The 116,660-nt window shown below is 37.4% G+C and overlaps 15 protein-coding genes and 1 non-coding gene across 17 annotated transcripts; 5 read left to right on the forward strand and 11 right to left on the reverse strand.

Annotated features, from left to right (window-relative positions):
* The first annotated feature begins 5,659 nt into the window (after nucleotides 1–5,659).
* LOC137709210 (1-aminocyclopropane-1-carboxylate oxidase 1) lies at nucleotides 5,660–7,048 on the forward strand. Its single transcript, XM_068448333.1, has 3 exons — nucleotides 5,660–5,919; nucleotides 6,025–6,245; nucleotides 6,354–7,048. The coding sequence occupies exons 1-3, from the start codon at nucleotides 5,818–5,820 to the stop codon at nucleotides 6,946–6,948; spliced, it is 918 nt and encodes a 305-aa protein (XP_068304434.1). The 5' UTR covers nucleotides 5,660–5,817; the 3' UTR covers nucleotides 6,949–7,048.
* A 1,224-nt stretch (nucleotides 7,049–8,272) lies between these two features.
* LOC137734694 (uncharacterized) lies at nucleotides 8,273–10,316 on the reverse strand. Its single transcript, XM_068474337.1, has 2 exons — nucleotides 9,841–10,316; nucleotides 8,273–9,750 (listed from the first exon to the last, which is right to left on the reverse strand). The coding sequence occupies exon 2, from the start codon at nucleotides 9,724–9,726 to the stop codon at nucleotides 8,920–8,922; it is 807 nt and encodes a 268-aa protein (XP_068330438.1). The 5' UTR covers nucleotides 9,727–9,750; nucleotides 9,841–10,316; the 3' UTR covers nucleotides 8,273–8,919.
* Nucleotides 10,317–14,742: 4,426 nt separating this feature from the next.
* On the forward strand, nucleotides 14,743–17,247 carry LOC137734427 (tetraspanin-2). Its single transcript, XM_068473700.1, has 2 exons — nucleotides 14,743–15,535; nucleotides 16,737–17,247. The coding sequence occupies exons 1-2, from the start codon at nucleotides 15,034–15,036 to the stop codon at nucleotides 17,042–17,044; spliced, it is 810 nt and encodes a 269-aa protein (XP_068329801.1). The 5' UTR covers nucleotides 14,743–15,033; the 3' UTR covers nucleotides 17,045–17,247.
* A 714-nt stretch (nucleotides 17,248–17,961) lies between these two features.
* Nucleotides 17,962–20,980, reverse strand: LOC137734418 (uncharacterized). The gene is made up of 8 exons (XM_068473694.1): nucleotides 20,625–20,980; nucleotides 20,048–20,115; nucleotides 19,782–19,929; nucleotides 19,607–19,687; nucleotides 19,317–19,403; nucleotides 18,904–18,989; nucleotides 18,685–18,805; nucleotides 17,962–18,317 (listed from the first exon to the last, which is right to left on the reverse strand). Exons 1-8 carry the CDS (start codon nucleotides 20,904–20,906, stop codon nucleotides 18,240–18,242), a joined length of 951 nt encoding a protein of 316 aa, XP_068329795.1. The 5' UTR covers nucleotides 20,907–20,980; the 3' UTR covers nucleotides 17,962–18,239.
* Nucleotides 20,981–23,946: 2,966 nt separating this feature from the next.
* On the forward strand, nucleotides 23,947–25,172 carry LOC137742893 (cytidine deaminase 1-like). Its single transcript, XM_068482836.1, has one exon. The coding sequence runs from the start codon at nucleotides 24,015–24,017 to the stop codon at nucleotides 24,933–24,935; it is 921 nt and encodes a 306-aa protein (XP_068338937.1). The 5' UTR covers nucleotides 23,947–24,014; the 3' UTR covers nucleotides 24,936–25,172.
* Nucleotides 25,173–27,184: 2,012 nt separating this feature from the next.
* LOC137708336 (PRA1 family protein F2-like) lies at nucleotides 27,185–28,013 on the reverse strand. The gene has a single exon (XM_068447396.1). It carries the CDS (start codon nucleotides 27,898–27,900, stop codon nucleotides 27,295–27,297), a length of 606 nt encoding a protein of 201 aa, XP_068303497.1. The 5' UTR covers nucleotides 27,901–28,013; the 3' UTR covers nucleotides 27,185–27,294.
* A 26-nt stretch (nucleotides 28,014–28,039) lies between these two features.
* LOC137708346 (uncharacterized protein At4g29660) lies at nucleotides 28,040–30,575 on the reverse strand. Its single transcript, XM_068447406.1, has 2 exons — nucleotides 30,252–30,575; nucleotides 28,040–28,389 (listed from the first exon to the last, which is right to left on the reverse strand). The coding sequence occupies exons 1-2, from the start codon at nucleotides 30,432–30,434 to the stop codon at nucleotides 28,282–28,284; spliced, it is 291 nt and encodes a 96-aa protein (XP_068303507.1). The 5' UTR covers nucleotides 30,435–30,575; the 3' UTR covers nucleotides 28,040–28,281.
* Nucleotides 30,576–30,975: 400 nt separating this feature from the next.
* On the reverse strand, nucleotides 30,976–33,848 carry LOC137740791 (thioredoxin-like 2, chloroplastic). The gene is made up of 4 exons (XM_068480593.1): nucleotides 33,426–33,848; nucleotides 32,827–33,012; nucleotides 31,746–31,910; nucleotides 30,976–31,347 (listed from the first exon to the last, which is right to left on the reverse strand). Exons 1-4 carry the CDS (start codon nucleotides 33,621–33,623, stop codon nucleotides 31,228–31,230), a joined length of 669 nt encoding a protein of 222 aa, XP_068336694.1. The 5' UTR covers nucleotides 33,624–33,848; the 3' UTR covers nucleotides 30,976–31,227.
* A 5,758-nt stretch (nucleotides 33,849–39,606) lies between these two features.
* Nucleotides 39,607–39,709, reverse strand: LOC137720323 (small nucleolar RNA Z103). The gene has a single exon (XR_011066495.1). It is a non-coding gene; the product is annotated as a small nucleolar RNA Z103 (small nucleolar RNA).
* Nucleotides 39,710–50,290: 10,581 nt separating this feature from the next.
* Nucleotides 50,291–52,421, reverse strand: LOC137735213 (uncharacterized). Its single transcript, XM_068474622.1, has one exon. It carries the CDS (start codon nucleotides 52,213–52,215, stop codon nucleotides 50,734–50,736), a length of 1,482 nt encoding a protein of 493 aa, XP_068330723.1. The 5' UTR covers nucleotides 52,216–52,421; the 3' UTR covers nucleotides 50,291–50,733.
* A 1,249-nt stretch (nucleotides 52,422–53,670) lies between these two features.
* On the forward strand, nucleotides 53,671–57,014 carry LOC137732607 (enhanced ethylene response protein 5). The gene is made up of 13 exons (XM_068471917.1): nucleotides 53,671–53,940; nucleotides 54,043–54,179; nucleotides 54,284–54,377; nucleotides 54,532–54,621; nucleotides 54,813–54,878; nucleotides 55,011–55,100; nucleotides 55,232–55,288; nucleotides 55,664–55,725; nucleotides 55,951–56,038; nucleotides 56,193–56,269; nucleotides 56,355–56,429; nucleotides 56,514–56,619; nucleotides 56,707–57,014. Exons 1-13 carry the CDS (start codon nucleotides 53,773–53,775, stop codon nucleotides 56,836–56,838), a joined length of 1,242 nt encoding a protein of 413 aa, XP_068328018.1. The 5' UTR covers nucleotides 53,671–53,772; the 3' UTR covers nucleotides 56,839–57,014.
* Nucleotides 57,015–57,188: 174 nt separating this feature from the next.
* Nucleotides 57,189–60,312, reverse strand: LOC137732599 (protein HEAT STRESS TOLERANT DWD 1). Its single transcript, XM_068471912.1, has 11 exons — nucleotides 60,152–60,312; nucleotides 59,881–60,044; nucleotides 59,284–59,545; nucleotides 59,082–59,180; nucleotides 58,811–58,976; nucleotides 58,581–58,687; nucleotides 58,301–58,440; nucleotides 58,119–58,191; nucleotides 57,885–58,000; nucleotides 57,646–57,763; nucleotides 57,189–57,563 (listed from the first exon to the last, which is right to left on the reverse strand). Exons 1-11 carry the CDS (start codon nucleotides 60,197–60,199, stop codon nucleotides 57,435–57,437), a joined length of 1,422 nt encoding a protein of 473 aa, XP_068328013.1. The 5' UTR covers nucleotides 60,200–60,312; the 3' UTR covers nucleotides 57,189–57,434.
* A 1,371-nt stretch (nucleotides 60,313–61,683) lies between these two features.
* On the reverse strand, nucleotides 61,684–68,200 carry LOC137732615 (uncharacterized). 2 transcript variants are annotated; one of them, XM_068471930.1, is made up of 11 exons: nucleotides 68,003–68,200; nucleotides 65,077–66,328; nucleotides 64,888–64,932; nucleotides 64,733–64,784; nucleotides 64,578–64,651; nucleotides 64,350–64,480; nucleotides 64,103–64,222; nucleotides 63,457–63,777; nucleotides 62,534–63,352; nucleotides 62,344–62,439; nucleotides 61,684–61,906 (listed from the first exon to the last, which is right to left on the reverse strand). In XM_068471930.1, exons 2-11 carry the CDS (start codon nucleotides 65,099–65,101, stop codon nucleotides 61,835–61,837), a joined length of 1,755 nt encoding a protein of 584 aa, XP_068328031.1. In that variant the 5' UTR covers nucleotides 65,102–66,328; nucleotides 68,003–68,200; the 3' UTR covers nucleotides 61,684–61,834. The 2 variants fall into 2 exon arrangements, with proteins under 2 accessions (XP_068328031.1, XP_068328026.1); XM_068471925.1 differs by having other exon boundaries at nucleotides 64,888–66,328.
* Nucleotides 68,201–72,489: 4,289 nt separating this feature from the next.
* On the reverse strand, nucleotides 72,490–74,489 carry LOC137712801 (GATA transcription factor 21-like). Its single transcript, XM_068451967.1, has 3 exons — nucleotides 74,102–74,489; nucleotides 73,350–73,799; nucleotides 72,490–73,199 (listed from the first exon to the last, which is right to left on the reverse strand). The coding sequence occupies exons 1-3, from the start codon at nucleotides 74,339–74,341 to the stop codon at nucleotides 72,810–72,812; spliced, it is 1,080 nt and encodes a 359-aa protein (XP_068308068.1). The 5' UTR covers nucleotides 74,342–74,489; the 3' UTR covers nucleotides 72,490–72,809.
* Nucleotides 74,490–98,499: 24,010 nt separating this feature from the next.
* On the forward strand, nucleotides 98,500–103,926 carry LOC137730450 (beta-galactosidase). The gene is made up of 18 exons (XM_068469442.1): nucleotides 98,500–98,908; nucleotides 99,191–99,286; nucleotides 99,391–99,503; nucleotides 99,622–99,688; nucleotides 99,812–99,904; nucleotides 100,155–100,298; nucleotides 100,945–101,033; nucleotides 101,158–101,263; nucleotides 101,372–101,459; nucleotides 101,669–101,787; nucleotides 101,892–102,053; nucleotides 102,142–102,317; nucleotides 102,436–102,545; nucleotides 102,638–102,747; nucleotides 102,842–102,952; nucleotides 103,054–103,164; nucleotides 103,259–103,464; nucleotides 103,546–103,926. The coding sequence occupies exons 1-18, from the start codon at nucleotides 98,744–98,746 to the stop codon at nucleotides 103,673–103,675; spliced, it is 2,196 nt and encodes a 731-aa protein (XP_068325543.1). The 5' UTR covers nucleotides 98,500–98,743; the 3' UTR covers nucleotides 103,676–103,926.
* A 7,289-nt stretch (nucleotides 103,927–111,215) lies between these two features.
* On the reverse strand, nucleotides 111,216–113,187 carry LOC137748343 (probable polyamine oxidase 5). Its single transcript, XM_068488490.1, has one exon. It carries the CDS (start codon nucleotides 113,056–113,058, stop codon nucleotides 111,373–111,375), a length of 1,686 nt encoding a protein of 561 aa, XP_068344591.1. The 5' UTR covers nucleotides 113,059–113,187; the 3' UTR covers nucleotides 111,216–111,372.
* Nucleotides 113,188–116,660: the final 3,473 nt, after the last annotated feature.

Consider the following 116,660-nt stretch of genomic DNA (forward strand, 5'->3'; position numbering starts at 1 on the left):
CAACGGTCAATGAGGTAGAGTACGGCCTTGGCGCCGCGGCAGCGGGGAATCTTTCTTATATTTGCGCAAGGACAGAATTAAATGTTAAGCAAAGGTCAAGAATGATAAATGAGGAGGATGATTGGTCAATTAAGTGACAATTGATCCTAATTATAGATCCTTGAATAGATCTTGACCAAAAATATGAAAATCCTTGTACAGATCTATTTGAAGGGGCTCCACATTATAATCGCCTGTCATGTTTTAGTGACGTATTTTGAATTTACATTTTTTTTATTTACTACTTGAACTTTAAGTTACTCCAAACTTAATTAACTTTTTATATGCGTCAATTGTTCCTCAAGAACCCTAACCCTCCTTTTATTTTTTTTGTTGAACAATCGATATTATTTACATCAAGAAGGGAAGAGGCGAGCATAGCCTCACAATGGACTAATAATAATGTGACATCTCACTAACAATTGAAGAAGAATATCATTAGACCGTAGTAATAAGTGGCAAGAACCCTACCATTGAATCTGATAAATTCTTCGTAAAATTGAGGTTGATTGTGACATCCCACATCGCTCAGGGGAGTGATCCTTAAATGTATATTCTCATCCCTACCTAGCACAAGGCTTTTTGGGAGCTCACTGGCTTCGGGTTCCATGGGAACTCCGAAGTTAAGCGAGAAGAGGGCTAGAGCAATCTCATGATGGGTGACCCACTGGGACGTTGCTCGTGAGTTCCCAAAAACAAAACCGTGAGGGAATGGTAAGCCCAAAGCGGACAATATCGTGCTACGGTGGTGGAGTCGGGCTCAGGAAGTGATCCGCCCCGGGCCGGGATGTGACAATTTGGTATCAGAGCCTAACCCTGGTCGCGTGTGTGCCGACGAGGACGTCGGGCCCCCAAGGGGGGTGGATTGTGACATCCCACATCACCCAAGGGAGTGATCCTTAAATGTATATTCCCATCCTACCTAGCACGAGGCCTTTTGGGAGCTCACTGGCTTCGGGTTCTATGGGAACTCCGAAGTTAAGCGAGAAGAGGGTTAGAGCAATCCCATGATGGGTGACCCACTGGGAAGTTGCTCGTGAGTTCCCAAAAACAAAACCGTGAGGGAATGGTAAGCCCAAAGCAGACAATATCGTGCTACGGTGGTGGAGTCGGGCTCGGGAAGTGATCCGCCCCGGGCCGGGATGTGACAAGGGTGCAGCGGATAGAAACGAAATAAAATAACAGATATGATTGATAGGTAGGGTTCACTATCTTCGAGTGCAAGGTGAGGCCTGAAAACCCTATAAACTTTTATTCTAGTACCAGCCTACAACGTAGACACTAGAAAGAACAAAGCAACAGACTCTTACAAAGAGAAAGGCACAAATATGAGATAGAAATCTCTCTGAATATTTCATTCACCAACAAAAACGTTCAACTCCCTCGTTTTACAAAAAGAGATGGTTTTTATCACTATTTTGTAACTTACATTCAGAAATTGAAAGACAATATGATTAAATTGACATAAAACTGAATTGAAATCACATAAAACTAAAAATTACATAACTAAAGTAATGATATCAGCCATAAAACATCCTGGAAGTAAACTGATCAGCCAATATGTATTAAACCACCCTCCTTATTCCAGCAAATAAATTTATCTTCCAATAATTTCTTGTGCTCCATACCAAATGAATCTTTTATTTCTCATCCTGTATCAGTAATCCAGTGAAGGTTGCAATACAAAACGATTGCAAAGGGATGATATCTTTTGCTTGCCCAAGAAATTTTTTTGATATATTTTGGTTCTTGCTGGTTAGGAAATATAGATAAATAGCAATTTACTGGCTAATTAGGAGCTGATTGAAAAGGAATTTTATCTGTGTTTAGTCCTAAATTGAAAGTGACATACTAGGAGTGGGATGCGGAATGTTGGTCCCTTTGAAAAACTAGAACTTAGCATTTAGATTCTGCTATTTCAGGATTAACAAATTTTCGATTTTGGTTGCATTACCACGCGAAAACATTCCCGCGTTAATAGAGTTTTGTAAGTTATTCCTTACAATAGTTTTGAGATGATTCTGGGATGTGTTAGTTTGAAGGTTGGTGTCTCAATTTTCTTGTTATTGTATGTCATCTATATGCTTTCTTTTCCTCGTTATCGGAGGTGAATTATCCGGCATAACTGTATCAGCATAATGCCATTGAAAAAAGACTATTGTAAAAGAACACAAACAGTGTTGCAAATAGGAAAAGATTAATTTAACCATGTCCGTCATGGTGGCCGTGGGGAGGTACAGTGCGTGATCCATGGCATCTGTTTTAAGTTCTTGAGATGTTTAGTCGTCTTATATTTCAGGCTCTTCCTACCACGGTTGTTGGATTCGTATGATGCAAATGACCTGTCCTGCCTGGATCGTTTTCATGTAGGACTTTCATAGCAATCTGCGTCTGCGTTTTTCATCTCATGTTTGGTTAGTGTGGATTGATTACCTTATTCTGGTTGGTTGTAGTTTGCATGATACGAAATTCAATGGATTATGGTGTCCTTCCTATCGTATTGCTAGCTTTTCAGTTTCTACTCTCCATAGTAGTTACATGCTATAATTCTTTTTGAAGTATAGTTTACTACTTTCTGTGGAGTGAATTGGAATCTGGTACTATGGTTGTGTGAATTTGCCGGTTTCATGTTGGGATTCAGTATATCTTGCTGCTGGTTTCCCTTCCGAATTAGGCTTCTATATAAGCTTTATGATAACTACTTTGAAGGTTGTTGGATTGTCATTTCCAAGCTGCTCGAGCGATTTAATTGATTCAGATGATTCAAAATGGGCTGTTAAGCCTTGACCATGTTGAATTATGACCGTGACGTTAATCTGTGATTGTGATAAGCTGACGATATTAATGTTTGATTTCACCACTTGTATTTGGAGTGTTTCAGATTTCTCGTTTTGTTGCTGTTTTTCTGAGGTAGAAGTCAGCTTCAAGCATTTCTGCTTCATCGTCCGTGACCTTTAGCAAATTACAAGAGCACAACGAAGGTCCTAAGAGACGCCCTGCGAGAAACAATGCAAATATTTGAATAATTTATTCTCGTTGACCACGTCCTATAGGAATCATCAAATCAATAATAATAAGTCATGTTTGAAGAGGCTCGTATACGGAACATCTTGAAATAATGCCAGGAGATGGAGACTCAATCGAAATTCAAAAGATGAAAAGAAATTCTATTAGATCGTGTATAATACTTTGTACTACTTTTTATTTTTCTAATTGACATAGACCCAAGTCCTATATTAAAGGATAGCTCAGCTGATAGAGCAGACGACTGAAAATCCTCATGTCACCAATTCAAATCTGATTCTTGGCACATGAGTAATTTGTATGAGTATATATTCTTAAAATTAATTGATATGGGTCGACATACATATTCATTAATAGTATAAATTATGATACATATTTATCCATCTAAATGTCAGAGATATATCCTTTTATACATCATATGTATATAAAGTATACAAAAGAATTCCATTTTGTTTCCTCTTGTTTTTTTATTTATCCATATTGTGTCTCCTCTTGTTCAGATAATACTATGTTATTTCCGATGCTTGTATTAGTTTTATTTACGTTGTTTGTTGGAGACATAGGAATTCCTTTCTTCAATCATGAAGGAATAGATTTGGATATATTATCCAAATTGTTATGTTCATCCATAAATCTTTTACATCAAAATAAAAAGAATCTGGTGGATTGGTATGAATTTATCACAAATACAATTTTTTTTCAATTAGTATAGCTTCTTTCGGAATCCTATATCATTTTTTTATATAAGCCTTCTTTACAAAATTTGAATTTATTTATATATTATAGCGGAATGTTCTCCCTATATGGAGTAACTTGAAATCTTTGCTATCATCCACAATAAGCTTTGCACCAATACAATCTGAGAACAGATTAGATATTCTAGAGTCAAGAAGCCACAAAAGCAACTAAATTTTGGGAAGGATTTATATATTATTCGTGCGATAGTTTGATTAATTTAATCTAAACTGTTATAAGCGAGAGAGATATACTTCAAACCTCTAACTAACTTGATTACACCCGTTTTTAATGTCGAAATTTTCCACAAGACATAACTATTTAATAATTATTAACCTTTTGAGTCAAACTAGCCCAAGTTACTTGTATCTGCTTTGGTTCCGGTACCTTCAAGCATGGGGCTTCTCCTTTGATGCATTCTTGGGAAGGCACAATTTATAAGATTAAATATTAAATCATTTTCAAGTCACAATTCAGAAGACATAATTAGGAACCAGGATCCTCGCCGGATCCATTCCCTAGAGATCCTAGGGATTACACAATCGTGTCCGTTTATCGTATATCGTGCGATCAGTTTTCGTTAGGTACTATTTATATTTGAATTTTAAATTTTAAATTTTAAATGATTTATAACCGCACGATATACAATAAACAGACACGATTGCATGATCCCTAGGATCCCTAGGGAATGGATCCGGCGAGGATCCTAGTTCCATAATTAGGAACAATTCAGAAGATTAAATTTAAAATGTCAGGCCTTTCAAGATTAAATATTAACAAACTTTTTTTTATAAACATATCATACATTATTGGTTCTCAATTGTAAAGTATAATTCAAGTAACAAAAATATGAAAATTATTCACAATTTGGCAAATGGATTCTCCTCCAAGGATTGGATTTCGAGCTTGGAACGTCCAAACGGTTTGCCATTTATCATCTGCAAGAGCTACAACAATGTAATTTAACTTGAGGGTTATGTAAATCAGTCGTTAGGCCTTTCACAGTAGACTGAAAAAGTAAGTGTGATACTAATAATATAGAAATCAAACTTCTACAGTAGGTCGAAAAATTTGAATGCTATGAAAGTGATTCTTAGTTTTGAGTTCAATATATTAAACTCGTGAGCGTGATAGAGAAAAACAAAAAGTGGAAGAGTTCCACATCTGACATATAAAACTAATTTGTATCAAATTCACACCACTGTGATAGTAGAGTAAACCGAAAACTCACGTTGCTTGATTCCAACACATATGTATCACACTCACCTACGGTGGATATGCATCCCACCTAATCCATATCTGATCAAAGGGCCGATATGCATGGACATGCAGCATAATTACAAAGTTGACCAACTAAACCACTTCGTGATATATTGGTCAAGGTTCAACTTATATGCTTGACTTGGAAGAATCTAATTGTCTGATCCAACTAATGCTAAATATTATCTGTGGGACAAAAGCGCCCACTGGCAGAGTTTTCAATCCGCAGTTTCTCCTTGCCTGTTTGGACGCAATGCATTCAGAACCACACTGCCCCTAGTTTTGCTTAAACGAAGAATTGCAATGCAAAAACAACCGATCAGAGTAGCTTTCGGCAAAAATACGCGTATAATAATGCCCACTTGACAGAAAGAAACAATATGAACAGGAGAGAAATGGAGAGATGCACATGCTTGGAATTACAAGGGGTGATAACTTAATCCGGGAAAGTTTTACTTGCAAAAATGAAAGACACAAAACATGGTTTACTTTACGCGAAAGATCTCGATTGACTTGGTTGGATATTATGTATAAAACAACTATGCTGAATCACATGGGGTTTTTGTCAGTTGAACTTGGACTGGTTTTCCTCTCTTTTCGAGGCATCCGACGAATTCGCCTCTAGATTAATCTGTAACTACCACACAATCTAATCTAACTACCCTTTATTTAATATTGGTAATCACAGTGCTTTCTGGCCTATATATACCCCGTTGTATTACCTATCTTCCACATCAGGATCAGAGAAAGATAAACGAGATGGAAATACCTGTGATAGACTTTAATGAGCTCAACGGGGAAGCAAGGAGCAAAACGATGGCTCTTCTGCACCAAGCTTGTGAGAAATGGGGCTTCTTCCAAGTAAAAACCATGTTTTCCTTTTCCATTTTCGTTTCCGAAATTTAAATGCATATCTGTTATCACGTCGTTTTGAGTCTTGACGAATGTATTGCTTGATATTTGCAGGTTGAGAACCACGGAATTGATAAGAAGTTGATGGATAAAGTGAAGCAATTGATAAATGAATACTATGAGGAAAATTTGAGAGAGAGCTTTTATAAGTCAGAGATAGCTAAAAGCTTAGATCAAGAAGTTACCTCGGAAGTAGACTGGGAAAGCTCATTTTTCATTTGGCATCGCCCCACATCAAATATTGAAGGGATTCCGAACTTCTCAGAGGATCATTGGTAAGTCAGTTTTCAATAGGATGTTAGAAACCATAACTTACGAACTGCGAAATGACACTTTGAAATCATATGCATATATGTATTCTGACTGGTATGCATGAAATGCAGCAAAACAATGAATGAGTACATCGCTCAGCTGATTAAGATGGCAGAGAAACTTTCTGAGCTCATGTGTGAGAATCTCGGTTTGGAGAAGGGTCATATAAAGGATGCATTCTCTGGTGGCAAGGGTCCTTCTGTGGGAACAAAAGTTGCAAAATACCCTCAATGTCCTCAGCCAGAGCTTGTGAGAGGACTTCGGGAGCACACTGATGCTGGTGGGATCATACTCCTGCTCCAAGATGACCAAGTTCCAGGCCTCGAATTCTTGAAAGATGGAGAATGGTTTGCAATTCCACCATCCAAGAACAACACCATGTTTGTGAACATAGGTGACCAGGTGGAAGTGTTGAGTAATGGAAGGTACAAAAGTGTTTTGCACCGTGTCCTGGCAGACAAGAATGGAAGCCGACTATCCATTGCTACCTTCTACAATCCTGCCGGCGATGCCATCATCTCTCCCGCTCCCAAGCTCTTGTACCCCAATCACCTCCGTTTTCAAGACTACCTGAAGCATTATGCCACCACAAAGTTCTCAGACAAGGGCCTTAGATTCGAAACAATGAAGCAAATGGCCAATAACCATAATGGGTTCCTTTCCTAAAAGTGCCAATCACATAAATTTTCTGTTGCTCAGTCATGAGTGTCTTGCTTCTCTCTTTCTTTTTCCGTTTCTGTAGTGTTGTTATGTCATCCACATGAAAGAGCACTCAAGAAATTTATAGGAAGAAATAAAAGGAAAGATTTGGCAACGAATGCAACTATTTGTTTCTTCTTTGAACGGGGGGTCCTTTACACAAAATACTGGTATCTCTTATGCTTTTAAGAGGAGGCAATGTACGATTTCATCATCTAAAAAGTTCCAAGTCAGCCAGTTTACCTAATAGAGATCTGGCTAAGAAGGCTTTGTTTTGCTCAGCTACTTCAGTCAATATAAGCTTGTGAGGCTTCAAGAGCGGAGAACATTTGCTGACTAAGCATAACAAAAAGTTCCCAAATTTCAGAGAGTTGGAAAAATTTCCGGCCAATTCCTTAGCCTGGTAAACAATATGGTCATCTGAACTCTGTGTTGAATGAACATTATAATTCAACATGCTTTGGAGCAGGGTAAACAATGATTATGTTCATACCATTGTAGTATAGATGCTCATGTAAGGTCGTTCTCCTCAAAGACTACTTTAATGATTTATGTAGAAACAATTCCTAATTAACTACTTAGAATTAAAAATTGAGAAAATAGATTTTGAATTTGGGTAATATTAAAAACGAATTTTAATTAAAAATAAATATGATAAAATAAAAGAGTTTTAAATACCAATTTAGAAAAGCACTAGGTTTCACCATCGCCTAACAATCCTATGAATTTTTACCAATTACTTATGATCTACACATGCCACTTTGAAGGTTAGGTTTTTTTAATTTTATTCTACTTGGAACCTCTAACATAGAACGTATATCTAACATGCAATCCGTACGAACGTTTGGATCAAATATGAACATGAGAGACTCATTAAGTTTTATGAAAACCCTTTGAAAAACCATGCAACCCTTAAGATGTGGTGTTCACCTTAAATGAAATTACAATTATTAATCACAAGAAACCATTGTCAATTTCAAGGAACCTTCCGACCAAAATTGTATCAAATTACTTTTCTAACGATCCTAATGGTGGTCAAGCATTAAGACAATTAGATAGTTTAAAACAGTGATCAATAATTCAAAGCATGCATGCAATCAGTCATAAGTAATTAAATAAAAATTACATATTCATACTAAGGCTCAAGGCTTCACCGTAGCAAAACGGATTAGTTACGCATATTAATAATTAAAATCATAAAAAATATTATTATAAAGAAAATGATTGAAAACACCTTAAAGTAAAGGATCGAAATTCTCCAAGAATCCTAACCGAGTTCCTATCTCCAAGGTTGAATAATAGAGCGTACGTAAAACTGAGAACGGCAAAGCAATATATGCTGCTGTGCCATCGCACAAACCCTAAAATTGTAGTTTTTTTTGTTCCAATTAGAAAACTAAATAATAATAAAATATCTTAGAAAATAAAGTCATAATTAAGCTAGGAGAATCGGCTAAGTAACTGTCCAGCCACGTTTTAGCCTCAAATATCCTCCAAATCCGGCCCATGATAGCTTGTTTTGAAGATCAGGACATTCTGAACACATCTCTAGAAGGCCAAGAACCCATCAGATGTCATCTTAGGCTCCAAAAACGCAATTTAAGCCCAAAACGTCATTTTTTCAGCATCGCGCATTACTCCTTTATTTTATTGCCAGAAAATAACCGTTTTGTGGAAAAATCTGATATTTTGATACGATCAAGCTAAGTGACTCACGAACATCCTCCAACTGGAATTACTCCAAAATTCGTCCGTTTGACCACGTTTTGTTCCAGGAGAATTCGAAAGTCCTATATTGAAAGTACAATTCAAAGTATCAAAATTCTTCCAAAATATTATCCAAAATATACTAAAAATAGGGTTAAATATATAATATAAAATCCACTCATCAATGATCCTCGCAATCACATCACATATGGGATTATTGATGCCATCCCGTCAAAGAATCAGTTGAAATAAGAGTGCATATTCACAGGCCCCTTGATGAAGCTTGCGGTACTCCACCATTGCAGTCACTAATACTCGAGAAGCTGGTTCCTCAAGCACCAACAACTTGGGAAGGATGACCGAGCACAAAACCTGGCTTGGCCAAGTAAGCTCTTCTTTGCTTCTGCTTGTTAGATGAGAAAGTACAACTGAAGCAATCTCATCGTCAGCTAACCAAGGTTCAATCAATCCCGAAATCATCAAAGAATCTCCTCCTTTGTCCAAGCAAAGTTCACGAATTTCATTCGCTAAGCCCATGGTTTTAGAAGTTGATTGAAAATCTGCAACCTGAGCTTTCAAATTAACTGCCTCTTTTTGAATTTCAGGTTCAAGATGAATGCTAACTGGGTCGTCAATATTCATTTCCTCCAGAAAATCATTCATAAACATGCCTTCATCCTCTCCAACTTGACTCGACGAGCCATCATAGTTTTCACAATTACCACTCATTGTCCTCGAATTCAATTCCTCAGGCGATATAGGAAGCCATGGTAGGACCAGATCACTGGAAGCCACGGAGTCCTTAAGCCACCTAGGCAAGGACTCAAACGCATCCTCCACGGACTCCAAACTCAAGCAATTAATCCAATCATAACATGACTCAGACATTCCATCGAGCAGATTGCGTGCAGCCCTCTGAACCCATAAATCAAGCTCCTGACTTCCACTCAAAACAGTCCTCGCCAACCTCGCCAAGTCCCGACCGCAAAACCCTTGACGTTCAAAATCCAGAAACGACAGAATTCGCGACTGAACCATGTTCGGAAGAGTCCGTATAAAAACCTGTTCATCAAAACTCCAAATCAGTCGCCAAAGCCCATTAAAATTATCATTAAAAAAAGAAAAAGTAACAATTGGTTTTCGACCCTTCACCTTTCTGTGATCGAAGGCTAACCCGAAGTCGAAAAAAGAGAATCTCTGGCAACGATCGAGTCCAGAGGTTTCATCAGCAACGAGAGGAAGGAGCCGGTGGTGATTGGGGTAGCCGATGACTATGAGGCGCTGAAAGATTGGTTTAGCCACGCAGAAGCTTCGGGTTCGGGGGTCGGGGAAGTCAAGAAGATGTCGAAGAGTGGGACCCACTGCTCCATTGTCGCCCGCTCCGGCTCTGCAACACTCTGTTGGGCTGGGGGTTTCAGGAATCAGAGGGGCTTTGAAAGGTTTAATAAGACGCGGGAAAGTTAAAATGTTCGTTTTGATTAACAAGTGATTGGATTATGGGGTTTTAATTTGTACTCGTTCCCAAACACGGTCTAAATTGAACAATACTTTAAGGCAGAACAAATTTGGGTACGGACAGCCGAACACGTTCTGTGTAACACAGTTCTATAAACATATGAGACTTTTTTGGTATTTTGATCTCCACTTGAATTCACGTCAGTTCGATTTATGTGAAAGTTGCTCTAGTATTGAGTTATTCTCTTTGGGTGCACTTGAAAGTTGCAGTTTCTTGTCCAAACAGTTGTCATTAACGAATTTATGCTAGCACTTGTCTTAGTCAACATGTTCATATTCTATCATACCTTACCCTCTCACCTCATACCCAAACACTCTAGCTTTCTTGTTGCAGTTGCCAGCTCTTGCTCTGGCTTAGGATCAGCAGCAACCCCCTCACCCCCCCTCTTTTTATCTTCCTCTTTCCTCTTCCCCTCCTCTCCTCCAATTCCACCCTACACCCACACTATTTTGTTACCTCTCCGTCCCCGACACCCATATGGGTTTGTTTTCCAATGCAAGAGGATAAACTAATTGTCTTCCAGTGCAAGAGGGTAAACAAATTCCTCGACACCCATTTAGGTATATTCTCCAGTGCAAGAGGTTAAACTAATTCCCCAGCACCCATCTAGGTTTGCTCTCCAGTGCGAGATGATAGACTAATTGCTCTCTAGTGCGAAAAGGTAAACTAATTCCCTGACACCCATATGGGTCTGCTCTCCAATGCGAGAGAATAAATTAATTGCTCTCTAGTGTGAAAAGGCCACACAACTCAAAAGATCGAATACTCGAATACCAGCTAAGCAGCAAATGATTAGGGGGTAGCTGCCACTTCACACTCAATAGTTCGCTCATTCGACAATTTATCTTCAGCAGCTCCGTCCTTGATTGCTCCATCTACTGCAGCTAAGAAATCAAACTCAAGTAGTTTCCTTATTCTTGGCAAACAACCCAGACGTGGCAGCCCAAACTGTAGCCCATGCCACGCCACTTCCTCAGCCCATACCGAGCCAGCCCTTAGCTTCAATCAAGTCGTGCAACACAAGTTATGGCCTCTGCCACACCACCTCATCGGCCCATGCTAAGCCGGCTCCTGGCCCCTGCCAGTCGGCGTACAGCACCACCCCGACGACTGCCCTGTGGCAGCACTACCCAAGAAAATGACAAAGGAAATTAAGTTTTTCTTACATTGGTACGGCACAGAGAAGACAAAGAAATCAACGGAATATGGTTCTTTGCACTAGCAAGTAAAGAAAGTGCTAGGGGAGGGGAAACAAATATCCTCTAACTTTCTCTCTTTCTTGTAAGGATAAATAATTACCTTCCGGAGTTAATTTGATCCCCTACTTAAGGTAGGCTTAAATAGGTTTTGGAAGCGATTTATTTCCCTTTCCTAGAAGAATCTAATTCCAAGTCCAAGTGGGAATCAACATCAAAGTTGGAGATCTCTACACCTGCTGCCCTTTCTTGCAAGCAGCCCAGCAGATGTGGGGGCATTTGTGAAGCAAAAAATAATCAAGAAAATTATGGAGGTGACACATGTACTTTTAGGTGAAAATGACAAAATTACCCTCGAGGCACACCGAGATTCCCACGCACATGCAATGGACAATAACGGCTCAATCAAGGAAGAGTTAAAGGTAATCAAAATGGTATTTATTCAAAACTCTCTCATCATTCCTCATCAAATCCTCACTCAAAAGGTAACTCCCAATTTTCTCATTCAATTTGGAATTAATTGCCAAGTTAATTGCAAGATATTATTTCACATAATAACTTGCAATTACACTCATAATTTGACCATATGTGGCCAGCCCATATTCTCCAAATAGAGCCAGTCACTCCCTTATAAATAGCCATGTTTTTCCACTAAAATGCTAGGCTATTATCTTCCCAAAAATTCCTAAACACTTTCTCTCTCAAATTCTAACTTTAGCATCGGAGATTATTCGGTTAAAGTCCCCCTATTCATCGTGGGCACAAGAAGCTTTTGGCCTTAATCTTAGGTGTTATTATTTTGCATGTGCATTTTCGTCAAAAGAGAAGACGACAAAAATTTACATCCATACAATGTGCATTATTTATCACGCTTTCGGCTATACACTTTGGCTGTTAGACAAGAGGAAAATAAGTCATTTCTAATGATATTTCATGATATTACCATTGATTATTTTTTTTATAATAATAATCATTATTTTGAGAGGTTAGTAACGGTTTATCTAGTCATTCCAGTTTGTTTTAGTTAAGTTTGTGGGATCTAAGGTGATAAGGACCATAAGGTGAAAATCTAGAGAGGCTTTAGATAAAGAGTGAAATTATCTTTTTGGACAAATGCACGCGTACATGTAAAAAAGAATGAGTGAATATACGTTACAAATGTTAAATGAGCATGGTTATATATTTATGAAGTATTAGATGGAGACAGGATATATATCCTATCTTTTGGTTGGTGGTGAGGTGGAGTAATTGGGTTAGAGATTGACTAGCACATGGTAATCTCCAAATTATCAATCACATGATGATGGGATAAAATGCCATCATGGTTTGATAGACTTCTTTGACTTGTGACATACAGATCCATTAGTTTGAACATTATCACAAAGTTTTCTAACGACTTTGGGACACATGGTGCATTTAAAGAGGGAAGGTTTATGACATTAGGGATTATTTTTTGGTGACAGTGATATATCAGGACCGTATCAGCTATTTTTGTGATTACAGCAAAAAGGGAGTTATGGCTTGGCCATCAACGAAAGTAGCATTATAACTCAAATAGGTTTTGCAACATGAACATTTCTTTCAACTCAAACAAACAAACAACTTAAATGCTTTATGCGAAAATCTTACTCTATGTCAAAATTTTCTCACAATTCTGAGACAAATACTAATTATCCTAACTTCTCCCCATCGCCACATATTCAGTTCGTCGGAACATCACTGGATTGGCAACCAGCTACATATTCAGTTCATTGGAAGTCATTAGAGTTGTATGACCAATTGTTTTGAGAGTACCTTTAGTTCGTTGAAACATCACTACTTCTAGACTAGTTCGGTCGGTTATCTATCCAAGTCTCAATTAGTGAAGAATCTTCGATTCCTTCGCCGAAAGAGATCACTTCATTAGCTTTCCAGCGAAATAAAGTGTCTACAATTGGTTACTCTCATTGGTTACTTTCATTTGCATTTTGCATTTCGGCAAAAACTCTCATCTTTTTTAGTGCCTGTGCTTTTATAGCTTGATACTGATTTGGCACACTTATATTCTCACGAATATAGTTAAGGCAACCGAAATTGGCTTGGGAGATCCTGCAGTAAATTAGGCAACCTTATCTTCAGGTTCTAGATCCCTAGGTCAAGTGGTGTTCCTTCCTTTCTTGTAGCCGCTTGAGTGCAGAAGTCAGCAACACATTTGACACAACCATACATATTCTACTCGCTCGACCGAGCATGCTCACATTCACAATGTTTTGTGCAATTTTTTAGACTTAGGCTGATAAAAACGACCTACATGACATTAATATATGGATATTTCATATTTGATAATACAATAATTATTTAGTTATTTTCATATAAAATTAAAGGGAGTTTTAACGAAAAGTCCAAAATACTGTTCACTTTAACGAATAACCACATTTTTACACTAAAAAAATCAATCATGATACTATTCACTTTACCATTTATTTTGTCTTTATCATTAAAACTCAAAGTTTTCAATCATTTTTTCATTAATTTTCTTAAAATTAAATTGATGACAAAAACGTGAAGTGACGGTAGATCAGTTTCATATTGAGAGGACCTATGCATTGTTCCTCAAAGTAGACCTTGGACCAATCAAATCTATGCAACGTGGAGCCTTGAGCTCGAGTCACGTGGGCAAGCATGTTGTCATTACCGCGCCCGGGAGTTCTGTCTGTTGACTTGAGTGCGGGTGGGGCGTGTTTGTAATCGCCTCAAATGCGCGTCGGCTTCGTTGTTTGGCGAGAAACGCGGTTTCCACTTTTTTCTTGTAATTTCAACGACATGTAGTAAAGTTGCAAACTTTAGAAATTTTGAGATGTAGGATCCGTGTCAAAGGGGGGCAATTGTAAAAAATTCCATGATAGGTCATTTAATCAAATTAATACTTCATTATCAATTCAAGTAAACTTTAAGTTAAATTTACCAAAAACTAGTAATCTAAGTGTTACTCTTTTTGTTTCTTGATTACTTGCATAGGAAACGAAGGAATTATCAATCTAAAATATGAGTAGCGAAATAATCAACATTGGAGATTGGGAAAGCACATTATAAGTTGAGGTAACATGGATCATCTCATCATTGTAGGAAGATTGTATGTTAGAATGTGTCTGCTTAGGGTTGATATATTTTCTTTAAGATGGCATGAACTACAATATTGAACATTCTTAGTTGTTTTGAACAATATCTTACCTAAAGCAAAGACTAATAATATCTCAAACATATCATACGTTATAATACATTTTAATTTTTTCATGCGATGACGCATGATAAATTTTGAACATTACCATCTTAGTGTCTCCATTTTATATAAGTTTCCCTTGTAAGTCGATCACTTTGACATCCCTTCTGAGTATTAGTGATTTTGAACATTACCCTACTTACAATTCCTCCTCCCAATGCACAAAAAAAATAAGACTCCCACCCCAAAACCATATCCCAAACCATATAAAACCCAATACCACCAAGACAATTCACACCAAAAACAGAGCAAGAAGTAAAGAAACCAACACAAAACCCTTCCCCCACCGACTATCCCATCCCACTATCCAATCCAATCCGCCCTCCCACACTCGCTCTCCCCACTCTTCCTCCAAATTAGTCCAGTCCCACACCATGGGAGTGAGCAACAGGATAACTGCTGCCCTCAACTTCACAGCCCTCCTCTGCGCCATCCCAATAATGTCCGCCGGCATCTGGCTGGCCTCCAAGCCGGACAACGAGTGCATCCGCTTGTTCCGGTGGCCGGTCTTCATCCTCGGCGTACTCATGCTGTTCGTCTCCCTTGCCGGCTTCATTGGCGCCTATTTTAACAAACAGGGCCTTCTGGCTCTCTACCTCTTCTGCATGGCTGCTCTCATAATCCTGCTCCTTGTCCTGCTCATCTTCGCCTTCACCGTCACGAGGCCCGACGGCAGCTACGCCGTGCCCGGCAGGGGTTACAGGGAGTACCGGCTTGACGGGTTTTCGAAGTGGCTGAGGGACTATGTGAGGGATTCTTCGAATTGGCAGAAGATAAGGAATTGTTTGGCTGACTCTGATACTTGTCCTAAGCTTACACAGCAGTACATGTCGGCTGATCAGTTCTTCTTTGCTCACATCTCTCCTCTCCAGGCAAGTTTCTCTCTCCAAATTTTCAAAGAGATTCTTTTTCTTTTTTCTCAATTTTTTGAGAAAGATGACTTTTTAACTGCCTTGAGTAACTTGAATTAGAGACTTTGATGAAAAATAAAGAACTCTATGATCCATTTGGAAAAGGATAAAAAGCAAGCTAAAAGTGATTTCTCGGAACTAAACTTGCTTCTAATTATGTGTAGCAGAAAAACTTTATAAGTTTTTTTGTAGAAGCGTTCTTTTAATCATGTACTTCTCTAGTGAGCGTTTTTTAATTTTAATAATTTATATGTTATAATAAATAACACTTATAGCATAAGTGCTTACGAGCATAAATATTTGTTATAAAAACAATCTCAAACGATGCCAATTGCCAATATAAAATGGTGTTTGTTTTAGAATGAAATTATTTAGTTCCTCCTTGAGGTTACTAAACCCTAGTTCCTTAATCTTTTTACTTTTCCAATGCCACGTTGTGAAGTTACTAGAATATGACGGAAAAAGATCACTAGAAGTTCAAAAGTCAGAAATTACCTGAAGTTTATATATAAAGTGAAGTAGAGTAGGACCCACCAATTTTGTTTATGTATTATTCCACAGGCCCCACACCACATTGCATCCCTTCAATATGGTCCATGAATTAGCTGTCATTTCACTCCCCATGATACCTACCTTACTGAATTATTATAAGAAATCATGGATTGTAGACCAAATGAAAGTGAACTAAAATTGCATAATTGGGGACACATTTTGTAACTTTCCATTGATTGAATCATTGGACAAGATTACAAGGAACATCGTGTGGCTGTTGCCAGCATATTACACTCACATGTTGACAAAATTTGGTGATGTTCTTCTCTTTACCCTTTTCTATTTTTGTTACTAGGGTTCTTCACAAATACGCCCCTCGAAACTCCATTTCATAGTAAAAACGGACCTCCACTTTGGACGGGATAAAACCCCTGAATCCAATTGTCATTGTACTGGAGATGCGGAGATGTTATTATTACTGTAGTTTGGTTTTTTATTGTTTCTCACTAGTATTATTAGTTGTCATGTGTTGTTGGTTTTAGAGTCAGACTATTGTAAAACCTCCGACAACGTATGGATACATTTATGTAGTTTGAATTTCAAAGTGTTTCTCACTGACAATAATCATAGTCGGGGCGACTTTTCTAATTTGTTGTTGTTGGTTTTACAGTCAGGGTGTTGTAAACCTCCAACGGTATGTGGATACAGCTATGTGAATCCAACACTCTGGATAAACCCAGTGAACACAGGAGCTGACCCGGACTGCTTGCTGTGGAACAATGACCAGAACCTGTTGTGCTACAATTGCAACTCCTGCAGGGCTGGACTGTTGGGGAACCTGAGAAAAGAATGGAGGAGAGTCAATGTCATCCTCATTGTGGCTGTGGTGATCCTCATTTTCGTCTATCTCGTCGCCTGCAGCGCCTTCAAGAACGCCCAGACGGAGGAACTCTTCCGCCGGTACAAGCAGGGTTGGGTTTAACTAGCTTCCAAACACAACCCTATTTCTCGCCTCACCTAAACCTTCCCTCTGTTTTCAATTTCTTATCTTTTGATGACTTTTGATAAGTCCTTGTTTGTCACTAGTGTAGTCAATGTACATATTCGTATGTTCTTTTTCTATCTACACTGTATGGATGGATAGATAATTGACAGGCTGTGAATGATGTTTAGTTTTCAAATACCCGTACACGACTATTTGGTTCTGGTTTAGCAGCACTCAGTTTCTATTTCAAGCGATGAAATTCTGATAAAAAACTGAGTTATCAAATACTCGAATGCCGACCATTTGATTAAGCCGCACTTGGTTTCCACTTCGTTAAAAGAGGTTTGAAGTTCAAATCGTATGAACGACGGTTGTTGATCAGCCGATGACTTTCTCCTTTAGTGAATAAGAGAATCGAATCTCGTTGACAACTTTTCTTTTTTCTTGTCTTTTTTTTAACTGGTATAAGATGCTTCTGTTTCAGTGGTCCTTGCAGCTTCTTGGACAGATCGATCTATGTGCTTTGAACATGTATGGCAATTTGGCAGCATTTTGCAGCTACCCTCACGCGCGCACTCTATTCTATGCTTACAATCTAAAATATGCACCGACTTTGCCTACTACGGAGACCAACTTTGCAAGGAACAAGGTGATCAATAGTTATAGTTGTAAACCCAAGCTAGAATTTTGGGTTCTGTTTTCTATTTATTGACACGGTTGATTATTTTCGGGAGTGAAATCACTATATAGAGCTAAAGTATTCAAGTGACTCAGAATGGTTAATCGCTATGAATTCAAGTTTTAAGCATCAAATTTTGGGCAGAGTAATTAAACCTAAAACCGAAGCTCTAGAGTACGATTATATATCCTAAATAATTAACCATGTCAACAAAATAGACCAAAGTCGAACAAAATTGATCAAAAAAGAGATTTTCTCGAAATGTATGTCTTTTAACAAAGAACGGACATCTTGTAAAGAGAAAATATTTCAAGAAATGTAACCACTTCAGTTGGTTTGCATGCACACTGGAGTTAAGAGCGTACAGAGAAAATAAGAGCAGATTTGCAAGTTCACTTACTATGAACTCTTCTTTGGGATGACTCACTGGCTATATTAGCAACTATTAACAAAATTCCTCTTGAAATTCGGGCATCGATTGGAAGACGAAGAAATTTCTCGCATTCGGTATCTCTATACCGTAGATAATTTTCTAGAGTATACAATGTACATAGGATCTGAGCGTCCAGGGTTCGGGGATATATCCACCGCCTGCAGAAAGTAGCAAACTAGTTCAGAAAACTACAGGAAGTCTCGACGCCTTACATTACAATACATGGCTTGGTCTTTAGGTAAACCGTATACAACTTTGCATTACTGTACATGCTCGGCACTGAGGTCACTTAACTAACAGATCATATTGGTCAACCAAAATCGAATGTGCAAAAAGAAGAATCAGGAAACAGGATTAAGAGAATTGGAATGTCATATGTGAACCTGAGCTGATTATCTGTGCTTTATATGCAATAAGTAGACATTGTACATGCTATGATCAGTGCATGCTGCTCCGTATCGGAAAGAGAATTAGGACAGAGCAGGTGCTACTTCTGTTACTGAAACAAAATAATAGACAATCTACCTGAGGTGGTTCAAATCCTCCAGTGTAGTGGAAATATGCCCCCACAATCAAACCATGATCAGCATCACCGGTTGATGTCCATATTGAGATTGCTTTAGTCCAGAAACAACGGTTGGAAAAGCTGTTTGTAGACATTTTCATTAAGTTAGAACTGGTTGAGGGGAGACCTGAAAGATTAAGAAAAACAACTAGCACAACAAAAGTGGACAGAATGATCACCTCATTATAGCAAGTCCACCTGGCTTAAGAATCCGGCACATTTCCTTGAAAACGTCAAGAGGCTTTGTGATGTAATCAACGCTAACCTGCAATATGAAAATTCTTAAACTCCAAGAGCAGATAAATCATCAAAGTTATCAGGAACTGGAAAGATTGGTCGCCTCGAGTCATTTACTGAGATTGTGTGAACACAGAATACATTTTGCAAATTAAAACCCTAGTGCCGATCAACAAGTTCATATGTGCCGTTAAACAACTACACAAAATGATAATTCCTTTATGTAATCCTGATTGTCAGATTTTCTCATGTAAACACAACCAGTGATTATGAGCTCCAAAAGCATAATGCCGCCCGCATAAATTCTATTGTAAGTAGATAAAATAGTAAAAGAGACGGAAAGACAGATACATACCACATTAGTAATCACATCAAAAGAATTGTCTTCAAAGGGAAGTTTGGGGTTCACATTCAAGTCTTGCACAACATACTCTGTCAAGACCTACAAAGTTCAACGAATGAGGGTATATTCATTGATTCGAAATGATAATGTAAGAAGATTCCCAAATAAGAACTGTGATGCAATTTCAATTGCAAGAAAAACAGTTTGTGTGAACATGTGTAGAATAAAAAATGAGCAAGTAATCATTGGTGCAGCACCTGCATATTTGATATGTCTACATTAAAAATCTGAGAAAGAAGTACCGGATTGCGCTTTAGCTCTTCTTCATTCATCCCCATTCCCACTATTCGCTCTTGCTTGTATCCCGGTGGAAAGTGACAGACCTAAATATACATATTAAAAACAGGATCATGACTTCGAAAACTTACAACTATGCAATGAGGATGACTCTCCGCACTACAACTTAAGGAGACTCACCCAACTGCTACACATGTCCAGCATGCTTACTCCTGGAGTGTTGCTAGGAGGAAACACTTTTGAGTAGTACTTGGTCAGTGCCGCAATGGCAGGATCATCAATATGTGTCACAAAGCGTGGAGTCTCATAAAACACCGAATCCGATGACCTGATCAAATCAAGTTCTAGTTTTCAGAACTTATTAAGTTTAACACGAACTTAGGCTTAACTTATTAAGTTTTCTAGAACACCTAAAGGCAAAAAACACAACTTAGAAGTTTTCTTACTCATCAAAGCGCTGGAAATCCTCAGGCTTGAAGGGAAATTGCTCTGGCCATTCCACATTCTTCAGTATCTTTAATTTGACACAAAATGTGGGATTAGGCATGCCAAATAGAATTAACAAAAATCCTAACATCAAGCAGTAGGTTAACTTTAAAAATTCAGTAATTTTATATACATAGGTAACCCAGAACATTCTAATTGCAGGGTTTATGGAGACATTGGAGATAACACTGGTATCCTGTGTCAATCATGCACTGTGTGCGTTTTAACTTTCTCACATAAGATTGGCTCGGAAAATTATGACATCTCGTTGCAGGGAAGTTATTCTCCGGTTTTCGCTATCCCAGTAGCTAACTGTTTCAGGTTTCTAGCTACACAAAATCACTCAATTTTCCATAACCCTAGAATCCGACATAACCAATGCAAATTTTCCTCTAAAAATCAAAACTTTAGATTCAATTCAGCAAAACAGATACATATTCCATAATCAAATTCCAAAGTTGAAGAAAACCCAGAAACCAAATCAACAAAACAGCTAAAAGACCAAATCAAAATCCAAACTTTAGACAAAAATCCTACCTCTTCAAAAGAAGGGCCGCTCTTCAACCTTGCAGAAGCAGTGAAAGATTTCCCACCAACCGCACCAGACATGTTCATCAACTGGGCCCAAAACGAGACTCCAAGGCCCAAGATCAGACGGCGGGGAGCTCTCCCTCCACTTTTCCACTTGTTGTCAACCTTTGATGAAATGGGAACTGAGCCAGCAGCTCTAGCTCTAGGAACTAAATAAGAAGAAGAACAAGGACGTATACCCGCCAAAATTGGTAACTGATGGACTCTGAGACCCATGCATTTGGCCATTTTTTTATAAAATCGGAGATGATATCAAGGAAAGAAAATCTATTTCTTAAAGATCATGTGGAAATATTGGGTCTCATCTTTGCCAACATTTGTGGTGGACTTGGAGTTTACGTGGCTATTGCATGACAGTGTTCTAATCGAGCCCATATTTTCATTTTGTTTTTCAATATTTCGAACATTTGGTTTTTCTTTACAGAAAAATCGAGGGTAAATCGACACATGACTTTAAATATAAAGATAACTGTCCTTCGTTACTTCACTTATTTATAAAGATAAATGCTCTTCGTTACTTCACTTATAAAATAATTGGCTTGCAGAGGATTTGGGATCTTAGAAAGAAGTTTTATCTGGTGTGGTATCAAGCTAATTGGTATTTTGAGTTTCAGATTTGGTTTCTCACCAACATTATTTCTTTTTAGCACATCCTCGCACTCAGGACATATCATATATAATACGAGCATGAAATTCATCTCCAACTACTGAGCCATAGTGGTTACAATAACAGTATTTTAAAACAATTATGTATCATTTTTGTAACGTGCTATGTCTAGTTAAATTTCTCTATCAGCTTACTAATACATGGACCCAATCCAGATTTGGGCTTTTATGGCATATTCCTGCTTTTGCTTGCAGGCTTTCCCATTTTCCAAGTTTCTTCGTCTCTATGGCATTTCCTTGTCATTTGCTTTACTAGGAAAAATAAATTAGAAATTAGTCACAGTTGAAAAGGTTAACTTGGATATATCTATCCTTGTTGAAGAAATTAAAAAGGGAAAATTTTAAAGTGTATAAACAAGTAGTGTTTATAGTACAAAACTTTCTTTCTCCTAGTGAGAGACTTTGTACTTGTTTAGATATATTTTAAAATCAATCTTCAGCAAAAATGCAAGTAAATTTTGGAAAAACACTTTAAGTGTTTTTGGAACCAAAAAACATTTTCTCTAAAAGTGTTTTTAACTACTTTAAAAGTACATCCAAACGAGCTCATTCTCTCATATTGAGAGTACTCGTTACCGTTTTGTTTGAGGTTTTCAATTTTGAGCAAATTTGGTGGCGCCAGCCCTAATTTCGTTCGATGACGGTCACCGTTCTTCCCTTTCTTTCATTTTCTCCTCTTTTCCATCCTTCTACTATTTTTACCCTTCATATCATCCGATTTATTCTATTCTTCTTACCCCACTAGTATCCCCCTCCTTGTTCATCCATATTTCGATCTACAACCATGCATCCTCTTGAGATGGTAAGTAGAACTCCGGTGTTTCCAACATCATCACCTTCTCTATGTTGTCTACCCTTACTAACAATGTTGCTTATGGGTTTCTATGGGCTTCATCTTGGTAGCTGGCTTCTTTCATTTGTTTGCCAGCTATCCTTAATTTGTAGTTGTGCTCGAAGAGCTGATCGGGGTTGGATGTTGCAATTGGCGAGACGTTGACTGGTTGTGGGCTTGGAATTGGACGGAACGAGAAACACTATTGGGGCGGCGATAGCTGTAGATTTTTCTGTTCTATTTAGCTTTGCTTTTGTTTTGGAGCCTCAGCTGTCGGCTGGCCTTTTGTGTGGCCCATTTTGGCTTGTTTATATATTTTAGCTTTGGGCATTTGGTTTGCTAGTCTGTAAGTTTGTGGTTTGTAATAAAAGTAACTTTGTACCAAAAAAAAAAAAAAAAGTAGTGCATATGGGTATGCGGATACCACACAACCCTTTTTACTTTTCATACATCATTTGTTAATTTATGTCTGTTGATTTTCTTCAATTTATTCGATCTGACGACTAAAAACTAAAAAGGTGTGGGAAAAGTAAAAAATGGTGTGTGGATATCACACCCCTACATATATGAAGAATTTCATGAAACAAATTCACCACCACAATAGCGTCTCAGTCTAGTAATGCAACATTATGTTTAAATTTAACTCAACTTACCCTTGATATTGGATAATTGGACCGAGACGTCATTTTAATAATAAACTTATTTCATGTAATTTTTTTTTCTTAGAGATATTTTGTTGGATGTAAGTTGCTCTCGAGCACAAAACTTTAAATCTCTAGTGCAGCTTGGAAGAAGACGAAATATGGTGAGGAAGGGAGGAGGAACGTTGATTAGAAGGAAGGGTTCCAAAACAATTGACAGCCAAAAAAATGGTACTTTGTGACTATGCATGCACCAAAATATGTGACAGAATAGATAAACAAATGCTTTGCTAGCTTGCAGCAATTTAGTAGACAGAAAGTTCCAAGTGGGTAAGTGTCCATCCAATTTTAAAACATTTTGAAGAAAAGCACAGGCACAGATGCATGATTGCATGTGGGAATAGTTAGCTACCTACTTGGCTTTCACTGTTGCACTATGCATGCACCAAAATTATACCTACGATTTCATTTTAAAAGAGAAATGCTCTTTTGAGTTTGAAAATTTCTCATGTAACTCAACAATTTTTCTTCAATAGTTTAAGACTACTGAGTAGTTCGGAAAACAAACTGTAATGATTGATTTAAAAAAAATCAAATAATAAAGATTGTTTAAAAAGTCGAACTAATTGGTAGGTTAAACTACCGAAGACAAACTCATAAATGAGACTATTCATTTTTTATTTTTCCTGCTCATCTCAATTGATCATTGTCTCATGCATAACTTGATTCTTGTTGAATGAGCTATGAAGTCAGGGATGATGTAATATGCATAAATTCGTATTTGATCTTTTTCGCTCGTTAGTTGATCATAGTCTCACACACAACTTCAAATCTTCGATCCTTGTCAAGTTATGGGGTGAAACTACAACATCTCAGACCATTGTATACGTAGATGAGGCAACGAGACAATCTCTTACATTATGGTACGAATGTCGTATTCTATAAGTAAAGTAATTTAGAATATCGTTTTTTGAAAAATAAAAGATAAAAGTTTTGTGGTTAATAATGTTTTTGTCTTTTATTTTTTAATAATGTTTTTGTCTTAAATACGCAGCAACATCCACTTCAAACCTCTATATAAACAACTCCCATTCCCTCCCCACTCCCTCTCCCACCACATTTCTAGGATCTCTCCCTCTCCGATCCCAACCCACCTATCCCGTCAACCGGGACGACCCGCCCACCCCTCTCCCCGAAATGGACCGACCCAGATTCGTAATCGAAGCCTCCGAGGCCGAATCAATGGCCAAGCAGTCCAACCTCACCGTCCTCCAGCTCCTCCCCTCCCTCGTCAAGCCCGCCCAGGCCCTCGCCCGCCCGCCCATCTCCAAATTCCACGTCGGAGCCGTCGGGTACGGTTCATCGGGTCGGATCTTCCTCGGCGTCAACCTCGAGTTCCCGGGTCTCCCCCTCCACTACTCGGTCCACGCCGAGCAGTTCCTCGTCACCAACCTCTCAATCCATTCGGAATCAAAGCTCCAATACATCGCCGTCTCCGCCGCCCCTTGTGGCCATTGCCGCCAGTTCTTCCAAGAAATCCGCGGAGCCCAGGATATCCAGATCCTAATTACCTCGGTGGAATCAGGCGACGACAACTCCGGGCTAAACGGTTTCGACCCGCTTCTCCTTTTACTCCCCCACCGATTCGGACCCGAAGACCTCCTGGGACAGGACGTGCCGTTGCTCTTAGAGCAGCACGAAAACGGCCTGTCGTTTTTGAGCGAAACCGAGAATTTAACCGGAGATTTTAAACTGAATGCGGAGTTAAAAGCCGCGGCTTTAGAGGCTGCGAATAAGTCACACGCGCCGTACAGCGGGTGCCCGTCGGGTGTGGCGATTTTGGACTCCGACGGGAAAATGTACAAAGGGTCGTACATGGAGTCCGCCGCCTATAATCCAAGCATGGGCCCGGCTCAGGCGGCGGTGGTGGCTTACATTGTCGGCGGTGGTGGCGGGTATGAGAAAATTGTGGGCGCGGTTTTGGTGGAAAAAGCTGACGTCTTGGTTAAGCAAGAGCACACGGCGAGGTTGCTATTTCAGGCAATCTCGCCCAAGGTCGATTTTCGGGTTTTTCACTGCGGTTCGGGTTCAAATTGTGTAAAAAGTCTTGATCTTTGATGATCATGAGTAACGCGATTGTTACGAAGTGTTGTTATTGGATGAATTGTGAATCAATGAAGGATAAATAAGCATTGTCCTTGACGGAGAACGGGATGGGCATTTTGTAATGTTTGAGTTTCTTATTTCTGTGTATTGGGTTAGGCTGTCCATAAACAAATAAGCATGATCTTTGACGGTGAACGGAATGTCATTGTAGCAGTATCCTAATCCAATTAAAGTGTGTGATTCGAATCTCGTTGTAAGGAAGTTCTTCTCCTGCATGACGCCATACAAATTGTAATCAATCCACTTCGTAAGTTTTTGTCGCTGCCAATCTCAAAGTATATGAATCCTTGGACTTCTCTGTTCTTATCAAATTGTTGCTCGTTTAACCTTTTCACACGACAGTGCGTGATGGATGGGCATCCGTGTTGTAGGGAACTTCTTTATCCTGCATGACGCCATGCAAATTGCAATCCATCCACGGAATTGGTTTTGTTGTACCTTGTGGAAATGGAATTTCTCGGTTCAGTACTTTGCGTCATGAGATTGGCTATTACGTTACTGTCATAGCTTGTGGGATGTTTGCCATTTAGTGGCTGCCAAGTGCCGACTTTTTTCAGAAGCTAACATTTTGCAAGGAAAAAGCTTTTTTTGTTAGTACAGTCAGCCAAACAGAGAAAAAGAACAAAGATTACCATAAGCTTATGGATTAGATGGTGTACATGGATAGCACCGGATTTAAATTGAATTAGTCAACTCAGCTTTGCAAATTTGATAGGAGTGTGGATATCTACTGAGCTGGATTTCCAATACCTTCACCTTTCAAAAAAAAAAAAAAGAAAAAAAAAAAGTGAAAGAGCAGATGATGTCTATCGCAATGGTCAAGAGTAATGTTGTTTATGTATTCTGGTGCAGGTTTGATTCTCACCGATCTTCCTCCTTAACAACTAACGCACTAATGTTATCGTTTGTCAAAATATAAAAATTGGAACAACAAAGTTTACTAGTTTGATCTGTTTTGAATTGATGCCAAAGGCGAAGTTTTACTCATTACAAGTTACGATTTTGTTGTTTTTCGATCACCCAAAGGTACAGTACAAGGCGTTATTCAGTGGTGCATTCGGAGGTTTAACATTTCGGCGATTTCATCTGCAATGGTTGAGCAGTTGGATGGAAATGGGACGAGGAGACATAGCCAGATCTTGATGGATGCAAATTTGGAACCTAATATGTCTTCACAAAGTGTCTTGGTTGCTTTACATTGTAAATGTTGTGCCTTGGTTGCAAAGGAAACCATAGTCTAGAATGACACTTTCTACCTAGGGACCCAACCTTTGCACTGAAAATAGTGGCTGAGAAGTGGAGCTTTTCATAACCATTTTGATATTTTTTATTTTTTGTGTAAGAGAGAGCGGAACCATACGAGAAAAAAGACCGGTGAAGAAGGATGGAGGCAGAAATGTAGGATAATGCATGAAACGAAAATTTAAAATGAAAACACTTAAAATTGTGTTTGACTGTAGTTTTTTTTTTTTTTTTTGTAGTATTTTCTTCTCTTTCTTTCACAAAAAGATGAAAACGAAAAAAGAAAATAAAGTTATAAAAAAAGTGCTAAGTTTGCCAAAATATGAAGAGGGTTCCAACCTGAGCATCCAATTCTCCTAACTGACCCTGCATTGGTATCATGACATAAAGGATCTTGCAATTTGGTTGAATTTAACATATTCTTTGTAGCTATATACAATCAAGCTTAGCCTGGACGTGTGATTGAAGAGTTCAAGATAATGGAACAGATTCCAAAAGCATACTGATCTAACTCATATCTGCGTTCGGAATCAACCTTTGAGTATATGTTCTTCTCCCATCTTGGAAATTTGGAGAAAAAGGTGCATTCTTATCTACCCATCAGTCCACTGTGACAATGTGGAAAGAAAAGATGGAGTTGGTTGAGCCTTTTGCAGCCTTCTGTTTCCATCAATTCTCATAAAGGAAGAACCTGAATTTTCCTTTTATCTCCATGGAGCTTCTTCGCAGTTTCAGCTCCAATTGCATGTCACCATTTACATATGAATTTACAGACTCTGAGTCCTAGAGCCACGTGTCATTGAACCCATAATTCACCATCGAGAACAAGGAAATTTTGGAAATAAAATAAAGAAAATGATTCCCGCATTCCTGTTTTCTCCTTTGTTTATATCCTTTGATTCTCTTTCGATTTTCTCAATCCAAACAAAAGAAAAGAGAGGTGTGATGAGGGAGAAAAGTAGAGTGCGGAAATCATTTCTATTTCGGAAAAGAAAAGACGGTGAAAATAAGGCCTTACTTTTTTGCGATTCCAGGTAATAAATCATCAATCACCAATATGTAATTCTCATTATTTGGCCAAAGAATAAGAAGAAGAGGCAGCATGTTTGAGAGGCAGTTTGAGAACATGTGCACCACCTTCACCTGATCCAAGCCCTTCTTCATCATCCACAATGAAGACATCCTCAGGCTCCCTCAGAGCTCCATGCACCAGAACAACCGCGAGGCCAATGGAGAGTCCGGCGATGATATGATATCTCGCATTGGTAAGGAAAAGTGCGACGACTGTGACCACCAACAGAGCCATCGTCACCACTCGTTCGTTGATCCGGTACCCTAGAATCATCAAGGGTTGGTCATGCAGGAAAAATAGAAAGAACCATGCAACCATCATGACGACGAAGACAATCAACGAAATGGGGTGCCAAAGGAGGCTAAGGAAGAGGAGGAACAATGTGATGATGGCGTAGTTCATGCGATAGAAGACGACGTTGGTCTTGATTCTGTGGATTGATTGGTTGAAGGTGGAGGGAAGGGTGAGATTTTGCAGTTGTATCATCCCCAGCCATGGTCTTCGGTTCTCTAGGCCTGTCTGGATCTGTTCTTTTGCGCGTATGACGAAATGTTGGTTCGATGATGGCGGAGGTTCGGTCGTGATAGTCCCGTACGTTGTCATTGTCCGGTGGCGGAGACGGAGAGAGGAATAGAATGGTATGGAGGTCTGTGGCAGAGACTCTGCAGAATGCGTGTAGCTTGGATATCTAATTTTGGGGGAGAAGTTTAGATCACTGATCAAGCATCAGCTACGTGTTAGGTTGATGTTTAAGCAAGTTTGTATTGATCACATGATGTTTTTGTTACAAAATTATATAAAATGTTTTATTTATAACATCGGATGTACAAAAAATGGTTCAGCTGAAATGGACGGTGATGATTGTTCCATACACAGGAGACCTTTCAAATCGACAAAGAAGCCTAAACGGTTGACATTCATCAACAGAAACATGGCACAGAATAGTAGAAGCTCGTTTAACAATTTCTTCGACTCGTCTATGACTCACTGAGTGGCTGGGACTTCTCCTTGCTGCACCCTCCACGGTCCTCCGTAAAACTTTGGCTTCATAAGAGGCACTGCCTGCCCAGGATGTTCTTCCCAGTACTTTTCCTGCACAATACCAAAGGTGAAATTTTTATGCGATCTTCAAAACTTGACATGAGAAGATTTATCTCCATTGAATTTCGGGTATATATGTCGACATGTTGATATGTATTTACAGCTAAACCGATTCACTGATATCTAAATGTCAAAAAGATATAAAGCTACTCAGCATAGATCTCCTAAAAGCGGATGAAGGGAGCTTGATAGGATTGAAGATCATCACATATAAACAAGCAAGCAACGAAGACAAGAATAGTTAAGTGAGATCAGCAGACACATTGAGAATTGTTGACAGAACTACTATGGCACCAAAACTGTGTAGGAATAATTTCCAAAACAGTGAATTAAAACTGGGGAGGAACAAAACTGGAACGGTGAGATGGTTGCGTAGGTAACCGTTGAATTTGAAATTCAAGTTGCAGCACCGTTTGAATGATTTGCAGCCATCAATTGGTTTATTTGGCTGCAAGCGATTTGAATTAATGCAGAAAGATGTATCCCAAATTGGTACTGTTTGGTAGTTAAATTATGGCCTTTGATCTTGTATGTGATTTACTCCAATGGCCATTATACGATTCAGAAAATAAACAACTCTTCATTGAAGAGTTGTGACTGATACTTCTGAATGGGCATGACTCGTTTGAAGAGATAAATCAATCTCTAGAAATAGAGATTGTTTCCAGCATATTTGGATATAACCAAAAAGTTCTATTTCTCCCTCTCGAATTCACAAGTCTCCATTATTATTATTTTCATACAAAAACCTAGAAACTAATAATCTGCAGAATTAGTTTCTAGAATCCTTGAGTTTCTTGTAAGTCTTCTATCGGTGTTGGGTTGTAAGTGCAAGACGCAGATCAACAATAGCAAGTCGCTAGGCTTCATTGTATCCACATGCTCATTTGCATACTCCCCGCTGCACACTAGATGTGGGGGTGAATAGAGTCTGAAAGATAGCGTATTTATATGCGCCTTGAAGCAATCGTTCATCCTTCATCATAACTGTAACCCATATGTTCTAAAAATTTCTCCAACAAAATGGAAGCTACAGAAAGTAGAAATGAGACCCTATTACTTGCCCATCACTCAATAGATCCAAAAAGTAAATCAAATGGGCATCTTGGGATCGAACAGAAAGAAAACCCAAAGGTGACTCGATGACAAACACGAGAAATCTCCTCTTCAGGCCAGAACTGGAAAATAGGCATCTTTTCCAAACCCTGTTCCTCCGCTACCCGTAATTAAAATTTAGAAACCAAAGCGTATCAGCTCTGTGATTAAAAGCCCGATGCCAACAACAATAAACTATCAATGCTGAAGTAAACTAGACCTACTGAACCAATCAAAAGTGTGAAGTCAATTAAGCATCAAATGCTACTCCTTCCATCTCCAAACCCGATGCCAAATCTCTGACACTCCTCTCAACTGTACATATAGTATAAACTCAAACAATGATATATATACCTTCAAGCAGAAGACACAATGCCATAAGGCATTCTATCAAATTACATCTCCTAAACGACACATAGTTCAAACAAACTCAACAAGTTTACAGATTTTGTCAGCAAATTGATTTCAGTCCAATAAAAGCTTCAAGAAAAAACCGACCTTCGGTCCATGATAACTAAATCATAGATTTATCAGCAAATTATTAGCACAGGGATCAATCAATAGGTTTCAAAATTTTAACATTTGAAGCTGAACAAGAAAATGGAAATTTTCTAACTTTCTATTCCTTAACTTTGGGCATCAAAACTAAAAACCCATATTAAAAATTTGGGTTTTGATCAACTAAATTAACCCAGAAAAATAACAATAAATACAAGCAAAATAAGAAAAAAAATTTGAAGACCCAGCGAAATGAGTACCTTGTAAAGCTGCTCAGTGATAGCAGAACCAATGACCCCGGTGTAGAAAGCGGCGACATAGATGGTGACCAATGGGGTGAACGATTTGGGTCTGCTGTAGGGCTCCACCATGTTCCAAAGAATCATCCTTTCCCACTTGGTGTAAACGTAGTCTGCGTATTTCCTCCATAGATAGCTCGCCATTTTCACCTGATTTTATTGATCGGTTCGAATTGGGTGTTTTCGCAGTGTCGCAACGAGAGGATATGTAATCTAGGGTTTGGGCTTTATTGGAATTTTCTTTTCTTTTCCCGAGCTTTCTCGGCAGCCAAACGGAGTATATGAGTCGGCTGGAAAGGGTAAGCGTGGAAGAAGAAGGAAAACACAGTTGCGGTTGGAAGAGAGGGAAGCACGTGACCGGGACCAAAACATAATTGTAAAACGACAAGTCGTTTACCCTTTTTCTTCCCTTTATTTTGACAGTCGGACTTTTTTACCCCCGGATGTTGTATACTACCATTTACAATGAAAAGAGACTTCGAACTTGAGTGCAAGAGAAAAAACACACTACTATGGCCAACGAATTCACCGCCACCCTAAGTCTAATATTAGACTATGTAAGTTCTAGTCGCATATCATTGAATTAATCAAGTAGTTTAGAGCCTTGCACTCGAGGTCCTCTGTTCAAGACTTCGAGGCGCCCCATCCCCCAATATCGCTTGAAAACGAAACCTGGTTATAAAAGAAAGAATCACTCATATCATATTATGAGCCTGGAGTTTCTTTAACCACAGAAATTTCAATTACATACATGAAATCCAGAACAAGAATGGAAAAGAATGTGGCAGAATAGCAACTTGTGCTTTTGGGTTCTTTTACATAAATATACAGAATACAGGTAGAAAGCTTAAGCTGACTATCGATGGGTTTGATACTATGGACCGGTTTTCTTTACTACAATTGCTTGAGTCCAAGAAGTTCTATGATGAGGCAGATTCTAAGGGCTTGTCTTCGGAGCTGAGGATGGTTCCGGTATAAGATCTCCAACTCCCTTCGGAGGGCCAATGCTGCAACGATCTGTGTTGTGTAATGCAATAGCATCCTTTAACTTCTGTAACTGCATAAGGTTATGAACACAATCAGGTAGTTTAAGATGAAAATGGATGTGAAACTTCCTAAAGGCATTAAATGAATACTAAAACTTGGCCATCCACACTACCTGCATGACAAATAGAGTTAAGACATTTACACGAAGATAACAGAAGATGATTGTTCTCAACAGTATGACAATCGAGTTTACTATAATCAACATAATGCTAATTTATTCAGCTATACTAATCGGAGTTGGAGTGCTAAGCCAATGATGATTCTGAGAATTGAGAACTAGGTGCTTCAGCCGGTATAAACGGTCTTTTAGGATGGAAAAGAAGGAGAGACTAATAAACATAGGATTCAACGTACTGTTTTACCCATCTTCCCGATATCTAACTGATAAAAATAAAGTTTAATAACTACCTTAGCAAGTGAACATGAAAAAGATTCAAGCTGTCCCTCAGATCCACGATAGAAGTGGAAATAGGGAAGCACCTTCACATTCATACTTTTGCACATTGGTTTGTTCTCGTCGAAGTTTACTTTCAGGAATAAAATCTCAGGGTGGTCTTCAGCTGTTCTGCAGAGCTGACACATGTATTAAACAATAATGTCAGGAACATAGCACCTCGACCATATAAAAACAAATTTGAAACAGTGTAATACATTTAACATCATTTAAGTTTCTATTGAAGGGTGTTAGTTTCCAGGACATTCTTTCAAAATGAACTTCAAAATTGAAGGATTCTTAAGTTCCATTAAACATTTAAGCTGAAATCTTGGGTAGAGCTATCCCCTCTCTTCAAAAAACAGTTACCATATACTGATCAGTCAGAATGTTTCTCATGAAATGACACCTCTCGACAACAGAAGGCAATGTTCCAAAAACAATGAAGCAGCTAACCAAGGCATGCTCAGCATCTAGAAACGCTTAATACAGTATATACCATAGCGGCATACAATTAGTGTAGAAAAATATTGATGGTTTAAGAGTTTATATGTTACACTAATTGTATATAAGACAGTTCTCGAACTAAAGAGGAACACCATTAAGGATGCATGTCCAAATCAATTTCTGTCTGGATCCCAATTGCAGAAACATATATACAGCATTTTGAACTTGGTTATTTCTTTTATTTTAAACTTAGGCAGCATACAATACAACCATATAAAAGTAAAAGAACCAAAGAAAACACTCATCTGACCGAAATTAGTCCCGGTTTATCCAACAAGACATGCCACTGCTTCCTTGGGCACATTTGACATCTGGAATCAAACCATTCTAGTGAACTTGAAGTCTTACAGTTCAAGTTAGCAAGAATAAACCAGGAAGGTTTCAATAACACCAGTCCTATAATACCCGTATGTATTCACATATATGCGCATGGACATTACCTTCTTCACTGCCTTGTTTAAGTCAAACAACTTACGAATTATTATTCACGAGCTATACGAAAGTTTTTCAAGCATAAAGTAACGAGAAGGAACCGAATTATGAGATTACCTTAGGAAACAATGCACGGCATGAAGCACACCAAGTCCCATAGAATTCTACAATTACTAATCTATCACCAGCTTGGGCTAAAGCACTCAAAAACTCTGGAGTAGAATGAATGTCGACCATATTCGGAACACTTCTTTCCCACCATTTTGGCTGGTCTTTGTCTTTTTCAGCAACAGTAGCCTGCACCTGCATGTAGTGCACAAGAACCCATTAGAGAAACATTCTTTCACAACATCAGCAATCAGCGTAGCCCAAAACTTGGGGAAAACTAACAAAACATCAATTTCCAATCCATTTTCGCCTTCCCTTTCAATATTTTCCCTTTGTGCAACTGATACCAAAAGCCATATTATCGAAATTAGCTAAAGCAGCGAAATGCAATGGAATATGACAACTTCAACAAATGGGGTTCCCAAAAATGCCTCTAATTTGCAGAAAACTTGCCAATCGAAACCCAATTCACAAACAAAATTACCAAAAGCTATCATATACTGCCAAATTACAACACTTCAACAAATGGGTAATCGTAAATTCAATCAAATATTAAGCAGATGACAAAAAAATAAAAAATAAAACTTGCCAATTGTGGATAGAATTACCTTGAAACTAACCAACTGCTTTCTGGTTCTGAAAGCAAATGGAGCGACAGACGAATACGAGAGGGGATAAACCCTCCTGTATGGGTTTTGATTGGCTGGGAGGCCCGGTTGCAGAGAATTGAAAGAGGAGGCGAAGGAAGTGAGCAGAGACGAAGAGAAACGAAGTGAATGGAATGGCAATCTCAAAACATCAGCCATTTAATTAAAATACTTGAAAAAAACAGAGAAAAGTACTGAGCTTTTTGAAGGATAAAAAACTGAGAAATGGTAAGAGTCAAAGGCAGAGAAGAAGAAAGGCCATGGCTTTTCGAGAAAGGAAGAGTTTTTGTATTACAATCTATACTGCTGCGTGTGTGAACCAGATGGTACCAGAGGACGGACGATGTTGCTTGGTCCGGGTCGATTCCACTTCTATTTTCACTTTCCAATTTCAAGGACTTGCTCATTTTTTGGGTTCGGTTTTTTGTCACGTTTGTAAAATATTGAACGGATATAGTACACGAAAATGTGTTATTATTTTATGTACAAATATTATGTTTAAATTTTTTTGTTCTTTTTATTTTTAAAACCAGAGCATAAGTAGCCTAAGTGCAGTCTAGCAGGACAAATACTAATTATACAACACCCAAAGGTGATTTTACATTTGTGAAATCTGTTAGAACCACCACTGGAATCCTCGCATGCCACCAACGATAACTCCTACCTAGAACCTGAAGGGGCGCAAAACAGAAAGTGTGAGTGGGCAAAAACAAAGCTTTTCAAAATCATTTCATTTCTCAAAAGTTCTAACCCCTCGCCGTAAAACCTGTATAATTTCCCAGAAAATAGGATATATATATATCACAACCATGCTTAGAATAGCAAAATTCACCAATATGTCATGTCAGATATCTCAACATAAAAATATATGTAAGCCAGGTGATATAAATCAATGCAAATGATATGTCAGCCGGAGTCACCTAACGTGACCTGTACGGCTCAAATCCACATCTCAACAAATATACTTGCACACGAGTTGGAACCACCTAAAGTGGTCTACTCAACAGGATTGGGTGTAAATAAATACGCTCAAGTGCTACGATCACATGAAGACTCTGCGAATAATTGCGGGTCACCTACGAGTCGAAACCATCTATAGTGGTTTGTACGAGAGGACTATGCACCTAACTTGGATCCAAGATGAGCATATGGTGCGGAAGGTGAACATCACGTGAAGGATTGTGCCCTAACTCTGGGCGGGAGCACTAACACCGAGGTGCAGGTTTATGAGCTCTCAACACCTCTCACATAATCATCAATTAACAAAAACAATCTACAACTCACATGGTACTTACCTGAGCGTCCACCGCATCAAATCATAATATGCACATAACATACAAATTCAAAGATGATGCATGTATAAATCAATATGCATGGCATTTCTAAACATAATTTCATTCAAATTCATTTTCTGGGAAAAATACCAAGTATATAGGTATATACTGAAAACCAAAAGCCCACTCACTGGTATGTGGAAGGGTCATAGCCCCCGAGCCTGGATTGACTGCACTTGTCTTGAGAATAAGTCTCACCTATATGCGAAACAACTATATAAACGTTAATTTAAAGCACATAAACAAAACTAGCTAATAATTTCTCATACATTGCTCAAATGGGGTGTTTGAATATACCAACGTGATCTACTCAACACCACGAACATTCCCATAATTTTAGAAAAATTTTCCGACCACCCACCCACCGCCATGCGCCCACACGCGCGGCCACGTGCCTGGCACGCCTAATGGTAACCGTTAACGCCGTTAGGAATATTCCATTAAAACCTTAATAGAAGTTAACGGCAGTTACCTGACGCCATTAGAATATTCTATCAACTATGACGGAATATTTGTCTCCTTCTCCGGCAAGCCTCGTCGGTCGTCGCCGTCTGCAACTCGAATTTTCACCGGTTTCTGGAAAAACTTCAAAACTTCATATCTTCTTCAATTCTTAACCAAATTCCATGAAATTTGTACCAAAATGAAGCTTACAACGAGTAGAACAAAACCTTACCACTTTTGGAACTTAAATCCAACGGAAAGTCGCCTGAAAAACCTTCGATAATCCGGCCAAACTCGAAACTCGCCAAACTCAACTTCCCGACGTCCAAAACACTTCGTTTTTCTTCTCCGAGCTTCGTGAAGACATTCTAAAGCTCCCTAGAAGCTTAAAAACTTCTAAAAACTTTGCGATCACGTTTGCATGAACAGTACTCCAAATCGGGGGTTCTTGGTTCCGAAGGTTTCCGAGGTTTTCACGTCCAACCAAATGTATGGATCGACTCCTGAGCTTGAAAGGAGTCCAAAAACACCAACAACGATCTTGATCCGTGAGTGGAGAGTTGGCTTCGAAGTTGTCCGTACAATTGTACGGAAATGGAAGAAAATCAGAGAGAAAGGAGAGAGAGAGTCTACGGAAAAGGGTATGGGTGTGTGTGAGTGTGTGATGTCCAGCTGAGTCACCAACCAAAAACAAATTATCCACGACACCAACTAACGTCTAAAGGCAAAATCGTCATTCCACGCCATCGATAAAAATATTTCGGGACGGGCTGTGACACTTTTGCCATTTATTATTCATATTGTTACATTGTTTTTATCTATTTATTTAATAAAAAAATTTGAAATTCTTTTTTATCATAGCCATTTAATAATAGAAATATAAAGAAAATTGGATATGAATTCAGAGGTTTGTACCCAACATGGTAGATTAATTAGGTTAAAAGTTCAAATTTGAAAATCAAGCTTCATTTTATATGTTTGGCTGCGTGATATATGGATATATATGGAATAGATTTATGGGTTATGCATTTAGATGCTAATTGCAAGCCTATTTAATATGCATTCAAGTATTTTGTAAAATGAATTGCCACAGTGGAAAACTAAGGGACTTGAATAAAAAAACTCAAATTAATATGGGTTTAGTCTAAGAAAGTTATCAACCAAGGACCGAAACTAAAATGTCCTTAGATAAAAACTCATTTTTATCGGTAAAAGAAAATTATTTTCATTGAATTTCTAACATATATCGACACATGGAACCACATGTGTGCCTTTTCGTTATTCTTTTTGTTTCTAGTATCATGGGCCCCACTGATGTAATAATACATATTTGTTTTGCAAAACACATTTTTCAGCACAAACCGTGATGATTTAGCCCTTTTGTTGAAGCCACCTTCATCGTTTCGAGCAGATGAGTTGTAAATAGAAACCACCCATAAAATTATTTAGTTTCAACCACGAGGTACGTGGTAACATGTATGCCTTTATTAATGGTGTTGCGCCCGTAAAAAAATATGTAGACGTGGAGGCTCAAGCCATAAATTATCATGTATATTTATATCATGGTAGCCCACTAAAATGCTATTTTTTGTTTCCTCAAGAGTGTAAAACATTTTAAATCATCTCCAAATGAGATGTCAAATCTTAAGTGGAATACTATGTACTCAAATTTGAATTTAAGAGCAAGCTCCAACCGTGGATTGACATATGAGAAAAGGTAATGTCAAATAATTTTTAATTATTTTATTGTGTTGGTCTCATTAATGAACCAATTATAGATTTTTGAAATTTATTTTAATTGATTTCTTTTTTAAATGGGTCCTACAGATATTATTTATAACAAAAAAATTTTATCAGTTGAAAATAGAGAAAATATAACATTATCACATTAGCTATCAAATTAACATTTGACATTTATCTTTTGACATCTCATTTGGAGATACTTTTATATGTTGGCCTGGTTATTTGCCAATAATAGTAAGCACTAATTACGTGTCTCAATCGTGATCTCTAACTGCGATTAGTGCTTTGATATACGTGATAAGTCCTCTATATTTGGGGCAAAGGCTTCCATTTTTTAAGAAAATTTTGATTTAGCCATTTTACTGATGAAGCAACCTTCATCATTCGAGTGGGTGACTTGTAAATAGAAACCACCTGTAAAATTATTAGAGTAAACTGTAGCTATAATCCCTTAACTTTAACTCAATTGGAGTAATGGTCCCTCAACTAAAAATTTATTACCACTGGTCCCTCAACTCATCAAAACGTGCAGCTATGGTCCCTCAACTAAAAATTCATTACCATTGGTCCCTCAACTTTAATTCAACTGGAGAAATAGTCCCTTAACTTTAACCCAATTGTAGCAATGGTCCTTCCAGCATAACTCGTTTTGACAAAAAATTTGACGTAGTTGACGAAAAGGACCATAATTACACACTTTGATAAGTTGAGGGACCCTAATTATATAAATGGTTATTCCAACATAACTTATTTTGACAAAATTTTGATGAAAAGAACTATAGCTACACGTTTTGATAAGTTGAGGGACCAATGGTAGTGAATTTTTAGTTGAGGGATCATTTCTACAATTTACTCAAATTATTAAGTTTCACTTAAGCGATACATAGTAACACACTAGCAATAGTGCCCGCGCGTTGTTGCGGGTCTTAAAACTACTGGACATAAAAGAAGAAAACAGCCAATGCAAACTTGTAATGGATAGTTTGTAATGGATAGCTTGTAATGGATGTTCATGCTATTTAAACATAAAAAATATAATAAGAAAAAGAAGTTGAGTGTTGGCAAAAAGTGATGTAATTTGTGGTAGGGATGGGCACGGTGCGGTTCGGTGCGGTTCCACCCCTAAATTGGAACCGGAACCGAAATATATTAACGGTTCAATTCGGTGCGGTTCCACTTAAATTTATGACTAGAACATTACGGTTCGGTCTACACCGGTTCCGATTCGGTTCTTGCCGGTTTACGGTTCCTAATAATAAATTATTTGAATACCAAATCATTATGCATTCAAATACATCTTCTAAAACTGATTATATAAAGTTGCATACAACACATATTTTTTAATGCAAATGTCTTTGGTAGTGGCACCAAGTCAACAAAAAGAGACAACTAAAATACATATGCACTGGTCAATCAGTCAACAAACAAAAAAATGATGAAACAAATTGCAAGTTTTCAGACTTCAGAGAGCAAGCAAGAAGCAGCAGCTCCTGTACACAATTTTTCAACCTATTTTTCAACCTATTATACCATGACATGTGTGTGTATATATAATTTATTTATTTATTATTAATAAAACGGTTCGGTTCGGTTCGGCCGGTTCTTGGTCATTCGAAACCGGAACCGGAACCGGTTTGAACGGTTCGGTTCGGTTTTTCACTCAAAGTTGACTTTTCCGGTCAACACGGTTTTTTTCGGTTTTTTTTCTTACGGTTCGATGCGGTTTTGCGGTTTGGCGGTTTTTATGCCCACCCCTAATTTGTGGCATACCTGTAGTCAGGTATGTGTAATCGATTTAGTTGTGAACACCGGTAACATGTATAACTCAGAGAACAAAAAATAGCAGAAACTGAAGAAGAAAATGATGTGCACAGAGAATATACTGCAGTAACTATAAATTAAGGTTAGAAGTGTTTTAATGTTGATATAAATTTGTGGTCGAGAATTATGCATAAGAGGATAACTGCTTTTATGAGTGAGCATATAATAAGTCAAAACGATTATTAATAATTAACGAAATGTTTGAAGTAAAAAAAATATACATTTGATGTTGAAATTCGAGATAATAATGTAGCTATAACTTATTAGAAGTGTTTAAATTGGCATTAACTGGTCTATAACAGTTTATATTGAATATCATTAGACCATGTTGTGATACAATGTTACTGGAAAATGAAGAAAAAATTATATAAGCTATTAGAAACAATATACAATTGTAAATGTAAAGTTGTGTAATTTGATTCTTAATAAGCATGCATATATACCGTTTGGATATGAAGAATTAAAAAGCATATAGAGCTGTGCACTTAGTTGAGGTAAGAGTTTAGATGATGGGAATCCATGCTGATAATTTGTTGAGGAAAACAAAACTTTAGTTTGATGTTCAAGCAGATGGGAACAGACAGAAAGAACAAAAGGTTAAATACATAATAAAAAGAAGATGATGTCCAAGGATTGGAAAAGCAGGTTAAGAAGTAAATTTATGTTTTATAACAACTAAAATGATTAAATTTGCAGCAAGCTATCTTTGAATGAATAAAAATGAGAATATGGTGTAAAATGATATGTAAGCCAGTTTTGTACTGATTCTAATGTAAAAATAAGAAAAAAGATGTTCAAATATGGATCAGATAGAGCTGATTAGGTGTCTCTGTGTAACACAGAGATACTACTTGCTCAGTTATTTCAGTTTTGATCATTTGGATAAATAATCGTCACTTCCATATTTTTCCTTCGGTGAGATGATCTTTTTGTTTTACAATGTTAACTAGGAAGAAACTCATTGGATCATGCAATAACAAATATAAAAACTATTTAAAAGAATAACAAAGATAATTTTTGCAGTACATCGAAAATAAAAACTTGTTTGAATAAAAAGCCTAAGATGAAAGGGTCATATTACGTACCTGAAGTACGAATGGTTTTAAAGGCTGTACATTGAAGCTGCAAAAAACAAAAAACAAAAAGAAAACCAAATTGTAAGCGTAGACAGAGCAGGCAAAACATAAAAGAAACCAAAATTTGAAAAATTGTTCTATGCAGACACCAAATGTTTCAAAAGGTTATCAAAACGGAACAAAATTGGTTAATTCGTTATGTAAGCAAAGCAAAGAAAGGAGTTGGATTGAAGCTGATTTAAGGCTTTTTCTGATATGAAATAAATGCTATTTTCTATGTTATATTCACACTAAGTGGTTGGAAAGTTCTGAAATTAGCCAGAGAAAACTGGGATCCTCTACGAAAAAACCCACCGAGGTGCGCTTATGGAACTCCTCACCATTTAATCTGCATTACCAGAACAAAATGTAAATTCACCAGTTAAACGTGTGTATTAATTTCATAATGTAGTTTATTACACAGATTAAGAAGCAAAAACCATAGCAGTAGTGGCAGCTTCGAAAAGGGCAATGAGGGATGCACAGCTACTTGGCCAACCTATGTGTCTAGGGCTTCAAACACTAAAACCCCGTACAATGCACAGAAAAGTAACCACCGCCGGGTAAGCAAACATGAGTTACTTTCATCAAAAATTAAAACTAAAAACATAAACTTCAAACAGGCAAAATCTGACAGCCAGCATATCAATCCAAAATAAAAACTTCCACCACCAACAGCATAAACAAATTTAAAACCACAATTAAAACTAATGTTGACTGTCCTCCTCTCCATGTTTGTGTTCTCTCTGCCGGATAAAAGCGACGAAGACAAAGCTTTCCAAAATTCTAATAACTCTACATATTATCAATTTCCCAACAAAACACATAGGTTCCAGCACTAACAACATAAAAAGTTTTAAAATTCTTCCTCTCCCTGTTCGTAAGACAGAAAGACAAAGCTTTCCAAAATTCCAATGAATCCTCTCATTTCTTCCCAAAAATTATAAATCCATTTTAATCCAACAATTATCAATGCATTTCGAAACTGGAAAAAAAGCAGGACATAAAACTTACTCGGAATATAAGAGCAGCGTCACAGGTGCTAGCAAATGTCAGATTTATTAACAGAGCAACCAAAATGCAAAATGCTCTTTTAGCCGGGAAAGGCCTAATAGAGCACCACAACTGAAAGAAAAACGAAATCGTTAGGTTTTTTTTTTTTTTTTTCCAAATAAGTAAAAATCCAAAATAAAAATTGAAAGACAACCATTATAAAATACACCTTAGTTGAATAACGTTTGTTACGCAATGAATAATATCCTCGTCTTCCCATTTTTGCCAAAAAAAATCTGAAAATAAAAATTGACCATTTAGAAAGCGACAACGAAGGTGAAATTATTTTTTCGATGTTTTGAACTCTTGTTGTCTTTTCGCACACATCGATATTATATTAACTACACATTACACAATTAATACAATATAAAAAAATCAAACTTATTTTCCAATTTTATTCCAAAGTGATTAGTGATTTTGTTTGGACCCAAAATTACACCATCGACCCAAATAATCAAGGTCGTCAGATGCTTAGAGATTTTTCTTAACATTACTATTGTTTTTTTTTTTGTTTTTTTTATCATATTAATTATCTTGAAAATATCCTTAAAAGTGTACAGAGTTGTGATACGCGTAAAGCTCCATGCAGAAGAGGTTATGTGAAATGCCGTGTAGCATTAGAGTCCTATCTTGCATGCAGAACCATGTGGAACAATACCACAAGGATGCAATTAATATTGGATGATCAACATGTGGATATGTCTTTTGGATTAGTCAAAATGAGGTGATGTGATTGGATCAAGGTGGTTTTGTAGATATAATGCAAAACTATCAACCATGGTATTTTAATTATCATGCATGCATGGTTGCACTTGGACCAATATAGTGGAGAAAGAGAAGTTTCGGTTGGAATAGGATGCATTCATTTGGTCAGGCCACGTATGTGGGAAGATATATTTAATCTTTTCAAGGAAAATTAAGAGATACCCTTTATCATATCTTGGAGATATTGGATAGCTAAGGTGATGGGACACATGTTCTACAAAGTTAGAGTGACAATTGGACTCTACAAAGCTATTGAACCGTGCCAAGAAAAAGACAACTACTATAAATGCAGAGTTGCAGACAACATTTGAGAGCCTCTCCAATTCAACACACAAATTGCCCTGTGCAAACCTCTCAAACATCTTGAGATTTTTTATTTTCTTTTTCTGCCAACACACCTTCAGTTTAGATAAACAACACTGTGAAGGCAACTGGTGAACATCTTCAATTTGGATAAACAACACTATTGTCGTAGAATAAATCGACCGATGAGCATCTTCAGTTGGGATAAACTGCACTGCGTCGAGGCCGACTGGTTACTTATCCAAGTCTCGATCAAGAAGGGTTTCCGAATCCTTATTGGCTTATCTTATTAGCCTTCTCGGCGAAGTAAGGTGTTACAAGTTACTACATTCGGCACATTGAACGCCGAGTGATTTTATGATTGGATACTCACAAATGAGTTTCAGAGTTCGGCATTCTAATGGTTGAACCACATTTACCATCAAGACATACATCTCTTTTGAGTACCTGTGTCCGTATAGTTTGGAGCAGGTTCGACGTGCTTATACTCTTACGAATATAATCACCGTGGCCGAATCCGGCGCCGTGAACTTCACAGAACTAGCAGCCTTGTCTTCAGGCTCGAGAACCCGAAGGCCAAGACATGTTCTTTCCTCGGTCCCAGTTGTAAGATGAAAAAGTTAGTAGCGCGTTCAACGCAACATCAACAAATTTTACTCCTCGACCGACGAGTTGGTACGCCCCGCATCAACCGAATGACGTAGTTAGCTCATTAGTTACTCGGCCTGCACACCACATAGACTTTGTAGTTTTTAAGGTCAACATTTTAGCACGTCCAATGAGACCCGGTGCTAAAACTACGATGTTATATGATATATCAAGATTCCAATCTGGCTCAACGTAACCGATTGTACGAGCTCCTAGAGCAATTGAAAAAACACAATGAGGAACGAATAAGATCTTTGGAAGTGGAAAAATTCTTCGTGGCCATAGAGAGATGCAAAAGTCATTCGCTTACATATTGAGAATAAGAGCTCCTGTTACCCTGCAAGAGTAATGGTTAAATGAAGATAGGGCTCGATTTAATGCCTGGCTAGATGGAGAATATTTTCCTTATGTTTTTTACTACAAATCGATTCCATTTGAGGAATGGTTGGTTGAAAAGACCGAGGGGCAATTTTCCGCTCCAGCCGTAATGAGACATCGACTTAAGAAAATTGTTAATTTGGCTGAAAAACAAAGGCCACCTATTTTTTCGGTCGAGACTGAAAGTGTGGTAGGCCTAGAAGAAAATGTTCAAGTTTCTGAGCCAAAAATTGACTTAGAAAATAATTCGTCAAATGAGTGTTCCAATGACGAACAAGACCAATAGACGACTTTAGACCATAAAACCACATCAATTGATATGGTAATTAGAGACATGGTTTTAGATGCGGAAACTACGCCAATCGATATGATTATTGGTGATAAAGCTGATATGAAGAAATCCCATTCGGCTAAGTTGTTTGAGTTGAAAGCCGAAATTGGCGAAGAAATTATGTCTGGGGGGCATAATAATTGTTCAACACATTCGACGGCCGAAAATGAAAAATATTTCATCAAGTTAAAAATATTTGGAGAAAATTCTTTTTTCGGTCTAAGATCTTATCTTGGAATAAAGTTTCGTTGGCCTCCTCCTCTTTATTAGTTCAGCCACTTTCGTTTTCTTTTATTAAGAAAATGAATAAATTATTTTCTTAATCATTTGGCTAATTAAGCGGATGCATAAGAAAATAGGGGGGGGGGGCAATGCCTCGTACACAAACTATATATATATATAATAAAAATAAAAATAAAAATAAAACTTTCGGCTCTCTAGCCCGAGTTCGAGAGTCAGGAAGTTGCTATGGTGGCCATATAGGTGTTGGCAGATTCAAGGTCTTGTATTTCCGAGCTTGGCGAGATTGGTTTTGGCTCTGGTTAGTAAAAAAGAAAACAAAAGTGGTTTTACCATCCAGCTTGACAGTGATTGGGACAGGTGGGTTCGGTTACTAATGTTGTAGGCCTTTGGATGCGTGCATGCAAAGTTTTTCCTGGTCATGGCAGACTTTTTCTTCAACAAAAGTGGTTTTACTATTTTCTTTTGGTAGAAGTGAAAAAGGGAAAAAGAAGGATATTTAATTAGATATAAGCTTCAACCTATGGACATGTTGTAGCGTGAGGAATCATGATTTGCTTCCAAGTTGTCAGAATCCATTGGAAAGACGAAAGTTTTTTGGCCGAGCTTGGCCAACACGTCGAGGTATGTATATATATACATACACATACATATATATATACATAAAAGTAGGCCGAGCTGCCAAGAAAGATTTTTCTCGACCTCGACCCACCTTTCATGGAGGATCTACCACGGCTCGACGTGACAAATTTTTACTACATGCTGGAGGACATATTATTCGAGGAGGTTGAGAAAATATCGAGCTTGATTGTTTATCACTTCTCTTCGACCATGGGTTGTTCTTTGGTCAAAAGAAGCCATGACCATGTTCTCCCGACAAGTTACTAAGAATCAAGTGCACAACAATAGGTTCTTCTTGGCATGATAAGTAGACGGCCGAAGTACTTCTAATTGGCTGGACGGTCGAAGTACTCCTAATTGGTTGGAGAGACTTAATTTCCTTAACTATTTGACTTATGAGCTGAAGTTCAAGGAAACTGGGAGGCAATGTTTGGACCCAAAATTACACCATCGGCTCAAATAACCAAGGTCGTTGGATGATTAGAGATTTTTCTTAACATTACTCTTGTTTTTTTTAATTTTTTTTTTATCATAGTAATTATCTTGAAAATATCCGTAAGGTGTACAATATTGTGATAAGCATAAAGCTCCATGCAGAAGAGGTTATGTGAAATGCCGTGTAGCATTAGAGTCCTATCTTACATGCAGAACCACGTGGAACAATACCACAAGGATGAAATTAATATTGGATGATCAGCATGTGGATATGCCTTTTGGATTAGTCAAAATGAGGTGATGTGATGGGATCAGGGTGGTTTTGCAGATAATGCAAAACTATCAACCATGGTATTTTAATTATCATGCATGCATGGTTGCACTTGGACCAATATAGTGGAGAAAGAGAAGTTTCGGTTGGAATATGATACATTCATTTGGTCAGGCCACGTATGTGGGAAGATATATTTAATCTTTTCAAGGAAAATTAAGAGATAGCCTTTATCATATCTTAGAGATATTGGACAGCTAAGGTGATGGGACATAAGTTTGAGTCAAGTGATGTTCCACAAAGTTAGAGCGACATTTGGACTCTACAAAGCTATCAAGCCGTGCCAAGCAAAGGTAGCTACTATAAATACAGAGTTATAGACAACATTTGAAAGCCTCTCCAATTCAACACACAAATTGCCCTGCGTAAACCTCTCAAACATCTTGAGATTTTTTATTTTCTTTTTCCGCCAACACACCTTCAATTTAGATAAACAACACTGTTGTTGTAGAATCAGCCGACCGAGGAACACCTTCAGTTTGGATAAACAGCACTACATTGAAGCCGACTGGGTTACCTATCCAAGTCTCAGTCGAGAAAAGTTTCCGAATCCTTATTGGCATAAGTCATCTTATTAGCCTTCTTGGCGAAGTAAGATGTTACAAGTTACTACATTCGGCACATTGAACGCCGAGTGATTTTATGATTGGATACTCATAAGTGAGTTTTAGAGTTTGGCATTCTGACGGCCGAACCACATTTACCATCAAGACATACATCTCTTTTGAGTACCTGTGTCCGTATAGTTTGGAGTCGGTTCAACGTGCTTATACTCTTACGAATATAATCACCGTGACCAAATCTGAGGCCAATGATTCGTGAACTTCGCAGAACTAGCAGCCTTGTCTTCAGGCTTGAGAACCTGAAAGCCGAGACATGTTCCTTCTTCGTCGCAGTTGCAAGATCAAGAAGTCAGTAATGTGTTCGACGCAACATCAACAAATTTTACTCCTTGGTCGAACTTGGCCGACAAGTTGGCATGCCCCGCATCAACCGAAATAGGTTATCAAGACGGCGAAGAAGAACCTAGGCCATTTGTTTGTTCGATCGAGACTGAAATTGTGGGCCTAAAAGAAAAAGTTCAAGTTTCTGAGCCACAAATCGACTTAGAAAATGATTTGTCAGAGGAATGCTCCAATAACGAACAAGGCAGAGACATGGGTCTAGCCGAAAAAACCATGCCAATCGATATGATTATTGGTGATAATGCTGATATGGAGAAATCCAGTTCGGCTAAGTTGTTCGAGTTAAAAGCCGAAATTGGCAAAATTATTATGCGAGGGGGGTATAATAATTGTTCAACACATTTGGCGGCCAATGATAAAAAATCTTTCATCAAGCCGAACATATTTGGAGATGATCTTTTATTCGGCTTTGGAAAATCTCCAAATGAAAATTTTGATGTAAAAAGATCTTAGCTTGAATAAAGCATCGTTGGCCTCCTTCTGATTATGATTCAGCTATTTTCATTCTCTTTTGCTAAAAAAAAAAAAAAAAAAAAGAAGGCTGAATACATTATTTTCTTAACCATTCGGCCTTTTAGGCCGATGCATAAGAAAATAAGGGGGCAACATTATTAGTAGTCGGTGACTTTGATTGGTGATAGGTCAAGCTGCCAAGAATGGTTTGTTTCCCAACCTCAGCCCAAATTTTTATTTTTTCTTGACTTTGGCAATTGAGAGTTGCGGCAGCTCTCTCATTTTCTACATTAAATAGAATGCATGCAAGTATGCACGTGCATGGAAGGGACAAGTGCGCTGGTACTCAGCAAGGCTAAATTCGTGTTTCCTCTCTGGCCTCAGATGTTAAAAAATAAAATAAAAGGCTACATTATTAATGAGGGCTCAGAAGTATGTGCATGGCAGCTGTGTATCTATGCAATTACATGGCGGAGGAATCTAGGAAAAAGGAGTAGGCTTACATCAGGATCATCAGACAATCAGGCTACTTTTATATATAGATATGTATATATAGGCAAGTCGAGCTCCAAGAACAGTTTTTATCGATCTCGACTCCAGTTCTTCTTGGTCTTGGTCTGGGCCCCACTTTATCCTCGACCCCAGTTTTTTTTTACCGATACTCTAAATTTTTTCTCGACCTGGCAGTCGAGAGCTGCAGTAAATCACGACATTAGCAGAACAGAGGTGATTTTAATATCGAGAAACAAAATTTGTTTAGGCAATACGACGAAATGTTGTTGGCTACAAACAATTAATTTCCTTAACTATTCAGCTCACGAGCCGAAGTTCAAGGAAATTGCGGGGCAATGTTTACACCCGAATTTACACCATCGGCCTAATTAATCAAGGTCGTCGGATGATTAGAGGTTTTTCTTGATAGTACTATTGTTTTTTATCATAGTAATTATCTTGAAAATATCCTTAAAGTGTGAAATGTCGTGTAGCATTAGAGTCTCATCCGCATGCGAACCACGGGGAACAATACTACAAGAATGCAATTAATATTGGATGATCAGTATGTAGATATGCCATTTGGAGTAATCAAAATGAGGTGATGTGATGGAATCAGTTGGTTTTGCAGATAATGCGAAACTATCAACCATGATATTTTTATTACCATGCATGCATGGATAAAGCTTATGAAGAGATGATGGGATAAATAACACCATCGAATATCCTTGGCATAATCTAGTCACATAGATTGCGTCGGGTTGCTACAAATCATCTCGGCCATTTTGAACGATGGTAAAGACGTAATTAGATTGGATCTTTGAAAAGGAAGGTCATGATAAGGATGAGATTAAACTTTGATTGATGTGATAAGGCCTAAGGCGTGGGCTTAGGTGCATAAAAGATAAGTTTTCAGAGTTTCATTTATTGTGATTATGCATGGGATAAGTGTGTGGCCAGCAACAACAATTAAAGATTTGGAGTCAAAGTGAAATTGGGATTGTTTTCCATGACTTGGGTATGTAGGTCTTTATAAATACCAAGCGGCATTCACCATAGAAACCCTCTCCAATTCAACACACAAATTGTCCTGCGCAAACCTCTCAAACATCTTGAGATTTTTTATTTTCTTTTTCCGCCAACACACCTTCAGTTTGGATAAACAGCACTGAAGGCAATTGGCGAACATCTTCAGTTTGGATAAACAGCACTCCGTTAAGGCCAATTGGTTACCTATCCAAGTCTCGGTCGAGAAGGGTTTCTGAATCCTTATTGACAGAGGTCATCTTATTAGCCTTCTTGACGAAGTAAGGTGTTACAAGTTACTACATTCGGCACATTGAACGCCAAGTGATTTTATGATTGGATACTCACAAGTGAGTTTCAGAGTTCGGCATTCTGACTGCCGAACCACATTTACCATCAAGACATACATCTTTTTTTGGTACCTGTGTCCATATAGTTTGGAGCCGGTTCAACGTGCTTATACTCTTACGAATATAATCACCATGATCGAACCCGGCGCCGACGATTCGTGAACTTCGCAGAACCAACAGCCTTGTCTTCAGGCTCGAGAACCCGAAGGCTGAGACGTGTTCCTTCCTCGGTCGCAGTTGCAAGATCAAGAAGTCAGTAGCGTGTTTAACTTAACATCAACAAATTTTACTCCTTGGCCGAGCTCGGCCGACGAGTTGGCACACCCCGCATCAACCGAATGATGTAGTTAGCTCATTAGTTACTAGGCTTGCACGTCAAGTAGGTTTTGTAATTTTTAGGGTCAACAGATTCAAATAGAATTTTATTTTGTGAATGAAGTTATAAAAAAAGGTTCTTATTATTACTTTATTTATAATTTCTAGTATTTTATATATACATATAGTTAGGCTCCTTTTCTTGATAATCTATACATCCCTTATACTGCAGTATACGCACAGTTATCTCTCGAGCACGGTGTAGGTTCGACATTAATGGAAAAATAAAACGGAGCACTAACAATGTATCTTCACAGACTAAGAACTATAAGATAGCCCTCTCATTTTGCGGTGCATTCTCTCTTCCTTTTTCCAACTTGCCTTTTTATATTATAATTTATAAAAACTCATTTCTATCAATAAAAGACAATCCTTTTTATCCAATTTCAAACATATATCTACAAGAATAAAGCTAAGGAGACTAAATTTGGAAACTAAATTTTGAGAACTAAAGGACATGTAAGTTGATGATTGGTTTATTATTTAAGCGTTGATAGACGTGCTCATTCTTATTGGTGACACATTATTTAATTTGCAAATTTAGTCTTCCTAGCATTACTCATACAGACCACTTGTGTGCTTTTTCATTATTCTTTTATTCTATTATCATGGGTCCCACTAGTAATAAATAATACATATATGTTTCCCAAAGCATAGTTTTCAACACGAAACGTGGTGAAACTGCTTCTCTCTCCCTCATCCACTCGTTGTGTCCCTTGTTGTCCAATTGACATGTATTTGCTCTTCAAATTATATAATTTACAAGTGAAGAGAAATTTGATACTTATAAATTTTAAACTAAGAAATAGTAAAAATAATACCATTACATTTTATTGATGAACTCGTCATATACAGAAGTAGAATTTAAAGTTTTTTACTTAAAAATAAATAAAATATTAGTAAAACGTATTACTAAATGTCTCGATAATTTGAATTAAATTATTGTACTGCATTATCGTGCTCGGGAAATTATGCGCCGTCGTATATTTCAAGTCTGTTAGGCCCGTAATCGCTCCAACAGAATCCAATCAAACTGTGCTGATTTTTGGGCCTACGACCCCCTACTATCCCAAAGGCCCAAACTCTTCCCATCTAGCATACATTATATAATGGCCATTAAATGGAGAAAAATATAAATCAGAAAAATATTAGAGTGGGTTGATTGACTCGGCCTGAATCACATAATTTCCATCCCTCCCGAATTACCTAATTGCATCCGTCTTGCTTTCGTGATTGAATGAACATGTATAAGAGTTGCATGTTTATAGCATAATGTTAGACTACGTCGTAGTCCCACGTGAAGGAGCGTATTGAAGAATAGAAGAATCTCACACGGCAACCTCCCCTCCCTAATCTCTCCCCTCAATTTTGACCCTGGCGAATTGGGGTTGGGATATAAAACAACAAAGTGAGGACGGATGTATGAATTCTAGAATGCCACTGTGCTCGGTTTTAGGATTCATACAACCAACCGCACCTGATGGGATAAGGTGAAACCGAAAGTTACACACATGTAAGTTGTAAACCACAGGGTAAAACGTAGTTAACCCGAAATTTCAGAAGTGCTGCCAAATTAAATACAGATTATGAATACTTTAGGCAATAAGACGTAAATAAGCATATATTCATTCAAAGACATAAAAGGTTGAAGTTTCTCAATGATACTATAATCTAGCGAACGATGTCTCTTGACAGAACTGCAAATTCACAACTCAGCATTTAGAGGGTGGACCTTTTCATGGCACAGCTCCTGTTACATGTAATGAATAGACAGAAGACCCAGGTTGCCAGGGAAACTAAGATGTCGCAACAAGTGAGCTCGCAGATCACGGGTAAGGAACTAAGCATGTCGCTACGAGTGAGCTCCCGGACCATGAAATAACTGATACTGCTACCTTTCTGCAATGCTGGATCATAATCTATTCATGACCCCAGAATCCCGCAAGCACAAGCACATAATCTTACAGTTACATAATAACGAAATCTCTCCAACCACCACTCAAACTTCACTAAGCTGACTCCATGGGGAAACACTTTGCGTGGACATCACGCAGCAGGCAAAAGAAGAGACTTTGGAAATGACACAGATCCATTGTTAGGAGCACCCTGAATATTGAGAATCGTTGTGATCAAATTGTATATGTGGACATTTTCAAAACTAGGAACCTTGCGACCTCTTTCAAACCGAGGACCATGCCCAACAAATATGGTCCTCATGGAAAAAAAAGCATTGTCATAACCATGTGCTCCTCCACACTCTCTCCCTTTCGTCCTCTTTTGTTCTACCTTAAATCCCTCTTCAACCAACCCTACTATAGGCGTAATTCGATCACTCGCTGCATAATGGAGCCGACTAGGAAGCTCCTCCTTAAGATACACTCTCAAATTCTTCCCATTCTCAACCTTCCCCGATTTCAACCCTTCATTCATCTTCTCAACAACATTCACAGGATCAACACCCGAAGGCGGACGAATGGTGAGCACTGGAGTATGTGACTGGACCCAATCATTAGGAATTTCAATCCAAGGGGCCAAATCACTTAAATAAATTAGCTTTTTATCGCATGTACCAACCATCCCATGATCACCCACCATAATTATAGTAACATCCTCGAAAACCCCTTTTTTCTCTAAACCTTCAATCAACCTCCCAATCATTTTATCAATTCCAGCAACAGCTTCAGTAATCTCCGGATCATCAGGCCCCACCTCGTGACCCTGATGATCGGGATACTCGAAGTACAGAGTCATAAACACAGGAATTTCACTACTAGGCATATCAAAGTAATTCAAAACGGTATCAACCCGTTGTTCGAAAGGAACAGAGCTATTATACTGCATACAAAGCTTATCAGGGCAAGTCCAAGAACCTTTAATTACCTCAGAACCAGGCCAGAAGTAAGTGGCAGCCTTCAAACCATGATTGGCCACCGTCTCCCACAGCGGCTCGCCGAGCCACCACTTGGGCTCGTGGCTTGCCATGGTGAAGGACTCCCCTGTGTGCGGGTCCACAAAGTGGTTGTCGACAATTCCATGGTAAGCAGGGTAAAGACCTGTGACAATTGAGTAATGGTTGGGAAATGTCAGAGTTGGAAATACCGGAATCAAACCCTCTTCCGCCTCCGTCCCGTTGGCGATGAGGCGGCGGATATTCGGCGTCGGCGCCTTGAATTGGTACCCGAATCGAAACCCATCTGAGGAAACCAAAAGTACAACCGGATGATCGAGTTTTCTCAAAGCTCGAGCCTTGGATTCCAGTGACGAGGACTCGTAGACGGGCGCGGATTTCGGTGAGTTGGAGAAGAATAGAAAGGCGAAGGCGAAGGCGGCGGAGAGAGCAACGCAGGTGGTGAGGAGGAGAGAGATGAAGATGACGGTGGTGCTGGGTTTGTGAGAAGGGGAAGACGATGGGACCGGAGAGGCGGAGGGGTCGGTGTTGAAAGAGAGCAGCGCCGCAGATGGGTTCGGCGAGTCTTGGTCGTGGGTCGGGATCGGAGTGGCTTTCACGGGCGTCAAATCCGAACCCATCCGAAGAAACCAGGTGATTGTTTCTGGTTTTGTTTTTCGATGGGTCGGAGATTGAAGGATTTGGGATGTGGGTTTAGGGGTGAGGTGTTTAGAGAGAGAAAGTGTGGAGTTGGAGTGAGAAGCAGGGATAAGGTTGGGTCTTTGGGTGGAGTTGCAGACAGTGGTTTGGTAGAGATTTTGGAGAAGACCACTTGTTATTGACTTTTTGGGGACTTGATTTGAGCTGGAAGGAAGGTTTCGAGTCGAAGCCGGATCCTGAGGATCCGGAGATTCGTACATCGTATTCGTCAATCGTACATTGTGCGATTAAAAATTATTTAAAATATTTTATTTAAAATTAAATACAAATAATACTTGATAAAAACTAACCGTATAATATACGATAAACGAACATAATGAAAGGATTCCTAAAATCCGCACCAAAGGAATTTGAAGAGGATCTGTTGGCTACGAATCTACGACACCGAGTTTGGTGTTAGATTTGGCGCATCCAAACGGTAAAAATACGCATGTGTACAATTTTTGTATTTAATATTTACTTCATTCATTTCAAGCTTACTTTTTCAATAACATGTATTAAAAAGGACAATATTCTCATTAAAAAAAGAAAAGAAAGAGACAATGCTTAAATCCAATTTATGTGGCCAGTGGGGGTACCTTCTTGTCTACTTTTGTGAATAATGTATTTTAGAAAATTTTTTTTAGATATCATATGAACTTATACGGAAATTTGGCGTAAAATCGAGCATAATTGCATTAAGATTCATATAACCAACCTTATTTAATGTGATAAGGCTTAGTTGTTATTTGTCATATGAATTTATAAATCTATTTCAACTTTGTCTTACGAACTAAAATTTTAAGAAAATCTGTCCTATCCATAATTAAGTCACCACTATATTGTGTTTACGATTATTTCAAACTTTAGACTTCTTTTTCATTTCATTGCTTGTGAGCAGATAATTAATAAAATCAATGTCAAGTTTTTATATTTATCATTGTTTTCGAAGACAATTATATTTCAAGAACATGTGTTATATGTCTTAAGGACTATATTGTTAGAAAGAAATTCGATCAGAATTCTACATGTCGTTGTATTAAGTTTTATGTTTGTTGTACCATATAAAAATTATTAACTGATTATGTTCAAGTTCAAAGGCACTAAGTAATGAGAGAAGGTTGCTTATAGTTCACCACAAAATTTTGCTTCCTAAAAGTAGTAGATTTACAAGATACGATCTAAATTTTCAACTAATTTGAAAAATACATGTTTGGATTAACCTTAAACACAAATCATATGTAAGGCACATAAAGATGAAAAACATTAAAAAAAAAAAAATGTGAATTTGCTAAAAATATAATTAATAATAAATTAAAAGTATGTTTAAATTCATATATGACATTTAAAAAAAAAAAAATTCTAAAATAGACAAGAAAGTAAGACAATTCAAGAAAAAGAACAATGGTGGAGCAAAACGACGTCATTGAACCCTTCAGAAAACGAAGTAAGGTGTGTGCTTGCAGATACCGAGAGTGTTAGATCGAGCAGACAGAGAGATGGCGTACTTGAGCATGGGAGAAGCTCACAGAAGAATTACCGACTACCTCAACCGCTTCTCCGATGCCGTTTCGACCCAGGACGGAGCTTCCCTCAAGCATCTCCTCTCTCTCTCCTCCAACAGCCCCGCCCTCCTCTCCCTCGCCGACGCCCTCAACGTCTTCCAGGTAATACATCCTCACCAATGTGTATATTTGTATACGTATTTGTATTTGTTTCAATTTGGGAATTTAGGGTTTTGATTGGTGAGGGTTCTTGGTGTGTGACAGGACTTCAATAGATTGATCAAACAGTCCGATAACGACTCGCAGTTTGGCGAAATTCTGGTGCATCTCTTCCGGGCTTTTCAGAGCTACCGAATTGGGAATTTCATTGATTCCTATCAGGCATATGAAAAATCTGCAAAGTATTGATTTTTTTTTATTGATTCTTTGTTTTATTTAATTCTGTTCTGTGGGAAATTTTGTATTTGGTTTTGGTTTTTGACTAATGTTAATGGTGGATGTGCAGTGCTTTTATTCAGGAGTTTCGGAATTGGGATACGGCATGGGCTTTGCCAGCATTGTATGTCATTGCTTATGAGATTAGGGTTCTAGCTGAGAGGGTAAGACCCCCAGTTTCCTTTTTTATTTAATGAAAAGAAAATTAATTTGTACTTTATTATTGTTCTGTCAAGATACGTGCTTTATTTAGTAATTGGTTGCCGATATGTTGGGAAGACGAATTTAGTAGGACTGGCCTGTGTGGAACTTTTGTAGGCTGATAAGGAATTGGCTTCTAATGGAAAGTCTCCAGAGAAGTTGAAGGGAGCTGGTTCTTTCCTTATGAAAGTCTTTGGCGTTCTTGCTGTAAGATTCTTTCTTTTGATATTCTATTTATTTCGCTACTTTTACTAAACTTTGTTTTGTATTCTCTTTGCAAAAAAAGTTTGTTGCTTTACTAAAACTTCTATACAATAAGAGTTGATATTTTCTTGGGTGTTTACGAACCATTGTTTGAATCTGTACTGCTAACTCTTTCACTGGTGTATCCATTATAGGGAAAAGGCCCGAAACGTGTTGGAGCATTATACGTCACTTGCCAGTTGTTTAAAGTTTACTTTAAGGTATTTTTTTCGCACGCTTATGAGTTCAGTGCTTTTAATATCTGAATTAGCTATTAGGGTATCTTTTGAATGCTGAATAAAACACAAATGGCTAGAGCTGCACTATGATGAATTATCTTCATTACTTTGCAGCTTGGTACAGTTCACCTTTGCCGCAGCGTCATAAGGAGCATTGAAACTGCACGAATATTTGATTTTGAGGAATTCCCTAAGAGAGATAAGGTCAGAACTGCCTTTGGTAGAGCAGATTCAATTTTCCTTCCTTTCCTTTTCATCCCCCTTTTCTTTTGAATTTGTTATATATCTAGAACTAGTTTTTATGTTTGTTCTCACTGTTATACCATGATATGCAGGTCACCTATATGTATTATACAGGTCGTCTGGAAGTTTTCAATGAAAATTTCCCCGCTGTGAGTATTCTAATTTTCATGATGTTAATGATGCCTTCTTGTATATTAAACTTTTAAGTGGTGGTTTGGTTTTGGTTATGGAGTTACCCTCTGGAGTCTTGAATCTAAAATTTATACACACTGGATGAAGAAGTGAGCAGTTCCATACTATGCCTTACCATATTTTTAAGTAAAGAAATTGCTTACTAGTTACCACTGATAACATCCAGTCTCAGCGGATGTGTGCCCAAATTATAGATTTAATCCAGTGGATGATTGATCTTATACTTTGCCTGAATTCACTTATTTCTATGCATGCAAAAAGCTCTAGAACTGAAAATCTGAATTTCCATCAGGCGTGTGCTATTCACTAAATCTACTTTTGTTACCTTGCAGGCTGATCAGAAATTATCATATGCCTTGAAGCATTGCAATCCTCAGCGTGAAGTAAATATAAGGTAAGGTTCATGTGTGCTTGTTGCATATGTTTTGCATCTGCATGATAGACTTTAAGGGGGTATCTAGACAAAATGATTGTTGTTGTGACTATATATTTAAGGGGGTATCATCTTTTTGTTTGTGTGATGTTGAACTTCTTGCAACAGGAAGTCAATAATAGATTTGGGATATGTTGTACTGTCTTTTATTGTCCGACTCATTGTTTCTCATTTTGTATTTACTAGGATGATATTGAAGTATTTGATACCTGTGAAGCTTTCATTAGGCATCTTACCAAATGATTGGCTTCTGGAAAAGTATAACCTGGTTGAGGTATGGCAGTCCCTTATTTATTTGCAAGAGATATTATTTAATGCTTGATGATGGGAATTGAGATATTCCGGTATTGCTTAGCTATGTTGCTTCCCCCTCTCCCGTTTTCCAAAGTTGTGGCTAAACCCTAACTTATAACTTCTTGCTTTCGCAGTATAGGAATGTTGTACAAGCTCTAAAAAGAGGTGATCTTCGACTTCTTCGGCGTGCTCTTGAGGAGCATGAAGATCGGTACGTGTATCATCCATTTTGAAAATCTTGAGATTGGTTAAAATCGATTTCCAAAGATGGAACTGATTCCTTCAAAATGAAACAGGTTCTTGAGATCAGGTGTATATCTTGTCCTAGAGAAGCTAGAACTCCAAGTCTACCAGAGATTAATAAAGAAAATGTAAGTTCTCATGCCGCTTTATAAAATTGATGGTAAAATTCCTCTGAAGATTCAATTCACGACTTCCACAATCTTGTTGTGCAGTTACTTCATTCAAAAGCAAAAGGACCCGGTTAAAGCTCACCAGCTGAAATTAGAAGTAATTGTTAAGGCTTTGAAATGGCTTGAGATAGCCATGGATGTCGATGAGGTACTTGTTTTCTCCACCTCTCTCTCTGGTAGAGTGGTTCTTGGTTTCTCCGTTTCTCGCTAATCAAATATCTGGTGTAATTTTCAGGTGGAGTGCATAGTGGCCATATTAATATACAAAAATCTTGTAAAGGGATACTTCGCTCACAAGAGCAAAGTTGTGGTTTTGAGCAAGCAAGATCCTTTTCCTAAATTAAATGGAAAGCCTGTCAACTCATAGAGAATATCGATACAAGCAGTCAGGTGATGAAAAATACAGTATGAAAACGAGATATGCCGGCCAGTTCGTCATTGGAAACCATTTTTATCGGCCCCATGAAGAATCGCTATATTGTTCCCCTTGTACTTTTAACTTTTTGTGAATCTCAGTATTCTTAGTTCATTTTTAGAACTTAACAGCCATCTTATGTTCCTGTTTATGCTCATTATTCACCCATCAATTTTGTTCGGAGTCGAACCAATGATGTCCTTTATGTCCGTAAACTCGGCTATGGTACACTCAAACACCGGCGATTACTGTGAAATAAATACGGATAAAATTCTGTATGAAAGAGATGCATAAGCATAATGCACTTTAGAAACTTAACTCATCTGATAAAAATATTGAAAAGGACATCCAAAATTGTAGTGGTTACTCGAAACACCATACCAGACCCAAAAATGGGAAGGAAATAAAAAAAAACGAAAACAAGCGAAAACAATGTCACTTCAAATATGTAATTGCTTCAACACATAAGCCATCCACCATTGGAATATGATATGTATCAACTTTCCGGCACACGAAACAAACTGTTAAACTTCGACTTTCAAGCACCATCAGAGTTCAGAGGGAAGGGTAGTCTGTATGTTTGAAGGCATCAGAATATTATAACCATCTGCCGCAGTTGAAACGAGCATGCCAGGAATCTGTGTGTGCCAATGAAGTTCTTTCAAGTCCTTTTGTCCCTGTTGACCATAAATTACCATGAGTGAAATGACCGAAAAAGTGGGGCCTCTTGGAGTAGAACAGACAGTCGAATATGTTTACCTGATGAACAAATAGAAGCTGTGGAGGTAAATCTTTTGGAGCATTCACTTCCTCTTTTGTCTTCGCTTTGAATTCTGCCTCTTCCTCCTCATCATTTTCTAAAGAAAGATCCCATATTCTGGTAACAAAAGCCAAAGGACAAATATTTTGAGTTCAAACATAAACAGCATGAAAGCATATAAGTTTTTGTGTAGGACATGCCATTTATCACTTCAATCTGGTCTTTAAATATTACTTACGTCAGCTGATTGTCAGAAGACGTCACAGCCAAAGTGGATGCTTCATGTGGACTCCACTCGATGGAGGTGATAGGGTGTTTATGGTATTCGAAATGTGCCACTACAGAATCTCCTTCCTACGTTCAAGTAGACAAAAGAGGACCATATCATTTTAGAATTATCAACTTAATGAATCACTCAAAACAATTTCATTGAACCCAATTTAACACTCATGGGAATTCCAACAAGACGTACCTTCAGCAATCTAAGATCACGAATGGAAAAGGTGCCATCATCGCTTCCAGATGCCAGCATACAACTAGCCAGCCTAATAAAAACAAACAATGAAGTGCCAGGGTCATCATTTCATATGTGGCACAAATGTATCAAAACAAATAACAAATAAGAAAAGAAACATTGAAGGTTTAAATAAACACCTATTCCAAGACATAACATTCACATCAGCATTATGCGCCTTAAAAGAAGTTGCTGGTGCCTTCCCTATGCGTATATCCCATATTGCTATATTCCCATCGACAGAACAAGAGGCAAAGACATCAGGTTCTGTAGGACTCCACTGCAAAGATAAAAGTTTTTTGAAAAGAATACCGTCAAAGGATTGGAAACATTAAGGAAAACTATTCTAACTAGATTGTTAGATTGATTATATGCTTTAAAACAACAGATTGGACTTAGCTTCCCCTCTAAGCTACATACTTGTAAATCCTCCACGCTTGCAATATGTCCAATATATGGGGTAGTATCAACATTCCATGTTGAACCAGATGTAGGTTCCCACAAATGTATATAATTCTTGCAGTCCCCTTTTAAAATCAGACATAAATGAATCCATTAGTTTCAAGCTTTCAAATCAAGAAAGTACCATGCCATCACATACACTTGATATAGAAAAAGAAAAAACAAATAAAGTGACTTGATAATAGTACCAGATAGAAGTCTTCCAGGTACAAGGGGACTCCAGTCTAGAGCAAACCCTTCATCCTTATGCCCATATTTAACCAATGGAGCCTGGTTAAATACTGAAGAAGCTCCCTGGCTAGCTTCGGTCTCTGACTCCGCTAAGGCATTTAAATGAGAACTGAAGTCCCAAACCTGAAAGAGCAGCAGGATTAAGTAACGTACAAAGTATATGTAAATGGTTGTTTGAGCGTCGGCTTAATATATACTCATACTCATAATCTTGACATAAAGTCTGACCTGCACATGACCAGTGTCTGCCCAAGATGCACATATATGTGGATTTTGAGTCATGGCACGTATACGATTCACACATCCTTCATGAGCTACCTTGCGCAACTGTATATGAGAAGAAAAAAAATGTCAAGGCACAGAGAAGAGGTCAAAATTAAGAAAGATGAAGGCAAGATAAATCAAGCATGGAATGTAAAAAAAATATTGCCTGCAAAACAGGTGCGCCAGATCCACTTGACTCCTCATCCTCGCTATCATCGTCGCTATCACTGTCCTCACTATCCATATTAGAGTCATCATCTACAGCTTTGGCTGGCACTAGCTCGCGCTTTTTCCCAGAAATGTTAGATACTTTAAATATTCCAAGAGAGTTCCAAGCAGCTTTCTCTGCCTGAGTCCCAGCAACGAAATACACGCTATGGGGGAACTCTGTCCGAACCAACCCCAATGTATCCCGCACAATATCAAAGCTGTCAAAAGTAATTAACTTCTTTTAGCCATTAACTCGAAGCCTATAATTCTCTTACAAAGAATGAAACTTGAATTCTTAAATATAACCATTACCAGCAAATCAAGTATAAAATTGAACCTCTAAAACATAATTCAATATTACGAGTAAACGTGAGCTTTCCCGAAACGAAAAAAAAAAGCTAATTATTCACAAACGCTATAAGTCTAAGCTTAGTTCAATAATTCAGCTAATCAGGCTCCAATAATTCAAACCTACAATTCAAAATTTCAACTTTATGCTTTTCCTGCACTTTCTATGCAACCAAAAAGAAGAATCCATAAGATTCAGAGCAACCTTAAACAAGGCCAACCAATATGGAAGGCATGGAGAGAATTGTAAGCTGATGGGTCACACTGGAGCTCTTCGCCCTCCTCCAACTTGTCCACTCCCGGTTGCCATACCTTCGCCGGCATCGAGGGTCCCGAAGAGGAAGAAGACTCATCTCCTTTCTTTGAGCCCTAAACAAAAATTCAATTCAATCAAATCAATTGGGGAAAGGATAAAAACTAATTTTACTGAAATAATTAAACAATAAGAGAAGAAGGAAGTGGATTTTGGAGCTGACCTTGGCCTTTCTTTTGGCTTTCTTAGGGTTCTTGATGCTTCTGACCATTTCTAATTCTTCAGATTTTGCAGGAACACGGAGACTCTGATGAAGGAAGGTGCAGGAACACGGAGACTCTAATGAGGGAAGGAAGGAGAAGAGAGCAAAACTGAAGAAGGTTTTGGTGGGGCTAGGGTTTTAGCTTATTGGGTTCAGCCCTTATGCTAATAATATGCTATTTTTTTTAGCCCAAAAACAACTTTATGATACTGTAGTCCAATGGGCTTGTGTTGGATTGCCAATCGTAACCTTAAAAATTTCGACATTTTATATTATATTTGGATGAGTAAAATAAATTTTAAATTTGGACAAAAGTCAAAATTTTTATCAGAACTATACATTAGACATTGATATTTCTTGCCTGACCCATTAACCCTACCCAAAAGGATATGACTCGTTAATGAATTAGATTATCGTTTGGTCATCTGTTAAGAACATGTTAAGATAACGAATTTAACACGATATATTAAGATAACATACGATAAAAAAACGATATAAATACGACAAACGCGTCCCGTTTGCCATGTCTAGGTACGCACTCGTTTTGGTAATTTGCATCTCCATTATATATGGAGGAGTATTGGAAACCGCAACAGTCCCAAAATCAGCCATGTTTTATATTATATGCACTTTTATATTTTGTTTGTCATAATTTTTCATGGTTATTTTATTTTTTATTTTATCTCCAACAATACTAGCTAAATTTTTATTGATTTGGCTAGTCACAACTTTTAACAAATACTATTTATTTTAGGCTAAGCTAAAATATTTTTAATATGATTTTTTCCAAACTTAACAACCAAGCCCTTTTTAATATCTTAGTTTTTAATGTTTAATAGAAATTTAATTTTCTCTCTCCTAACTAAATCTAGCAAATTACTCTTCTCAAAGTTAAGATAGTCGTTTAAATAGCCTGTTGGAGCTTAATTATTATTATTATTTTTTTTTTAATGTAGCCAAAAAATGTTATTTTTCTAGGTTGGTAGAGATGCTCTTGTTGCTACATATAAACTACTATAATACTATTGATCACCTCATTGGGTACATAAAGTGGTCGTTCAAATCAATGTACATACACATTTACAACTCCGTACATAATCTTTAAATTTCGATAATCTGAAACATAGGGGAATTATAAAACGGTAGTGCTTTTTATACACCCATTTATACTTCTTCCACATTTCTCTCAAATTTTGGCTATCAGATCGAATAAATTGAAGAACATCAAAGACAAAAGATTAAAAGATTGTTTATAAGTAAAAATAGATATATGAATAACACTATCCTTATAAAACGCATTTACTTGCTATACACTATTCACAGAGAAACTTTTGCCCCAATAGGATCCTCTCCGGATTCTCTTTGTGAGGATTTGGGAATCCATGAATCATGTCCATTCATTGTATATCATGCGGTCGGTTTTTCTCAGGTACTATTTGTGTTTAATTTTAAATAAAAAAATTTAAAATGATTTTTAATCGCACGATATACGATAAAAGAACACGATTTATAAACCTTCGAGATCTTTACAAAGAGAATTCGACGAGAATCTGGATTCACTTTTGCCATAGTTTTACAGAAATGGTAGGGAGTGGAAATTAAAATAAATACTCATCCTGCATGATCTTATCTTGTCTTCTCTGTTTAACTGTTTTTTCTTTGTCTTGTAAGGAGAACAAGTGTGCCAAAGCCAATCATAATTGCAACCTTTATTGCCTGGTAAGAGAAATGGGAGCACAAAAAACAAATAAATTAGATATGAAGCTCCATTTTGTTTTTAATTTCAAGTTTTCACATTTTGGTCGGAAACGCAATGAACAAAAAGGATAGATATATATATATATATATATTTTAGAAATACATGGATAGATATATTAATAAAAATAGAGGAAGGGTGGCGGAAAAGATGCGGAAGAAATGCACACATAAATATGAAAATAAAAAACTGAAAACGATTTAAATGGGTTTTCTTATATTTGTTCTTTTTATTGTTTTTTTTGTTTTTATATATATTTTGTATGTCATTCCATCTGCATTTCTTATTCCTCCCTCTACATTCTTGATTCATCCATTATTTTGTTTACTTTCTCTTTATATCTAGTTAAAAAAATGGTCATCAAACAAGCTCTAATAATGCGGAGAAAACATATAACCTGCCCAAATGGCCCTCCAAAAGTTCCAGCCTCCTCGGATGAATTCTCAACCTTTGATCTTCTTCTTTGATTCTCCTCATTTTTATCCACATTATGCTACAAGTGATCACATAAACATAAGGTAAAAGCAAGATGGTTCAGCAATGTAATGACTAACAAGTTACCAGAAGTTCAGCTGAAAATTCCATACCTCTTCAACGTTTTCTGGTAGTGAAAAATTCATCTCTCGTTGATGGATGTTTGGATTCTCTCTGCAACGGCCTCGCGAATCTATCATTTTTTTACCAGTAGTTGTTACACAAAAGCGTATCGCTTCGTCTGGAAAAATCCAGGCACCGGAGCTCTCAAAGGGAATGTGCCTATCTTCACAGTTTGCTACTGATGTGCATAATACATTGGGACCGGAATCTTCTTGAATGTGCCTATCTTCCAAGTTTGCTTCTGATGTACATACATTAGCACTACATGAAGGTCCTTGAACGTTGGTGATTTGAGTATTTGTCGAAGAAACTTGTACTCGACTCTCCTCTATACCTTTGATGCCACCAGAAGGTCGCTTTCCATGCGGCATATCAGAAGGTTCGTGCCTATGCTTACCAAGAATCTTCTCCGATACTTGAACTGTTTCAAATGCTGATGGTCTAACGAAATCTTTGGGAAAGTTACCTTTCTTTATGTCAGCTACTTGGTGTACATCTAATTGTTTGAATTTATTCTTTATCCCAGTGGGATGTGAAGATTTAATCGCATCTGAAGCTCCAAGTAAACTAATTTGGTGCCCGCTTTTTTCACCAGATGTTAAATCAAGATTCAAGTCACCAGATGTTAAATCAAGATTCAAGTCTCCTGACCGAAAAGGATCCTCTTCCGCTTTTGATATTAACTGTGCAGTTTCTGTACTTATCACATTCTTATGTTCTTCTAAGTTCTGGCTTTCCACAAGAGCTCCTGTTTTAATCTTATTTGATCGAACTTGTATTGGTGGTGATTTGATTCGAGGCCTCATATCCTGCAGTTGAAGCAAACATTATGCATCATTATTATGTAAGAACTAGTTCTATCCACTCGAAAAAGCATTTAATCATCTCTTATAAAGCAACATGCCAGACATACCTCAGCTGAACCGCTTTCAAAGGCGCTTATCATTTTCTTTACACTGCTAGGAGTTGTCTTGATTGGACCCTGCTTCTCGAGGTTTCGAGGCCTATCTTCCTGAAGATTAGGATGATTTGTTGCGCCAACAGCCGATTGTGAGCCTCTTAATACTATTGAAGTTGTATCCGCAGAAGTGGCTGTGGATGGAACATTAGCGGGAAGTTGTTTGGGCTCAGCCTTCTCCACTAATCTCCCTTCATACGATTCATTTACTGGGAGCTCAACACTCTGATGTAGTGTAATGGCTGATGAAGTCTCTTTGTTTCTATCTGCATCACTCTAAAACAGGTTAAGTGATCGTTAAAACAACTCGCGAAAACAAAAAGGTTATTCTCTAAATTGATCAAATTCTGCTTCTGATCATAATAAGCACTTCTTATTCCAATTACTATCTGAAAACAAAATTATCAATCTACAAAAACTTTTCTAACTTTTCAAGGGAAGGATTTTCTCATGCATTCGGAACATCCAAAATATCCCTCACGAAAAGAGAAATTTTAAAACCACATAGAAAACTAAGGACTTGTCACATTATTCTTTCCTGTTACATTATGCCTGAAGATTCTAAATTTTCTTGTTAAGCGATTAAGATTGAACCTGAGACCTCTTCACGAAGGTTCAAAGATGATGCAACAACATTCACCCCAGCACTTAGAGTACTTTGCACACCGTTGGGACTACTATTGATCAACTCCCCTTGTTTCTTTTTCAGTGCAGATTCTCTCTGCAAGAAAATTCAGATTATATACCAAATGCAAGTTGCATACTTACGACAACTATATGAAATTTGAGTACAAACTGAAATTAATCATTCAAAACCAAAAGTCAAAACTAGCAACGCAAGAGAATACCATCATTCGGATTCTGTTGCGCTCTTCTTCATTGAGTACAAACTGCAACTTCATACGCACAAACCCGCCTTCATTGAGGGGAAACAAGTCTTCCCAAAGACCCTTCTCGACTATCGACTTAACTTCAACGCCTGATCCAAAAATGATCATACATATTAATCTGCCTCACTGTTTTTTGCAGACAAAAACAAGAGAAAGTTAATACATATAGGAATTGTTTTGACAAACCTGCATGTGATATCTCATTACCCTCAGAATCTTGAAGAAGAACAACCAAATTGTCGCGGAGGGATGTCAATACGCTGTCCATAAACACACTCAGGATAAGATACGAATCGAATAACAACAGCATTTATGATTAGAAGCAGTTTTATGATTATTACAAGGTGAAGTCTCCCTTGTCCCAAGCTTGGCACTCTCTTTTTCCCATAGAAACTGCAACGTGTATTCATTCAGTGAGTATTTTGTTAAATTGTTAGAAATTCTAGACCGAAACTCGAAGAACGAAATTAAGCTAAGAAAAGAGATAATTGCTTACCCTTGATGGATATTGAGGAAGAAGGTAGGTCTATGAACTCAAGGACTGCAAATTCAGCAAAACGTGAAGAAAAAGAAAAAAGTTGACATATGTTGGACATCACTGACTTTTTAAAAATAGGATTAGGCGAGATTAGCTCATCAGCGCCTTTTCATGTTTGAATTATAGTTGAAAAATAGCTTTTAGTACCTGAAACTTTGATGCTTCCTGGCATTGCAGAGACAAAGAATTGGCAAACTTCTGTTTTATTTTTTATATTTTATTTTTAAGATTTGTAATAATTGGATGAATGGTTGAGGGCTTGAAGGTGGGAGATGGGATTGGATGGGAAGTGTGGATATCGTTAGAGGAGGGAGATTTGGTGTACAACAATGGTGGGTCCTTCATTAACTGTTAACCACATCAAAGTCTTCAACTCAAAGGGCTGAGAGGAAAAATGACAAATTTTTTATCATCTGTCCGACTTGCCTAAGAACTGGTCGGGCTCCCAAAGGAGGCGCTCAATGACGGAAAATTCGAAGGTACACCGGTGAAACTGTCGAACTGAGGTGCGTTCACCGGTGAAACTGTCGAACTCAGTTGCACCAGTCGAACCACATGGTTGTGCGGCCACACATACAGAAAAAGGGTTTTCCGTATTCCCTGCTTTCTGTTTCTACCCGTGGTCCCATCAGAATGGGAGAAAGGTTGTATGTGGCGGTCGTATACAAAATTCTCTCCTCAAATGACCATTTACCTTCATTAGTATGATGTTTTAGATAAATTATTCTTCAGTTGAGTACTAATGACAAATCTGAATTGTTAGTTTAGTTTTGCATTCATCATTTCGTACTATATTATTCTTTTTCGGATTAATACGTGAAGAGAGATTCAAACTTGAGAGTTCTTGTGCAGAGAAGTACTACTAGATTAAGACTAGTCGTTTCCATATTCTCATATTATGTATGTGAAAAGACAAAAAATCTAATTTATTGCAACAAATTGCCGACACAAGATACAGATAATTCTCATGGACAAGGGATATCTTTAACTTGTGCAAATATTGGCATGATAATCTGTGGCAAACATGTTACCTGCGCTAAAACATAGTAACATATTAATACGCTGAAATCAACCTAGTTAAAAATCCATTTCCGTGTATAAGATTCTATCGGTAAAGAGAAGCACCAGCTAAAAACTTGGTACCAATTCTGCACGGATAAAACTGTTTAAGATTGTATCTTCTTCTTCGCTTTTTTCGGGGTCTGCTTTGAAATGTTTGATGTTGCTAGGCAGCTGCATTGTCACATATCCCATGTCTCAGAAGTTGTACTGGTTTTTGTAGGAGTTGTTGTAGGAACAGAGGGCACTTCTACCACAGGTTTGTGATTTTTGACGCCTGTTTCTGATTTCCGTTTCAATGTGCCAGGATCTCGCTTCTTGATGCCAATAAACATGTAAGCTGCAAGAGTTCAGATGCAAGTTGGTTAATCCTGTCTTTGAGGTTAACTTTTGAATTCGACGATGATGTTATTCATGCTGTGGAAAATTTGTGTGATAAACACAGACATCAACTAAGGGTGAATATATCTTTATTGAGAAGAAACTATTTCACCAAATGTTAGCTTTTCTCTCCTTTTTTCTTAATTGGTTATTTCTTAGCCCAAGTCATGAGGTGATGAATATAGCACCTTAAATATCTAGAGTGCAACCCCAACTATTCGCGATCTAACGAAACCATCAATGTGTGCGTGAAGTGGAAAAGAAGGCATGTCATTTGACAATTAATCGAACTGATCAAAGTACAAGGGATGGAAGGTGGCTTTTGTTCAGATGGCAGTAGCCCGCTGATTATCAGGGAAGGAAGGGGACTAAACCTTCCTATCGGAAGATTGACCAGGGAGCCAGTTGCACAGCTCATTCACAGAGGCACACCCAAATCACAGGCACATGAACACGCATGCAAATAGAAGCATAGAAGGGATATTTCACACAAGGATTAATATCTTGATAAAGTAAACACTGGCAACCTCTTGTTTCACGCAAGGGATGTGATACCCATATCAGTCATACTCAGTTCATACTTCCCACGGGAACTGCTTTAACAACATCCAAACCACCTTGCCCCGTCCCCCTTTTAACAAATAGGGAAAAAAAAATTAAAACATTTGGATTAAGAGGGAAAATCCCAAAGGACAAATGGATGTATACTTCTGGCAAGGTTTCAGGTTTCTGTCGATCACAAGACAGTGAAGAATACCTTGTATACTTGGTGCTAGAGATGTGAATAACAGTTTCTATAGATGGAGTAATCTAACGTCAAATTGTCAATGAAATTCAGCATTACTGGTACACTGACACTACAGCCATCAGAGTAATTAAATTTCTTCCCGTACAAAAGCCATCACGGCAATAATTCCAGCAAGATTCCCTAATTAAGGTTTGCTCGTTAATGTTAACTTACTACCACTTTATTTTAAAACTCACGCTATTAATCTTTTTAATTTCTATCAGGCCACAACCAAGGCCTTCCAAATTTAGAAATTCAAATTTCCATCAGCATACCGCACGAACAACCACACGTCTTATTACCTACACATAGTGAAAGCTATCCGAAATCGGTTGCCTATGACATTAATTCGCCGACTTGGACAAAACCATACCAATTACAATAACATCCATCAGTTTCAACCTTATGTTTATGATTTGGTCCCCAAAAAACACCCTAAAGACCTTGACCGAAATCGAACAAGGGGCTGAAGAGACTCAACTTTTTCCTTCTCTCTCACTGGATCCCTATTCTATGAGCACCATGACAAAACAAATTACACTTTCCTAACTTAGCATTTAACAACAAATACAAACAAATACAAATTACCCATCAAACATTCTAAGCTTAAAAACGCTTCTATGGGACGACAAATCAAACACATTACGTACAAAAACGAAAACACGCATTCCAAATCACTTATATCAAACTTCTGCTCAGATAAACAAAACCCATAACCCAATTTTGCTCAGACGCTCAAACGGTTAAAAAAATCTAGGGTTTTACAAACCCATATCCATAAGCTAATAATCTAATGCAAAAAATCACAGAGAAAGTAGAGCCGAAAAGATGAGGAAGCTGGCTGACCTCCGAGAACAAGATTGGAGATCATGAGGACTCGCCAAATGAACTTGTAGCGGTTGATTGGTAGTTCCTTCGCCGGTAAGGACGGCGGCGGCGGTGGCTCCGGCATCTCTCTCTCGGTGTTTGACTGTGCGTGCAGAACGCAAGTAATATACGAAGTCCCCTTGTAGTCGTTAGTTAACTGATTTTTAGGACTCCAAGAAGAATCAAAATGCTGAGAAAAAACGGGGAGAATAGTACGACGTGTCGTTTCATTCAAGGATAAAGGGGCCTAAAAATGTTACTGGGCCGAGTTAGGTCCAAACTTTAGACGGGGCACGCTTTGACAAATGTAATAAGTCCATAAAAGCACAATGTTCCAGAAAACCTAAGTTGGCCATATGTTTATGACACCTCAAAAATCAAGCACCTTTCATTTCCGTGACAAACTTAAATTCTTATTTTCTCCATTTTTTTAATGTGTAATATAGCAAGAATTCATACTATGCAATTTAAACATAACAAGTGGCTTGTAGCTCAGTTGGTTAAGAGTATTCACCATTTCATTTGAGGTCCTATGTTCGAAGGGTAGTTCACCCTTCCACTCGAGGTCCGTGTTCGAATCCCCTCCAAGTATGAGCCCGACCTACTCAATTAAGTCTAGTTAATAGTGTTTGTATCATACTTGACCAATCCCGAAACTATCAAGCATCGGTCAACTTCATACCTTCAAGGACTCACTGAGGGATTCATGATAAGGCACCCTTGCAGAAGCACAAGCGTTTCCCTTCACCCAGGAGGCCAATCACATCACGACACGTGTCAACGTCAGAATAAAGCACCTAGATTCCCACATCGATAGTGGACAACAGTTGGAGACTCTTCTCAACTATAGAAGAAGACCATTATCCTACATTTAAGGATGAATGCAATTACTGTACTTAAACTCGTCATTAGAACCCACTAATGATGATTATGCTTGAACCTATGTATTAATGTAAACCCTTCATTATTAATGAGAACTCCTCTACCCTGTGGACATAACCAAACTTATGGTGAACCACGTACATCTTGTGTTTGCTTCCCTACCTCTATCTCTTTACATATATTATCCTCACTAGGTGATCGAAGCAACCGAACGAAGGTCACAAAATTGACACTTTACGTTGTTCCAAAGTCTCACTGATTTTGTACATCAACAAATAGTTCCTACATAGCGATCAAGTGATTACTTAAAGGGAAATGCTAGAGAGAATAAATTTTTAAACCAAATGATGTGGTTGTTGATAGTTAGATTATCATTTAAATATTGATTAACGTGCTTATTTTACAGAATATCTTCTTTCTGAAGAGATAAACAAGTCATTGATCCTATCTCTCTTGAAATAATTTGTTTGTTTTACTTATTGTGTAGGGTTTTGAGAGGTCAAAACCTTCCGTGTGAGCGTAGCTTAATTAAGAGTGAGCCACATAAATCTATAGTGTTGTCTGAATGCATGTAGCTCAATTTCTGTTTACAAACTGCAACCTTAAACATTAAGTCTCGTTTGGCAGCTTGTATAAGAAATCGGATAATATTGATAAGAGTGATGTTACAATTAACACATATTTGTACTATTATTTGTATCATCTCTAATAGAGGTAGGGTCTACCAATACATATGGATCTTATCTCTATTAGAGAGATTATACAAATGATGGTATAAATATGTAGTAAGAGTAACATTTTTGTAATAATAATACAAACCCCATTGTTTGGTGCTTTATGTGTAAAATAGTCTCATCTCTATTAGAGAGATTATATAGACCCGATTGCCATAGTTCAGATGCCAAATTAGTACTGAAATAGTCAGTACAGTTCGATATACCAAACAAGGCTTAGAACTCTCATATATACCCTAGGTTTTTTTTGCATGAACTGCTCAATTATGTCGAGCTGATCTGGAAGGATTATCCAATCTCAATCTCAAACTAATTTAAGTCAACACATGAATTTAAAATTTCTCATACATAGCAAAGCACAAAGATTTGTTATTAACCCAAAACTACTTTGGTTTCTTTCCGTTGTTGTGCATTTGAAAATAATAATAATCAAGTTCAACGTGTCCTAGCAAAAACTTACTAGATAAAAGTAAAAGAAAGAGAAACACAGCTTCCTATGCTTTCCCCAAAAACCAAGTTATTATCGTTTTGAAAGAAAAAAAAAAAGTCCCAAATCTCAATGGTCCAAACTTCTAAAAAATTTGGGAGTAATTATAATATAACACCAACCGATCGACCTTCTGGCAAGTATAAAAAAGGCATGTACCATATTGTTTAGCTAGATGAAAGAGAAGCAAAAGCAGAAATGTAAACCGTCTGTCTACCAGAAAAAAAAAATCTTCACCGTCCATTTTTTTCATGGGATACTATTGTAAGAATATGAGTAAGAGTTAAACATTAAGAGCCGGATTGTGTAAATCTTTGTATGGAAAGTCTTGTTAATGAGCTTGGAGAAATCCTATTTGTTGTAGAATTGTGAGTACTGGAAGTAGTCCAAATTGGCATGGGACTGAACTTAGTTTCACGAGTCTTATTCATTCATATTGTAATATGGATTACTTGTGTGAGTTCCATAAGGTTTATAATAGGAGAATATTTGGAACAATACTATATATAAACTTAGCAACTGCTCTTGCAAAGGTCTGCTCATATTATTCCGAATACCTAGTGTTTGGAGAGTGCTTGTGCTTTGTTAAAGAGGAGAAGGTTAAATTGTTTATTAAGAAGCTGCACTGTCTTCATCTTCCATCTCTGGTTCTGCAGGTTAGTTAGTGTGCAGGTTTTAATGTTTTTCCTCAGCATGACTAGGATAGGTTCATATCTTGTTCTTGACTTTTGATAATTCAATGGGCTAGCTTGTGTTTTGTGGGATCGAGATATATGTGTGTGTGTGTGTATACATGTCTTACAACTATATATAGGCCTCATGAAAATCCCTTATTTAAATTGAAAATGTTTTACATAGTGGCTAAACTGTAGCTGCTTGATAGTGTATTTGACAGAGAGATTAATTTCTTTTCTCTCTTTTGCCCTAGGTTAACCTGGGTATATACATAGTAACCTCCCACGAAGTACTTCATATAGCATGTGTGAAATTTCTAGTATAGAAGTCACACTAACCATAAGATCACTAAGATTGTGCAACCATCACCGGCAAAGAGCGAAGTCAGAATACAATTCTGTGATTTCCGGAAATGAAGACTTTCCTCCTCCCCGGAAATGAGGGAAGTTTTATCCTTGCATAACTCTATCTCTAAACCCTAATTAAACACAAAAGACAGAACAAACTCAAAGTAGTTATTTCTGAGATTGTGTAACTAATCTATCCCTCTGAAGTATTTGACTGTAGCTAGCCTGCAAAGGTCACTGCGCTTCTTCTTGCACTGCTATGACTATGCCTAAGACGAGAAGTACAATCCTCTAGGTGACCTTTCAAATCCAAAAAGTTGTATTCATATGGTATAAATATGTGATAAGAGTAGCATATATATATATATATGTGTATGTATGTGTGTGTGTGTATATATATATATATCAAGAGAGACTTTCTTGGGTACTCCAAGAGTTTTAATTGTCAAATTTTTAGTTGAAAATATAAAAATTAAAATCCGACTGTTAAAACAACCGAGAGTTTTTTTATATCTCCACTCTGAATCATCACAATCATGATTGCTTTGCCAGTAACCCCATTGAACTTTTCAGGAAAAACGAAAATAGAAGGAAATTTATTAAAAGCTATAAAAAGATCAGTTGTTGCTTTCTCATATAATCAAACCCTACAGCGTTAAATTTCTCTTCGAATTAAACCCCAAATATTAGTTTTATTCTTTATTAAACTTGAGAATTGCTTGTGATTTGCTACCCATTTACTGGGGATGGGGAGCAACCTAGCTGATCCAATTGAGAGTTTAGAATGGTGTTTAATAATGAATCTCATACCCTCCTGATTTATTCTTCATACAACCCGGCCCTACTTAGTTATAAACTCATGCTGCAACTGCTTTGACAAACCTCAACTATTAGAATTTGTTCTTTACTAAGTTGGAGGCTCACGTTACAAAAGCTCAGACAAACCTAAAATATTAGTGTTTGTTATCTTTATACTCAATATATGTGGATGATCTGCACCCCTCAATCTTCGTGCCCTACTGCATGCAGTATATGTTTCATTAATTTTAACGGTCATGTGACTCAAAACTTTTGTTGCCCTTGTCTCTACAATATTTCCAAAAGTAGCTTTAATCACTCGTCTCAGCACATACGGTGCTTCAATTTAAACTCTTATAGTGATGCAAGAACCCTAGATCTAATTAATTCGCAACTAAGAATTGTACCACTGTGCAGCAATACTACTGAAATCAAACAAAAAAAGGACAAAGAAGCAAAAGGAGTAGCAGCAGCAGCAGCAGTGCTGTGGCAAACCTTAGCAAATAATTTATTAGGTAAGATGACAATTGATCGATAATAGGATAACAAAACAAAACCTAAATATATAGATGAACAAGCAGCTATATAGAAACAACCATTATTTTTGGTAAATTCTATATCTGCTTGCTAAAAAGCACACCACAAGTTCCTCTCATAAGATCATCACAACAATTATTTTTGGTTTTTATTGAACTAATTAACTAATTTGATTCCTCATCACTGATTTTGTAACTCTCTCTCTCTCTCTCTCTAGCTTAAACTTTATTATTAATTGATTTAGTTCTAATATATAGCTAAAGTACTACTACAAAACAAGTAATAGTAGACTAATTAAATTTGAGGATGCATGTGTTGAAATTGATTCAACCATGAACAAGTCCACAAGATAAAGCCATTAACAGGATTGCAGCTTCCTTCTCGTCCTGGGGGAAAACTCGTTGAAGAGCGGTAGTGGTGGTGGCAGCAGTGGGGTTACCTGATGAACTGTTATTCTTCATGCTGATTGTGAAATCCTCAAAACAAAGCTTCTTTGATTTGCCTCGAGATGATGGGGATGAGGACAGTTTATTGTACGGCCTTTTCTTGAAGGGAACAGTAGAACTTATTCTTGATTTATTGTCTTTGGGTTGCACCTTACTACTCTTCATAGATGGTGCGGCAACTGTCAGGGTTGTGCCACTTGCTGCGGCTGCGGCTGCCGCCATCGCACGCCTTGCCTTCCTTTGCCGAATTCCGCAAGCGTTACAAAGTGACTGCAAATTAATGATTAATGAGAAAGAAATTAAGCTGATTCCAATTGGAACTGTTGTTAATGATACAATTAACTTTACCTTTTGTAAGTTAAAGTTTGATTAAATGCATTTCAAGAAATAAATCAGTTAGAACATAAACTAATTAAATACCTTAGGGCCTCTGGGTCCACTCCTCCAGAGAGGTGTCTTAGTAGTGTTGCAATCGGAGCAAACCCTAATAATTGGGACGTTGTTCATGTTGTTTGATGAATTATTGCTGCAGCTGATCATGTCAGCTCCTAATTGCGATGATGGATGCTGCAGCTTCTGCTCTTCAAATTTGTGTGATGATAACTTCATGGAAATTGGTTTATCATCACTACTAGTAGAACTGCTTGATGTTTGATCAGGGTTCGACATCTTCCGCATCATCCTCATCTTTGAAGATATCCACTTAACTGAACTAGTATTAGTCTCATGATCAGTACCTGGATTCCCATTTCCGACAGCTCCATTCTTGGAAATGCTTAATTTCAAAACAGTACCATTGCCACCTTCATTTTCAATGGCTTCATGATCATGATCGTGTGATCCGCCATGCGGAACAATGTTATGATCAGCCTAAAAAGAAGACAAATAATGATTAAGATAATCAGCCACATACTATAAATATAAGGATGCATGAGATCAAGTACTAATGAAGACAACTAATTAGCTAGGAACCTAAAAGATCCATATATATATATAGACACACACACACACACACACACACACACACACACACATATATAACCCTAAATATATATAGTCCCATCATCCTGTTTTTGCTACAGTATGACGGGATCCTGCTGAGAAGGGACTATATAGATGTAGATCACATAAATAAGTGTGCACATGTCATGTGATCATCGCTTAATTAGTACCTCTAGGAGTTGGAATTGAAACTGGTGTGGTTCTCTATAATGATCATCGGATGGTCCTTGGACTTGAGCTGGAGTTAAGAAAAGGGGACTAGAAAGAGAGGAAGAAGAAAAAAAGGAAGCTTGAGGCTCAAGATTGAAGAGGTGGTGGTATTGAAGATCATGATCTCCATGATGATCTCCACTAAGCTCAAGAGTAAAAGGGGAAGGAGGTGATAGATTATGATAAGGTGGAGGAGCCATCGATGATGAAGATCAAAGAGAGAAAACTATTAAAACTTATAGTACTCCAGTAAAGGTGGAAGAGCTAGCTAGGCCTCAGCTATGGAAGACATAGCAAGTAAATTAAAAGAGAGAGAGAGAGAGAGAGAGAGAGAGAGCAGCAAAAGGGCCTAAGTTGCAGAGTGGTGTTACTCTTTTAAAGAAGAGATCAGCTATACGAGGCAGGCCAGGGAATTGGCAAGGCAGGAGAGAGAGAGAGAGAGAGAGAGAGAGAGAGAGAGAGAGAGAGACGTGTGTAGCTGTAAGTATTCACGTGACTTCTAGACACCCAAACAAACAAGGTTTAAAAAGACAAACAAAAAGGAGATGTGTGGAATGCTACTACACAGACCCCATATTGATTTCAAAACCCTATCTGCAAAATTATTTTTCACCCCACAATACGGCCCCCTGTTAGAAGAAAGAAATAATGATAATAATGCATGGTTCCCTATAGCAATAGCTAGATAGCACTGAAGATTGAACTGTGGCCACACAAAAATTTAGGATGGCATTTCAATCAGTGATACTTCACATCTTCAATGAACCAATGATCATCTCAATTATAACCAACATCATTGGGTTGTACTCTCAAATTAATTGAACCATTGATCCGTGTAAACCATGTACTTCGATCTGATGCATGCATGCTTATATTTTAAGAAAAGCTAATGAAATTGATTTGAAAATTTTGAGTTTTAACAATAAGGATAAAAGAAAGAGTAAAATGAATAGTACCATAATTGACTTTTTAGTATAAAAATGTGGTTTTTCGTTAAAATAAACAGTACCGGAAGTTTTTCGTTAAAGTTCTTTATAATTTATATATAGATCTTTTCTAGGGCTCGTGTTGAACACAAATAATTTTGAATTGTGTAGCGCTTTAGTTTTTAATACTTTTCTAAAGTGTTTTAGTCGTTTCAGAAAGTACACTAAGCTAATTTGCGATTTACTACACATTACCCTAATTTAACAAGGAAACGACTAACAGGTGGTTGAAGTGGCACAAGTACTAGTTTTGTATTTTGATCAAATAACTTGTAAACGAATAATGATTACCACATACATTTTTCACCTTCTACACTCTCTTCTTTCTTTTAACTATTTGATTGAACAAAGCTAAAGAGAATCATAATTAAAGAGGGTGCATAAATTAAAAAAAGTGCAAAAATCACTCTTCATTGTAATTTTGCTGCAGATATTCTATTTTTATTTTTATTTTTTAGAATAAACTTCAACTGTACGAGAAGAGTAATTCAACTGCAAATTAACTTGTGATGTCATGTAAATTAGCCAAGTTCTATCAACTAGTGGTGGAAGGCTAATGATCATGAGGATCACTGTACGCATATTATTTTTTTATTAGCTGGGTTCCTTCGAATAATGGGACGAATGTTAGATCGTTAGGCAGATGGGAAAGATGGGTTTAGTATTGCCTTGGATGGCAACAAGTCCTCACCTTAGTATTGCCAAAAGACAATCAATGCTTGTGCAGGCGAGGGACAAAATTTGCTCCCAACCCTCTCCCCACACCCTTTCCATATCTTACTTTTTATTTATTTATATTAAATCTTTGATTTCGGTATCTCACCAGAAAACAAATAAAATAAAATAATAATACTGTCTCCCTAAAGTCATAAGAAAAAATTATTAATGAAAATATATATGATAATATGCCAACAAAATTGTGGTAAACAAAATCCAAAAATCATTTCAAAGTCCCAAGTTATATATAGAAGCTAGGATAGAGTACATGTAGCTTTATGATATTTAGTATATGTACACACACACACACACACACACACACACACATAGAGAATGATCGATCGTTTACTGTAATTAAAATGAACCAGTAAAAGTAGCCGAACATCACTTTACCAAAAACAAGTAGGCCAAAGATCAGGGTTTACATTATTGACCTGCCAACAAATCTGTAGTAACCAGTTGCCAGTTGGAATTGTCCCAATATAGTCAACCCTAAGAACATCACGTGAACAATCGAGAGCAATATGCCAATTACCACTTTGATTTTTGAGAAGCAGTTATCTAATCTCTGTGGCCATCTCACACTATACACAACATACACAGAACTACAAGTGCATCAGTACGTACTCAGCATAAACATTGATACACTTATACACGTATATAAATTTATACATGTTAACTAATGCAGTATTGTCCTGTAAGTTTGTAACAAAATGAACGTTTGAAAGCATGATGAGTTTGTCAAAAATTTTAGTTTAAATAATCTTGCAGGGGTGATCTATCAAGAAGCGCTAAAAATGAAAGTTTAAATCATGGAATATATTCTGTTGTGAGCTCAAATGAACAGTTAGTACGTATTAACTTATTAAGTGATAGCACTTAACACTATTTTATGTATGTCTGTTTTGAGGAATGCTAGCTAGGGATACCACACATTTAAACTACATTGGTGTACTATATGTTGTGGCAAGTGATGTATACAATACACAGCCAATGAGATTCATTAATTGGCGTGACATGTACACATCACTATCACCTCATATGATGCACTAATGTGGTACAAAAATGTGATCTCCTCCTCAATTGCCAAGTGTTTTTTTATTTATACCATTTGACTGAATTATAAATCAAATAATTTACCTTGATCGGATAACAGTGAGGTGCGTATTTAGGAAGCATGATTATCTCGACCGTTGAATTCTAGGACATCATGACATGCATGCATGAGTCGAACCAAAGATCATTACGTTTATAAGGTTGTATCGCTTCATTTGGCATTCATGAGGTCATCGATCGATGAAGTTAAAACTAGACCATTACTCTAATTCTTCCCCACACTTCTCTATGATATTTACGTAAGTGCCTGCATTTAATTGATTAATTTCATTTCACCTAGGAAGCAAAGATATCCTTTCAAACTTTTGAATTTGTCGCTTGGAATAGAAAAGAGAAAAATACACTACGTAACAACGTTCAAATTCCCCCAGAGAGCGTTAATTTTTCCGAAGGAGTAAAATGGGTGTTGTCATTCATGTTGATAGATCATCAGTCACTCTTTTAATATATAGTTTCTTAAAGTGTTACGTACTTGCGGTTAAGTATATAGTTTGTCTTGCTTGAATCTTTTGCAGCTTGTCTTTAAGCATATTGACGTAAGAAATCGTATCAAGCTATAGTGACAACTCTGGTCTGATTTTGGAAAAATAAAATTGTCAAACTAGTCATACTGTACAACACCGCCAAATTGTTTGGAAATACATTTAAAATAACAAAAAACGATTTTAGAACATTAAAAGCGCTTTTGATTATGTTCGACAAACCATGTTGGCAGGATTTCAATTTTTCAAATCTAAGCCATTATAGACCTCTTATATTTCAAAAACGCGTTAAATATCACTAGTTGCTTATCGATGTAAGTGAATAATAGATATTTCCCTAAAAAAAAGATCAAGGTTAAAGTCATTAGGGATAGGGTTTTTTTCTTTGGATTAGATGCTTTAATTATTCAACGCGAAAAAAACACACCAAGATAAGGATATTGTTTGGGTTCTCTTCTTATCGATCCCAACAAAGTTTTGAAAATTAATGCACATGAAATTTGATGATTGGTTTATTATTTAAGAGTTGATAAACGTGCTCATTTTTATTGGTGACGCATTATTTAGTTTACAAATTTTGTCTTTAAATCTAGTCTTCCTAGCATTACCCATTATATATATATATATATATATATATATATATATATATATATATATATATATATATGTGTGTGTGTGTGTGTGTGCGCGCGCATAAATAACTCATCAAAAAAAAAAAAAAATTATTCGGCACATGTAAATCTAGCTACGACTGAAAAATAATTTTTTTTTTTTTTTTTGAACAAGCAATATTTACACTATGGGGAAGGAGTGAGCTTATCCTCACAATGGACTAGTAATAATGTGTTTCAAATTCGCCTTTAGCAAGAATCGAACCTTACAAATGAACATGAATATCATTAGATCGTAGTACTAAGTGACTAAGAAAATTAATATTATCCTTAAGTAATAAATCATTAGTGTTATTAGCTAAGGGGCATGGACCCGGAGAGGTGGAGAAACTTAGCCTAAAATAGACTACAAAAATAGTAGGATAAATAAAAACTTAGCCTACTATTTTTTTTCTTGGTCTCGTTGCTTTATGCAAATGGCGTTTTACTGTAGTGGTGGAAAACAATGATGTCTATACACCCTGGTGAACATTGATGGAGTCAGAAATTTTTTTTTATTGAGGGCAACTTCAAATGCTGAAATTAAATTAAAATTTTGATATGATGGTATTAACTTATTGTCAAATAACATGATTTTGAGTAACTGGTATTTAGAATAGAAATATCGTAAAACATTAGCTAATGGAAGATTTACATGGCTCGGAAGAGTGAGAGGGTAGGAAAAGTATAGAACGAGAGAGAGTATGTTGAGTGTTTTGACTGAGACTTCATTTCTGAGTATATAGGTAATTTATAATTTAGTTAGAGCATTTTTCATGACAAAAGAGTTGAGTGGGAGCAGCTACCCCCATTAGGAATATGTTGCCATCGCCACCAATCCCTTTCCCTCTAAGACCATCTCCAACACTTGGGTTAAAACCTAAAATTTAGACTTTAAACTAACCTAGTGGTTGGGCCTAAAACAAGTTTTGGGTTAAAATTTAAAATTTTGGCAAATATAACGTAGAATTCTGGCCCAAATAACGTAACATCCCACATCACCCAGGGTAGTGGATCATGTAAGCCTTATATGTATATTCTCATCTCTACTTAGCACGAGGCATTTTGGGAGCTCACTGACTTCAAAGTTCATCGGAACTCCGAAGTTAAGCGAGTTCGCGCAAGAGCAATCCCATAATAGGTGACCTACTGGGAAGTTCTCGTGTGAGTTCCCAGAAACAAAACCGTGAAGGTGTGGTAGAGGCCCAAAGCGGACAATATCGTGCTATGGTGAAGTCGAGCCCGGGATGTGGTGGGGGCCTGGGCCGGGATGTGACAATTTGGTATTAGAGCCAATCCCTGGCCGGAAGTGTGCCGATGAGGACATCGGGCCCCTAAGGGGGGTGAATTGTAACATCCCACATCGCCCAGGGGAGTGGATCTTGTAAGCCTTATATGTATATTCTCATTTCTACCTAGCACGAGCCATTTTGGGAGCTCATTGGCTTCGGAGTTCATCAGAACTTCGAAGTTAAGCTAGTTTGCGCGAGAGCAATCCCATAATGGGTGACCCACTGGGAAGTTCTCGTGTAAGTTCCCAGAAACAAAACCGTGAGGGTGTGGTAAGAGCCCAAAGCAGACAATATCGTGCTACGGTGGAGTCAAGCCCGGGATGTGACATAAAAGGCTAGCCTACCTTAATTTAAAATTTTTAAATACATTGAACCCAAATGATGAGATAGAATATGATCAAATATAATGCTAAAAAAAAGATCTAACAGTCCAAAGTTAAATTCAATGGCTAAAATTTTTTTTTAAAAATAAAAAAATAAAAAAATAAAAAAATTATTCAAATCAAAATTCACCCAAAAATTCTATAAATACATATGCTTTTTTTTTGTCGATCTACAAATATATGTTTCATTGGCTGATTTAGTGAATCTTCAACTTTTATTGAAATTTTAATATTTTTAGGTTGAAATATTCATAAAAATAAATTATGATAATCTACACCTATTTTGTTCTTGAAAAAGTTACCGAAAGTAAAATTTAGCTTAAATTCATTCTTTAATAATCTTGGCCTAAAATTTAAATGTTGAACCATTAAAGCAGAAAAACTATTTCAATTTAGATTTTAACCTCAACCATTGAAAGTTGGTCTAACAATCAACAATTTAACTTAATAATGCTATCATTTGTAAAAAATAGTAGGATAAATAAAAGATAATGATTAATTAGGATACTGCAACCAGTCAACGGCCTTAAGGAATATCATTGCTGATACTTTAGTGAAACAACAAATCAGATACCAGGTTTTTCTTTTTTTGACAGATCAGATACCCGGTTTAAATGATGGACACAACAACAAAAAGGAATTCAGATACCAAATTTGGTGTTATTACAACAGATAAGGAACATAGAAACTTCAATCTAGTCAATATTCACACAATTTATAATATCCTTCATTGATGGATCAGAAAATTAAGAATTGTTTAGAAGCACATAATATTTTACGATCACGAGACAAGCTACGTATGTGGCTTATGGTTCACTCCTGTACATGTTGGCCTGTTGGGGGTGGAGACATATATATTGACTGGGACGTGGTGAGAAAAAATTATTGTATATATCTGTTCTTTTGTATGTTTTTTTTGTCAGTTAATATAGTTGTTCCAAAAATGTGTAGTTTTCATCTTAGTGTGCATCGATATTTGAGGGACCATGAGTCACGGTGGCCATTGGAGGACACATGATGACAGTTTTCTTAATTGGCAAAGGACCCAGAACCTCCCTTTGTCTTGCCCCTAGATCTGTTATGGGCTAGCAAATATTGATGGGTCCGGATGGGCAAATACTTACATTGATGTAGTTTAGATTAGAAAATTTTAACGAGAAACTTTCGGTCTTGTTTACTTTAACGAAAAATCACATTTTTATATTAAAAAGTCAATCTTGGTACTATTTATTTTACCCTTTATTTTGTCTTTATCGTTAAAACTTAAAGTTTTCAAGCTTTTTTCATTAATTTTCCTTTTAGATTAATTTTGAGAGCTGCCAAATCAAATCAACCATCTAATCTTGTATAAGATTTGTAAGATTTATAAGATGGGGTTTTTGAGCTAAATTCTAAAAACAGTGGATGAAATTCTTACCGTATCTTCTTTTGGTTTGAAATGATTACCTCTGAAGTATTTTGTCAATAGAATCCATCTTAAGAAGTTTTTAGAATTATAAAGGTAAACGGTCTCAAATAATGAAAAATATTTTTTACAACATTTAATAGAGTTAGTTAGTGTTTTAATGACGCACTTGGATTTTGTTAGAAATTTTGACATATTTCTAAGTAAAGCTCAACAAAAAAAAAAGTGCTTAAGTATCTGAAAGAAAATATTTCCAAACAATTGCTTACCCACAGTCACGTCTTATTTCAAAAATTATAATACCACCAAATTTACCTTCATCTAAGAATTAAGCAAAGATGGAGAACTTATAGCTTTTAAACTTTGTCTAATATGCAGAAAACATACGAAATATATTACCTACTTTGTCTAATATGCAGAAAACATACGAAATATATTACCTAAATCTAATTCAACCATGGTTGACTGTTTCAATATAAGATGTTTCTTTGAAAAGGGCTTCTTTTTCGCTGATCAGTGATCACGAATCATGACGATGACCAGCACCATGGTAGATTATAACATAATGGTCCTTTTCTTTCGAACCTGGGAGAGCTACATGGCAAACGATCTTGATGTAAAAAGAGGTTCTTAATGGCTTTCTGGCATATGAGTTGGTCATTGATCATCACTCTTCTAGTAGCGTCCCGAGTCTTTTCCTGCATAGCTGTTCTGGGACAACAAGATTATGGAGGACAGAATTAGCAGAAGGCAAGAGATAGAGTATTTCATGTCTTGGCCAACTCAAGAGAACTTAATATACATTTTAGGGGATGCTAGGTTAAACTTTTTGTTTTACCTTCTTGATTCTCATTCTCATTATGCGTAATGTTGTGCGATGATTAATTAATTAGAAATATCTACTTTCTAGTCCATTTTTAAAGATCAACTTTACTGAAAATCAATAAGGAATCGTTTAACTGTTAGATTAATGATGTTAAAGTAGATACATGATTCGTCTATTTATTGAATGATTATTAGTTGATAGAGTTAATCTTTAAAGGAAAATCCAGAAAATAGATAATTTGGATCGTTGTGCAATATTGCAAGATAAAAATGAGAGTAAAAAAGATTTAAATTAGAATGTTGCTAGCATATTCTTCAACTTTTAAATGTTGCCCTCTTCCTACCCTAGCAACTTCTTTTCCCTTCACTTCTTTGTTTTTTCCAACAAAATAACCAAATATTTTGTGTAGGGCTGATATGGTGAACATACTGAGGCCCCCAATTCAAAAAGGTAAAGATAATTCTAATAGCCCAGCTTCATTACTTTAAGTGATAGGCTCGATTTCATTAGAAAAGACCAAACTACTCCATGGAAATCAAGTGCTTTACATGGGCCCGGTAGGAGCGTAGAGAAGTGAGAACAAAGGCCACATTGTGTTATATATAGGAACCCAATTAAATTATGCATGTACGTCTAACAAGGCTAGGCCTATATGCTTGGGATTTAGATAAATTGAAGCGAATTTCAAGCTTTATAGCATTTCTTCATCAACATATTACATGTTTAGAGATTTATAATGCCATCACTCATTAGGAAAGCTATAACATGCGACAAGGAATACAATAGGACACAAGTTCTTGTTTTTGTAGACCATCACGCACACTTAGACTATTCTTAGACATTGTTTAGAATGAGACTTATCATGAGACTCACATCAATCAACGGTTCACAATTGTTTATGCGTCGTGTAATAAGTGGTTAACACTCTTTATTGGCAATGAACAACACTATTCGATGTCACAAAACACACTCTTCTCTATTTCTAGTATTTCAGTTGGTTTTCCTAAAGTGCTACTATCAAGTACCTCTTCATATTAATATTTAAGCACATCCCAAGTTGTTAATTGAGCAACATGATAGACTAGCTAACTCCTCCCTGTCTTTCTTGATATGTCACCCTCATGTAGGATCCAGTCTCTAGCGAAGGCCCTGGAACCGAATTCATGAAGAGGAAAGTGGGGTCATTCACTGTTGTAAAGGATTGGGTTTAACGATTGGATAATAAATACATATACAAATATATATTATGTTCGTCATATTCATAGGTACATGCATTGTTTGTTTGTCGAATTTATCAAATAACGAGACACATAGATAACGAAAAGAAGTCTCTTGTTCTGCATGACTTTGGAAACTTGGACTGGATAAAAGTGTCTTTTTCTTCTAATCCCTTGAAAAACAATCATCTGCAAATTGTTAAGAATTACCTATCAGAGAGTTGTTTACGTACGCAACATATGCATGTCACAAAAGGAGACAGGCGGTGAGTTTGGTGAATAGGAAAACATTGGCTAGCTAGCTGAACCCATTACCTCTGCCAGGTCCCCCAGCTGGTGGTTGCTTTTGGTTCTTGGTTGGTTGCGATCCAATTTCAACAAGACCATATTTGTGACAGAGGTCTGGTCCCAACGCAACCAACAAAAGCATGACATGGAGGGGTTTAACCAAGTAGCAAACTTCTCCTATAAGGAAAAAAAAAAAAATTTTGGTTTAAAACAAAAAACCCTAGTTGTATACCTGTAAAACTTTATATGGGGCTGTGAAAATAGATAGGAGGTGGAGTGAGTTAGTTGAATAAATGGATTGAAATTTGGAGTGAAGTGGTTTCAACTTTCAATGTCGTTTAGGAAAGTTGAGCAGCTGGATTATTGTATAACTAACCAAGAATGGTGAAATTTAATTAAGGTTATGGGTCGTGATATTTTACCAAAGAATTCTATTAAGAGTGGTTAAAACTTCAATTAGCGTACCTAATACTAATTAGAAATAGATTATAGTTGGCAAGTCAAATGACAAAATATCAAATCATTAACTATTCACTAAGGATAAATTTGTTTGTTAAGTTTTGATTAAATCAATCATCATTGTCACATACTTCTGTTCCCGTTTTCAACCGTTTCTGTCCCCATTGCTTGTTGACGTGTTTGAAAGAACCACAAAAACCTTTGTCATTAGACTTTGGAATATAATATTATGTATCAACGATTCAGGCCAAAGAATTTTTTTGTATTAAAATTGACATGGGCGGCAGGGATGTGGATGTCCAAATTGGTGTTCTACATGACGGGATAAATCTTGCATGTTATGTCACTAAATTACTGTGACATCCCACATCAATCAGGGAGTGATTCTTATATGTATATTCTCATCCTTACCTAGCACGAGACCTTTTGAGAGCTCACTGGCTTCGGGTTCCATGGGAACTCCGAAGTTAAACGAGTAGCGCATGAGAGCACTCTCAGGATGGGTGACCCATCGGGAAGTTCTTGTGTGAGTTCCCAGAAACAAAACCGTGAGGGCGTAGTCGGGGCCCAAAGCGGACAATATCGTGCTACGGTGGTGGAGCGGGCCCGGGAAGTGGTCCTCCCAGGCCAGGATGTGTCAGTTTGGTATTAGAGCCTAACCATGGTCGTGGTGTGCCGACGAGGACGTCGGGCCCCTAAGGGGGGTGGATTGTGACATCCCACATCACCTAGGGGAGTGATCCTTATATGTATATTCTCATCCCTACCTAGCATGAGGCCAAATGGTCCCCCCAGGCCAGGATGTGTCAGTTTGGTATTAGAGCCTAACCCTGGCTGTGGTGTGTCGACGAGGATGTCGGGCCCCCAAGGGGGGTGGATTGTGACATCCCACATCACCCAGTGGAGTGATCCTTATATGTATATTCTCATCCCTACCTAGCACGAGGCATTTTGGGAGCTTACTGGCTTCGGGTTCCATGGGAATTCCGAAGTTAAGCGAGTAACGCACGAGAGCACTCCCAGGATGGGTGACGTGGGATGTCACAATCCCCCCCCCCCCCGGGCCGGGATGTGACAATTTGGTATCAGAGCCTAACCCTGGTTGTGGTGTGCCGACGTGGACGTCAGGCCCCTAAGGGGGATGGATTGTGACATCCCACATCGCCCAGGGAAATGATCCTTATATGTATATTCTCATCCCTGCCTAGCACGTGGCCTTTTGGGAGCTCACTGGCTTCGAGTTCCATGGGAACTCCGAAGTTAAGCGAGTAGCGCACGAGAGCACTCCCAGGATGGGTGACTCATCGGGAAGTTCTCGTGTGAGTTCCCAGAAACAAAACCGTAAGGGCGTGGTCGGGGCCCAAAACGGACAATATCGTGCTACGGTGGTAGAGCGGGCCCGGGAAGTGGTCCCCCCGGGCCGGGATGTGTCAGTTCGAAGTTAAGCGAGCAGCGCACGAGAGCACTTCCAGGATGGGTGACGGGGGATGTCACAATCCCCCCCCCCCGGGCCAGGATGTGACAATTTGGTATCAGAGCTTAACCCTGGTCGTGGTGTGCCGACGAGGACATTGGGCCCCTAAGGGGGATGGATTGTGACATCCCACATCGCCCAGGGGAGTGATCCTTATATGTATATTCCCATCTTTACCTAGCATGAGGCCTTTTGGGAGCTCACTGGCTTCGGGTTCCATGGGAACTCCGAAATTAAGCGAGTAATGCACGAGAGCGCTCCCAGGATGGGTGACCCATCGAGAAGTTCTCGTGTGAGTTCCTAGAAACAAAACCGTGAGGGCGTGGTCGGGGCCCAAAGCGAACAATATCGTGCTACGGTGGTGGAACGGGCCCGAGAAGTAGTCCTTCACAGGCGGGGATGTGTTAGTTTTTGTTTCTGGGAACTCACACGAGAACTTCCCGATGGGTCACCCATCATGGGAGTGCTCTTGTGCACTACTCGCTTAATTTCAGAGTTCCCAAGGAACCCGAAGCCAGTGAGCTCCCAAAATGCCTCGTGCTAGGTAAGGATGAGAATATACATATAAGGATCACTCCCCTAGGTGATGTGGGATGTCACAATCTACCCCCCTTAGGGGCCTGACGTCCTCGTCGGCACACCACGGCCAGGGTTAGGCTCTGATACCAAACTGACACATCCCGGCCCGGGGGGACCACTTCCTTGGCCCGCTTCACCATCGTAGCACGATATTGTCCACTTTGGGCCCCGACTACGCCCTCACGGTTTTGTTTCTGGGAACTCACATGAGAACTTCCTGATAGGTCACCCATCCTGGGAGTGCTCTCGTGCGCTACTTGCTTAACTTCGGAGTTCCCATAGAACTCAAAGCCAGTGAGCTCCCAAAAGGCCTCGTGCTAGGTAGGGATGAGAATATACATATAAGGATCACTCCCCTGGGTGATATGGGATGTCACAATTACCATATTAACATCACACGTCAAAAAACTTAAATAAAAAAAATACATGACAACATAATATACAAATCTAACATCAGTTATTTATATGTAAGATTGTCAATCTGACAACGTAACAAGTTAAACTGATTGTTTTTTAGAGACTTTAATATTGATAAACTATAGGTCTCCAATACATATCCTCAAGGTGGTTCGTTGTGACTCTTTCACTCATGTTATCTGCTGAGAATTATCTGATATACTCTTTTGTATTATCTCCTAGCTTTAGGGATTTATAGAATTGTTATTTGTATTGAACACTACTTGTAACTTATTGATGTGAATCATCTCTATAAATACAAACTTACCATCTCTTTCATATTTAACTGAGTTGAGCATCAGTAACTCTTTTAGCCCTTTGCACTCTTATGCTTGATTATTTCTCTTTCATGGTATCTAAGAGCTAAGAAAGTCTCACGACAACAACAATAATTTTTTTTTCGACATGGCCTCCTCAACCTCTTACTCCTCAAACTCATCATCTTCTGCCCTACCCACTTCCGCTCTCCCTAATGTCTCCAATTTTTTGACGATCAAACTTGATCGTACAAATTATCCCCTTTGGCATGCACAAATTATGCCTCTACTTCGTAGCAGGAACCTAGTTCCATTTGTTGATGGCACTAGTCAGTGTCCTTTGGCGTTTCTCAAAGATACCTCCGGTACTCTCACAGATACCGTCAACTCAGCCTTCGAAGTCTAAATGCAGCAGGATGCCATGGTTCTCTCATAGATTAATAGTTCCGTTCACCCCACGGTTTTGGCCTCTCTTATTGGCAAAACTAGTTCTCACTCCGCTTGGACATCTCTTCGTGAGCATTATGCTTCGACGTCCATTGGTTGTCTTTTGCAACTCCAGAGTGACCTGGTGAACACTCATCGTGGTGATTCATCCATTGCTGATTTTTTGGATCGAGTGAATTCTTTCGCTGACACCCTCTCTCTCGGGGTCTCCCGTTTCAGACTCAGACTTAGTGGCCATCGTTCTCAATAACGTTGGTCATGTGTATGAAAGCACTGTGTTGTCTGCTCAAGCTCGAGAAGATGCCATCTCCTATGGTGCTTTGGAAGCCTTGCTTCTCAGTGCCTAACGTCGACAGAAAATGAGTCATGTTTTCCATGTCGATGCTGCTCCTACTACCCTTGTTGCTAGACGTGGAGGGCATGGTTTTCAGGCCTCTGCTGGTCGTGGCTTTTAGCCTACTGGGCGTGGTTTTCAAGCGGCCGCTGGTCGTGGCATGGTTCGCCAACTAGTAGCTCATGCTTCTAACGATTGGGTCTTTGGTGTTGCTCCTTAACAAGGAAATTTTTTCAATTCAACTGGGCGTGTTCATTGCCAAATCTGACACAAACCTGGTCACTCTGCTATCAATTGCTACAATCGTATGAACATGGCATACGAAAGACGTGTTTCCGCTCCCAAACTTTAAGTTTTTGCCACTGCTGCTCATGTCCAAGACCCCCTACCCGTGGCTGCTCCCTATGCCCAACATTGGCTCTTTGATTTTGGAGCTAATTCCCATATTACAAATGATTTGGCACAGGTGGCTGAACCCCGAGACTACAATGGCAATAGTCATGTGAGTGGTGTAGTTAGAGGCAGATGTTTGCACATTTCTAAAATTGGTCACTCCAGTCTTCGCACTCTCACAACTACCTTTAATCTCTCCAACACTTTATATTGTCCCAATGCCTCAACCAATGTCATGTCTATACATCGTTTTACCATTGACAACAACTATTCATTAACCTTATATCCCCATTCTTATTGTGTTCAGGATCTCACCACATGGAGGATCCTTTTGCAAGGCCGGAGTAAGAATAGGTTCTGTCCTTTTTTCCAGCATTTACAACAACATGGCGTTTTTGCATTTTTTGATGGTTGCGTGTCAAATACAGTGTGGCATTCTAGACTAGGCCATCCATCCAGTTCTATTTTAAAGTTTTTAGTTGCTAGAAATAAATTGCCTATTCATGGCCCTATGACTTCTACTCTATGTCATTCTTGTCCTCTAGGAAAAAGTCACAAACTTCCATTTTCGCTTTCTAGTTCAATTTCAAAATTCCCTTTAGATTTAATTCATTCCGATGTATGGACTTCCCCGTCTTACTCGATTGATGGATATAAATATGATGTGGTTTTTATTGATGATTATTCATGTTACTGTTGGTTATATCCTTTAAAACTTAAATCTGACGTGTTTAATATTTTTGTTACTTGATAATTGCATATTACGTTTGCATGCTTGTTATATTATATGATTGTTTTGATTAATGAACTTGACTTAACTTCGTATTTTATTAAAGTATAGTTTAGTGGTTGTCCAAACCAGATTATGAGGATAACATGATATAAGCAATAAACATTAAAATTTCGATGGCTTCTGCTAATACACATCATTTTAGCTAATTTATATGACTTCTTATCACATCATAACAGTGCTCATGAGTCATGATATTGAAAATTTGACTCTTGTGGTCCTCCTTCAAACTCGATTCTGATAAGAATGCATAATGAAGAAATTATTATCAAGAACTGAACTACCAAAGCTATAAATTAAAAACCCTTCTAGATGAGAGGTCATTTTTTCTTTATTTATCTTTTTTTTTCGTACCTTTAATTTTCTTTTCTTTTTTATCCTATTTTCTCACACAATATTAATATAAACACTATCACCACCAAAAATGTAATACACGTTAAAAAAAAAATATAAGTAGAAAATCGTAAAGTCGAAAATCGTAAAGTCGTTTTGTGATGAGACGGATCAGATCAGATGGGCACACTCATTAGGGTTTGGTGAGGTGACTCTTTACGTGAGGAGGCAACACTAACGCCTTATCTCTTCACAATTGACCACAAAGTTTCCTTCAAAGGTCCCATATGAACCGACTACTAAGACATATTTGGAACCCATGGGGCACATAAAAAACTATAAGTTGGGATAACTTCCAATCAATATTGACCTCCACCAAACGTGGCAAACTCATCCAAGACAAGACAGAAACAGCCTGCCTCGGCCCTTTTGCCATTTGTTAATTTGGTGAACCTTAGCCGCTTTGCCTTATCATTGAAACTTATGTTTCATTTGTATGAGAGCAATATAAAATGGGCTTAAGGTCCCACTCACAAAGACAATTTTATGTCTAATCGAGTGTACAATTTTATGCGACCGAAGTTCTAATTTGTGTTATTAGATGTTTATAAAGAGACTTTTACAGAAATAAATTTTGCGAGACATTTTATCAAACACTTTCCTTATTGCTTTTAGTGAAAAGCTTAAATATTATGATTAAATTATACATCTATCGAAAATGTACAAGGATCCCATCTATAGGCAATTTGGCCATGGAACTGAGGTTTCATCTTCATGTTATCATCCTTTTGATCATCACCACACAGTTGCAAATTTGCAGTTTTATTGGATAAATTTGTTAGATATTGGCTTCTGCTTTTGAAAAAAGCTAAGTTGATCGTTTGTACGTATCTGGTAATCAAGTGGCCATTCTTATTCAGTACTTTCTAAAAGGAAATAAGCAAAGCCATTGGATGTGGATGAGAAATTGGGTATTCTTTTGACTTCAAATTAATAAAACGTGACGTTCTCAACTTCATGAACAAAATGGATCTGACCTAGAGAGAGGGAGACGGGTAGCGAAAATAATATCACCGTCAAGTGTTTATCTACAATTTTAATATTATGTTTTTTTCTCTCAAATGATAGAAGATTTGTTTGATATGAATATCATGTTTGCATCATTTGCTAAAACAATAAAATACGCAGGGTTTAGTTGAGTTGGTAATATATTGTTCTCCTTGTTAGACCAACATCTAGGTTCGAATCCCACTACTGACAATTTATCTTAGTGGACGATTTGTAAAAATCAAAGAAGGGGTCTCCAATAAAGGGCCTCCACCTCCTTCAGCATTTTCCAAGAAGATTACCTATTTTAGGCAATACCATTGGTGTAAACTATCAGAATTTTGGTTCCCCACGAGATAATCACAAATCATTTATGGTTTCTTTGGTATGTAAGTCCCCAAACAGACTTGTAGTATGTACTTCCCCTAAAATGGAGTAGCCTCTCCTCCCCCTAAACTTTTTAATCTAAAAAAAAATAACAATTTAAATAATTATAATCTAATTATTTTTAAACTGTCCATCTGAATCAATCTAGTAAATTGACAAGTGACCACATTCCTCAAGTGGTAAGATAAAGATGAGTGTCATTTGATATGGATTTTTTTAACAAAAAATCATGTGAATAAAAATTACAAGTAATCAAATATAAAACAAATATGTATGTGGTCCAATATCTTAGTGGGTAGGATGTTGAGTTTCTACCTAGGTATCCTAGGTTTGAAACTCCTCCCTCCCCTAAATATTGTAATAGTTTCGAACTCTCTCGCTCCCGCTAATAATATTATAATGTATATATATATATATATATATATATATTATAGTAATCCTAGGTAGACTAAATAATGTGCTACCAATAAGAAATAAATACATTAATCAATACTTAAGTAATAATCCAATCATCAACTTCCATGTCATTTAGTTTACACATTTAGTCTTCCTAGCATTACGTGCACCCACCCACACACACACATATATATATGTAAAACAAATGAAAGAACTACTATAACATCCCATATCAACCAACGAAGAAGGAGTGATGTGCCTTATATGTACATACTCCCTTTTTTATAGCACAAGGCCTTTTGGGAGCTCACTGGCTTCGGGTTCCATTGGAACTCCGAAGTTAAGCGAGTTCAGGCGAGAGCATTCCCAGGATGGGTGACTCACTGGGAAATTCTCACGTGAGTTCCCATAAACAAAACCGTAAGGGCGTGGCCGAGGCCCAAAGCGGACAATATCATGCTACGGCGAAGCCGAGTCTGGGATGTGACAGAGTGGTGGAACTCGAAGCCAGTGAGCTCGGGCGAGAAAATTCCCAGGATGGGTGATCCACTGGGAAGTTCTCACGTGAGTTCCCAGAAACAGAAACAAAACCGTGAGGGCGTGGTCGGGGCCTAAAGCAGACAATATAGTGTTACGGCGAAGCCGAGTATGAGATGTGACAACTACAATATTAATTAAGTTGATAAAAAAAAGTAAATGTGTCACAGCCCGTCCCGAATCATTTGTACCATAGGTGTGAAAAGATGATTTTTCCCCTAGACGTTAATTGGCGTTGTAAAGTGTTGTTTGTTTTGTTTTTTGTTGGTGGGCTGCCATCTAGACCACACACTCACACACATTCATCCTTTTCCCCCGTGGACCTATTTCTCTCTCGGATTTTCTTCCATTTTCTTCCTCATCGTACGGACAACTTCCATCCAACCATTTCTAGCACGAATCGTGTTTATTGTTGGTGTTTTTGGACTCCTTTCGAGCTTAGGAGTCGATTGGTGGTGTTGGTTGGACTTGAAACCTTTGAAAACCCGAGAACCCAGTTTTGGTGCACTGTTCATGCACACGTGATCGTGAGGTTTTGAGAAGTTTCTAAGGTTCTAGGAAGCTTTAGGACGTCTTCACGAAGCTTGGGGAGTAATTCTGAAGTGTTTTGGACGTCAGGAAGCTCGAGTTCTTCAAGTTGTAGGCTTGGCTGGATTATCGAGGTTTCTCCGAAGAGATTCCGTTGGTTTTAGGTCCCCAAAGTGGTAAGGTTTTGTTCTACTCGTTGTAAGCTTCATTTTGGTACAAATTTCATGGAATTTGGTTGAGAAATGAAGAAGATATTAAGGTTTGAAGTTTTTCCAGTTTTCGGCGAAAATTCGAGTTGCAGACGGCGGCGACCAGCGAGACTCACCGGAGAAGGAGGTGAATATTCCATCAGAGTTAACAAAATATTCTAACGGCGTCAGGTAATGGCGGTTAACTTCTGTTAGGGTTTTAACGGAATATTCCCTAATGCCGTTAGGGTTTCCACACGAGTGCCAGGCATGTGGCCGGCGCGTCTGGCCGTGCCTTGGCCGGCACATGAGAGGTCGGAAAATTATTTTAAAAATATGGGAATGTTCATGAGGTTGAGTAAAGCCTGTTGGTATATTTAAACACCTCATTTGAGCAATGTATGAGAAGTTATTACTTAAGGTTGGTTATGTGCGTTAATTTGACATTTATATAGTTGTTTTGCATATAGATGAGGACTATACGGAGGACGAGCGCAGCCATCCGAGGCTCGGGGCTTACGATCCTTCTACGTATCAGTGAGTGTGCTTTTGTTTTCAGTATATATATATTGATTGGTATCTTTCCAGAAATTACGTTTTAATGGTTTTATAATTTAAATGCCATGTCGAATATCGTCGATATTATTATTGTGATTGTGTTGGTTATGCTTTGGTGTCGCGGACGCTCAGGTAAGTCAGGTGAGTATATTGTTAGTGATAGATGTGGCGTTGATGAGATTGAGTTATAGCTTATATTCCTACACCTCGATGATTGTGCTCCACCAGAGTAGGGCCTAGCCTTCACGTGATTGTTCACCTCCCACACCGTACGTTCATCTTGGATGCAAGGCAGGTGCCAGCCTGTCGTACAGACCACTATAGGTGGTTCTGACTCGTAGGTGACTTGCGATACATCGCACAACCTTTACGTGATCGTAGCACTGAGCATATTTATATACACCAGCCTGTCGTATAGACCACTTTAGGTGGTTCCAACTCGTGTGCAGAATAGTGGTTGAGGAGCTATAGTTTCAGCTGTACAGGTCACTTTAAGTGACTCCGACTGACTTACTGATATTACTGGCATATTATGATTTGTTTTATCTCACCTGCATGATGTTTATACTATTTGTTTGGATATTCTGACGTAGCATATTCTGGCATGGCATATTTGAGCTTTATTGTTTTAGCATGATTTGATATACGAGTATGTATGGTATTTTCTGAAAAGTATACATGTTTTATAGAGAGGGGTTATAACTTTTGAGAATGAAATGATTTTGAAAAGCTTTGTTTTTGCCCACTCACATTTTATGTTTTGTACCCCTCCAGGTTGTAGGTAGCGAGGACGTGGGTGACGAAGGAGGCATGGAGGCATTTTTGACAGAGTACCCTCCATGTAGGACTTTCTAGTTATCACTTGTGTAGTGTTTTTTTTATTCTGGATTGCACCAAGGATACTTGAACTTTTACTTTGCATTTCTCCTTCCATGTTTGTCGCTATCACTCACTGATCTTTTTATTGTAAATTATCTCGTCGACTTTATTTTTCTTGTATTTTCATTCTTTTACTTCCACATTGTGCATTTAGCTATGTCACCGTCACGTGACGGCCAGCACGTCCCAATTTTTGGATCGGAGTGTGTCAAAATGAATCAAAATTAGGTAGTTCAGGATTATGATAAAATAAGCTTTGGGACCCGCCAATTATTGGTTTTGCTACGTAATGAAACTGCATGGCAAGATAGCCAGCCATCTCAACGAATAATACTCCCCTTAAACTAAATTTTATTTTTATGGGTTTTGCTACGTAATGGATTGTTGTTGACGATTAATTAGGTGCAAGTGCAAACAGATAAAGTGACAAGCAAATTTGAAAACAAAACTAAAGTAAAATGTTAGTGATTTAGTGTTCGCATTACTAAAGTGATTATCTTATTTTTACCTTGAGGTAATATAATTAGGAAAATATTTTGCACGTCGAAAATACTTTTCTTTGCAGTTGGTCTGTGAACAAAACTTTTTTTATTGTCAAGCTTGTTCTGTTAAGTGACTTTTTTTTATGAGATAGAGGTTCAAAATAAAAGGGATAGAGGAAGACTTAGAAAAAGATTTAAAAAAAAAAGACATGGAAAACTTGAAGCTAATGAAAAACTTGGTGCAGAACCGAGCACAATGATATTTTTAGATTCATACATTAGACCAATTTAGTAGAATAAGATTTTGTTGCTGCTCTTATTGTAAGTTTTACCAAAAAAACAACCGTGAACTATGTGAGGCATAGAAATATGAATGTCATTGCGTCTGATAAAAGGAAGACGCATTATTCACGGTTCGCTTTTCGTTTGTCTAGGTAAGTCAAGTGTCGTGCATTTATCTCTTATCTCTTTTACATTAATCTACTCATCAATTTTTTTTAAGATAGAAATATATATTCCTTTCCTGTACTTCAATTTCTGATAAGTACGTGGTGAGAAATGCATAGTATTAAGAAATTATATCACCACACTTGTTTTGTGCATGTAACCTAAATCATATGATGATCCGAATGGCATGACATGCATGTCAGTAATTAAGTTAATTAGGTAAATATAATATTTAATTATGTCATTATTTAACAGTTTTGTTTTACATATATACTATTATGCACTAAATTCATCAAAATTATGAAAAAGGTCAAATTTAAGTGCAGAGAGAAATCAGATTACTCTAACTTAACTTGATTAAGCCCACAAGGTAAAAAAAATTTCCACCCGCTTGCTTAATTACTAATTGATGATTATTGATGTACAAACAAATTTGTAAATAATATACAGAAAATGTATGTTAGGGTTAGAGTCGTCGATATATGGGATAATCTATTTGGGCTTGAGTGTTGGCATGCCATTAGAATCGAATGAGTATTTTATTCATATATTTTTGTAATAATATAGTTTGATTGTTTAACGAATACGTCTTCGGTGCTACAATAAATAATAATCTTTATATGATATATAATGACTCGAAAATTGGATCCATGTCGAGGTAGCTCACAGAAGATATTGAAAAAAACAATTTAAAGTTTGAATTTTAAGCAATTGACCTTATTTTTATTTTGTTGAAAAAAGAGGCTTGTGCATTGTGTTAAATACTTCAACTAATTGGTTTAGCGGTAGGTTACTGGTCACCTAATCACGGTTGTATTCTACAACAACCTGCCTCCATAATTATTTGTCCTTTTTGTTTTGAGAAACTTCTTCAGATTGCGCCATTAGCCATTCTAAATTAGGGGTGATTCGGTATGGGATACCATACCGAAACTAGTATCCCGAATCCCAAACCAAAATTTTTCGGGACGTGAATTTGAAGACCAATCCCAAACCAAATTTTCGGGAATCCCGAAATATTTTCGGGATTTTGGGACAAATCGGGAATCCCAAATTGAAATATGAAATTATGAATTGTTCTTCAAATATATAATTCAAGAACACATTCATGAACTAGGAATTTCATTTCATTCACACTACCATTTAATTGAACACTGGCATGCCTGACTGTTTTTATCATAGTCAAAATTCAAATTAATTAAACCCTTTTTGCAATATGTTGAGAGACAAAAGAATCAAGCCTTCTAAAATCATCAGCCATGGCATCAGCAATAATAAAATCCACTTGAATATCAAACAAAACATGAAAAATATGCAAGGTGTAGGGCATTCCAGGTTGCTGAGCATGAATTAGAAACTACTAGCATCAATTATAAAAGAATAATATATATATAATAATTAATATTATATATTTTCGGTTCGGTATGGGATTCCCGAAATATCGAGAAGCCAATCCCGAATCCCATACCGAAATTTTGGGATCGGTTCGGGATAGCATCCCGAAAATTTCAGGAATTTCGGTTTGGGAAATTTTTGGTTTGGGATCGGGATTTTTTTGGTTCGGTTCGGGATTTTTGGGAATTTTTTCCACCCCTATTCTAAATAGGTATCGAGCCAAAAGCCAACTAACTAATTGCAATTTTTGTTATAATCCTGAGAAAGAGAGATGCTAGTTGGAGAAAAGTTTCATGATGTTGTAGTAACAATTCAAAATCACTCCTGCATTCATAGACAACTGATATAGCAAAAATCATTTTAAGAATAATATCTTGATTTTGAAACCTAGGGTTTTTTACCACATAAATGAAATCAGGGCAATTTCTTTCTACATGATCTTGCTTCAAATGTCAATGTAAGAAACTAATGAAAGATTTTTCAGTATGTCTGGAACATGAACACATATGCCATTTGTTATTATACAAGTGGAGGGACACTTGAAAAAAAAAACTTTTCTCAACTTGTATAATAACATATAACGTACCGCCTCATGTTCTGGGCACATCGAAAAATCTCTCAAAACCAAGGGGAGCAAAATCATTGCAACAAATTAATACTAAAATTTGGTAATTTCATGATTATTGTAAGTAATCAAAACAATCAAATATTTCTTGATGTATAAAACAATTTTCATGTATATATTCAAATTAGACCAACAAACTTTAATGAGTTTGTCTGAAATTGCTCATAAGAAGATATGAGGAATACTGAATACGAACTTCTGTAAACGTAACCAGCAATTTAGTAACCCTCAAACTTAACCACCTGGCATAACAAATTTGAAGGTGAAATAAAAATGAAAAAAAGTCCAAGCAATATTATTTTCCACATGGCGTTTCATGATTGGAAGCTTCAATGTCCAGGTGGACACTGGAAATTATTTTTTGGAGTTAAAATAAATAACTACATCACGGCTTGCAAGCAATAGATAGATCATAGATGTGGCAACTTGACCTTGATACTTCCAACAAAATATGACAGAAAAGTAAAGCAATTGAATTGAATTCTTCAAAGAATGAATATAGTACTGAAGGAGGCACCATCCAAGTTAAAGGTGATTCTTCTATTTTCTTTGAAGCTTTTACTATTCTCCTGTGACTTTTACACATTTATCAATTTAGACTTTTCCGTGACGGTAAACAGAAAATCAAGCTTAAAGTCATGTGAACTAACACAACCTATTTGTCATATTTGCTTGCACTTTTGGTTCTTTAGAAATTCTCGCATCGTTTATGTTGTATACAACCTTGTGTATATTTCTTTCATCGCCTAACAAGCGTTAAAGACATAGTTGTCGTGGGGTGGCTCAGTAGTTGAGAATGAATTATAGGTTCGTATTCAACACGGTACATTCTGAGTTTGATTTCTGGTGCTAGTGAATGGTGGCCAAGGAGACTAAATTGCCTATGTGAGTCTTTCCGACCCCTGAAAATGTGGACTGACGTAGCGAAGCCACTAGCTCTCTTTTTGTAAAAAAGAGAAAAAAGCTAAGGTTTAAAAACACATAATAATATACATTTGATTATATAACAAATTTTCTACTAATTTTCTACTCTTTTTGAAAAATAATGATAAGCATGAAGCATACACGTAAAAGAAAAGATATTGTCATTTAATCTCTAATGATGATGATTAAATGAAAATAATATAAGAAAATCAGAAAATTTAAGACAAATAAAGGGGGGAAATGATTACCTTCTCCTATAAGTTATAACAAAAATATATAATTTTGTATTTTTAAATTTCTAATATATACATGAAAAGAAGATCCTTATCTAAAAAAATTCTAAATCATGGTTGGGGGTCAATTTTTCAATTGAGCAAACAACTAATTAAGTTGATTTTCATATTATCATATATTGGATAATCCCAAAGGAAAACAATTTTTGATAGATCCGTTTGCCGGCATGGATATTGGATAATCCCATGCTAAGCTTTTCTTGTATGTTTTTTTTTTTTTTGAAAAACACTTCTCAATGTCGATACGTCCCTCCTTTCCTTCTTTTTATCTTCAAATGTCTTGATAAAATTGACACATCATTGTACAAGTTGACTAACATCTTTCAAATGAAAACTTCATATTTCAAATCACTTTTCCTTAATTTTAGTAAAATAGAAAACGAAAACAAGTGTCAAGGAAATCGCCATTGTTGAAAGGATAAGCTCAAACAATTTCGTAAATTTTCGATAAGGTTTTATGGTTGTTAAAATCAAATCATACCGTTTAAATTGTCTTGATTTAGCGTAAAAATGCTTAAGTCATAAGAACAGAATCAACGAACCTTATAAAACTTTCATCAAATATCCAAATCCTCGAACCTTCTTCCTGTTCCGGAAATCCTATTTCTTAGAGGCTGGTGACGTAATATTACGGATTACTTACCCTACGGATGAAATGCAACGGATTCAATATTTTCCACATATACCAGTATTTTCAAAATTTTGAGAGAGCTTGTTCAAGGCAGTGGAAAGTGGGCCTCTATTTCCCTTTGCACATTTGCAATATTCAAAAGCTTATATAAAGCAGTTGCGGGAGGTTCCCGTTCTCTGCCCAACCAAACCAAAAACTCTCTCACCCATCAAATCCATTGCACTTCTCAACTCTGCCACTCTCTCTCGCTGTCTCTTTCCAAAATATCAAAAGCACCAAACAAAAGAAACCAAATTCAAATCCCAATACAAAATATATATTTCAAGTTTTTGGTACAAACAAAGCAAGTATATTTATATATAAAGGCCATTGCTTTTGAGCGTTTCAGAAGCAGGGGAAAAATGGGAGTTGGAATTCAAACAATGTGGAGCATTCTGCTATTGTTTTCCTGCATTTTTTCTGCAGCTTCGGCTTCTGTGAGTTACGACCACAAGGCTATAATAATTAATGGGCAGAAAAGGATTTTAATTTCTGGCTCCATTCACTATCCCAGAAGCACTCCTGAGGTACCTTTTGCAAATTACTATGCCAATGTGGTTCAGAGCTTTCTTATTTGTTTCATATTTCTGCCGGGTTTTTTTGGCATTGTTTTTGGTGCAATTTCATTAAGCATTTTTTTCTTATGGGTTTTTTTCAGCTCCATTTTTTTTATATTATGGGGTATTTTTTAAGCATTTTAAACTTGTGGGATATTGTGATCTTGCATTTAAAAGTTTTCTTATTATTTTTCAGCTCAATTGTTTTTTTTTTTATATTTTGCGTTTAATTTCTGGTGTGTGTGGTTACAGATGTGGCCGGATTTAATTCAGAAGGCCAAAGATGGAGGCTTGGATGTTATACAGACCTATGTGTTTTGGAATGGCCACGAACCTTCTCCGGGAAAAGTAATGCAATTAGCAATTCGCATTTAAAATTTACGTTTCTTTGTCCTCTCTAATGCAAAATATTTATGCTAATAAATTGGTGTTTTATTTTTTCAAATTTGCAGTATTATTTCGAGGACAGATATGATTTGGTCAAGTTCATCAAGCTGGTGCAACAAGCAGGCCTATTTGTTAATCTCCGGATTGGCCCTTATGTTTGCGCTGAATGGAACTTCGGGTAATTATTTTTGTTAAAATTAAACTTAATTTTTTAAGAATATTTTGTGATTTTTTTAATTCTTATGCAAATATGGTTATGATTATTACTCTGTTTTTTTGCTCTGTTTCTGAAACAGGGGATTCCCAGTTTGGCTGAAATATGTCCCTGGAATCGCTTTTCGAACGGACAATAAGCCTTTCAAGGTTGGATATCTTAAATCTTCCGTTTTGTTTAATGCAGTTAAATGTTTTTTAACAAATAATTTTGAAGCTAAATTTAATTTCTAAGTATCTGCTAAATTTAATTTCTAATTATCTGTTATGAAGGCGGCAATGCAAAAATTTACAGAGAAGATTGTCAGCATGATGAAGGCAGAGAAGCTGTTTCAAAGTCAAGGAGGTCCTATAATTCTCTCTCAGGTTAGAAAACCGGTCTAGTTTTAAGACATTTTTAGAAGCGTTTTTTGTAAAACGCTTTTAGTCATTTTCAAAGCAATCTCAAACACGCCGTCGGTCTTTTTTATGTATCTAGAAGTTGGATTGAATTTGCTTCCAAGAAATTGAGCAATGTTTGTTTCCTTTTGTTTTATCTGCTGAGTAAAATTTGGCCAGTCAATGCTTATTAATATTAGTATTAATTAATCTTATTTTTCAAATTTGATTTTGACAGATAGAAAATGAATTTGGACCTGTGGAATGGGAAATTGGTGCACCTGGAAAAGCTTACACCAAATGGGCAGCTCAGATGGCTGTAGGTCTAGACACTGGAGTTCCATGGATTATGTGCAAGCAAGAGGATGCCCCCGATCCCGTTGTAAGTTTGTCTGCGCATTTTTTTCGACGCTTTTGTAGTATTTAATCTAAACTGCAAAGAGGGAAATTTGAACTCGAGTGCATAGAGAGACGCTTTCTGCGTACTATGCGTCGTCATTTTTGAACAAGAATTGCGTAAATGTCCTTCATTTAATGTTACCCTCCTTTCTTGGTGGGGTTTTTAAACTGTTTGCTGTCAACTTAACCGAGTAGGTGACCTTTTTCTGTCGATTTGTGTTTCATATGGTCACGGCAAAGCTTGTCCCCATCTTATTTGATATTCTAAATTACTTTAATCTACGTGGGATTGAACTCAGGTGTATGGGTTACACACACCGCCCTGTCCAACTGACCTAACCACGTTTACATCTCGATGAATTGGTTTAAAATTTTTACAAGGATGAATCTTCAGTTTTGAAGACTTTTCTGATAAAGACTTAGAAGTCAAATTTTTGGGTTGGTTTGGTCGGTAACTAAATTTGTGCTGTCTAATAAATTCTGCTATTAACTACAACAAACAAAGAGCCTCATAATTGTACTCCCCAGAAGTGTAGGTCCGCTCTCCTTTGGGATCGAGGGTGGATGCTATGCTTGCGTCTTGGGACCTTTACTGAAAAGCTAATTTCGCGTAATTTGTTATGTGACAGATTGACACTTGCAATGGTTTCTACTGTGAGAATTTCAAGCCAAATAAGGACTATAAGCCCAAAATGTGGACAGAAGTCTGGACTGGTTGGTAAGTCACACAAGTTGCCTGTACAGTTCCAAAGTTTATTTCCATAGGCCCGTCGTATCGGTACTTTCTTGTACTGTCCCTCAAGCCTTTTGATGAGGCTGCCTCTTTTGTATGTATTTTACAGGTATACAGAATTCGGTGGGGCAGTTCCCACTAGACCTGCAGAAGATGTGGCATTTTCAGTTGCTAGGTTCATACAAAGCGGCGGTTCGTTTTTGAACTATTACATGGTTAGTTGTTGGTGTCATATTTCAGAGTTTATTGTATCCGACTGATGATTAAGCACCGAGAGTGTATTTTCTAATTTTTGCTGTGTTTTCTCCCGTTTTCTGTTCCAGTACCACGGAGGAACGAATTTTGGCCGAACAGCCGGAGGTCCCTTCATGGCCACTAGCTATGACTATGACGCCCCCTTAGACGAATATGGTATGCAAAGACAATTAGCATTGTGTAGCAGGTTGTTACAAAGTTTGGATCATAAGGTCATAATCCGTAGCCTTGATGATATGTTGGTTACACCTTACATTGTCTTAGTCTGTACTTAAGTTTCTGAAACATCGAACCAAGGAAATGCTTAATGTATGCAAAAACGTATCATTGCACGTTGATGTAACGCGTTGCCCGTGCTATATCAGGACTACCCCGGGAACCAAAGTGGGGACATTTGAGAGATCTGCACAAAGCCATTAAACCATGTGAGTCTGCTTTAGTGTCCGTTGATCCTTCAGTGACTAAACTCGGAAGTAATCAAGAGGTAAAGTCTTTCAGCTAGCTCGGGAGCTTTGAAATTCGCTAAACCTTATTCTTCTTTGAAATTCACTATGATTCTCGTTGTACTGATTAATATTATCCTTGCAGGCTCATGTATTCAAATCAGAGTCGGATTGCGCAGCATTCCTCGCAAATTATGACGCAAAATACTCTGTTAAAGTGAGCTTTGGAGGCGGGCAGTATGACCTGCCGCCATGGTCCATCAGCATTCTTCCGGACTGCAAAACCGAAGTTTACAACACTGCAAAGGTGAGCAGTTGGATATATTAGTTGAGAACATTCAAGTTTTATTTCTTAATTTCAGTAAGATTCACTTAGACTTGTTATCTCCGCAAAGGTTGCTTCGCAAAGCTCGCAAGTTCAGATGACACCAGTACATAGTGGATTTCCTTGGCAGTCATTCATCGAAGAAACCACCTCTTCTGATGAGGCCGATACAACTACATTGGATGGGTTGTATGAGCAAATAAATATCACTAGGGATACTACAGACTACTTGTGGTACATGACAGAGTAAGTATATTAAACACACCATAGTTTTAAGAATTGTGTTTTTCTTAAATGTTACTGGGAAATTGTTGCACTGTTTTTCTTTTCTTTCTAACTTGGTAGTTCAAATTTTGGTTACCAGTATCACAATAGGTTCTGATGAAGCATTTCTAAAGAACGGAAAGTCCCCACTTCTTACGATCTCTTCAGCAGGTCATGCCTTGAATGTTTTCATCAATGGTCAGCTCTCAGGTAGATAAAAAAGGATGAAATTGTATGTAACTCCGTCTAGTTCTTCCGCTGAACGAACTTAATTTTAACAAAACTGTCTACCTTTATTGCAGGAACCGTGTATGGGTCGTTGGAGAATCCTAAATTATCATTCAGTCAAAACGTGAACCTGAGATCTGGCATCAACAAGCTTGCATTGCTTAGCATTTCCGTTGGTCTGCCGGTTAGTTCTTGCATTCCCTAATGAGATATTGGTTTTCTAAACATCTGAGATGGCATCTAAAATTTTTGCTTCTTTTGTGTTCTAATAAAATCAGAATGTTGGTACTCACTTTGAGACATGGAACGCGGGAGTTCTTGGCCCGATCACATTGAAAGGTCTGAATTCAGGAACATGGGACATGTCAGGGTGGAAATGGACATACAAGGTTTGTTGCATTTCAACGTTTATTCTCTTTTCCTTCCCCTTCCAATATGTCGAAAAATTTGGCAAAAAAACTAGAGAATAACTTGTTTGCTTTATGACCAGACTGGTCTGAAAGGTGAAGCTTTAGGCCTCCATACTGTTACTGGGAGTTCTTCTGTTGAATGGGTAGAAGGACCATCGATGGCTAAAAAACTACCCCTTACGTGGTACAAGGTTCGTATACTTCCAATACGCGTATATTTTATGCCTGTCTTTCTTATGGAGTCCATGAAAAACCAGATATTAATCGAAGCTGTGATATCTTCAGGCTACTTTTAATGCACCACCAGGTGATGCTCCATTAGCTTTAGATATGGGAAGCATGGGAAAAGGTCAGATATGGATAAATGGACAGAGCGTGGGACGCCACTGGCCTGGATACATTGCACGCGGCAGCTGTGGCGATTGTTCTTATGCCGGAACTTATGATGATAAGAAATGCAGAACTCATTGCGGCGAGCCCTCTCAGAGATGGTGAGAAAAAGTTCATCTTACTTACCGTGATACCTTTGTTTTGTCAAGTACAAAATTCATGGTAGAGCTATCATTTTTCAGGTACCACATTCCTCGATCGTGGTTGACCCCGACTGGAAATCTTTTGGTGGTGTTCGAAGAATGGGGCGGTGATCCGTCAGGGATTTCGTTGGTTGAAAGAGGTACAGCCCTCGACGCGAAGAAGCTCTAGGTTGAGGCTGTCTGCAGCTAAAGATCGAGCAGATACGTAGATTACTAAATACGTGAAGTGGTTGTGTACATAGACAATCTATTAATTGTCGAAAAAAAATATAGCTCCACATGATATACGAAGGGTTACATACAAAGTTTGTAGTCAGTAGATTTGCGCAAGCATTTTCCATTGTAAGTTTGTAACAACTTATGGAAAAGATTTCCTTTTCCTTTACAAGAATAAATGGAAAACTAATAGAGACTACTTTATCCTTGTCTTTCTAAATGCTTGAGTTCGAAATATTTCTAGTACAACAGAGAAACATATATGTTTTCTCAGATCCCTTCTCCAATGTCTGTTTGACATCATCACGAGCACCGGGTAAGGACTGATGAATCCATATTATACCATACATTTTACCCTAATTTTAGTCTTAATTTATTGGTTATTTTGGTAGAATTTTCATACTTCGTGATGTATTTTTAATGTAGGATATTCGACTTCCTATAGAGCAAAAAGTGATCAAATGGATGAATTTTGGAGTGATTCCAATTGAAGGATGTTCATGTGCCTTTCAAGATGATTGTGTCAAAATTCCATATTTTTCTATCCTTGAACATTAGCATGAATATATAGTCTTTATGTAATTGCTTATGATATTATGCATGTTCACTGTGAATTATTAATCACTGTGATTTAAACTGTCTTTATATCTTAATGATTAGCTATCATTATGATGTTTAGATAAATAATCAAATGTAATTCGATCGGAATACCACCGAAGAATTGAGTATTGCTTCTTGTGATTGATAGTTGTAATTTCACCTAGGATGAATATCACGTCTTAGGGGTTGCATGGTTTTTCAAAAGGTTTTCACAAAGTGTAATGAGTCATGTATGTTTATATTTGATTTGAATACCACAGATGGATTGCATGTTTGATATACATTCTAGCTTGAATACCACGAGTATAATATGCATTAGGAAAACCTAACCTTCAAAGTTGCATGGGTAATTTATAAGTAATTAATAAATCTACGTAGGATTGTTAAGGGGACAGTGGAATCTAGGCTTTTACAATTTGGTTTTCAAAACTATTTTCTTTTGTTTTCTTTTCTTTGCCAATTTATTTAATTGTTTTTAATTAAATTCGTTTTTATTATTTTTATATTCAAAATCAAGCTCTTCCCAACTTTGTTTTCAAATAATTAATTAAGAATTAGTTTAAATATAAATTATTCATTCAATCCCGGTAGAAAACGACCTAACTTGAGCCGTTTATACTACTATCAAGGAAAATACCCTATTTTTATCCCTATTTTGCAGGTGGTAAAAATACCTATCAAGGACCTCAAACTTACGACCCAAGATGAACTCTAGAACGAGGCAAGGCGGCTGCACTGGGGTTCTGTACCGAAGAAGTGCTGTTTTGCGTAGTCTTTTCCCCATCCATGAAACAGAACATATTCTCTAACTCAAGAAATGAAATGAATGACATTGTACATATCTTTACTGAGTTTTCCAATCTACGGCGGAGATCCATTACCGTCCAGTTGAGTTGCATTTGCCTCTTGATGCATTTTATCAAGCATTTTCAACCGGCAGATTAAGTATCAGTTAAACTGCAGACTAGATGGGCACCTGCTGTAGCCTCCTTTTCATTACAATTATCACTCCAAATTGAAGAGTTTAAGCTTTATCCTATTGGGCCTGGCCCTTGAAGCCCATATAACAATGCCTTAGAGTGTTGTTCAGGCCCACTGTAAATTTGTTTATTATTGAAAAAAACCTCATGTAATTGGAATTTTCTTCTTTTTTTTTTTTTTTTTTTTAATGACAAAACGAGAGTAATGAAAGTTTAGGCGAACAAAAGTACACATCGAGTGAGGTCACTGGCTATAATTGCCTTCTCTCCTCTCAGATAGAGTAAAAAGAAGCAATCTAACCCCGATAAAAAACACTGTTATATCGCGGCTTGGTTGCTCCTTTTAATTAACCCCTCGAAAAGAATAGAAGGAAAATTTGAAAGGCCTGCCCTAACCAGCCTCTACGACAAAAAGATGACATAAAATTCTGTGAGGGCCAGATTATGTATGTAGTTAAGCATGATGAAAGATTGCTCAACTTCAGCACGATGAAGGCATGGAAATGTAATTTTTAGGTGTGTTTGAAACATGATCACGTGTTATTATTGGACTTAAATTTTACATGTACATTTGTATTTTGTTGAATATGCCTAAAAAATGTAACATAACAACTCGCTGTCAACCTATATTTTAACACATGAAATTAAAACACTGCGTGTCAGTATTTCCATTATGTACATGAATTGCACCTATCACTGTCTTCAAACAAAGTATTTTCTAAAGTAGCACCATGAATAGCGCATACAGCATACCATATCATGTTTGAAGGTACTTTTTCAAAATTACACAAACAACTTCATTGAAAACTCAAGTTCTTGTATTTATAGCCTTTGTTCCAAGAGTTTAAACATATGTTTTCATTCAGTATATATATGATGAAATTACCGCGAGAAATTACCATGAAGTATGAAACCAAATTTGCCAATCGACATCAGATGCAACTATCTTTTGCTTGACTAGCTAGTTGTAAACATAGATGGACCATATGTTTTTATTTAATGTATATATGATGAAATTACAACAAGAAATTACCATGAAGTATGAAACCAAATTTGCCAATCGACATCAGAAGCAACTACCTCTTGCTTGACTAGCTAGTTGTAAACATAGATGGACCATTATTTATCACAAGGACAAATCCAAATAAGAAGATGGTCCCTTAATTGCTGTGCAGAACATTACTGTCTTGTAGTTAGAGAGATTTGAGACATCATCATCTGTTACGTGTTAGTCCTTCTTCGCATAAGAAAGGATCTGGTACCAATTGGGGTACATGTTTATGTTTACAACCTTACGACGGAGTCTTGTAGACACGATGAAATATACCTTTGATGTACTGAGTGTAGTAGGCACAGTGAAATATATCTCCTATCAAACAACAGATTGTTTCTGGGAAGTAGGAAATTCATTACGTAAAAAAAAAATATAGGCCAATAAAATGAGTGATTTAGACAATGAGATATGAGACAACTTTAAAAGTGGAACTCTTCATAAATTTTTTGTCACATTATATGGTTTTGTAAAATATTTTATAATATTAACATATAAATTGATGTTAAACTGTAAAATGAAAGAAAGATCATAAAAAGTTATACTTTGAAAAAATCTTCTTGATATTTCTCATGAAATATATCTTTGACTGAACGGCAGATTCTATCTAGGAAGTGGGAACTAGACATATTGTTGTTTTCCAAACTCCTAGCTAAGACCCTGTTCCCTATGAGTAGACCCTAGATTCCCTCCCAACACCAAATTATAAATTGGAAAATCCAATATATGCTTTTTAGTTACAAAGCAGTCGGATTTTTTTTGTGAAGAATAAATATATCATCTAATTATATCCGTTTATCATATATCGTGTAATAAAAAATTATTATAAATTTTTTTATTTAAAATTGAATATAAACAATACTTTACAAAAACTAATCGCACGATGTACGATGAACGAATGTGATTAGAAGATCTCTAGAATCTTCATGAAAAGAATCCGGCGAGAATACTTTCTCTTTTGATTAAGGGATGCCCCTTTATATTATTGCAATGCCACAAAAGCAAATCTTAGATGCCAATAAGATAACTTAAAATCAAGTTTTAATCTCCCCTTTGGACATCATTGGCTCTCACTAAAGTTAGCAAAGGTATTTTCATTTAAGGAGAATAAAGGAAAGCAGACAACTTCACATAATATATCATGTATAAACTTTCATTCCAAGATATGTAAGAAAAAAGCATTGGATTAAAGATGTTCGCCACGTAAGGAAAAAGAAATGTTGTCCAAAGGTGGAAGATTCACCCACCATTTTGTAAAGGCATATGATTTGTTTCATCAAATATGAAATATTTAGAAACCAATAGCTTATCAAAAAATTCTTTTCTTTTTTTTTTTCTTCAGTTAGACGTACTTATGTTATTAGACTATTCATTATGCGGATTTTGAACTCCTTTTTAGTTAGGTTAATCGTTATAAATCAGAATGTCAATCCTGCGAGCTGATTTTTAGACCCCAAGGTGTAAAGGGAGAATGATGTATGAAAATCTCTTTTAGTTTTGCAAGAACAATGGAACTAGTCATATTAGGTTTTTGGTAGTTTAGTCTACCAAGTAGTCCTAATTTTTAAACAATTTTCACAGTTTGATTTTTTTTTAGAATTAATTTTAAAGTCAATCTTCATCCTTCTATTTTTAAACTACTTAGTAAGAGCTTGTGTGGCATTACACAAATTTTAGGAGAGGGGGACATTGAACTGTGAAAATACTAAAATTTACTTCAAGTAAAAGCTTGTGTGGCATTACTCATTGCCTCTTTGTCCTTGATGTGTCGGTTTGTAAGGTGCTTTCTGATTAGGGTTTTGACAACTGAAAAGCACAGCTAAGTTCGTTACTTTTTAGGGTTTTACATCACTAGCATCTCAGGGCAACTGTTAGGATATGGTACTTAGCCACTGAGAATCGAAAAAAGCTTACATGAATATGTGGTTTTTATACCATCAGCCTTTGAGACATTGTTTAGCTATTATTAGTTATTATCTCTGTAACTACGTGATTCGAAATAACTAATATTCTTCTTCTGAATCAATTTACTAAGCGTGCACTATCCTTAACCAATAGTTTTAATGTTGGTTAGAGGCGAAAAAGAAAGAAAGGCTTCAGGCGAAATTCGATGTGAGGGTTAAAGAATGTAAATGTTGGATTAGGCATTGAATGGAGTTTTAGAGTTCAGATAAATAGGTATTGTATTTTTGTGCTGGTCTATCAAACTCATATGAAACATGTGTACATTTAACGAGAAATTCTGCCTTATTATTGGGGATGAAGATGTATCTCCAAAATCGTCAAAATTTTTTCCCTATCTCACTTAGCACTCATCTAGTCTCTCACTCTCACTCATCGCTCACATAATGAATGAGATAGTAGCATAAATGTACACTATAGCCGTGATAGCTAAGCTTTCTCAGTGTACTAATTAGTGTGCACTATCCTTAACCAAAGGTGTTATAATGATGATTAGAGGCTCAAAAGAGGGTCAAGGTAAGTAATCAAAATGTTGGATTAAGGCAGTGGGTGGATGGAGGTAGGGTTGGAAATGGAGAGAATCTCAGTTGTTTGTTTATGAGCCAGACAAGGACAAGGACTTGGTGACAGAGAGCCCTTCATATGCACAATCATCAAAGGGTGATTGAAGCCCACAAGAGGTAGAAAGACTAAAAGAGACAGCAAGTGGGCCAAACCCTAAATATTTCTCTTCTCTCTTCTCCTTGCATATCTTAAATAATGGAGTCTCTACGAAGAGATCTTGATTTGACCACACACGAAGTTTGAAAGCGAGAGAAAGCTTATATCGAACGAGTTTATTAGTGGAGATGCAGATGGTGAGGAGAAAAAGCAAGAGTGAAAAAGTGGTAATGATGCAGGAAACTGAAACTGGTGGAGTTTGGTGGGTTGAGAAAATTGTCGAGATGCAAATGTGATGGAGAGAGAAGAGAAAGAGTGATCTTAGCCGCACGATTCTACGTAAACGGTTGCGATTATTTGATCCCGAGAGTTCGCATAAAAAGTGTCTGAAGAGGGTTTTGGTCTGCTAAATTGTAGTCTCCCTCAACAACAGAACTGGATCCTTTCCTGAACTTAAGATGGGGATCCTCATGAGCAGCCCATCTGGACCGTTCAAACTTGATTGAACGGCTGCAATTATTATAACTTTTAGAGGGCCCCCTGTTTGGAGCCGTTGGATCACATTTCAACGATCTGGATGGACTGCTTAGGAGGATCCCCATCCTGAGCTCAGCAGAGGATCCAGTTCCCTCAACAACCTAGTGCCTTCAATTATGTGATTTGTTGTTTGCTCATTTGGTATAATGGTGATGGAAAATCCATAGCATAGTCAATTATTAATTCATGTGGACCTTGTTGAAAGGCCAATAAGAACCATTGATTGGAATGAAGATAGGCAATCCAACGGCTGGGATGGGAATTCATATGGTATTATCAAAAACCAAAAAAAAAAAAAAAAAAAAATGTTTGGGACAAATGAATCTGGTATAAATATGAGAATTGTTATTAACACTTCAAAAATCTTATTTGGTACTCCAAACTTTCTATAATTAGAAAGAAAAATACTCTTGTGAAAAGTGTACAATGAAAATTTTAAAATGTTAATAACAATTCCGTAAATATTTAGGTTGTTAGTGTTGCTTGAGGCCAGTCATTTTCTGTCCTTATTACAATTTCATGGATTTTGCTACAGAGCAAAATCTAATGGTACCAAGTGGCTAGGCAACTGTCTGTATGTATTAAAGGCTAAACTGTCTCTGTGTGGCAAACTACACACATGTGCACATAAGCAACTCTACTTCTATCTCATTGATATAGACAACCAGGTTTATCGGTACGCTGACCTAAGACAGAGAATCCGTCTTATGACTAGTTGTATGTTTTTTTTTTTTTTTTTTTTTTTTTTTTGGGGTCGATGTCCTTTATCACGTGAAGTCAAGTGATTAGTTGGAAAATCCCACACGTATACAAGCAACTCTATTTTTTATCCCATTGTTAAAGACACGAGAAAGTTTACAAGTATGACGATCTGAATGAAAGAATTTATCTTGTAATCAGTTATATATTTCTTTCAATCGAACTCTTTTGTAATGTGATGAGAAGAGATACATTGAGTCCCACCTTCCTACACTTTAGCCAACTTATTTAACTGTTTTTTTTTTTTTTTTCACATGACACACGAAGAGATAACTATTGATTCGTATGCTGCATTGGTACGGGACCAAAGAGACAAACACAAAGAAATGTAGCCCTAACTTTAACAAAGAATTAATAGAATAATACAAGGAAAGAAACAACTCTTTTATTCACACGACTGACGAGAAGAGACAAACGATAGGATCGTATGAAGCTTGTTCAATGACAAACACAAGAATTGGGCCCCTAACTTTAACAAAGGATTAGTAGAAGAATACAAGGAAGAAAATAACTCCATCATCAAAGAAATGCCTTTGGAAGGGAAACTCTTGTATGGGATTGAAGAACGCAATGTCATGGGCAGTGAGTGCAGGAAAGGAACGGATGGAAGGACTCCCAGCTGGAAAGAGCCGGGTTTATCGGATCCTGTCCATTGAGCAATCCAAAACGGACACTTGGTAGGGAAGAGAGGTGGCATCCAAAGCTTTCTTTGTTTTTGTGCTTCTCTCCAACACCTTGAAATATTCAATATCATCACACCCTCTCATCACACATGTGGTTTTTGAGGAGAACAATGTTACGATACTGATTGTCACACTCTCGTTTTCTCTTTTTACAGTTTATCTCTTGTTTTCCCCGTATATTCATCTTTGATTTGTATAATCCGAATACCCGAAGGGCCGAAAGAGAAAATGAAGTGTGAAAATCGCCTCCCCACAAATACTACAATCTCACAATCAAAGAGAAAGGAATGGAAAACTGAAAGTGACTTCTTTAATTCATGCAATACTTTAAAGAAAGAGAAGCAAAGATGTTCAACATGAAAAAGGAAATTAATTAATATTTCATAGAAATAATTGATCAAAAATAATAAAAATCCTACTAATAATTGTTCCAAACACCAAGTTGGTAATGTTGGAGAAGCCTACTGGCTTCCCTAAGGCCACTACAGTAAGCTCCATGGGTTGTGGAATAATGGGTTCTGTGTGTAGCTTCCCCTGCAAACAGAATCTGCAGTGGAGGTGAAGAACTAGCAGCACTACCAGAATCATCAGATGGCAATGGCTCTGCCATGCTGTCCAAATCCTCACCGCTTGATCCAACTGCAACATACGAGTATGATCCCAGAAACAGTGGATCACTACCCCATTGACTCTTCAAAACCTGGGAAAATTTCACTTCGGAGTTCTCCTCCGGATTCCCATTCCCATTGCACAATTCATGGGAATGTGAGTTTTGTGATAGGAAGCTGGACACCGTTTGTGAAACCCCGTTGATAATCTCTTCATCTGAAAGTGCTTCTAGCGCACGTGCTTCTTCCCCTGCAAACCAAGAAAGCAGAACGCTGGAATTGTGGTAGAGAGGGCAGAGAGAAGCTGTCTTCCTCATCCACCACGGGATCTTTTTATTCCTGAGCTCTGAGTCTGCTCTGTGGAAAACCATTTGTAAAAATGGAAACTTGCTGAAATCTTGGGACTTCGGAGGAGCATGATTAGAACCCAGTTGCAGAAACAGCTTATTAACAACGCCAAATCCAAGCCTCGAAATCGCCTCGGTTTTGAAACGAGGCAGAGGTGGATTGAACAGACCAGAATCTTGGCGAATCGAAGCTTTGAGCACCCCCAAAGAAACTGTAACAATAACATGATCAGCTAACAAAACTGACCCATCAGAAAAATGGAGCTTCACAGGCCTTGTGTCGGATTCATAGCCCTTGTTCTTGCGATTATCCGGCTGCCATTGAATTTTTCTGACCTTCTTGCCCAATTGGATCAACCCAGGTGGGAGTACAGAGGCTAGAGATTGAACAATGCTCAAGTACCCTTTAGCAATGGTGATTTCTTCGCCAGGAAACATCCGGTACTCGCTTTCTGCATTGTAATCGAGAGTTAACAAATCACCGGCTGATGTATAAGTCCTTTGGATGTTCTCATGCATTGCAAAGATGGCCTCTTGCAGCAACTTTCTGCTCCAATTTGTATAGCCACTGACCTGCTCATCTCGGTTTTTCTTCCAAACCCAATACGTATCAAGGCCTTGCCTTAAGAAAGAGCCGACACTGAGCTTCCCAACACCGTCATTGCTTGCAAAAATCCTGGAAGCTTCATCTCCAAGCTTACTGTATTCAAAATCACCATTGCACTCTCTGTCTGTACTTTCATCAAACACCTGCTTCCCCTGAGCATAATCCATCAAGTTCTTGAACAGAGACGAAATAGGGTCCACCACATCCGGTTCCAGCTCCAACCCACCTTCCGCGACGGTGGTGGGCTCGTCGGAGGACCCGTCCATGCACTCCCACGGCTGCGCTGACTCGAGGGCATTGATTTCCTGAGCAATTTTATGAACCGGGCTGCCTCCAATGCCGTGGATCCAGGTAGCTCCCATCTCAATCCGGTCGCCGCCGAACTCCGACGTGTTGATTCTGCCGCCAATTCTCTCCCCGCCTTCCACAACCACGAGCTCGAACAAGTCCTTAGACCCTGCAGCAGTGTACAGCTTGTTCGCCGCCGTGACGCCGGCCATTCCCGCTCCAATTATCACAATCCGTGATTTCTTGGCCACCATTTTTGTTTCAGCTGGAACCAAATTAATGGTCTTTTGGAATTTCTCAAAGGATGATGGAAAGTGAGAAAAGAAAGAAGTGTGAGGAGTGTGAGGTGAGAGATTGAGTTTACTGATGAGGATTTTATAAGTGAAGAGAAAGAGGAGAGAATACTCTGTTTTTCTTATAAAACTCTACATTTTTTTCTCATTTTTTTTTTTTTTTTCCAGAAAGCGTTCTGATCTAATACTACATTTACAGTTTACATGACGTAATATTATTAGACTAAAATAGTATGATAACAATAAATTTGATTATATTATAAAATCATGATTCTACGTTTACGATAAACTCGTGACATATAACTTGGTTTTCCTAATAAACACATGGCTCCACTTGTGTTTTATTTTTATTTTTATTTTTGAGGTCTTCTGGTAGAAGAAATATGGCCGATACCTAAAAGACAATTTCTGTATGAAATCTTTGTCCAGTAGGTCCTATAATCCCCCTCAACGCTACTGCCATTTATGTCCAAAGTATCAATTATTATCTATCTTCTGCAACTCTCGTTTGAATTTTGGATTTTACCCATTTCTACTGCTTGGACATAAAAGATCTGATATCTTTCAGGCAAAAGTTACCAGAGGCAAAGGGGAAAGGTGACATTTGTGATATGGGATTTGCCAAGAACATCTGAAACTAAAAGGTTTGATAGGGCCTCTCACCAACCTTCACATGTACATTGGGTGAGGGATAGCCCACCAACTGAGCATTTCAATGGTCCCGATCACTTTAATGAGTTATTTTTGCTTACGTATCAAAGTTTAAATTATTTTCAACAACGAATGACTCGTTAGTTGTAAAATGCTTGGTATTTTCTTTTGATTTTTTAGTTCAATTGAACTATTCTTCCATTTGAGTTTATTGCGTCTTTGCTGGGTTCATAATATGATACAATGTTCATATTACATACTAAACTTTTCAATTATATATAAACAATATTGAAAAATGGGCTAGTCAATAATGAAACACTCGAATACATAGATAAGTATTCTTAATCAACTATTGCTTTGATGGTCAGTAGAGGAGCCAGTTTGGAGCAATGGCTGCTCATGACCCCAGGTCCCCAACAGCTTCCTAACCTCATGTATATTTGTTGGTAAATTTATCTTTGACTCCAACTAAAGAGACTGAACAACGTTGAATTACAACCTATTGTTGCTTCTTTCTTCTCCAATTTCTTTCTTTCTTTCCTGTGTCTTTCTTTTCTTTTTTCTTGTATGCAACCCAATGGTGCACACCACGTCGTAGGCAGGTCTTAGCAGTCTGCAATCCTAAGCACACCTTGGCAGATGCAGATGCTAAAAGAACACAACAGTTATCGATAAATATCATCATCACAAGTTTTTGACGAATGTTAGTAGATTTTGATAGGTGCCCAACAAATGCTTGATGGAATGGTGCAATGAATTTTTTTAGTCGAAATCATGACCTTATTGTTGTAAAGTCATGACTTCGCCACTACATGAGGTGCATGACGAGTTAGTGATTGTATAAACCCTTTTCTTTATTGATGGGATCTATTGTGAAAAACCCTAAACTATAGTCTATCTTGGCCAACGTGTGATTTGAATGGTATGAGACTGAGATATTTTTGCTCAACACTCTCAAGCAGTGATAATGCTCACTAACTTACTTATTATCATTGGATGATTTTAAATTTTAAAATTTGTGTCTATTTAGTATACAAATATCGAAAATTAAATTTATCTAACAATAATAAATAAAATGATGAATATCATCATCACTCGAAAGTGATGAGCAAAAATAATTCCGATTGAGATATAAAGGTAACGAATCATTGTGGCCATAAGCAACATGATGACATTCATTACTATGCCCCAACGTTATTATTATTATACACTAAGTCGTGGGATTACAAATGTTTATCAATTCAATAATTTCAATTCATTGTTTAGCATATCCAAACTTTTTTATAAATCTTCATCAAAGGTAGTGCAGATATGAGAATTATATTAAGAACCCCATCGTAATCACACGAGTTTATATCACTTTCGAACTCCGTTGGAATATATATTACTTTCGCATATGTGAGAGTCGAATATCAAACTTCATTCAAAGTTAAGAGAATTATTGAAGCAAAGACTGATTGATCAAATTACGTTATTAAACCTACAAAAGTTCATTCGGGAAATGATAATCACGCACCTATGTCACTCCTCGCTCACTCATGTTTACTCATTTTCGTTTATTATGTTTGACTTATTAAATTTGATGGTTGGAAAAAGAATGGTGTGTAAGAAGAAGAAAATTCGTTTGTGTTTATTATTTCCCAATTCATATTAGGTTTGCATAACAGTTTCTTAATTTATTTAATTAAAAATTGGTTATAATATTAGTAAAATTAATAATTTAGTAACATCAACGATAACAACAATTTCATAGTTAATGATCTTAATGTGTCAAAAAATTGAGAGCTAATCAACACTTTTCTAGTGAGGGAAAAAAAAGGTAGTTGAGTTCATTATTGCTACTTTGCTTTTACGATGATTGAGACCCATATTTTGATATGGGAATTGATAGGAGAATGATGGGAGTGGAATGGGGTACAAAACTGCCCATCTGTTCAAATCATTGTTCACTTGTTGTTGGGGTTTCATTTTTCCGCTTTTTAGCTAAAATGGTTAATAGAATTGGCATAATTTTTTACTTTAATTATTGACAATGAAAATAGAAAGAATTGGTCATTGAGTTTGTTCACCGTAAATCACTTTAGTCATTTTGTAAAAAAAATTGTCAATATCTTCGTTAACTAGATGTTGGTTTGACAAAAATATCCTTAAAAAGATGATCATGTGGTCGTTTACGTAATAATCTAATGAGAATATTAACAGATTTTTCACGAAATTACCAAAATGATTTATGGAGGGCAAACTCAGAGACTACTTCTACCGATGTTCATTATTAGGGACCAAACTAAAAAATTATGTTAATCTCAGAGACCATTTTAACTAAAAGACGTTCACCTTTTTTGTCTGAATTTTTTCGTTGCCAATTTTGAACACATAGGAGTACTATTTCATTGACTATGTCATATACTAAAGGAGTAGGATTCTCTCCCATCTTTTTTCCTTCCCCTTTCTTCCCTTCCTATCTGAATGGTCACGGTTAAGCCACGTCAACATCTTATATTAATTTTTTATAGAAAAGAAAGACAAAACAGAGAATGTGAGAATAGATGATGGAAAGACAAGGAGAAAGAATCATAATCTTGTACTAAAATACTTGGAATGGTACTATTTCAACCCAATTTCTTAATGTTTCTTACATAGATTCTTCTATGATTGGTGATTTGAAAGTATATCTTAATCGTATAAATATGCGTTGCAGAAACATAAAGATAGTTTGGTAAAAGAAGAATTTCGGACTAGCGTTCTTAAGTCGCAAATTGTCCCCTTGTGTTAGAGGTGGCTTGTACTTTCTATTTAGATATTGTTTCTCCCTATGTTGGCATATGGTTTAAAGGCGGTAGGGGTTTTTGTGGTTTGGTCAACAATGCTCACGGGGCATGAAGTGGCCTAACTTCATAGTGCCTAGATACCTC

This window comes from Pyrus communis, chromosome 1 (genome assembly GCF_963583255.1).
Source record: "Pyrus communis chromosome 1, drPyrComm1.1, whole genome shotgun sequence".
Classification (NCBI taxonomy): domain Eukaryota; kingdom Viridiplantae; phylum Streptophyta; class Magnoliopsida; order Rosales; family Rosaceae; genus Pyrus; species Pyrus communis.

Coding starts and splice junctions, on each gene's coding strand:
- LOC137709210 (XM_068448333.1), top strand. CDS start 5,818: ATGGAAATACCTGTGATAGACTTTAATGAGCTCAACGGGGAAGCAAGG. Junction 5,920..6,024: donor AGAAATGGGGCTTCTTCCAA/GTAAAAACCATG, acceptor TGATATTTGCAG/GTTGAGAACCACGGAATTGA. Junction 6,246..6,353: donor AACTTCTCAGAGGATCATTG/GTAAGTCAGTTT, acceptor CATGAAATGCAG/CAAAACAATGAATGAGTACA.
- LOC137734694 (XM_068474337.1), bottom strand. CDS start 9,726: ATGGTTCAGTCGCGAATTCTGTCGTTTCTGGATTTTGAACGTCAAGGG.
- LOC137734427 (XM_068473700.1), top strand. CDS start 15,034: ATGGGAGTGAGCAACAGGATAACTGCTGCCCTCAACTTCACAGCCCTC. Junction 15,536..16,736: donor CATCTCTCCTCTCCAGGCAA/GTTTCTCTCTCC, acceptor TTTTACAGTCAG/GGTGTTGTAAACCTCCAACG.
- LOC137734418 (XM_068473694.1), bottom strand. CDS start 20,906: ATGGCCAAATGCATGGGTCTCAGAGTCCATCAGTTACCAATTTTGGCG. Junction 19,930..20,047: donor GATTTCCAGCGCTTTGATGA/GTAAGAAAACTT, acceptor TGATTTGATCAG/GTCATCGGATTCGGTGTTTT. Junction 18,318..18,684: donor GAGGATTTGAACCACCTCAG/GTAGATTGTCTA, acceptor TACTTTCTGCAG/GCGGTGGATATATCCCCGAA.
- LOC137742893 (XM_068482836.1), top strand. CDS start 24,015: ATGGACCGACCCAGATTCGTAATCGAAGCCTCCGAGGCCGAATCAATG.
- LOC137708336 (XM_068447396.1), bottom strand. CDS start 27,900: ATGACAACGTACGGGACTATCACGACCGAACCTCCGCCATCATCGAAC.
- LOC137708346 (XM_068447406.1), bottom strand. CDS start 30,434: ATGGCGAGCTATCTATGGAGGAAATACGCAGACTACGTTTACACCAAG. Junction 28,390..30,251: donor TCACTGAGCAGCTTTACAAG/GTACTCATTTCG, acceptor GGTATTGTGCAG/GAAAAGTACTGGGAAGAACA.
- LOC137740791 (XM_068480593.1), bottom strand. CDS start 33,623: ATGGCTGATGTTTTGAGATTGCCATTCCATTCACTTCGTTTCTCTTCG. Junction 31,911..32,826: donor GCCGTGCATTGTTTCCTAAG/GTAATCTCATAA, acceptor TACATGTGTCAG/CTCTGCAGAACAGCTGAAGA. Junction 31,348..31,745: donor TTTCATGTTCACTTGCTAAG/GTAGTTATTAAA, acceptor AACCTTATGCAG/TTACAGAAGTTAAAGGATGC.
- LOC137735213 (XM_068474622.1), bottom strand. CDS start 52,215: ATGGGTTCGGATTTGACGCCCGTGAAAGCCACTCCGATCCCGACCCAC.
- LOC137732607 (XM_068471917.1), top strand. CDS start 53,773: ATGGCGTACTTGAGCATGGGAGAAGCTCACAGAAGAATTACCGACTAC. Junction 55,289..55,663: donor TCAATGAAAATTTCCCCGCT/GTGAGTATTCTA, acceptor GTTACCTTGCAG/GCTGATCAGAAATTATCATA. Junction 56,620..56,706: donor TAGCCATGGATGTCGATGAG/GTACTTGTTTTC, acceptor TGTAATTTTCAG/GTGGAGTGCATAGTGGCCAT.
- LOC137732599 (XM_068471912.1), bottom strand. CDS start 60,199: ATGGTCAGAAGCATCAAGAACCCTAAGAAAGCCAAAAGAAAGGCCAAG. Junction 59,546..59,880: donor ATTGGTTGGCCTTGTTTAAG/GTTGCTCTGAAT, acceptor TACTTTTGACAG/CTTTGATATTGTGCGGGATA. Junction 57,764..57,884: donor TCTTCTGACAATCAGCTGAC/GTAAGTAATATT, acceptor TTTTGTTACCAG/AATATGGGATCTTTCTTTAG.
- LOC137732615 (XM_068471925.1), bottom strand. CDS start 64,987: ATGTCCAACATATGTCAACTTTTTTCTTTTTCTTCACGTTTTGCTGAA. Junction 63,778..64,102: donor CTTTGAACCTTCGTGAAGAG/GTCTCAGGTTCA, acceptor AACCTGTTTTAG/AGTGATGCAGATAGAAACAA. Junction 61,907..62,343: donor TTGGAGGGCCATTTGGGCAG/GTTATATGTTTT, acceptor TTCTCTTACCAG/GCAATAAAGGTTGCAATTAT.
- LOC137712801 (XM_068451967.1), bottom strand. CDS start 74,341: ATGGCTCCTCCACCTTATCATAATCTATCACCTCCTTCCCCTTTTACT. Junction 73,800..74,101: donor TTCAATTCCAACTCCTAGAG/GTACTAATTAAG, acceptor TCTTCTTTTTAG/GCTGATCATAACATTGTTCC. Junction 73,200..73,349: donor GTGGACCCAGAGGCCCTAAG/GTATTTAATTAG, acceptor ATTAATTTGCAG/TCACTTTGTAACGCTTGCGG.
- LOC137730450 (XM_068469442.1), top strand. CDS start 98,744: ATGGGAGTTGGAATTCAAACAATGTGGAGCATTCTGCTATTGTTTTCC. Junction 98,909..99,190: donor ATCCCAGAAGCACTCCTGAG/GTACCTTTTGCA, acceptor GTGTGGTTACAG/ATGTGGCCGGATTTAATTCA. Junction 101,460..101,668: donor CGCCCCCTTAGACGAATATG/GTATGCAAAGAC, acceptor GTGCTATATCAG/GACTACCCCGGGAACCAAAG.
- LOC137748343 (XM_068488490.1), bottom strand. CDS start 113,058: ATGGTGGCCAAGAAATCACGGATTGTGATAATTGGAGCGGGAATGGCC.